Raw genomic sequence first — 144,179 nt, 5'->3', positions numbered from 1 at the left:
GCATCTACCACTGGACCAGTCCCAGAAGAGGCAACCCTTGGTAAATAGTAAACCTGGGGCCTAGATCCAGGGCCACAACCTATCTATACCTTCAAGCCACAGAGAAACTCTCCTGAGCCACCTTACCTGTTCCTTCCCATTGTCTCATGATCCTTGACCACCACATGAAGCTCGGAGCTCTGGTCCAGGGGAATACCCTTGAGATCCCACTCAAAGCCCTGGAATAAAAGAGAAAATGCATCTGAACCAGTGGTATCCAGGAGAAAAGACTATCTAGTTTTCCTTCATGCCCCAGCACTAAACAAGCATCTGTGAATAAGTCTAGTAAGTGGGTAAATAATGGTTGGATGGTTGGATGGACGGATGAATACTCAGGTTACAGAGGTTCAGAGGTGACTGTGAAAGCTGATGGCAATGGAAAAGAGGAAGTTACTCTCTCCTGACCTCTTCTCCCAACCTAATTTCAATTCATCCCCAGGAAACTCATTAAGGAGTAGAATTAAGCTAGAAAAATGCCAGGTGAGCCAGGTATTAGTAGCTCATGCCTGTAATCCTAGCTACTCAGGAGGCTGAGATCTGAGGATTGCAGTTCATAGCTAGGCTGGGCAAGAAATTCAGTGAGATTCTGATCTCCAATTAACCACCAAAAAGCCAGAAATGGAGGTATGGCTTTAATGGCAGAGTGCTAGCCTTGAGTGAAAAAACAAATGAGAGTATGAGGCCCTGAGTTTAAGCCCCAATACACACACACACACACACACACACACACACACACACACACACACACACACACACACACACACACACACACACACACACACACACACACACACACACACACACACACACACACACACACAAAGCCAAGTGACTGTGTAGGATTCTAAAGGACCAAACCATTGTGCTTGTCCAAAAAACAGATCCCTGGTAGACCCAGCCAGAGGTTCTGAAACCCTCCTAAGGACAAAGGCTCCCATGTGCACCTTGCCTTGTCACCAAATATCACATATACTTAGACAGCCGGACAAGAGGCCATCGACCAGTGGCAGACACTGGATGGCCTGGTTAATGAAGGAGGGATGTGAAGAAGTGATAGTTTCAGGCAAAGGCAATGCCTCTGTGAAGAAGAAAAGGCAGGCAAGGGAGCAATTAGATATGTTCAACCTGGCTGGCCAGGGCTGGGGGAAGCGGGGATAAGAGATAAGTTTTGATGTCCATGCCAGAGCTACCACTGGAGGACATCTCCATTTACCAACCCTCCACCCAAAGTCCTAGGAGTCAGGTTGACACTCTGGATCACCAGCTCCTCCCCTCCTCAAGGACAGCACTAAGAAAGCCACTCATCCATGAGTCCCCTAACTTGTCCCACAGAGACAAAGAGAAAGTGAAAAAAATTCACATACTTCATTCCACACGGGGTTCACACTGTTCTTGATGACTTTGGTTCTCTTCTTTACCCCTGCAGAAAATACAAAATGGAAAATGGCATGACATATCCCATCCTGAACCATTATCCATCCAGTTAGGTTCGGCTCTTGAGACCTATGCTTTGATTGAATGGCCAAAGCAAATCTTACAAAAACACCATCCCCTGTGAATCCCACCAAGGAATATCTAATCACACAACTTCTCTCTCAATTCTGGGACCACCAAACAGAAGCCTGGTCAGAAGGATGCTTTTTACAAAAATTGTCCAAGCTGACCAGGTATGGTGCCTCACACCTGTAATCCCAGCTTCTCGATAGGTAGAGATCAGGAGGAGTTCAGCTCAAGGCCATCCTGGCCAAAAAAGGTTAGCAAGGCCCCATCTAAATCAATAAACCAGGTATGTCTAAAGCTGACTCAGAGTAAAAACAAGAGACCATACCTGAAAAGTTACTTAAGCACAAAAAAGGGTTGAGGTTATAACTCAAGTGGTAGAGTACCTACTTAGTACGCATAAGGCCCTGAGTTCATATCCCAATACTGCTAAAAAGGAAAAAGAAGAAGAAAATGCCCAACTGAGTTTGTTATTGTCATTCCTGACTTCTCCCCCACAGTGCTAGAGATGAAAGCCAGAGCCTCAAACAGGGCAGGTAAGCATTCTAACCACTGAGCTACATCTACCATCCCTGACTTTCCAAATTGTTAGTTCCAATTGTAAGTTTTAGATTCTAAAAATGAAAAATCTTCCTAGAAAATACTCTATGTCTCTCTTATTGTTCATTTCTTTTTTTAAAAAAAAAGCCTTATCCACATTGCAGGTATACAAAATGTCCAGAATAATATGTTGAAGTAAAATCCCTTTGTGCAACTACTTGATTTAAAGAATTTAAAATGTCCAGAATTATCAAATCCATAGAGGCAGGAAGCAGATTTTGTGTCCAGGAGTAGATAAGGAGCAGACAGAGTGCGGAATAATTGATCAATGAACATCACATTTCTTTTGGGGCTAATAAAAATGATCTGGAATTGATAACAACTGCATACAACATTGCAACCTAAAAGTCATCTAAATTGTGAATTTCACCTCCATTAAAACAAAATCACCCTCCAAATCCAAGGCCTTGTAGGAGTCCACATAAAGCAAGCTGTGCCAAGGTAGTTCTACTGGCGCATGAGGACTGAGAGAGTGCAGCATGGCTTTTGGGTACACAGGAACTAGCAGTGTGAAAATCTGATTCAGATGACAGAGCCCCATATAACAGAGGGGCATTTCTAATGGATGCCTGTCCCAGTACAGTGGAGCACGTGGACCTTGGAGGAAAGATGGTACCATATGGGTATAGGGAGACCCCCTAGTGCCCCACTCTCTGACTCTGACTCATCATTATAAAAGAGATTGGACCTAGAGGAAAGGGGCGTGGTGCATGGCTCAGCCAAACAGTGCATTCCTCTCTCTGAGTAATCCAAAAAAGAGTTGGTATAGCTTCTGGCCTCCCAACTTGAGGAGCAACATGCAAGACTGATTAGATCACAGTGAAGAAGGTCCCATTCACTCTACTAAGAGGCAAACCCCTCTTTTTGCAAAGAGAGGCCCAGGAAATATGTAATGAAGCTTTGGCCTGCTGTTCTTTTCATTCCCAAGGGCACAGAAGGGACTACACATGTCCAACTTTCCCAGGAAGCATCAGGAACAGAAATGCCTGGGCCTTCAACAGATGGTAGAAAGTGTTCAGTCAGATGCAGAAATTCTCTTTGGAGTGGAACTTAAAGACCTCCCCCATATAAGCTCATCTGTGTAGACTGCCCAATGAGATGTCCTTGGTCTCCTCCATTGGACTGCTCAGCTTGGACCATGAAAGCCCATGAACATCTGAAAAGATCTCCCAAGAGCCCCAAGTCCCCTAGAGTTGAGAATTCTCCGCGCTTATCCATCATGAGGGGCCAACCTCCACAGTCATCCCTGCCTGCCAGGTTCAGAGCAGGGAAGGCAAAGCAGAGAAAGGTGGAGGATGTGGGCCAGGGGTATGAAAGGATTTAGAGAAGAAAAACAACAGAGAGAGAGACAAGCAGAGAGACAGAGACAGAGACAGACAGACAGAGACAGACAGAGAGAGAGAGAGAGAGAGAGAGAGAGAGAGAGAGAGAGAGAGAGAGAGAGAGAGAGAGAGAGAGAGAGAGGAGAGAAGATTGAGAGAAAAGAGAGAAGAGAGAAACAGTGGTGGGCTTGGTAGATTCTAAAACAAGTATTTCAAAAATATCTGCTCAGTCTGCTTGAGTCCTCCCAGAGATTCTGACAAACTCTTCCAGTGGGAAAAGACAAATCCCAACCACCTCTCCCTTCTGTTTGCAAATCACTGATGTTGAAAGGATTGATGAGTAGTCTCTGGAATGACACAAACCACCGTAAAATATCTCAATTCTCAAACTTTTATGGTCCCAGAACCAAAAGCCTATTGTAGACTTCAATGAACTTTTATTTAGGGGGCTTTTTTTGGGGGGGCGGTCATGGGGCCTGAACTCTGGGCCTGGGCACTGTCCCTCAGCTCTTCAGCTCAAGGCTAACACTCTACCACTTGAGCCACAGCGCCACTTCTGGCTTTTTTTTCTGACTATGTGGTGCTGAGGAAATGAACCCAGGGCCTCAAACATGCTAGGCAAGTGCTCTACCACTGAGCCACTTTCCCAGCCCATATTTAGGGAGCTTTTGTCTGTAAATTTTCACCACATTCAAAATTAAAACTGAATCATTCTAAATATATAGCAATGGAACTGGGAATGTGGCTTAGTGGTAGAGTGCTTGCCTAGCATGCATGAAGCCCTGGGTTCGATTCCTCAGTGCCATACAAACAGAAAAAGCCAGAAATGGCACTGTGGCTCAAATGGCTAGAATGCTAGCCTAGAGCAAAAAGAAGCTCAGAGACAATGCCCAGGCACTGACTTCAAGCCCCAGGACTAGCAATACACACACACACACACACACACACACACACACACACACACACACACACACACACACACACACACACACACACACACACACACACACACATATATAAATTTAAAGCAATAAGGACAATACATAAGTGACACATTGCTATGAAGAAGAACTGTTCCTTCCAAAACAAAGGAAAAAGAAATGCAACACTTACATTTTTGCAAATCTTTTTAATGACTAGATTATCATATCTACATTTGCATTCAATCTGTTCACATTTCTCTTTTTAGTTTAATATATGAAGAAAATCTAGCCAGATATGTAATAGAAAGGGGTATAATTTAATGAACTTTGAAATCACATCAAAACTCAACAAGTAAAGAGCAAGGGAAGGGGTGACATTTCCAAAAAGAAATGTACTCTTTACCTGATTTATGTAACTGTAACCCCTCTGTATATTACCTTTATAATAACAATAAAAAGGAAGTGGCACTGTGGCTCAAGTGGTAGAGTACTTGCTTTGAGCTGAAGAGTTGAGGGACAGCACCCAAGCCCAGAGTTCAAGCCCCACAACCGACCAAAAAAATAAAAACAATAAAAAATTAAAATAAATAATTCAACAAGTACTATGTCTTAAGTAAACACCTTAAAGGTAAGCTACAATATGTAGTCTGAAACTAAATCGATAGACATTTTGTACTGTTACATTAAAACTGAGTAATCTATCTTACACTTTGGATCTTTTACTCAATGATAAATCTACAACACCAGCATTGGTCACTTAGAAAATTTTGGTTCAATGAATTATGTAGCTCTTCCAAATAGTAACACTTTTCATTACACAGTACAAAAGAATCCCACTCATTGGTATCATCAGCAATCCTGTCAGAAAAGACTACATGCTGGGAAGCTGGAAATAACAAGTTTTCTAAAATTCCAGATTTTGCTTGGGGGCCCAAACTTTGTGACTGGCAACAACAGGTAAGTATTGTCCATTTCCCTTGAAGGAGCAGGCTCACTTGTCCATTTTCAAGAAAATACATGCCAAATGCTCAAGCATGAACAATCATAGTTTTTGAGTCATTCAGAGAGAGAGAGAGAGAGAGAGAGAGAGAGAGAGAGAGAGAGAGAGAGAGAGAGAGAGAGAGAAGAAGAATGAATAATAATAAATAATAATAATAAAAGCAAACCAGCTTATAACTCAGACAGACACATCCATGCTTTTTGTTTCAATGATCACCATATTATCTGTGTGCAGAGGGGCTCTGAACATACTTCCTACTTCATCTCACCAAATGTTGCTGTTGCAGTATAAGATAACATGTAAAACACTACCATAATACTATATGAAAGATTGCATATTATGTATATGCAAGAATTAAAATTAGTAATTTTTCTGCTCCCTCAGGGACATTCTTAAACAAAACTGGCTTTTTAAAAACTTGAGTAGCTGGGATGTAGGAAGAAAACCTGCATGATTTGCTGGAAAGCTCTTGCTGAGTGGTAAGGGCCCAGCAGTTTTACTTTCCATTGCTGTGCAATCATTAGTGATGATGGCAGCACGTGTAAAGGGCAAATAGTTCCTAGCGGTACAGGGGAGGGAACTGAGACCTTACTGACCTGATTGTTTAACACTTCACCCTCAGTTTCCTCATTTGAAAATTCATAATAATACTTTTCTCAGGGGTTGTGAATATTAAATAACATAGCTATGTAAAGTTGCCCAGAACCTGGTTCTCTCAAACAACCCACCCATGAACAAAAAACAAAAACCAACAACAATTGGGAGAGAATGGGGAGAATGATAAAAAGGGGTGACATTGATATATTGTACTCATTGATTGATATATGTTGGATCAAAATCCTTTTGAAAACTAAAGATAATTTTAAAAACCAAAACAAACAAATAAACCAAACCAAACCAAAACAAAACAAAACATCGTATTGTGTAGCCATCCTCACCATCCACTCCCAGTACTCTTCATCCTCTTCCACAGAACTCTGCACTATTCTGATACATCTAGTGAACATCTACTAACTCTCCACCATGTTCCCTTGCTTAGGTTTGGCTGGGACTCCCTAGTTTTCCCAGAGATGGCTGCTCTCTGTCCTCAAATCTGCTGGAACCCCTTGTTCTGGACAGCAAGGTATTACTGGGTTTCTATGTCAGTCCCTTGAAAGGGGCTGTGTTTCAGAGGACAGACACCATGCCTCCCTCCTGCTAACAGCACAGCCAAGTGATGGATCCTTTTCTTTCTGAAGAAGTTGGCTGCAAGTTCCCTTCCTCACCAAGAGATAATCAGAAGACTTTATTACTTGATTACTCAGGCTCTGTGCCCATGGAGGAGAGATGGCAGGAGGCACATTAGAGTAGAGAGGTATTCTGGAAAAATCACTCATTATCTTCTCAACGCTGCTATCTAAGGCCCACCCAGGCTGGAAAACTGTGTAGCCCATGTTTTAAGGGCTCCAGCAGGACTTGGACACGTGGCTTTGGAGTTAGTCAATAGCCACTACTATGTGACCTCATTACCTTTCTAGGTCTTTGCTCCCCCAACAGAACTAATAGTAAGCGTCTGCTGTGGGGTTTTAGGAAACAGAGATGTTAAGTGTCCACTTCCTTTCCTCAAGCACAGATTGGTTTCTGTGGCCTCTAGGAGTATCATGGAAAATTCCATCGGCAGCCTCTCTTGTGTTGTCCACTTGGTAACTCAGTTCCTGGTGCCCCCAGATAGTATAATGAAGCAATATACGTGCCAAGCTCTAAGCTAAGTATCATTTAACCAGTTGCTCTCCTGCCTTCCCCAAAGACGAGAAGAAAAGTCTTAGATAGTTTTTGCTAAGTTCTGGTTAGAGAACCAACGATCAGACCTGCAGGATAACATTAAGGAGGGGTCACCAATGGGTGCTACAGTCCCAAAGAGGAACCAAAGAAGAAGAAGGAGGAGGAGGAAGTGAAAGGGGAAGGAGAGGGGGAGAGGGAGGGAAAGAAAAAGGAGGGGGAGGGGGAAAGGTAAAAGAGGAGGGGGAGGAAGAAGAGAGGAGAGAAAGAGAAAAAGAGAAAGAAAAGAAAGAAAGAAAGAAAGAAAGAAAGAAAGAAAGAAAGAAAGAAAGAAAGAAAGAAAGAAAGAAAGAAAGAAAGAAAGAAAGAAAGAAAGAAAGAAAGAAAGAAAGTCTAAACCCAGCACATCACATTTTGTGGGGGTGGGGAGGTGGGGGTCCTCAGGCTTGAACCTCAGGGCTTAGGTGCTGTTCCTGAGCCTCTTTGTGCTCAGGGATAGCCATCTATCATTTGAGCTACAGCACCACTTCTGGCTTTTTCTGAGTAGTTTGTTGGAGATAAGAGTCTCACAACCTTTTCTGCCCAGGCTGGCTTCAAACCATGATCCTCAGATCTCAGCTAAATATCTAGGATTACAAGCATGAGCCACAGTCACACAGCACAAGACATAATTTATAGACACTAAGGAAAGGGAAGACACAATTGTTAATCCGGAAACAGTTTCATCCTCATCATTAATTTGGCACTATCCTGTGCCTAATACTTAATTCTGACCTTGAGGGCTGTGACTTTATGTGTGGCATTTCTCAGCTCACAGCTTTTTGTGCTAGGGAATGAGGGGAAGAGCCACACCCTCTCCATAGACCTTCTGTAGAACTGGGGGTCAGTAAACATCCTTGAGAATTGTGCTGAAGCCCTGGATGTTTCTCCAGACTGGATGATTCAGCCAATCAGCCAGTCTTTCTCTTTCTCTCTCTCTCTCCCTCCTCCTCCCCCTTCTCTCTCTCTCACACACACACTCACACACACACACACACACTCACACACACACACACACTCACACACACATACACACACACAAATACATGTCATTTCCAGATACATGAATATGAAGTACCTAGAGCAGTAGTCAAAATCACAGAAACAGAGTAGGATGGTAGTCTTTGGGATTTTCAGGACTGGAGGTCCTTAGAGTGAGGAGTTAATGTTTAACAAGGAGTGAGTTCCCCTGGGAGACAGACTTCTGGAGATGGATGATGGTGACGGTTGGTTGTTTGTTGGAGGGGAGGTAGCTCTATAGATAGAACTCAAGGCATCATGCATGCTAACTAAGCACATGCACTACCACTGAGCTCCACCTTAGCCCCAAGAATGTATTTAATACCACTGGTATCAATGGTAAAGATGGTAAATTTCCCACCATGCATATTTTACTACAGAATTTCTTTGTGGCTTCATTTATTTTTTTCTGTAATGGAGCTTGAACTCAGTGCTGGGTGCTGTCCCTGAGCTCTTTTTGCTCAAGGCTAGTGTTCTACCACTTTGAGCACAACTTCAATTTTCAGTTTTCTTGTGGTTAATTGGAGAGTCTCAGCATTTTCCTGCCTGGGCTGGCTTCGAACCATGATCCTCAGATCCCAGCTAGGGAGTAGCTAGGATTACAGGTGTGAGTCACCAGTGCCCACTTTACTACAGTATGCTTTTAAAGTTTAAATGGAAAATGGTGGGAACATAAGCAGTGAGCCTGGAGTCTATTGATCAGGGTCAGTGTGGGATAAAAAGTCTGAAGGGGAGAGGATGGTTTCTGACAAAGCATATGGGTGGCTGCTGGTGCCCACCTAGAGAGCCAAGAGCAAGAGGGAAGATGCAGTGTTTTGGACTCTGAGAGAAAAGGACAGACAGACAGACACAGCTTTTTATCAGGTGACAGAACTTGGTGCTCAGAAGCTGCAGAAGACCTTCAGATCCTGCAGGTAGCCTCAAAGTAATTTCTCATCTACCCCATAGATATTACTGAGGGCTTTCCCTGCATGGAACACTCTCCTAACACCTACTGGAGTACCCATAACATAAAGTTACAGGAATTCAAGGATAGACAGACAGACAGAACACAGCAGCAGCTGAAAGGAGAAAACATGAGTCTAGCTCCTGTGAAGGGATAATCTACTTCACTTCATTATATATACATTATATTATTATATACATATACATTATATACAACTGTATATAATTATATACATATATGCATATATGTATATATTTTATATGCATATTATAAATACATATACACGTATTATATACATATATATGTATACTCTGTAAGCAGTGATAAAGAAAGAAATAAGGTAAAAGTAAAGGGCCCCCAAATCTTGCCAATATGACATATATATATATATATATTTATTTATATATATAGAAAACCATGGAATATTACATAGTCAAAGAAAAATGATCTCCAAAGGAAAATGAAGTTATATTATTTGCAGGAAAATTAATGCAACTAGAGGACATATATTGGACAAGATAAGACAAGATCAAAAACTAAAATATTGTATGTTTTCATTTATATGTAGAAGCTAGACCTAAAATACATACATATTCATGGGTGTGTACATAAATATATCTATGTCCATATCCATAATTACTTATATGATTAAAAATAGAAGCAAGATAAGAGGAAAGGACGGAAAAAGAAAGGAATGAAAACTTTGTAATATATTATTACAAGCATGTTTGAGGACAGCACAGAGAAACTCAATGAAATCTGATGATCAATGAGGGGGGTGTAGACTCTGTAGGTGAATGGGAACCATTGGGAGGGGGTTGAGCTAGTAGGAAGGATAAAGGAAGTTGAAAACTGTCAATTTGCAACTAAGAAAATGAAACAAGGAAACTCAACAGGAATTATAATTTGTGGAGAGCGATATGGAGTATGATAAAGGGAATGAGATTGACTAGAATACACTGTGAACATGTTGGAAGTATAACACTGAATATTCCCCTCTATAACTAATATAGCTAGTAAAAATATAACTGAAATTCTTTGTAAAAAAAAAATCTTAAAGCCAGGCACTGATGGCTCACTTCTGCAATCCTATCCACTCAAGTCAGGAAAGTCTGTGAGAGTCCTATCTCTACTTAACTACCAAAAGAAAAGCCAAAAGTGGAGCTGTGGCTCAACTCATAGAGCACTAGCTTTGAGAAAAAAAAAAACCTCCTGAGTTCAAACCCCAGGACAGAAACAACAACAACAAAAAAAAAAAAATGGGAAGGGAAAAATCTTAGATAAAAGACATTAGATTGTTAACAAGTTGATTCAAGTAGCAAGATTTGGGGGCCCTTTACCTCATTTCTTTTACCTCTTGCACAACACCAGGAGTGTAGTAGATATGCAATAAATATTTGTCCAATGAAGGGCTGGGAAGGTGGCTCAGTGGTAGAGCGCTTGCCTTGCATGCTCGAGGCCCTGGGTTCGATTCCTCAGCACCACATAAGCAAAAAGAAAAAAGCCGGAAGTGGCACTGTGGCTCAAGTGGTAGAGCTGAGGGACAGCACCCAGGCCCAGAGTTCAGGCCCCACGACTGGAAAAAAAAAAAAAATATTTGTCCAATGAACCAAATGCATGAATAGAGGCTTATAAATAATTGTGTTACAGGATGGGAAACGGTAAGGACAGAAGAGGAGGCAAAGATTATCTAATGTTACAGGAAATGAAGCTTAAGCTGCTCATTCACATTAATGATCCATCAAAAAGATCTACCAATGCCGTAGTCATTGTATGTAGTCACTGTAAGAATGACAGAGACAAGCATGAGACAAAAGTACAGTAAACCCTAAGTCCAGCCACTTGAATTAACCTCTTAACAATCTGATGTCTTTCCTCCAACATCCTTTTATTCCTATTATTTAAAAAGAAAAACACCTTTTATTTACTTAATTTAGTACACAAGTGCATATAAACATAAATGTATGCCGGCATATGGTGGTTCTCAATTGGGAGTGATTTTCTTCCTCAGGGTACAACTAACTAGTAATCACATGAAATCTTCATTTAATTAATTAATTAATACAAGAACAATGCCATGAACAGCACTCATTATTAGCTCTATCCCGAGGTCCTTAAATGGGGAAGACAACGAGTAGCCTCAGAATCCAAAGGCTCTCAAAGCTCATCATAGTCTATTTTGGGCAGCAAGTCCTGAAATTTCATCTGTGGCTGGAATGCCCAGGAACAACTGCAAGGAAAGTGAGGCAAGCCCAGGCCCATGCATTTCAGGCAACAAGTTGGAAGCAAACAAAGTGTGAGCTGGCTTCTCTGTACCAGGCCACTGTCCCCCTGAGCAGGGTGGGCTCAGGGCTTCTCAACTCTGACTCTGTATCCAAAACACTGGGAGATTTGTCAGAAGCACCCAAGACTGGGCCCCATAAGAGAGACTTAGCTCCTTGAGAGTTGGAGACAGGCAGGCTGGCAATGGGACTTCTAAAAGTATCAACAAGACTCAAGTGTGTTTTGCAAATGAACTTTCCAGGACTCTGGGTCATAGTCAAGTGGGAGGAACACACCCCTAGACTAGAGGAAGTTTCTGGAAGATGCTAGAGACCAGACCAGAAAAGACATAGAGTCTACTTGTGCTGAGCACTGGGACATGTCAATGAATAAACAAGACAGGGCCCAGCTCTCAATGAATCCCTGCATCCTATGTGGAGTAGAAGACTGAGCACAGGCCAGCTGGGATGAGTGTGCTAGCAGACCTGACAAGGTGCTATTACATCCAGAGTGAAGACTAACAACACCCAGGAGAATCCTAGGTGCCTTTGCAGAAAAGGTGGTAAAACTGGAGGGCTTTGAAAGTCAAATGGACTTTGAATGGTCAGAAATGCTATGTTGTATTATATCATAGGGTGGAGACAGAGAGTGTGAGGGAGACCAACAGGAGCTCATGCTTAGGGTATCTGGGCCAGGGCAACCGCCAAGCGGGACCTCAACAGATTTAGTCACCTCTCTGACTCAAGGGCAGTGCCACTCCTAGCTCTGGTCATCACTCCCTGCTGTGACCACTGACATGGACACATTGTGTAACTTCTCCAACTTTCTGGTTTCTTATAGGCAGAATGAGGCATTTAGTAGCCACCCCTGGACTGTTGCTGAACCAAAGAGAGTCAGGAATAGGTTCAAAGGAGTTTTGAGGTATCCAGGCACCCAGGCATCCCTGGCTGACAAGGTCCCTGGGGTTCAATGTCCTCTGGGGATTTCTTCTGATCATAATGGGCCTACAATTTATATTCATTCATTCATTTACTCTGTGTGTGTGTGTGTGTGTGTGTGTGTGTGTGTGTGTGTGTGTGTGTGTGTGTGTGTGTGTGATAGCACCTATGGCTTTGTGCGTATTACACAGTGTTTTACTACTGTTGGGTGTTGGTGGCTCACTTCTGTAATCCTAGCTAGATCTCAGGAAGCTGAGAGCTGAGGATTGTGCTTTGAAGCCAGCCCAAGCAGAAAAGTCCATGAGACTTTCGTCTCCAATTAACCAGCAAAAAGCCAAAAATGGAGCTGTGGTTCAAGTGGTAAAACACCAGCCTTAGGTGAAAAAGTTAAGAGACAGCACCTAAGCACTGAGTTCAAAGCCTATACTAGTACCAAAAAAAGTGCTCTACCACTGAGCCATATCCCAGCACTGCTCCACAATTTTTGGAACAGCGGGAGGACCAGGCAGCATCTGAAAAGCAGGGAGACATCAGATTCCTGTCTTAAAATTGTTCTTGCACTATGAACAACCTGGCAAGTCAATAATCAATGGAAATAGCAACATTGTCTAAAATGTTTCAAACCACATCTTTCAAAAAAAGGAATAGTTTTATAAATCCTCCCATAACAAAGAATGAAAATTATACCTAGAACTCACTCTGCTAAATTGACTGTCATCTATCTATCATTATTATGTATTTGTGTGTTGGGGGAAGGGAATGCCACAGAGATAATGCGACCAAGAAATCCCCTTGATGTCCCCATGGCCTTCAACCTTTATGAAAAACTGTCACTTACTCCCCTATAGTTCACCATCTTTTGCAACACATATTAAAAAAATTTTTTTCACGAAGCCACAGAGTATAGGTCCTACTAAGAGGAAACCCTCTTTCCTTTCCTTATCTTTCTCCACAGAACTAGCGTCCTGACTCACAGCTATTGTTCCTTCTCTCAATTTTGACAGATCCTTCCTCTTCCCTTTCCCCTCCTGAGACACTTCTCTCATGGGAATCTCTGCCTGAAGTGGTGGCCAAGGAGCCTGGGGAGTAGAAGAGGGTGTGATTGCTTTGCTATCCCAGGGAAAGACCCTCCCCAGTCTAAGCACCATATATACAAAATTAGCTCCTTGAATTTAGAAAAACAAACGCCTTAAACACCCTTCAAGCCTCCTTGTTTAAGGCCTATTCATCCTATTCTGTTCCTCTTATTTCTGGTTGAGACATATATGGTGAATTCAATATGGCTAGTGTTCGATAAATTACTGAACTAGTGGGTGGGTGGGTGGATGGATGGATGGATAGACAGATGGACAGACGGATGGATGGATGATGAATGGATGGATGGATGGATGGGCAGAACACACACCACTTTCAAAGCACATACTCAGTCAAGTGGCCTTGATTCCTCTCTACCTCCCACACACATCTTCCAGCCATGCCTTATACCCACTGCTCGGTAAGAGCGGGGACATTTTCCTTCCGAAATCATTCTAGTAAAGTGGTAATTACTGACATATTAATGGCACTTTCAGTTTTCCAAAGCCTATAACCTTTATTGAACTGTGTTTCATTCTTGCCAAGCACAGAGTGGGATTTCTGATCCTGCTGACGGAAGAAACTGTGAGTTGGTTTGGGGTTAGTTTCCCAGTCTGGGTACAGAGCGGGCAGTGAGCTCAAAGTTGGGTGGCACCAGACAGAGTGTGGGCGCGGCGGCCCCCGGGGCTCTCACCTCGGAAAGTCAGGCTGGCGACAGGGTCGCTGCGGTCCTTCTTCACACTGGGGAGGTTGCTGGCCCTCACCAGCAGGCAGCACAGCATGGCTGGGCAGCCCCTGGAGCACGGAGCGCACCGGCAAGCAACGAGGGAGCAGGAGCACCGGACCCAGACACCCACCCGGCAAGCGCGCAGCTCCCAGGCAGCCCAGCCAAAGGGGAGCCGTCGCCTGCGCTGCGCCTCCAAGAAGTAGCCCAGCCCCTGAGGAGAGGCCGCCTGGAGGACACCGGATACCCACTGGGCGGGTCCACCCCTCCAGACCCCGTCCAGATCCGTCCAATCGGCAGCTGGCAGGGCTGCGCAGGGGTCAGATGCACCAGTGGGGGCGCTGGTCTCTTGCTCCCAAGAAAGAAAGTGCAGCTGGCGTGGAGCGCACGTTTGTTTGCCAAGCGCAGACTCGGAGTCTCCAGAATCCGGGGCTCCATCGGCCTAAGCTTAGCGAACTTCACCCAGTGCCCGAGAGCGTGGCCAGGGCGGGAGAAATGAATGGAGGCGGACGGCGTGGGGATCACCACCAGGACACCAGCGTGTCCCCGGGAGAGAGGAGACAGGAGCGGCGAGTGCTCCACGCGCTGTGCGCCACGCGCTCTGAGTCCCCGAGTCCACACAGCTCTGCCCCCGACACCCGCCCGACGCCAGCGCTCGCCAACCGCTGCTCTCCGCTAGTTCTGGCTACCAAGGGGCCTTTCTGATCTGCTGAGAACTCTGGTCCAGAGAAAATCCTGCAAAGGCGCCTCTGAGCTTTCTCTATGGCTCGCTAGGACTGCTCGTCTCTGGGAACTGAAGTCTGTATGTAAATTACACTGTGTCGCATAGCGGTCCAATCCCTTCTTCAAATCTCTACACTCCTATCCCACATACACACCATCACCTCCGTGGAAACAGTTGCTCATGTCTTCCTCCTGGAGCGGTGATGGTTCTTAGCACACTTGCACGGGGTGTCAGGCACCTCTCCAGCGTATCCTGACCACAGGACCCTGGCTTCTCACATCGACATCCCAACACCCCATAGACGCCCAGCAATTCCTCACTAACCAATCACCTTACTTGTCCTAAATTCCATGCCTGATTATTAGCAGGCTTTCCCTATGTAAACTTTCAACTCCCTTTCTTACTTTGCGGAATAAAGCATTTCATAGGGCACAATGGCCTGTACAACAAGGGGAGGCACAAGAGGAGGATATTGAGACTCTGACGTGAAAGTAAACAATGTGCGGGCGGGCGCTGGTACCTATAATCCTAGCTACTCAGTAAACTGAGTTCTGAGGGTCATGGTTCAACACCAGCCTGGGCAGAAAAGTCCATGAGACTCTTATTTCCAACTAAGAGTCAATAAAGCTGGAAGTGGAGCTGTGGCTCAAATGGTACAGTATTAGCCTTGAGCAAAAAATGCTCAGGAACAATGCCTTGTCCCTGAGTTGAAGCCCCAGGACCAGCACCTTCTCCCTTTCATGATTTTTTTAATAGCACCAATCACTCAGTAATGTGTAGCTTATTTCCTTTCCATCTTCCCCATATTTGAATGTCAGCTTCAAGAAGTCAGGGATCCAAACCCAGATGCCCCTCAGTAGATGAATGGATCAAGAAAATGTGGTATATATACACAATGGAATTCTATGCCTCCATCAGAAAGAATGACATTTCCCCATTTGTTAGGAAATGGAAAGGTTTGGAAAAAATTATATTAAGTGAAGTAAGCCAGGCCCAAAGAAGCATAGGTCCCATGGTTTCCCTTATTTGCAATATCTAGTATAGGTATGAGTCAAGCGGAAAAGGTCAGATAATGTGATGTTAGGAAAATGAACCCTTAAATATGTATTTTAATGTTTTCGTTTCTTTCATGCATGTGTTTCTAACGCATTTATAAGATTATTTCTTTGCTGCTTTGTATGTCCCTCCCCCACAGTGTAACCTCCGCTTTCACTATATTTGATGTCAGTATAACATGTGGAGGAGATGGGGACAAAAAAGTCGTTTAAGGATTCAGGCGGACCTGTTGCAACAATGAGAAGTACAAAATGTCATGTCAAAACCAACTTTACAATGTCGGTGTGGGGGGGGAGAGGGGTATAATTGGGTGGGGGGAGGGGGGAGGCTGGGAAGGGAGGTGAAGGGTAAACAAAGGAGGAGGCTGCAATGCTTGGTAAGAAATGTATGCATTATCCTGCCCATGTAATTGTAGCCCCTCTGTACAGTATGTTCTCAAATAAAATAAAATAAAATTAAAAAAAAAAAAAGAAGTCAGGGATCCAGGCGTTGGTGGCTCACGCCTGTAGTACTAGCTATTCAGGAGGCTGAGACTTGAGGATCACAGTTTAAAGCCAGTCCCAGCAGGAAACTCCATGAGACTCTTATCTCCAATAAAACACTCAGAAAACTGGAAGTGGCACTGTGGCTCAAGTGGTAGAGCACTCGCCTTGAGCTGAAGAGCTGAGGGATAGTGCCCAGGCCCATAGTTCAAGCTCCACAATCAACCCAAAAAAATTAAAAGTCAGGGATTTTTTTTCTTTTTGGTCTGAGACTAGAACTTGGTACCTGACACTTTGCTCATTATCTAGCACTCTACCAACTGAGTCACACCTCCAACCCAAAGTCAGGAATTCTTGTCTGTTTTGTCCACTGCTATTTCCTTAGACCTAGACCGTGGATTGAAGTAATAAATGCATCCTATGCCCATCATCAGTCACTGATAACCTCCTGGAATTGTACTAGACGATGAGAATAGGGCATACCCCTGCCCTCAGGATGCTCAGTGTTAGGAAACAAAGAGGGCACCCATACCCGACAGCACTGTGGGAATTACTCTCAAGAACAGAAACATGGTGAAGGAGTGACAGGAAGGAGAACCTGCAGCCATCTCCTCTCCAGAACTTCTCTAACAGCCTGGATCCTCCCATCCTCCTCCTGACTACTCCTCAAGGTTTGGTAGACACTTGGCCCCTTTCTAGCACTTAGCACTCTTCCTCCCTCATAGCAGGGCTTGTGTCTAGCTCCACAGTGGACTCAAATAGCTCCAAGTCTACCATCATCCTCTCCTGCACAGGTTTCTTTGGGCACCTCCTAACTGGTCACCTCACAGTCACTGTGGCCGCATCCATTCCACTATCCAGATTGCAGTCATGCAGTCTTTAAAAACATAAATGATCATACCAATACCTTGCTGGACACTCCTTTCTCCCTGCAAGGGCCTCCTGTGCTCTTGAGAGTAAGTCTAGATTCCTTCCCTTGGCCCAGAGAGCAAGACCACTCAGTCTCTTGACCCTAGAACTGCAGCTCCAGGGACTTCTCAGTTTCTAGAACATGCCAAACTCTCTTCCCACTCTGGGGTCAGCTATGCTCTCTGCCTGCAGCTGTCTTCCCCACTCACTCCTCAGGGCCATCGCCATTCTTTCTTGAGCCTTCAGTTCAAAGAGCTCTTAGAGCTCATCACATGATAAGAAATGCCAATTTCATAATTGCTGGCTTAATACCTAGCTGGAGTGTGGGTTCAATGAATTAGGACAGAGACTGGGGTCATCTTAGTGACCCAGGTGTTCCTAGTATGCAGTTCAGGGCTGGGCTGGAGTTGGTGCAGTGGACATTGCATATGGCTTTCTGATGTTTCACCTTCTGATGAATCTAATCTTGCATCTCAGAGGACAGTAATGCCCTCTAGGGGGGAACCTTAGGAATTGTGGATTCCCCCTCACCCCGCCCCTCTTTCTCTTTCTCTCTTTCTCTCCCCCCTTTCCTCCTTCATCTGTTCCATTGATTCCTGGTTTTGTGCTTCTACTCCACAACCTCACTGTACCACAATACCACACCCTACCCTGGATCCTATATGTCAGAGTCAGCACAGGAAATGTGTAGGGGGTACAGCTGCTGTTTCAAGAGAACTAGTCTAAGGGACTTCAACAAACCTTTGGCTTATATCCAAGAAACAGGGGCTCCACATACCTCTTCTGCAAACTAGAAAGGCAACAGTTGGTGACCTGGGCCCTGGACACATCCTGAAACCTCATTCCTATCCCAACCTCCAACTTCCTGGTCAGACTGCTGTTCATTACCCAGAACTTTTCCTAAACAGACAGCAGTTCTTTTGTTGACATCAAACGGGGGCCTAAAAACAATAGAGCTTCCCCTCAGGGGGGATTTGTATTGAAATAAAGCTCTAATGCAGAGCATGGCTGAGACCTCCATTCTTTTATTGACATTTTCTAAGGGTTGTACCTGGTTACTCAAACAGAAATACTTCCAAGCCAGCTTCTCGCATCCAACAGTAGGTAGATGTAGCCATGAGATGGAATGATGACCAGAAGCAATGTATGTAACTGCCTAGATGTGCCCTTAAAGAGAAAGAGCATGCCTCACCCTAGCACCCCTTTCTGCCTGGCTGTAGTATGAGCAGCGGTAGTGAGCCATTATAGACCTTGTTGTCAAAGGGACCCCGAAGAGTAACAAAGCAGGAGAATCTGGGGTCCTGGGCAGTATGATGGGTCAGAATCTTACGAGTCATGATGGCCTACATCTCAATCATTGCTTGAATAACAGAGACTATCATTAGTGTTCCACTAGCAAACAGATGGTAGGCATTCCACCTAAGGTAAGGCTGAAGGTAAGGCCTATTGATATCCCAGACCTCTCTAACCGAGCAGGTGAGGGCCCTGGAGCCAAATGTGGAATCCAAGCATGCATGGCAAGGACAAAATTTGCTTTGAAGCTGAGTTTGCATAGAGCAAGCCCAGCTTTTGTCAAAGTTTCCCATTTGCTACAATGTCTCAGAGATGGTAGAAGTATTGGGGGAGGGAATTAAAACTCCATTCAACTCAGTAGAGTTGTTATTGAAGAGTGCTTCCTATAAGCCCAAGTGGGATCATATTGGCTTAAAGTTTCCAAGATTCAATACTGTGCCTCAAAGAATGTGACTGGTGTTCTCTGAGCCTTGATCTACAAATGTGGTCTTATAACAATACAATGTTTTATAACAAAATTACCTCTAAATTAAATATTAGAAGATTTTTTTTCATATAAATCTCAACTTTATAGTTTCCACAAAATCAGAGAATCATGTCAATGGGACTGACTGAGACTCTGCTTAGCATTGATCAGCTGGTACCTAGGCACAGGAGCTGGCACAGGTGGAGAACACACTTGCCCCCACTTACCCATAGCCACATGTAGTTTTATAACTGGGCTAACTTTAGTTCCCCACTGACCATGTACCCAAGGCACATGAGTTTGTTCTCTCTGCCACCTATTTGTGGCCACACTTCCCTGAGCATCTTGTAAGTATGGCATTGGGTAAGTTCACCTTCTCTGACCATGATCTCTTAATATTATCGAGGACTTTGTTTTCCCCCAAAGTGTAAATGTGAAGTGCCCACAAAAATAGATCTTGACTTTCTACTCACTGCCATCATACTCGAAAGGAACCCTCTCTATATGAGTTTATAGGATTTTTTCAGAATATAGGTTTTAGTGTACCAAATTGTCCCACTCCCTTCGTTTTCATTTAATGATATATGTCCTGAAGATATTCTAAGGTTGACAGGGCACCAATATAAACTAAAGATACAGTCCTATTCCTACCCACAGTGGGAATGACCCTGGGCTTCTGGCCCAGTCTACTTTCTCTTCCCCAAGTGACCTGAGACATGTATTGATCTTTCAGAGAGTCTGTTTCAACTTGGAAGAGGTGTTGGGAGGATTAAAATTCTAGTGCCTCCAGCATAGTAACTGGGGAAAGGTGTGGAATCAACGTGAAAACTCTCCCTGCTAGCATTTCCTGCTAAGAACAAATGTGGAAAGAGACCAGCAGGCAAGTAGTAGAAGGAAAGTATATTTGGCTCAGGAAAGGGACTGGGGCAGTTTGTGGGCTAAGGGGATAATCAGAAAATATTAGTTAAAAAAAAAGGCACAGCACCAGACAAATGCCCTTAGCTCAGAAAGGTTTACTTGTAGGAAAAGCATCTGGAAGAGACAGGGTCAGGTCCTTTAATGTAGAAGTCACAACCACTGACCACTCAGCTGGTTATTTCTGTCTTTGAAAGACAACAGATGAACAGAGCTGATGATAGAATTGACCAGGAAAAAAGATATCGAAAGCCTTCTTGGACATGTGCAATGATTTCTTAGTACATGTAAAATACATGTAACTTATTATGATTGTTATAGTTATTATGGTTATTCTAATTATTATAGTTAACTTTGTTGCACTATTCAAAGTGCTTTATCTACACTCACACAGATTCTTCACAATCATATCGCTAAAGCAGATACTACTATGATCAACACTTTACAGATAAAAAAAGGGGCACTGTGTGGTTAAATGACTTAGCCAAGTACACATGGCTGGAAAGTGGCAGAGTTGGAAAGCCATTCAAATTCCCAAGAAGTCTAGGTTCAATACCAGTATACTCAGCTTCCATCTTTCTCTCTCTTGTTCGGTGTTTTTATGTCACTGGATTGTGACCAAAGCTGTGTACTCCTGAGCCCTATTTCCAAAAGTAATAGCTAACCTTTGGACCGACAGTTTCACTAGCCCCAGTCCAGAGACCCCAGGGTACCTACTACACCCATTAAAATCTTCTACCTCAAGGCCATATGACCAATTATTACCCTAGCCTCAGGTTAAACAACCAGCATAGGCCTGTTACAGCTCTGTGAGCTATCCTGGCAGTAGGGCACTGCCTTGGGTAACAGATGGACTTAATGATGCCCGAATAAATTCAGAGATGGTAATGTAGAAGGACAGAGATGAGAAGGCATCCCCAAGATGAGACAGTTAGAGCTGTCTCTAAGTACGTAAGTAAGTGAATGGTAATAAGGACAATGTGCCTGATGTGGCAGGTTATGACAGAAGGCTTTACAGTGTAAGCAAGACCTGGGTTCAAATCCACCCCTTCCACCTTTTATTGTTGTCTCTGACAAGTCAAAGGTAAAACCTTTTATCATAGAGCAATTAAAGATAGAAGGAACTCTAGAGCTACTTTGGCTTAAATCTTAATTCCAGTACTCAACAGTATATGAACTTGAGCAGGTTACTTAACACCTTTGGCCTCCGTTTTCTTATCTGTAAAATAATAGTTCTGTGCCAGGCACTGGTGGCTCACACCTATAATTCTAGCTCTCAGGAGGCTGAGGTCTAGATCTCAGTTCTCAAAGCTGCAATTCCAGCTGTGCAGGAGTGTCCCTGAGACTTTTATATACAATTAAATGTAAAAAATGATGGAAGTGGAACTGTGGCTCAAGTTGTAGGACACTAGCCGTAAGCAAAAAAGCTAGGAGACAGTGACCAGGCCCTGAGTTCAAGCCCCACAACTAATTTATTTAAGATAATAATAAGCTTGGTGCCCGTGGCTCATGCCCGTAATCCTAGCTACTCAGAAGGCTGAGATCTGAGGATCATGGTTCAAAGTCAATCTCAGGCAGGAAAGTCCATGAAACTCTTATCTCCAATAAACCACCAGAAAACCAGAAGTAGTGCTGTAATTCAAGTGGTAGAGCACTAGCCTTGAGCTGCAGAGCTGAGGGACAACGCTCAGGCCCAGAGTTCAAGCCCCACCCACGACCAACAAAAAAAAAGATAATAACAGTTCTGTGATTATAGTTCCTACCATTTATGCTTGCTAAGAGGATAAAATGAGGTTTATGTGAACCTATCAACCTATACAAGAACCTGAGACCAACTTTAGCTGGACCATGATATAGCTCCTAGTAAAGGTTCTATTTAAAAGAAAGTCTGGCCCATAATAAGCAGGTAAAAGGATTTTTTGTGGTGTTTGAAAGAAACATTGTCTCTGGAGCTAGTAGCTCATACGTGCAAGAAGGCTAAAATCTGAGGATTGCAGTTCAAATCTAGCCTAAGTAGGAAAGTCTGTGAGACTCTCATCTCCAATAAACTACTCAGAAAAAAAAAAAAAAAAACAGAAGTGGCTCTGTGGCTCAAGTGGTAGAACGCTAGCTTTATGCCCAGAGAGGCTCAGGGACAGAGCCCAGGCCTTGAGTTCAAGCCTCAGGACAGGAAAAAAAGAAAAGAAACAGTGTCCCCCTAAAATGGTATGTTGCTTATGCTTAATGAATGATTATTTTCCTTTCTTTGTGATGAAGACATTTAAAAACCCAGGATCCTCCAGTTTTTGGTAACTTGTCCCCACAGCCCTGCACGCCTCCTGCTTTGACACAGCCATCTGATGGATGCCCTGGCACCAGTCCGCCTTCCCTGGTGTGGGCAGCACATGGTTTGCATTCCAAAGCACGTTCTTATTCATGAGCCAAGGATGCTGAGAACAACAGAGGGCCCTGAGGGGTAAGGGTGAGGATAGAAATGGGAGTTGGACTACCAGATTGTGACCAAGACTTGACAGCTTTGTTTGACCTTGGCTAGACCCCTGTACTTGTCTGGGCCAAATCTTCATCTGTAAAAGAGTGTAATATCTCTTTGGCACTGAGAGTTGCTATTGAGCATGAAATAAATTTATGCTTACACGAGGGGGCTGTGAGGTGTTATTCTGAAACATTATAATCATGTAGCTGAAGGAGAAGAAAGCCAGATCTAGAGCAACTGGTGAAAGAGCACTTTCCACAGGGTGTTTTACACTCATCCGTGTGTCCCAGGCCAGAGCCTCTTGAGTAATCATTTACCAATCTGGCCCTGGCTGGGAGAAGGAGAGTGAGGAGGTCTGAATGCCACAGGGAGACCAAATTTGGACATGGGTTAAGAGTTTGGCTAATGCAGAAGGTGGAAGGTGGCCAGGAGCTGGGGGAAGGGAAGACCTGCATGCAGTAGTGACATTGATGACAATGATGATTCAAGCTTGCAGTCAGTTTTCTTTCCAGGTCAGAGGCTCCCAACAAGCACAAGCAGTAAACTTCCCTTCTCTATCATGAGCTCTGGACTCCAGGAAGGGGGAGGCAGCCACCCAGAGGGACAAGACAGGGGCAGAACTGTGGTGGAGACTGAGGATGAGGGAGAGAGCTCAGTCAGGGACATGTAAATATGAGAATGGAAGAAAGGGAAGACTGTCCCCAGGGCTGAAATAACAGGAGAGAAACCATATCAGCAGTGCTTCCTGTGGGAAAAGCTCTTCTGGGGTTAGAAAGTGCTTCCTATTCATTACTCATTCTCTCCTTTCTCCTACTGAAGAGTTTACTCTGGAGGGCTGGGGATGAGATAGTAAGAGACTTTACACAACGTATGGGGGGAAGGGATGAGGTCAGGGCTGGGGAACTATACAGAGGTTGGAGACTGGTGGAGCGTGTACAGAAAGCATGGTGGGGGAGAGGATGAAATCAGAGCTGGGGGGACTGGAGATGAGGTTGGAAGAGAGTATACAGAATGCGTGGGGGAAGGGGGATGGTCAGGGTAAGTGGAGATTCAGGCTGTGAGACACCAGAAGAAAAAAGACCCTGAGAGCAGAGATTCATGTGGATGAGTGTGGATTGTGCACCATTGGGCTCAGAGTGTGCCATTCACAAAGCCTGTTCCATGCACCATTTGGAGATAGTACAGGAAGAAGGGGCACTGAAGTGGGTGGCAGCAGCTTAATGCACAGTGAGTCCATTTTCTCTTTCTAGTGGTAATATTCTCTTTCCCATGTAAATATCAACATGAATAGTGCCATCCTGAGTTGTGCAACATGGAGCCCAGAGTTCCTGCCAGGCAGCTCAACCAGGCTATAGGCCTAGCCTGCACAGAGCTAAGGCTGCAGAGAGGAAACATGAAGTTCCACTACATATACTACCACCACAGACAGACATCCTTGTTCTCCCTTCTGAGATACTTTGACAAAGCTCCAGGGCCTCTATAAACAATGCTACAGAACAAGTCAAAGCAGTGTGCTAGAGTTAAGCACCAGTGGCTCATGTCCATAATTGCAGCTACTCAGGATGTTGAGACCTGAGGATCATGATTCAAAGACAGCCCAGGCTAAAAAAGTCTATGAGATACTAAGCATAAAGTGGAGGTGTTGCTCAAGTGGTAGAGTACCAGCCTTAAGCAAAAAGCTAAAGAATGACCTGGCCCTGTATTCAAGTCCTAGAACTGGCACAAAATAACAACAACAAAGAAAAAGTAGTGCATTAGGGGAAAAAAACAAACACAGCCAGAATACTTCCCTACATTTCCTGGTCCCTCTTCCTGGTTCATGATGTTTTTCACAGACCTCATTCAACAATTCCTCAAGTTCTGCCCTTATCCAACAGACAGAAGCCTCAAATCCCACACCTTGAGATTGGTGCACCTCAAAGAGAATATCAGTGTGTGCTGTGGTGGGTTCTAGCCTGTGTTCTCAGACTCTCCATTCTTCGAATATTGTAGTTGTGCCACATGTTCTAGAGTGTATCTACCTGGAAGCATATGTGCACACAGGTAACTGGGAACAGGCACTGCCTAGACATCTATTTCATGGTCTGGGGCAAACGGATGCTCTTATTCCTGAGTGCCTGGGATACAGGTAGATAAGTTAGTCCTCTGGGGACAATGGAAGTGGCAAGTAATAGAGGGTGTGAGGGGAACCTACAGAGTGAGTAGTGAACCTGGCTCAAATTCTTTCCCCCTGGTCTTCCACCCACCAAGGCCCCAAGCCTAGCTTTGTAGATCCCCAGAGGGAGTGCTGAGAAAGTAGACTCCAACCAGCCTTCACTTCCTGGAGGAAAAGTTCAAACCTAAACTTGCCAAAGCTTTCCCAGGGACTAGAGTTCCAATATGATAGAAGAGCAGTTTGCCCTGCTCAAGGAGGCCCCAATCTGATGGTGGGGATCAAATACTACTCCAGTATGCACCAATCTGGTGGAGAAGGGTGGGTACAGTCCCTAAAGGTTAGTTCTGGCGACAGCAAGGGTAGGATCCCGGGAGACCTGGGGATGTCTGTGCCTTCAGCCATGGCCAGCCTACTAGCTAGACCTCTAACAGTGAACAAAGGCCGAGGACAGTAGCCAGGCCCAGGCTGGGGAGGGGAGGGGGAGCTGGGTTATAAATAGGCCCGGGATCAGACCTTTCAGGGAGAGGAGCAGAACCTAGCAGCACAGAGCTTTGCAGTGTGATGAGACTTATTTTAGGGGATCCAGAAAAGGTGCGAGAAACAGGCCTTGCCTTCCTAGTTTAGGACCTAGCTGTCAGGCCCTAGAGGAACTGCACACAGTCATGCCTCAGTTTCCCCGTGACTTCCCTCTCCACGGAGGTGTGTTGTGAGTCTTCGCAACATTCAATCTCAGTCTGGCTGGGTGGGGCAGTCTTGTTTCTCACCTCTAACTTCTTTATACGCAGATCACAGTGATGTTCCCTACCCCACCCCAACCACCCGCGGGGGTCTCTGGCCAGTCCTACCTGCAAACACCGCGGAGCAGTAGGCATCGCTGATGTCGGTGTCCGGGGTGTGGACGTTCTCCGCATAGAGGATGAAGACCCTCAGCATGCCTGGTGCCTGTAGGGCCCGCTGTGCCCCAGGCGGGCGCAAAGAAAGCTAAGGAGGGTGGAGGCACCGTGTGCGGGCTGGGTTGGATCTCCGACTCCCGGCTCAGAGCCGCTGCTCTTAAAGGGCGCTGGCCAGCGCGGGCTGCTCCAGTGGGCTAGGCGCGTTCCCGTCCCCCGCCCCCTCCCCCGGCTGCGTCCTCTCCGCTGGTCAGAGGGCGTTGCCAGAACAGGGGTTTCTGTTCATTTTCCTCCCCCGCAGCCCTACGTGGGCTCCATAGAGCTGTAATTCAATGCTCCAGCCGCCCGCTTTCCCAATGACGCGGCATTTTGCACCTGACGGGCGGTGGAAAGGCGGACTGGGAGTCGGACGCGATGGCCTGGGGCGGGGTGGGGGGGGAGGGGGCTGAACCAGGGCTGGGACACCCAGCTTAGCCCAGATCCCGCTCAGAGGAAAGGCTCAGCCCCTCCCCCTGATCTTCGCCTGCTCCTGCAGTGGACTTGGAAACACTCTCCAGCAGCCAGTCGCTATCCAGCCAGCCCTGGATAGGAAGAGATCCAGGGGAAAGACTGGGGAGCAGGCGCAGGCCCGCTTTCATTGGAGGCTTAGAATTTCATTGGCAGACACCAAGGCTGCCTTGAAAACTTTGACTGCCTTTTCTGGTTGTAAAAATAACACAAGCTAACTTTAACACCAAAAACATGAAGGGAGAAATTACCAGGTTCTTAAAAAAAAAGTAACTAACTGTAACATTTTAATGATAACTCAATGCAGGCTTTTCCCTCTGAATGTATAAATGCACATACATGACAGCATCTATTATATCTATGCAATCTCTGTCCCATTTTTTCATGTAACAATTTCTTGCATCAGTAAAAATTCTTCCCAAATAGTCTTTTGAGTAGTTACATAATTACTATCCTATCACAGAGCTTTCTCTTCTTGTCACACATTTAGGTTCTTCCCAGTCACTATTCTAATAGTGAGAGATATTTCAAAGAAACTTACATTGAGTTATAAACTCACCTTGAGCTCTGCCTCTGTTAGTTCTTTGGCTTAGGAATTATAAGGTTACAAGGCATGACTTCTTTTTTAGGTTCTAGTACTTGTTGCTGAACTGCTTTCCGGAAGCTATGTAGATCAGCACTCTCAGCAGCCTGTGACTCACCTTCTAAAGAGGGCCAGTTGGATGGGTTTGCAGCTGTTAGCAAACCCTTCTCCCCATCAGCCCACTGAGGCAGCAGATACACTAAGGGCAGGAGAGGCCAGCAGCTGCAAGGGGATTTGAGAGTGGCAGCATTGGCACTTGAACTAGGACACTGTCCCTTAGCTTTTTCTTTAAGCAACCTCCCTTCCCCAAGGCCTTTAATTTCAAGATCATGATAGCATATATTTCCAGTGATCACTTGTGATCTTTCAGCAGCAATCTGTATCACCTGCTTGTGTGTCTCTAGCAAAATCTGTGGTAGTGGGGAGTGTGGACAAAAGGGTTGAGGCTCAATCATTTATTTAAACAATAGATAGAGAGTCCTATGACAAATAAGACACTGTCCTGAGTGATGGGGATGCAATGGTAAGCAGAAATGGCATGGCTCCTGGCATGGCTAAGCTATAGGATGCCTTCCCCCCACCCCCAACACACACATCATATTTCTGTTGCAAACTTAATCCCTTGGTACCTTGGAATGTGACCATATTTGGAGATTGGGCCTTGAAGAAGTGATTCAATAAAAATGAGGCCATTACAGTAAGCCTTGACTAGTGTCCTTATGAAAGAAGAAAAACTGGATGCTTAACGACCAACTCAGGATCTATGCATACACCGAAAAAGGCATATGGGGATACAGCAAGAAAGCAAATATCATCAAGCCAAGGAAAGAAAGCTTAGAAGAAACAATCCCTACCTACTAATACTTTCATATTGGACTTTCAGCCTCTATAAAGGTAAGAAATGGATTTCTGTTATTTAAGTCACTGTCGTATTTCATTATGTCAGTTCTAGCAAACTGATAAAGTCTCTAGTTTCAAGGAGCCTCAGTAGTAGAAGCTGAGATTTATTGAATGCTCAAGCCAATCATTAACCAATACAAATATCTAAGTGAAGTGGAACACAAGCATAGAGGGTATGGGAGCACACAGTAGGTCACCTTCATCTAGCCCCAGGACTGTAAGAGCTACTAGAGATGGAATGTAAAGGCCAATTGGAATTTTATTGGTCAGGACCAAGGTGTGGGAAGAGGAAAACAATGCTCTGGGGAGAAGGGAGTGCTGTACATCAGGCTTTCAGAGGAATGAGGAAGAGAGCTATGATTGGCATATAGCCTCAAGGGTGGCAGGATTGGGGAGATGAGGTTGGAAAAGACCTGCAGGGGCTGTGAGATACTGTAAAAGGCCTGCTAAATCTAGAAACATGGCAGGAAATCATCTACTTTCTCAAAAGCTCCCTCTGGCTGCCTTTTGGAGAAGGAAGTGCAAGAGACTGGAGTGCAAGTGAAGAGTTAGAAACTACAGCATTATCAAGGTGAAAAATGACAGGGACTTGGACCAAGACTGAATGAGCAAAACAGAGCAATATTGGCATGAAATAGAGAGGAAATTCTGCAGAACAAATTAAGCAATCAAGTCTCCTACTATAGCACTTGGTCATACTATGTTACTGGATAAAATAGCTTCAGTTTGACTGGGTATCCATGGCTCATGCCTATAATCCTAGATACTCAAGAAGCTGAGACTTGAGGAGCATGGTTTGAAGGCAGGAAAGTTCATGAGACTCTTATCTCCAATTAACCATCAAAAATGCCGGAAGTAAAGATGTGGCTCAAGTGGTAGAATACCAGCCTTCAGCAAAATAGCTGAGGGAGAGTACGCCAGACCTGAGTTCAAACCTCAGTACTGGCATGGGAAACATAAACACAATACAAAACAAAAAACATTAAGTCTGGAAAAAAGATTAATAGGTTGATGCATTCATCATTTACCAACAACTAGGGATGTCTTCCTTGTAGATGGCAAGTATTTGCTATATTCCAGTTGTAGGGAAGGAAACCAAGCAGAAGAAGGTTTAACTGTATTGTAAAGCAGGGCAAGAGAACCTGCTGATATGGGAAAAACCCAAATTATGGTCTATTTTTAAAGTACAATTTGGCTATATATAAATGATATAGTAACACAAACCTATATTATAGCAGGACTAAAATTGGATCTAAGAGCCACCTCGCTGCTTGCAAATATGGTGTAACTAAACTGATAAGTTTTCTTTGTGGGTTTAATACAGTTCTTTTATCTATTTATACAGCAGGCTTGTGCAAGATTTTTCTGAACAACCAAAATTTACTCCTCAGTGTGTAGGTCTCTGAGACCACTGAAGCTGAATTGATGGATTATTTCTCCCAAGTATTCAGTCTTCTTGGCCTCTCTGTACAGAATTCCTTCCTCCTGTCTATGAGGCAGAACTCTTTCTGAAATGAAGGTCTTATGACTTACTCTCAGACAAGGTAGGGCAGAGAAATTCTCTATGACTAGCTTTAAGACAGAATGATCAGGAGTGGGCATATTCCAAAGAAATATTTGTAGGCTTCAGAATTGTTGGCTTTAGGGGAGAGAGATTCTAGTTTCTATGACCTACTCTGGACAAGAGGAATTCCAGTTTCTAACACTTGCCATGAGGGAAGACTGAGGAAAGAGGCAGGAGGACAGTGACAGGAGGCTAGAAGGTGCAAGAAAAACTTTGCTTCTCAGGCTTTCACTTTGGGCTAGCATTTTCTGAGCCTCAGTACCCATCAAAATCATCCTTAGCTGGAGGTATTAAACAACAGGCAGGCAGTCTGCTTCAGTTTGGGAGTCCTCTGAAATGAATTCTACTCTGTAGGCATGTGGGCTGACAGGGAGAAGTTGTAGATGTTTGCATGTTAAAATGTCCAGTTTTGCAGCAGTGGTACTCACTAGACGCTATGTTGAAAATGCACTATACAACTTGTGGGTGGGGGTGGGAAGGAAAAACCAAAAGAATGAGAGAGAGAGAGAGAGAGAGAGAGGGAGAGGGAGAGCAAAGAGGTGATACTGTCCAAAAAGAAATGCACTCTTTATTAACTGTAACCACTCTGTCTATCACCTTTATAATAATAAAAGTTTTCAATGTCATTTGTTTTTTCATGGCTTTTATCTTGGTTGCTTTAACAAGCTATCCCTGCATCATTCCAATCTTCAGAAAGATTTACATCAATTTTGCTTAGCTTTATCCATATTTACCAGTTGAATTTGTGCAATTCTTAAATTCTATCTAGAGTTATAGTTTGGTTTCTCTTCTAGGAAAGAACTTATAGAGCCATTTTCAAGTTAAACAATTACTGGGAAATTGTTTAAATTCTCAAGGTCAGTCAATTTTTTGTTTCTATGAATTCAAGTCTTCGGGATCTACATGTTCTGATCTGAAGAAAAGCAGATGGAAGATTACAAAGTATTGAGGAGAAGAGAGATAGATGGTAATTATGTTAGATCCCAGGTATCACATGTGATGACTGATAGACTTGATTTCCTTGACCTTTAGTGTCCTGTAAGATAAATAGACAGAATTATAGATATAGTGAGAATGAGAATAATGTAAAGCACTCTTTTAGGGTCTCTCAAAATGGGATGCCTCTGTTTTCTGGCCTACATTTATTTTACTTTATCTCTTTAGATCATGGCACATAGGAAATTGCAGAACATCAAGATCAAAGCTAGTAAAATGGATTTTTACATTTATTTTATCTACCTTTACATGCAGACATGTCCATTCTGTTCTCGCCCTCCTCTAAGTGTGAGATACTGTCATTGTCTGTATTGTCCAGAACCATAGGGTTTAGCTTGCTTGATCTCTGGGGATTGACAGTAGAAGGAGTAGACCTCCCAGCCATGTGTAGGAGGTAGAAACCAATTCCAATAAAAAGCTGGGTGCTGGTGGCTTATGCCTATAATCCTTGCTACTCAGGAGGTCTGAGGATTGTGGTTCAAAGCCAGCCCTGGCAGGGAAGTCCATGAGACTCTTATCTCCAATTAATCACCCCTAAACTGGAGTAGAGCTATGGCTCAAAGTGGTAGAGTGGTAGCCTTGAGCAAAAAGGTTCAAGGACAGTACCCAGGCCCTGCGTTCAAGCCCCAGGAACAAAACATAAAAACAAAAACTCTAATAAATATATATTCATTGTCTAATCTCCAGAACCTGTGAATAACACTTTCTAGGGTAAAATATGTGTTTAAATTAAGGATCTTGAGAGTTGATCCTAAATCATAAATAGGCCATGAATACAGGCAGATGCATCCATATCCTAGGTGCAGAGGGAGATCAGAAAGGTACATCCAAAGAAGGCAATGTGAAGATACAGAGATTAGAGTGATTCTGCCACAAGACAAGGAATATAGCCACCAGTATTTAGAGGAGGCAAAGAACTGATTCTCCTTTAAACCTTTGGAGAGTATGGTCCTGCCAACACTTTAACTCCAGGTTTTTGGCCTTAACATTGTGAGAAAATGAAAGTTGCTGATTCAAGCCACTTAGGTAGTGACAATTGGTTACAGCAGCTATAGGAGCGGTGGCTGTTCCTCATTTCCTGTTGGAAAGTAATACAGTAAACCTTTGGCAGCACTAGACCACTGCTGGGGAGGGCAAGTGTTGAGACCATTTTTACTGTTTCAAAGCAGAAATGTGCTTTGAAATGTGTGTGTGTGTGTGTGTGTGTGTGTGTGTGTGTGTGTGTGTGTGTGTGTGTGTGTGTGTGTGTGTGTGTGTGTGTGTGTGTGTGTGTGTGTGTGTGTGTGTGTGTGTGTGTGTGTGTGTGTGTGTGTGTAGGAAAGAGAGTTCTCTTCAACCACACTGTGAAACTAAGGGACATGGTTAATCCCATTTTCTAAAAGAAAATAGAAAGAAACAGAGAGAGAAGGGAAAATGAGGATGGAAGCAGAGTGGTAAAGATAGGATGATGCTGGTTTCGAAAGACAGGGGGAAGGCCCCATGAACTAAGGAACACTGGCAGCTTCTTTTTTTTCTTTTTTCTTGTTATTGTAAAGATGAGGTACAGAGGAGTTGCAGTTACATAAGTTAAGTAATGAGTACACCTGTTTTTGGACAATGTCACCCTTCCCTTGCTTTCTCCAAACAGCTTCTTAAAGCTGAAAAAAGCAAGGAAGAAACTTCCCCCAAGATTCAAGATTCCACTGAGTCGTAGGCCTTGTGGCACCTTAATTTGAGCTCAGTGAGACACGTGTGTGTGTGTGTGTGTGTGTGTGTGTGTGTGTGTGTGTGTGTGTGTGTGTATGTGTATTGTTTTAAGTACCAGGTTTGTAGTGACATGTTATAGTGTCCTCCAGACCAGTGTCCGGAGGAAAGGAAGGGCAATTACAGGGGTGTTATGGGGAGGACTGGCCAGGTGCTGCTGCTTCTTTCTGTGTCAATCACCAGAATAACAGGAAACATGTCCTTGAAAGTTATTGTGCTATGGATATGCATTTATGTTGCTGTTGGCTGTAAGGCTTGAACTCCAGGCCTAGGTGCTGCCCCTGACCTTTTCTGCTCAATCTTGTGCTCTACTCCTTTGAGCCAGAAATCCACTTCCAGTTTTCTAACTTTCTTGCTGAGGCTGGATTCAAACTGGGATCCTTAGATTTCAGCCTCTTGAGTAGCTAAGATTATAGGCATAAGCCACCAGTGCCCAGCTTGGATCTGCTGGATATTTAAAAGGAGAGAAATTTCATTCTTTTTGGCAACAATGATGAATATAGCATTGGTACTTGAGAGTATGCACTATCTTAGGGAAGGAGAAACAGTCCCCCCACTAGACAGTAGAGATATTACACATGATACACTGTAGAAAACTTGAAAAAAATACTTGAAAAGAGATCACTTCTATATTCAACTGTGGTAGTGTCTTAAAAGTGGAATGAAGAATAAACATACATAAAAGCTCTATTACTTCTTCTAACCAATTTTTGTTATTAAGGTTATATACTATGAGCAATTTTCCATTCATTATTGATATTATGTCATAGACAGTTCTTACAACACTATAAATCTTCTGAAAATACTGCTTTTAATGATGACCCAATATTCAACCAGGTTTTATGTTCTGAAATTGACTTAATATGCTCATGTTAGCATGTGTCAAAGCTGTTTGTGGCTCTTAGTATAATGAATAAACCAGTGCAGTGGATATTTGGGAGGGGGAACCAAACAGAATAGATGTCTAACCAAGGAGATAATGTGAAAAACTACATGGTGCCCATGTGCTCTGCCTTCTGAGGAACACACAGACACTGGTTGCACTCTCATCTCATCTGTTTCCCCTGAGAAGCAACACAAAGGGCAGTGTGAGAGGGCTTCAAGTTCCCATGATAATGTATTGTTTGAGAATATATCATAACACACATGCAGTAAACAATCAATACAAACAATATTACTATCTGTTTAAGTATGGCTGCTGATACAGTGGAAGAGGTGTGTTCAGGGTATAGGGTGGTGAGGTGGTTGATCTGAAACTTTCTTCAAAGCCCTCATTCCTCCTGATCAAGGAGTGAAGAACAGGTTATCTAGTGAGCTGCTGTCAGTCTGTGCACACGGTCCTCATTTTGAACTTATTCTAGAGGATAATGAGTCAATAGATAGGATTAAGGAAAACCTCCTACCCTCCACCCCCCAGGGCAAACAGACAGTCACACACTGTGATGGTTGAACATGTGTCAACTTGACTGGGCTAAAGGATGCCTAGATTGCTGGAAAACATTGTTCTATGTCTATAAGGAAATTTCTTGGAAAGATTAGCACTGGGGTAAGTAGAGTGAGTAAGGCAGATCTATTCTCTCCCAATGAGGACAGGCATCATACAACCTGTCAAGGGCCTGCATAGAACAAAAAGGTGGGGGGAGGGTGAATATATTCTCTTTATGAACTTGAATACCCATCACACTCCTGCTCAGAGCTCTATCCTTCAACACCTCCTGACCTCAAGGCCTGTAGGTTCTGATTTTCTTGGTTCTTTGGTTTGTATATGGCAATTTTGGGGACTTCTTGCCTTCATAATAACATGGGCTAACTTCTACAGGAAATCTCAATCCCTTCTCCTTTTTGTTTTCTGCCTCTTCTACCTTTTCCTCCTTTAGTTCATTTTCTTTTCTTCCTTCTTTCTCTTGTCCCTTCTTTTTCTCTTCTCCTTCTTCCTCCTCCTTTCTTTTTCCACATCTTTTTGGTTCTATTTCTCTGAAACACTAAGGAATATGCAAAGAATGCATCTAAGGAAGCAGAGGGAAGGTCAAACAAAGGTAAGGTATCAGATAGAAATTAAATCCTTTCCAAAGTGGAGTCATCTCATATATTATCTTCTAGAAGAGGCCAGAGCATCCCAGAATGAACCAATATAAGTAAATGTGAGGACACCTGATTCAGGTGTGGGAGGTGGACAGAGTCAGGTACTGGCACTGAATGGACCTGCTAAGGTACAAAATAAGGCATAAGCACAAGCAGAGATTACACAGGCAAGGGAGCAGATTGAGTGTCTCTAAGCTATTTCAGGGCTGGGAGAGGTCAAAGAGCTTTATGAAGCTCATATACAACCAGAAAAGGCCAAGCAAACATCTCCAAAAGTTAAGAGGACACTTTCATTATTTCCTCTATAGTTGAAGGTCAGAGCTTTGGAAAAGAAAGGGTAGCAAGAGATATAAATATGTAATTTACCTGTGTTTGCTAAAGTGAAGCCAGTGTGAGGACTTCTGTACCACAATTGGTTTGTAAAAACTGGAGATATCTAGATTCCTGTCCATTTCCAAGCATACTGAATCAAAATCCCTGAGAATGGCTCACGAATCTGACCTTTAAAAGCTCCTCACTTAATCTCACGCAGGCTAAAGACAATGAACTACTGACAATGCTGGTGAAAGAACAGATTTTGGCTCTTTAGAGCAAAAGTCTATAATGCTAGTTAAATGCACTGGAGTCCAGATGCAATACATTTCACAAGGACTGAAAAGACTATTTGTCTGGAGATTGTCTTTAAATGGAAAAGGGGGGGGGGATGCAGAAGAGGAGAACATTATGGTTTGGATAGAAAATGTTGTCCCCAAAAGTGCATGTGTTAAAGGCTTGGTCTCCACTGCTGTAGTACTCAGAGGTGACTGGATTGTAGGGGCGTTCATCTCATCAATGAGTTAATCAATAGGTGAATGGACTACTGGTGAAAACTATAAGAGATAGAATATAGCTAGAGGAAGTAAGCCACTGAAGGCATGCCCTCAAAGAGTATATCTTATTCCTAGTTCTTTTCTCTCTTCCTCTGCTTCCAGGTGACCATAAAGTGAGCAGCTTTGCTGCTTAACATGTTTTGCCTCACTATGGCCCAGAAACAATGGAACCAAATGACTTTGGAGTGTAACCTCTGGAAATGGAGCCAAAATGAGCCTTTCTTCCTTCAGGGTGGTTTTCTCAGGTATTTTGTAACACCAATGGAAAGCTAACTAATGCAGGAGACAAAGTGAGGAAGATAACATTCAGCTAAAATTGGTCAAACCAGTAGGACAAAAAAGAGCAATGGCAGCAGTGTAAAAGGTTGACTCTGAAGTCACCCTACCTAGGTTCAAATTTTCTCTCTTAACCTACCAGTGTATGGCTTTGGGCAAGTTATCCTACTCTTCTGAGCTTCATTTTCCTTATCTGTTAAATGGAGACTATAAAGAATATGTGCTTCATGGGTTAAGTAAGTGCTTTATATACAGTATAAAGCATAATCAGCATCTGGTAGTGTTAGCTATTATTATTGGTCTATGAAGGTAGTAACAGGATTAAAACCCTATAAATAAAGCTACATATAATGTTTATAGTCTCTGGCACCTATAAAAATGTTGGCTGTCCTGAAAATTTTAACAATAAGAGTACTTGCATAAACCCAACAAAATAGCAAATGATACTCCTTGGTCAGTAAAGCATAACTACCAGAAGGAAGGGAGAGTTCTGTAAATCAATCAAGACAATGGACTCATATAAAGGCTTTAGGTAAGGACCAAGGAAGAGAGGAAAATGGACAGTAGAATTAGTGGAAACTAATACATAGTGCAAGGACAAGTTGAGCCTTGTTATTTGGGGAAGTTACCCCAGCTCAGAGATTAATCTAGCTATGCCTTATCTTACAGACAATTCCATCTCTTAGATGGACTGATAAAAGGGACTTGGTACAGAAGGGAAACTTGAGAGAATCATCTTTGGGATAAATACCATCTAGGGCCACAATGGTTTATTATTATTTTTAAAATTTCCTCAAGAGAGTTACACAAAGGCACAATGCCTATGTGCATCTAATCATTTAAAATAATATTTATTGAAATGAACTCCAGGAAAAGAAAACAAGAGGTTTTTTTTCCTTGTTGCTGTTTTTGCTTTCTTTTTGTCTTATCTGTCTTTGAAAGGGGTAAAAGGGGCACAGAAATGGAGGAACAAAATGTGAACAAATGCAGCGGTGGTACTCACTAGACACTATGTTGAAAATGAGCTATACAACTTGCAGGTGGGTTTGAGAGAAGGAGTGAGGGAAGGAGTGACATTGTCCAAAAAAGAAATGTAGTCTGACTCATCTGTCACCTCTCTTTATAATAACAATAAAAAATCTTTAAAAAAATAAAAAGAAATAAGATAGAAACTGCTATCTGCTAACTGAAAAAAAAAAAGAACTGTTACTTCTGTGAGGCTCTGGTAGTTTGTTTTTATTTTTTATTTTTAAAATCATGCTTTATTAGTTTTGGCTCCTCAAACTCAAGGAAATTAATTCTTTGTCCCTGGCAAATTATCACTCTTCTCAAGAAAAGTATGACCAATCCAGAACAACAAAAAAAGAGGTAGCAGTTTTCATGCCCAGAATCTGTACTTCACAGCTGCTGCACAGCTTTGCCTAATCATCATCCAGATATTTGGTCTAAGTATCAGCCTTTTGACACACTTACCATTTGAAAATACTATCCCTTTCAAGGTGATTTCCTTCAAGCCCTCATTCCTATAATGTAGGCTCTGAGGTCAGACTTTCTCATGAAATGTTTTAGGATTATCAATTTGTCTAAGCATCCACAGTTTGTGCCATCTAGTATAAATGAGTTGGGTAGGGGATCACCAACAACTATAATGTGTTTGTTATACTCATCATCTCTGTAGCTGGAGACATTTACTTAGTCTGGTCATCTCAATTTAATTTTTACACTATCCATTTCATGTCCCTGTGCCAGCATGGAGGCTAGGCAGATCTGAGCCCTTGGTTTTGTCTTTCTTGGATTTCCAGTATTCCATTGACCAGAAGATCAGACAAATGAGTTGTAAGGAGCACTCTCATGAATCTGGGTAGCAGTGCCTCAGTTTTCTCCTGTTAAATAAGACCAGCTACCTGTATCTACCACAGTGATTTTTTTTTCCTTTCCTGTTGGTTAAGTGCCATAAGGAACTCTAAAAGGCATCTCACTCCCAATTCATTGGAATCATAATCTTATTTCCTTATTGTCTGTAATCTCTTGGCACTTGGGACTTCCAAAGACTGAGGAACTAAAACCCTCAAGTGAGTTAGTGGGTGTGATAGTGAGAACAGGTACTCATGTCTACTTCTTAGTCCCCAAATCCAAGCACTGTAACCAAGGGGGAGATGGCTCCATATACTGGTCTTTGTTCAGAGCACTAAAGCATATGTAAGACAACACCTATATGTCCTGAAACACTGTTGCCTACTCATGCCTTTAGCAGTCATTCAATCTATCAAACCAACTGCTTCTTAAAGCATGTTATTTTTGAATATGTCTCCACTGGCTCATGTGTTAAGCCTTGGCCCTCAGCTGATGTAACTCTTTGGGGGAGGCGTTGAAAACTAGGAGATAGGGCCTAGATGGAAGAAGAATGTTATCTGGGGAGAGGGTTTTCAATAACCATATTTTGTCCCTGTACCTTTCCTCTCTTTGCTTCCTGGTATGAGAGGAGCAACTTTGCTTCAGTATTATGCTTCCTGCCATGATGTTCTGTTTTATCTCAGACTAACAGCAATGGAGCCAGCTGTCCACTGACAACCTATGAAGTAAGTTCTCCCCCCATTTTTTGTCCTTGTTTGTCACAGAGATGAAGAAACCAACACAGAAAATTAGCAGACATGAGGTTATTATTATTACTGATGATATAGTCAAAAAACTTTTGGAACTGGTTTTTGGGAGCAGATGGAAAATGATGGAGAAATGAAATAGGGAAAACAGAATGCTTTAGGCAGAGCTTAATAGGGGTGATTTTGGTGGAAGTACAAAAGATCAGAATACCAGTAATAATGTGCACAAGAAAGTCTATATTCACATGGTTTCAGATGGGAATCAGACTCTACTAAGAAATGGACTAATGGCCATTCATTTTATATTGTTGCAAAGAACTTGTCTTTGTATAAGCACTGTTTGTGGGAGAATGAGATTAAAGCTAATGAATGAATCTATTGGAGAAAATGTCATGGCATCTCAGCATTCAGGCCATGGTGTGGTTATTTCTAGCAGCTTCTAGCCAGGTGTACAGTAAGATTCAGGAATAAAAAGACTTGAAAAGGCTTGGTGAGGAGAACCCATGTATACAGGGGGCTAAGGACAGCATGGCTGCCGAAGAAGCCAAGAATTTTACACATGGACAGAAGGAAAGATGCCTTGAAGCCTTCTGGTCAGCCATTGCAGCTGTATGGGTATAAAAGCATAAACACATTTTTTTAAATTCACATCTGAGAAGAGTCAGAATACTCTGCTCACATAGGATAGGGAGCTGTCTCCCTAGGAGACATTTTACCATGCTCCCCTACCCAGGCATTCAGAGAAGCCACTGCAGGCGTAGCCTGAGGGCAACCGACTACTGATGGTACTTTGTGTGGCCCACATGATGCTATTTTACACACACATACACTAAGCAAAAACTTGCAGGATAATGGAGGTTTTCTATTCAGATTTCATGCGAATGTGACAGGGTCAGAGCCCGTGCAGGAATTGTATGAGACTGAAAGTGCCAAGCAGATTCCAAGAAGTTGAAGATGTTAGGTGTTAGGAAAATGGAGGACCGAGAAGGGAAATAGGCCGGATTCCACCTTCCACAGATGAGGACTGTTCATTGAGATATAGCAGCAAGGGACACAGCCTTCTCACAGGCTTGGAGACTGTGTCAGAGTTGTGACAGGAGCTGGATTTTATGATGTCTGAGCAAGGAGGCAGAGGTTAATGAAAAAAGCCACTAGGTCAAGGGAGGTGGGGGCTTTTGGGTTGGGCCCACGATGGAATGTTTACAGCCAGGCTTAGATTGCCCTGCTGGAGATGGGCAGTCTGCACTTGTCTTTGGTGGGTTGTCTGGTATGTGTAGGCACCTGGGAAAACAGAGTGGGGGGTCCATCCTTCATATTCCATCTTTGGATACATAGAAAGAATGGGCCTAGAGGCAAGTTCTTCATATAGGGTCTTTGGATACATAAAAAGAATTGGGCTGACAAGGGTGCAACGTGTTGTTATAATGAGAACAAAGCAGATTCCTATCATTTGAAAGCCCAAAGGAGTATAAAAATTGAGGGATGCCATGGTCTTTTCTGGCTACTTCCTGCAGACATGAGGGCATCAAGAAGTCATTGGGTCTGAGGTCTTCAGGGTCTAGGTCTGTGCTGGGCATGGCATGGCAATGTAAGCAAAGCCCCCTGTTGCCTGCAGTAATAGGATGGCCTTGATATGCTCCCAGGTGATGTCTTGAGTGGGGGCTGTTATCCTGCTAGAGAGAAATTTGAAAAAAAAAAAAAAAACAACTTGTCAGGCAAAAGGCTGACAAGGTGGCAGGACTAGCTGATATGAATGACACATGAAAACACACCCTGGGCATAAGCCAGAAAAGTTCCATTTGGAGCATAATCCCAGTTGTGGCCTATTACAGGGAAGGAGGACTTTTCATATAACTGGACTATACAGTATGGATGGGAAATAGAAATAACAAAGGCAAGACTGTAAGTTCCTGTCCAGTTACAAGGTAGACAGGTATGGGTATTAGATGGACATGCTTATGAACTATTTTCTCTTGATCTCCCAGCTCTGGTTAATTTCGAAAGGACAAGCACAAAGTGATTCTTTTCAGGATCTGACACCATCCCTTCTTAGCTGAGCAGTTCTTCCCAACAGTCTGTGGTCACCAGGACTGTCCAGGTGGGTCTGGGAGGTCTCTTCTTGCTGGGATGATACTTGGCATTGCCCGTTGCTGGGATGACTTGTTCCACTTGGCAGAATCCCACATCAGAGAGGGTGATAGAATCTGTGCCCTTTTATTCTCAATTTAAGCAACAAGGAGATCAAATAGAAATAGCTTTTAAGCAGGCTTATCTGAAACTTATTACATAGGATAAAATCGGTAATGACAAACTCAGTAAACATGACAGTTTTAAAACAGCAAGTGATTTAACAATTTAGTTTTTAACTGAGAAGAGCACTTTAGGATACTAATTACTTGGGAAATAGACATTAAACAGGAAAAAAATGGCATTTGAGTTAAAAGGTGTTCATTTGAAGGATCTTAACATAAACATTTAAGTGGACTTTGGTTTAGTTGCCACTTAGTTTATGTGGCAAACTTCATAATGCACAGTTATTTTTATAGAAGGAAATAAAAAAATGAGATCCTAGTTTTACATCAGTATATTAATTATGACCTTCTTTAAATCATAGCCAACTTAATTATAGATCAATATTACCAACTTATAAGACATACTCATAGCATCTGCTACTTGAATCTTCTGGGGTTTTGTAACATTTAAGACAATTTTCCCAAATCCTTTCTTATCCAAAGGAATTCATTTCTTATTTCCTAAGTTTCCCTGTCTTTACCAACTTTCCTTTTAAAAAATATATCTTTATACACCATAACAGTTTTAATGTATTACAATGAGATTACGTTGAACATGTTCACACACACATTTGTACAGAAGTTTTAAGGTGTGCTTAGGTTTAAAAAATGAAAATTGGCCATAAGCTTTTTGGAATTCCAGTGGCAAATGATATTTTGCCCAATATGATAAAACCATGTGGTCAATTGGGAAAACAAAAACTCTAAAACACATACCATTGTCTATAGAGTTCTTTTATAGATTACCAAGATCTAGCTAGCCAGAAACCAAATACATTCAAACATCTTTGCTATCAAGACATATTGACCTTTAAATAATTGACTTGCATGTTTTTTAAATACAATAAACCAGATTAACTTTATTGTTTTGTTTTATGTTTTTAATGTGGTACTGAGGAATCAAACCCAGGGCTTCATGCATGTTAGGCAAACACTCTACCACTGAGCCACCTTCCCAGTCCCCAGATTCACTTTAATGGAAAGCTGAAGATGGATGTCATGGTAACCTAAGGAATTAAAAAGCAGAATTTAACAGAATTTCCATATTTGAATAAACATTGAGAAACAAAAACAGAAAACTTTAATTTTTGATAATGAGATATACCTCATTATAAGAGGTAACCTTTAAACACCTAAAGGAGTAAGGTTGGTGGAACTGAGGTTGTAGAAAAACCCATCATGTGGCCTTTGTCTCTTCCTAGGTGTCAGCTTCCAGTGCCTGTAGAAAGAATTGGGGGAAGGGAGTGGCCCAACAGGTTTGTAAGGGGAGGAGGCAGCACCTTTAACCCATAGACATTTAAGGGGTACTGAAAAAATGAATGCTTGAGTAATTGGATAGAGAGAGTATCCGATAGGGAAGAGGTGAGAAGAAGGGATTTTTCTTCTGCAGCCTCCTAGAAGAGAAATTAAGAATCCAGATTCTGAAGTGAGTGGACTCTGGAAAGAGAAAAGGATTGGATTATTGTCTGAGTCCCAAAGACAAAAAGGACTGGTTTGTTTTTATTATGGGATTTTTGGGTGGGAAAGAGAGAGAGCAGTTAAAAGAGAGAAGCTGCCTCAGTGTATTTGCTAGCCAGCCACTGTCAGTGACAGATTAACAAAAGAGCTAGAGCAGAAGGTCTGGAAGGGAAGAAGGTGTATTAGCCATAGAAGGGGCTTACAACATAGAAATGTGTAAGTTTGGAGGGTCTTGTTTAGAGGGAGTTTAAGCAGGGCCATTAGCTTGTTGTTTTACCTTTGGAGGCCTACACCACCCCCTTGTGTCAACTACACAGGCAGGCAGGCACAGGGACAGAGGTCAACAGAAGGAGTTTGCTTGGAGCAGTCAGTTTTAGCTTAGAGAATCTGGACCAACTGCAAATAGCAAGAGTGTAATTAGAAGAACAAGGAAGGAGAAAAGGATCTTTGGTCCTGGAGGGAGAAAAAGGGGGTGAGAGACAGTGAGCTGCTACAAGATAAGGAGTTAACTCTTCTTCAGATGGTTGGGAGACTCATGGCAGAGCCGAACAGCAAAGATGGTAGTCTCTAGCAGAGATTAGAGAAGGACTTGGTGGGCAGAACAGGACGAGGGGAGGAGGCCCTCTGGAGTGGAGGTAGAGGAGGGCTTGGGTGTAGGGGACCTCGGATCCTCACTGTTTCGTTGGAGAATTGTTTAGATCAGTAAGAGTAAAATGGAAGGTTCTAAACCTCAGGCCAATGGTGGCCAGTTTACATGATAGTAAGACCAGATTTCAGTAGACAAACGAGTTTTCTTTGACTGTAAAGCAGTCAGCCTAGAGTCTTAAGATTAGATCGGGGCTGGGAAGGTGGCTCAGTGATAGAGGGCTTGCCTTGCATGCATGAGGCCCTGGGTTCAATTCCTCAGCACTACATAAGCAAAAAGAAAAAAGTCGGACTTGGCGACTCAAGTGGTAGAGCACTAGCCTTGAGCTGAAGAGCTGAGGGACAGCGCCCAGGCCCAAAGTTCAGGCCCCACGACTGGACCCCCCCCAAAAAAAGATTAGATCGCAGGCATGCCAATGGGATGTCTCTGGGAACAATTTAGAGCCCACTTTGGAAATTTTGGTAGGAATACAAGAGTGGCCTGTCCCGCCCTTCAGGTGTCCTCAATACTTTGGGAAGGCAAATAAAAAAGTGCCCAATAATTAGGAGAGGGTATCCCCAAAGTCCTAATTAAAGGGTGTCAATGGGGTCAGCAAAGCCTGAGAGACTCTCGGAGTCTCTGGGGACCCGGCAGACAGGGAATGGGGGACTTCTAATTCCCAGGTCTGTAGAGGACTTGCCGGGGTCCCCTGGTCTGTGTTGGGGTACCTCTGCTACAGACTGTGGATGGTCTGAAGGCTTTTGAATGGTGGGTGGAGTTGGTCAAATGGTGAAGAGCCTCCTGCATGGAGATCAGAGTCCGGGGATACAAGAGGGGAAAGACTAAGAGGAAGGTGTACGAGGAAGGGACATAGAGTTCTGTGCTCCTGGAGGGGAGAGTGGAGGAGCAAAGGTTTGATGAGAGGTGACCAGGAGGCACGTGGAGGGGACCTAGTTACTTCTGGCATGTCTCCTCTCCCAGGTTTTGGCACCATATGTTAGGAAAATGGAGAAAGAAAGGGAACAGGCCGAACTCAGTCTTCCACAGGTGAGGACTGTTTATTGAGATAGAACAGCTAGAGACACAGCCTTCCCCCGAGCTTGGAGACTGTGTTAGAGCTGCAACCGGAGCTGAGTTTTATGAGGTCTGAGCAAGGAGGCAGAGGTCAATGAAAAAGAGGTCAAGGGAGGTGGGGGCTCTTTGGTTGGGCCCACGATGGTATGTTTACAGCCAGGCTTAGATTGCCTTGCTAGAGATGGGCAGTCTGCACTTGTCTTTGGTGGGTTGTCTGGTATCTGTATACACCTCGGAAAATAAGGTGTGTGGGTGGGTGGGGGGGAGTAGAGCCACAAGGGCGATAGGGGCAGTGCTGCCCTAGCCTCTTGGAGCTCACATCATGCCACTGGACTTCAGACATGGGGCTAGGGAGAATTTAATGGTTGTCTTGCTGCATATTAGTTTTTCTTTAGTTTTCATTGTTTTTTTTTTTTTAATGTTCCTACTTTTTGGAATGGGAGAGTTCATTCTGTACCATTACATATTAGAAGACTATAATTTCCTTTTTTACTTTACAGGGGTTCACAGCTTAAAATTTTGTTATCACAGAGAATACTTTAGACTTGAACTTTTGGACCAAATGTACTTTTGCTCCATGAGATGGACCCAAGCCTTAGGGATGGTTTGAATATGAAATGTACCTCTCAGGCTCATGTGTTGAAACCTTGATTCCAGTCTGTGGCACTTTTGGGAGATGGTGGAAACTTGAGGAGATGGGGCCAGCTGGAGGAAGTACATCACTATGAGGAGTGCTTTTCATGGGAACATCTCGTCCATAGCTACTTCCTCCTCTCTTTGACTGTAGGCCATTATGAGGTGAACAACTTTACTATAACCATATACTGTTTGTCATGATGTTTAGCTTCAACCCAGACCCACAGTAATAAAGCCAAATGATTATGGACTGAACCCTTTGGAACTGTGAGCCAAAACATTCTTTATCCCTTGATTCTTTGACATATTTGTCACAATGACAACAAAACCACAACACCATATGAAGTCAGAGATCGAGACCACTGCAAATATATAAAAAAAATACATCCCTGCCAGGTACTAGTGACTCATGCCTGCAATCCTAGTTACTCAGGTCGCCAAGATCTGAGGATCATGGATTCAAGTCAGCCAGGACAGGAAAGTCTATGAGACTTTTATCTCTGATTAATTACCAAAAAACGTTGTGGCTCAAGTGGTAGAGTGTTAGACTTGAAGAAAACTAAAGAAGCACATGTAGGCCCTGAGTTCACGTTAAAGTACAAACACACACATGAAGTAATTCCTTGTCAAAATGAAGTTAAGTGGCATTCCTTAGTCTACAAATAGTGGTGTCACAAGAAGCAATGAATTCAGGGAAGACAAATGCCCAAACCTAAAAGTTCCTATTATGACTAAATGTTGTACCCTCTTTGATGCACAGCAGCAAAATTTGGTCAATCAGCTGGCAGGTTCCCTAAGAGATGAGACTAGAAAGCTGCCAGAGGCTGTATTTCTGTGTGTTTTAAATGTTTGCTTAACCTTTTTTTTTCTTAAAATGCTCAATGAGCTGTAAGAAACAAGTTACTTTTTTCATTCTTTATAATCAGGACTGTTCTAGTAACGACACTTGGTCTTCCAGTTCCTTGTCCCTTATCTATACTGCATCCCTTCATGACAATGTCATGATGATACCGCATGACAGTGAGGTATGTCACATTCATCCTGGCAAAGAGCTAACCTCTATTTGAATGTGACTAATCCAACATGAGTTAAATTTTAAATTTTTATTATGAAATTATGATAGATTTACAAGGACCATATTTTCTGGCCATACAAATAATTAGCCTGCTGTATTTGATCATTTAGTTAATGATGGTTGGAACTGCTTTTCTTTGGTGAGACATGTTAGCTGGTATGGATGATTGTTGCTCGTCACAACTTTTTCCCAAGTTTGTGTTGGTCCATCTGGAGCAGAGCACTCTTTTCAATGGTAAGCTTTGAAAAGAACTGCTCCCAGCAGTAAGTTGTTCAAAATACAGATGCATATTTCAATGCATCTCTTCAAAGTGGGAAATTCATCATTGCTTAGGTGACATTTGTAAGAATTCAAGCAGTGCTTATCATCACTTTGCACTGGAATGATTGTATTGTAGGTTATCAGGCCTATTAGCAGGTTCCCCATTAAACAGTGTAGCAAAGATGTTCAATTCCATGTTTACTTTTCATGTCCTTGAACCTTTCATAAAATGTCTTAGTTGAGAGCATTTATTAACATATTCAAGTGTTGTAGGCTTTTTTCCTAGATTGGATTAATGTTACTTCTTTCTACAAGTTGCACTTTCCACAGTCTAATTTAGCTGCAAATGATTTCATGAAAGCAGGTTGTTTGGGCCCTGCAGCTTAAGGTTCAGCTCTGAGAAGTACTTGGTAATGTCCACCACTATCCCAACGTAATGTCATGGTCAATTTATATGCATGCCAACAGCGTACTAGTGATTGTTTCTCCTCATACTTGTCAGCGCTTAGTATTATCTCTTTTTTCTTTCAGTGTGTGCGTGTGCCTGCATCTGTTTGTGTGTGTGCACCAGTGATTGGGCTTGAACTCAGAGCCTGGGCACTATCTCTGAGCCTCTTTGCTCAGGGTTATTGCTCTACCGCTTGAGCCACAATTCCACTTCTGGCTTTTTTGGTGGTTAATTGGAGAGAAGTCTCACAGACTTTTCTGCCTAGGCTGCTTTTTGAATCTTGATCCTTGGATCTCAGCCCTCTGTGGAGGGAGGATTACATTCCCAGCCTGTTCTAGCTGTACATTTTTATCTGTACATTCCCTTTAGCATATCTTATCACTGGATTTAGTTTCTATACAAAGTTTTGAGACTGTATATTCTAGGCCTTTATTGGATATGATTTGAAAATATATCTTACTAGTTTATAATTTGTCTTTTAACTTTTAAAATTAGGTCTTTAACAGAACAAGATTTTAATTCTGATGAGACCCAATTCATCCACTATTCCTCTTACACTGTGCTAACTCTTAAAGAGTTCTTTGGTAATGTCTTAGATCCTGAAAATTTTCTCAAGCTTTATTTCTCCTAGAAATTTTGGATTCTTTAAACTTTGAGACAAAGTCTTGTTGTATTGGCCCTGTATGGTTTCCTGGGCTCAAGTGATCCTTCAGAGTCTCTTGAAACTTATATTGTATGCACATGCTAACCATACTAAACTTTTCTAGATGTTTTTTTTTTAAATAGTTTTTACCTTCAAAAAGTGGTTCATAAGGTATGAGGTTGAGGTGATCTGCTACTCATAGAATTACTTTGCTTGTAAATAATTAGACATATTTGTATATATATATATTTGTTTTTACCAGATTTTCTATGAATCTCTTCTATAAATCTGCCTCCATTCTGGCAGCTACCATATGCTCTTGATTATAGCACCTATATAATTAAGCCTTAATTTTTTTTAAAGTTATCTTTCACTTTGTTCAACATCTTTTAGAAGGCTTCTTCCTTTCCATATAACTTTAGACTAAATCATGTATTCACAAAAAAAAGTTGCTAGGATTTTTATAGGAACTGCAATACACTTAAGAAGAAAACAAAGTTAAAAAAGGAATACTTTTGTCAACCCAATAACCCAGCAAATTATTCTATTTTTCCCCCACCAGCATTTTACAATTTCCATTATATATTCTACACATTTTGACACATTTATACATAAGTAGTTTTCTTTAGAGCAACCCTAAGTGGTATTTAATTATGTCTTTCACTTGCTTGCTTATGTAATAGACCCTTCCTGACCTTGTATCCTGCAATCGTACTGAATTTTGATTTCTTGGAACTTCATGTTAGGCAATCACATAATCTGCAGTCTTCTCTTGTAATCCTGTGCCTTCTCTTGTTTTCTTGCTTTATAGTGCTATGTTGCAAAAAGTGCTAAGAGTGGACATTACTTTGTTTTTCATCATATATCCTTGCTACCATTTCAGCTTTGGTTTTGGTGCCCTCTAAAGGTCCACAACTGGAAACTTGGTTCTCCAGGGTGGCATTGAGAGGGGGAACCTAGCAAGAGGTTCTCAAGTCACTGAGGATGTATCTTAAAATAGATTAGGGGCCTAGCCTATCTTTGCTCTGGCTCAGGATGTAACCATATTGTGTGTGTGTGTGTGTGTGTGTTTGAAACCTAAATTCTGGACCTGTCATTTATTACATAAGCCAATATATTGTGTCTTCCTCAGTCCAAAAAAAAAAGTCATTTTCTTGGTCCTTCACAGTTCTTTAATATGCACTTTCACCCAGTACTACAGCCCTTAGGGGAAATAGCATTATGTTCATTTCTTAAACATTCAGTCTCAACCTAGCCAAGATTTCACAGGCAGCAATACAGAGCTAAACTCATAAAGTCTAACTCAAGGTCCCAGGACGGGTTTATATTGGGTTCCAAGGTCCAAGTGAATGAAGCTCTATTGTCCCAGTTCCCTTCCAAAGGTATTTTAAACCCTTTAATTGCCCCCCTTGTTTTTAAATTGTGAAAATACTGAACAGAGGGGTTACAATTACATGGGCAAGATAATGAGTACATTTCTTATCAAGCATTGTAGCCTCCTCCTTTGTTTCCCCTTCCCATCCTCTCCCCGCCCCCCCCCCCAATTGCCCTTACTTCTAACAAGCATGAAAATCGGAAAACACTATTGGATCACCATCTTGATTTCACTTATCCTGGGCTATTCTTGTGTGTGCACGTGTGCAAGCGTGCACGCACTTTCCTGGGACCTCAACTCAGGGCCTGGGCACTCTTAGCTTATTCACACAAGACTAGCACGATCACTACAGCCTTAACTCCACTTCTAGCTTTTTGCTGGTTTTAACGAGATAGGAGTCTCAAGATTTTCTTGCCTGAATTGTTTTGAACTGTGATCCTCAAGATTTCAGTCTCCTGAGTAGCTAGTATTACAGATGCCCAGCTGAAAAATTTATTTTTAATGTGTCCAATACTTAGTTTCTTTCAACACTTTTGAATTTATTTTTGTCAGATTGCTTTCATTTTATAAGCACCACTTTAATTTTAAAGTTATTCCATACTCATAACCAAGTCAAAGAAATCCTCAATTCTGATTCCCAAGTAGTAATAAAAAAATGTTTTCTATCTAGTCTTCTGTCTTTATTTGGGAAATCATATTATTCGATCTCACTGTTGAAGGTATCTTTCCCTAACAAGAAAACATTGTGTCTGTATTAGAGACAAGAAAGCTCTCATTTCAAACCCCACACCAAAGAATTAATCATCTAACGTTGGAGATCCTTTGAATTTCAAATATGGAATTCTCGTTACTTGATCTGATACAATATGCCTACAATAACAAATTCTCTTTAATTTAGTTGTTTTTATAGATATGATTAGCCATACTAATGTGTACATAGGACCAGTGCATATATCAAATTAACATTTGTAACAATATATATGATCAAATCCTATAAACTCTGAACTTAATATATTAATTCTGTGTTCTGTCGGGGAGCATGAAACACAGTGACTGATAAAATTTAGGATGCTAAACACGAGGAAATAAACAGATCAGAGCTAGGAAAAGTCCTTTTGTGATGCTGTTCATTTTGATTATAGTGCTTTCTTGTTTTCAGGAGAGAAGACTTCAAAACTAACAAAATATTTGAGAAGGGACTTAACATCATTCAGTTCTAAATATTCTTGTGCTATTTTCTCAGCAGTCCATGCTTCTGGGTAAAGTTTATATTGAGAAGTGTCAGTGCTTCCATAATGGAAATTTTGCATTTAGGAATGCTGGTGACATGTTTCCAAATGATGGTCTTTGGGCATTCTGAACTCCTTTGGAACTGGCTTTTTTTACCTTCAGGGAAGACACAGGATCTGGAACCAACATATGTATCTTTCAAAAATAAAAGCAGCTTATTATCTTTTTTTTTTCTTTTCTTTTTTTTTTTCCAGGGCTGAGAACCGAACCCAGGGCCTTGTGCACGCCAGGGGGGCGCCCTTCCGCTGGGCTAAACCCCCAGCTCCCATGCTTATTCTTTTTAAGTAATTTCTCTCTCAATTTCTGGATGACAGTTCATCTGCTCCACAGAAGCTATTAGGTGGAAGTGTTTGTGAACCAAAGAGGGCTTACTCTTGCTTATCTCCTGTCCCCCTTGGTTCTCCAAACTGAAATTCCTGATGGTGCAGAAAAGCCCCTCTTCAGAGCATGGTGCCCTCAGGGCTTGTGGCCTGCTGATGTGGGTGACCCCTACTGTTCTTTTGTGAGTGTGTGTGTGTTAGGTGTTGGGGACATAACACCTATGTCGCTTTATTTTTTATTTATTAAAAAAAATTTTATTGCAAAAATACCATACAGAGGGGTTACAATTACATGGGCAAGATGAGTACATTTCTTATCAAGCATTGTTGCCTCCTCCTTTGTTTCCCCTTCCCATCTACTCCCCCCCCCAAAAGTTGTAAAGTTCGTTTACCCCCTACTATTCTTATAGAAACCCTCACCATGTTGTGTCATCATCTACCAGATTAACCAGAACTATACTGTATGCCTTGGAGTTTCCAAAATTGGGTTAAATAAAAAACTTTTTGTTTTGGGTATAAGTTAGTTGGCTAAGTATCTCATTTTAACACAAAGCTAATACAATTATTTGTGCAATTGAAAAGTCCCTTTTTATTGTTTTGAATTTTAATACGAACAGGTATTAAATTGTTAAAATGCCTTTTCTAAATCAATTGATAGGTTTCATTTTTAGCCCATTGGGATGGTAAGTCAAACTGAGTTTTTAATTGAACTAGCCTTTTAAATCTGAAATAACCCCCCCATAAAATGAATACCTTCTTTATCTAGAACACACCGTATAGGAATCTATCCTTCTTTAGGTATTTGGAAAAGTTCTCCAGTAAAACCACCAGAGCTAGGAGACCTTTCTCAAGAATGTTTTCAATACAAATTTAGTGATACTAAGACTTTTCAGGTTCTCTATTGTGTCACGAATTGTAGCACGTTGTTTTCTGAGTAATTTACCAATTTCTTTCAGTTGTGTATTTGAGCAGTTATTGGTATTTATCACTTTTTTAGTGACAATAGTATGTTGTGATACTGTCCTATTTCAGTACTAATAGCAGTGGGTTATGTCTTTCTAGAGGTTTGCCAATTTCATTGATTCTTTCAAAAATCAACTTCACCATTTTGTTTTTCTATTTTCAATTTATTTCAGTTACTTATAATTTTCCTTCTGCTTTTGTTTCTTGAGAAAGAAACTAAGAATTACTTTCAGATTTTTAATAATCTAAACTCTTTGGACAATAAAAAACTTAAGTACTTCATTATTAATCTTTTTTTTTTTTTTTAACTTAACAGCACTGGCATTTTTTTCTTGGTGCCAGTACTGGGACTTGAAATCGTGGCCTGGGTGCTATCCCTTAACTTTTTTGCTTGAGGCAGGTGCTCTACTACTTGAGCCAGAGTTCCACTTGAAAATTTCTTTTGAGGATTGGGATTGGGGGGGAGGGGGGAGACTGGGAAGGGATGTGAAGGATAAACAAAGGAGGAGGCTGCAATGCTTGGTAAGAAATGTACGCATTATCCTGCCCATGTAATTGTAACTCCTCTGTACAGTATGTTCACAAATAAAATGAAATTAAATTAAAAAAAAAATTTCTTTTGAGACTATTTTTATGACTCACACATAATTTTTCATAATTTTTATGTTTTATTCTAGTGTTGTTCTTGTTGTTATCCTGTTAATGGTTTCTAGTTTGATTCCATTATAGCCAAAGAAAATGGCAAATCTTGGTTTATGTTCCATGGGCATATGAAAGGAATGTGGAAGGTACTAGTAGAAACACCCTGATTGGTCGTGTATGTGTTTGTAAAAGATAATTTATTGTAAATGACCTTGAACTAAAATTAGAGCAATTCACTAAAGCTCTAGTTTACTTCCTAGTATCTTCCTTTTAATTTGCATTATTTCTCTTTATGTTACAGTACTAGGTATTTACCATAGATTACACAGTCAGGTATCTTTTTATGCATATGTTTTCATGTAAGCCTTTCAAAAGGACAAGAACAGGCTTTAAATATGCTCATGAAAAAAAATATGCTCATGTAGTACACATATATACATACCTTGAATTTTAGTACCTACCTCAGAAGTTTAAGTACAGGTATTATATGTATGGCTGTCAGAACAAAGTAGTAAAGATCATAGCACCTTACTCTTCTCCAAGGATTCTGGTATAAAATAGGGTTACCAGTTATGTTTCCCCAGTTTTCCTTTCCCCCCCCTTTTTTTTTAATTGTGAAAATGCTGTACAGAGGGGTTACAATTACATGGGCACGATAATGAGCACATTTCTTATCAAGCATTGTAGTCTCCTCCTTTGTTTCCCCTTCCCATCCCTTCGTCTCCTCCCCACCATCCCCCCCACCAGTTGTAAAGTTCACTTTTTGACATAACGACTTGCACATCTCATTGTTGCAATGGGTCTTCCTGTAGCTTTTTTTAACGATTTGTTTTTTCCCTTTCCCTCCACATACACCAACATCATATATAGTGAAAGCAGGGGTTATACCATGGGGGAGGGACATACAAAGCAACAAAGACATAATCTTATAAATATGTTAGAAACAATCCCATGAAAGATCTTTTTTTTTTTTTTTGTCAGTCGTTGGGCTTGAGCTCTAGGCCTGGGAGCTGTCCCTGAGCAATTCAGCTCAAGGCTCATGCTCTATTACTTGAGCCATAGCACCACTTCTAGTTTTCTGTTTTGTTTTTTTTTTATTGTGATTGATTACATAATTTCCCAAATTTCACAGTATTGTGGGATGATGCTCATTTAAAGTCACAAACTCATTCTAACTTTCCTGGAGCAAATCGTCTATCATGGTCTATAACATATCACGGTGTACACCTATACATCATACATGTGATCAGCAGCATGGGGTTATTTAGTAGTGGTTCGACCAGATGAGTGGAAGTTCTTTGTTTCTTAAGTCCTGTTAATTTTGTTGTATCACCTAACATTTTGGATTTAACATCCACTTATCAGGGAGACCATGTACCATTTGTCTCTTTGCTCTTGGCTTAACTTGCTCAACATGATTTCTTCTAGCTCCATCCATTTCCCTGCAAATGCCATTGTCATTTCTAATGGCTGCATAATATTCCATTGTGCATAGATACCACAATTTTTGGATCTATTCATCTGTGGTGGGGCATCTGGGTTGTTTCCATATCCTAGCTATTGTAAACAGTGCTGCAATAAACATGGAGGTGCATGTGTCCTTGTATATTGGTTCCTGTTCAGGGTAGATGCTTAGAAATGGTATGGCTGGGTCATAGGGTAGGTCAATATTTAGCTTTCTGAGGACCCTCCAGACTGCTTTCAAAAGTGGTTGTACAAGTGTACATTCCCACCAGCAGTGTAATAGGGTTCCTCTTTCTCTGCATCCCCTCCAGCATTTGTCGTTGGCTGACTTGTGGATGTGGGCCATTCTGACTTGGGGTAAAGTGGGATCTCAGGGTTGTCTTTATTTGCATTTCCTTCACAACCAGGGATGGTGAACATTTCCTCATGTGTTTCTTTGCCATTTTTATTTCTTCATCTGAGAATTCCCTTTAGTTCCCTTGCCCATTTAGTAATTGGTTTGTTAGGTTTGGGAGGGATTAGTTTCTTGAGTTCCCTATATATACTGGATATTAACCCCTTGTCTCATATATTGCTGGTAAATATTTTTTCCCAATTAGTTGGTTGTCTTTCTAGCTTGGTTGGGATAGCTTTAGCTGTGCAGAAGCTTTTTATTTTAAGGTAGTCCCATTTGTCGAGTCTCTCTCCAACTTATTGTGACCCTGGGACTCTGTTCAGGGAGTTCCTTCCTGTGCCTATCAGTTCAAGTGTCTCTCCTACTCTGTCCTGCAGTAGTTTCAGAGATTCAGGTTTAATGCTAAGGTCTTTAATCCATTTTGAGTTGATGTTGGTGCATGGTGATAGGCTGAGGTCCACTTTTAGTTTTCTGCATGTAGCCGCCCAGTTTTCCCAGCACCAGTGGTTGAAGAGGCTGTGTTTCTTCATTTGTATGTCTTTGGCTCCTTTGTCAAATATCAACTGACTGTAGACCCAATTTTCCTTTTAAGTCTTTAAAAGGAATCTCACCAGGCCAGGTCTTAATGGCTCATGCCCGTAATCTTATTCAGGAAGCTGAGATCTGAGGATCGCAGTTTGAAGCCAGTCCAGGGCAGGAGAGTCTGTGAAACTCTCATCTCCAATTAACCACCAGGTAATTGGAAGTAGAGCTGTGGCTCAAAGCGGTAGAGTACTAGCGAAAAAGCTCAGGGACAGTGCTTAGGCCCTGGGTTCAAGCCCCACAACCATCGCCACCACCACCACCAACAACAATAAATGAAATCGCATAAAAACTAGTTAAGAAAAAAGATACCTAAATTTTATTAAAGTAGATTTCCTTTTAGTTCATAGAACTTATTTTGTGACCATTAAAGGGTTCAGCATCTCATTTCTTATATTTAAACATATTTAGCTACCTGTCTGTCTTCTTCCAGTTTCAATCTCAATTCTTATCAGTAGTTCTTCTCTTAGACAAGTGATCACTGAAGATTTCATCATTATAAAAAGTTAATCAAACTTCTGGGTGCTGGTGGTTCATGCTTATACTAGTTACTCAGGAGGCTGAGATCTAAGTATGCTAGATGGTTCAAAGTCAGCCTGGGTAGGAACATCTGAGACTCTTATCTCCAATAAACTACTCAAAACTCCAGAAGTGGAACTAAGGCTCAAGTGGTATAGAGATAACGCCCAGGTCAAATCCCAAAATTGGGTGAGAACCCCCCCCCTCCTTTTCTGCTCTTAAAAAAAAAAATCACAAAACTAACAAAGGTACCTCTTATAGGCAAAGGGGGCCATACAGGTTAGGGGAAAGAAGCTAAGTTACTTTGAATATGCCTTGTTTTGCAAATTTAACTTCAGAAAACATAAAATACATTATATAAAGAAAATTAAAAATATAACCTCTAAAAAATCCAAATAAACGAGACGGTATGAATCCAGATGGTAGTAAAAAAATGATTCCAAATTAAAAAAGTATTGTTCTTTTTTTTGTTATTGTTGCTGTTTTTGGTGCCAGTCCTGGAACTTGAACTCAGAGTCTGGGCACTGTTCTTGAGCACTAGTAGGCTACTGCTCTACCACTTGATTTGACCCACAGCTTCACTTCTGGAGTTTCCTTTTTTTGCTTAATTAGAGATAAGGGTCTCATGGACATCCTGCCTGGACTTCTCTGAACCACAATCTTCAGATATCAGACTCCCATGTAGCTATGATTACAGGAATGAGCCACCAGAGCCCAGCTGACCCTGAGTGCTTTTGCTGAAGGTTAGCATTCTACCACTTGGGTCACAGCTCCACTTTTGGATTTATGGTGGTTAAATGGAGACCTTCCTGTCCAGGCTGGCTTCAGACCATCTTCACATGAGATCTGAATACAGGCACAATAAGGCTATATATGGTAAACCTTTAGCCAATATCATCTTAAATAGAGAAAAACTGAAACCATTTTCTTTAAAGTCAGGAATGAGACAAGGGTGTTTACTCTCTATATCCTTATACAATCTAGTACTAAATTTCTTAGCTGCAGCAAGATGAATACAAATAGGAAAGGAACTCCAGTTCTCCCTATTTGCATATATATGCATAATATCTACATATGATTCTATACTTACAGGATATTTAAGACTACCAACAAAATTCTTAAATCTGATAAAAAAAAACTTTACCAAATTATCAGAGTACAAAATCAACATTAAAAATACTTAAAAAAAAAAAATATTCTTTTTTTTTTTGGGTCCGCTCATGGGGCCTGAACTCTGGGCCTGGGCACGTCCCTCAGCTCTTCAGCTCAAGGCTAGCACTCTACCACTTGAGTCACAGCACCACTTCTGGCTTTTTTCTTTTTGCTTATGTGGTGCTGAGGAATCGAACCCAGGGCCTCAGGCATGCAAGGTAAGCGCTCTACCACTGAGCCACCTTCCAAGCCCAACAAAAAGCATTTTTTTGTATACCAATAATGAACAGGATGAATCTAAATCAGGAGAAAATTCTATCCACAATAGTTTCAAAAGAATTAAATAACTAAGGAGGTAAAAGACTAATAACTAAGGAGGCAAAAGAAGAGTGAAATTAAAGACACTACTAGTACATCGACTTTCATTTATGAATCAGTAGACTTACTATTGTGAAAATGGCTACACCACTAAAAGCAATCTATAGCTGACTAAATACAGCCCTCAAAAACTCCAAAGCTATTCTTCACAGAAATAGAAGATAAATCCTAAAAATCATTTGGAAGCAATACTTAGCAAAAAAGAGCTGGAAGTATCATAATACCTGACTTTAAAATACACTACAGAATTATAGAAACAAACCACACATGGCTGGAACAGAAGATCAAGAAATGAGACTGCAGTTAAAAAAGTCTATGTTGAAGTGAAGACAGTCTCTTCTGCAAATGGTTTTGGGAAAACCAGATATACACACAAAATTGAAACTAGACCCTTACCTCTTGGCTAAAATGTAAAATCAATAAAAAGTTTTAATGTAAGATTTGAAACCCTGAAACTGGTAAGAGAAAAATATAGAGAAAATACCTGAAGATATAGGCATAGGTAATACTTTTATGTATAGAATCCTAATTGCTCAGAAAATAAGAAGAATTGAAAAATGAGATTTACATCAAACTAAAATTAGCTTCTATACAGCAAAGATAATAATTACAAAAACCAAAAAACTACCACAGAATAAGACAAAGTAAGACACATATTCACTAGATGAAAGGATTAATATCCACAATATAGAAAGAGCAGTGGCTCATACCTGCAATTCTAGCTTAGGAGAGGCTGAAATCTGAGGATCTTGGTTTAAAGCCAGCCTGGGCAACTTAATCTGAGAGACTCTTATCTTCATTTTTACCAGCAACTAGAAAAAAGCTACAAGTGGCACTGTGGTTCAAATGATACAGTATCATCCTTGAGCAAAAAAGCTAAGCAAAAGGGCAATGCCCTGAGTTCAAACCTCAGTATTGGCAGGTGTACATACCACACACATAGTTAAAATTTTAAGAGGAGAGAATAATCCAATGATTTGAACAGTTTTCATAGGAAGAAATACAAATGGTAAAAAAAAATTACAGTAAATGCTCAACTTCCTTAGCCATAAAAGAAATGCAAATCAAAACACGGGATTCCATTTCACCCTAGTCAGAATGGCTATCATCAAGAAAACAATGAGAATGAGAAGGGCTGGGAAGGTGGCTCAGTGGTAGAGCGCTTGCCTTGCATGCCTGAGGCCCTGGGTTCGATTCCTCAGCACCACAGAAACAGAAAAAGCCAGAAGTGGCTCTGTGGCTCAAGTGGTGGAGCACTAGCCTTGAGCTGAAGAGCTGAGGGACAACGCCCAGGCCCAGAGTTCAAGCCCCACGACCAACCTGAAAAAAAAAAAAAAAGAAAACAATGAGAAAACAAAAAATTCTGGTTGAAGGGAAAAAGAGAGACCCTTGTACATTGGTGGGAATGTAAAATTAGTCTAGCCACTATGGAAAGCATCATGGAGATTACTTTAACAGCTAAAAATAGAAGTATTAAACAGTTCTGCTATAGTACTTGCGGAGATTACATCCAAAGTATTTTAAGTCAACAAACAAAGTCAAAGTACCTGCACACTCACTATTCAAAATAGCCCAAATAGGGCTGGGAAGATGGCTCAGTGGTAGCGTCCTTGCCTTGCATGCTTGAGGCCCTGGGTTCGATTCCTTAGCACCACATAAGCAAGAAGAAAAAAGCCGGAAGTAGCGCTGTGGCTCAAGTGATAGAGTGCTAGCCTTGAGCTGAAGAGCTGAGGGATAGCGCCCAGGCCCAGAGTTCAGGCCCCATGACCAGACCCAAAAAAAACCAAAACCAAAACCAAAACCAAAATAGCCCAAATATGAAATTAGCCTAGATGCCCATTAGTCAATAAATAAAATGTAGTATACATATACAATGTAGTATTATTCAACCAAAAAATATGAAATAATTATCTTATTTGCTGGAAAATGGATGGAACTACAGATCATGTTAAGAAAAAAGCCTTTCTGATAGTTAACAGGAAATAAATTCAAGCAAATACTGTACTTTGCAAATGCTACTTTGAATGGACCCTAGTAAAAATACAGGGTTGACAGAAGCAGAAAACAAAAACCATCACAATCCCAAAATCCCATCTTCCAAACACACTTGAAAGTCAAGCAATGTTTTACTAAAACTTACCTGGACCAACTAAACATAATCTGATTTTACCCAGAAAAACTGAGTATTTTAAGAAACCTCTGATCTTTAGAAATGAATGACTGAAATGTCATGACTTTGAGTAATAAATACATAAAGAATTCTCAAATTGTCTAAATTCCAGGGGTTGTAGCAATCAAAGGCAATCAAGTCATTAATATATCAACCACAAAATCGAAGTATTTTAAATATACCGTAGAAACATTTATTTTAACACTTCTACAAAGATATTTTTCCATACCTGATGATTTGATATAAAAATCAAACCCATCATACTTTTACCCATCAGTCTTTCTACATCAAGGTCAATCAGAAATTTGTACAACATGACTACTTGTTCTGAAACAAAGATTACAAAGTAAGTGATAACAAAAATACACAAATTAACTGGACCCTATAGGAATTACTAATGAATTCTTTCTTTCCTTCAGTCACCTAGAACTTCTTTCTTCAGCCTCATTCTGTTCCTTTTCCTTTCTTTGCTTGGCCATGAACTTCTGTTAAAAGCAATAAGCAATATGAAAAACTTATGAGATGTTGTTTTACTATATATATGCAAACCCAATATGTTATATTTATAATTTAAAAGAGCCTGATCCCAAAACACAAAGTATTAGAAATGCAGTGCCTTTTATTAACATTCCTTCCTTTCATTCATCAGCTTTCTGATACTTTATAATACACCAAACATTTTGGTTAGTGTATCACATCATATTCTATCAACTTATCACTGAATCCACCTTAAGGATTCAATAGGAAACAAGATAGATATTTTATAACCATGGAGCTTATACTTAGTGAGAAAAAAGAAAAATAAACAAGGTAATTTTGGATAGGCAGTAGCAAACACTTCTAAAATTATAATCACTACCACCAAAGAATTGAGCTACAGTATAGCTCAGAAATAGAGTACTTTCCTATTATGTATGGGGTCCTGAGTAAACTTTGTAGCATGTAGCACCACAAAAAATACAACTTAAATATAGGCTCTAAAATTGGGGTGACTTCTTTGAGGTTGTAACATAAGAGTTAGGCCCTTTTTTTTTCCTTCTTGGTTGGTCGTGGGGCTTGAACTCTGAGCCTGGGCACTGTCCCTCAGCTCTTCAGCCTAATGCCACAGCACTACCTTCAGTTTTCTTGGTGGTTAGCTGGAGATAAGAATCTCATAGACAGGCTGGGAAGGTGGCTCAGTGGTAGAGCGCTTGCCTTGCATGCATGAGGCCCTGGGTTCCATTCCTCAGCACCACATAAGCAAAAAGAAAAAAGCCAGAAGTGGTGCTGTGGCTCAAGTGGTAGAGCGCTAGCCTTGAGCTGAAGAGTTGAGGGACAGCGCCCAGACCCAGAGTTCAGGCCCCATGACCGGACTGAAAAAAAAAAAAAAAAAAAAAAAAAGAATCTCATAGACTTTGCTGCCAGGGCTGGCTTTTAATGGTGATCCTCAGATCTCAGCCTCCTGAGTAGCTAGGATTACAGGTGTGAGCCATTGGTGCCTGGCTATTTTTTAACTGTATTTTTTTGTGTCATTTATTTCTTTTTTTTGAAACCAGGACATTGCATTTGCTAGGCAAGTGCTTTACCATTGAGCTATATCCCAGACTGCTAGGTTCTTTTTACAGCCACTTCTGAGAAGTTAATATCTGAGTTGAGAAGAAAAAGATGAAGAATTGGTCATACAAATAGGGTTGTTGGAAGGAGGTGGCAAAGGCACATATAGAGATGAAAAAGCAGGATGGAGACTCTTAGAACAAAGAACTGGAAAAGCTGACGTTAAAAAGAAATGAAGTTTAGAGAAGCAAAACTGAATCATATCAGTTTAAAGATAATTCCAAATGCCACATAAAGCTGATGGAAGACTGTAAGTGGAAAAACAAGACATGCTCAACCAGGTTAAAGACACAGGAAGCATAGCAAAATGTGGATGGGATTAGGCCTAGTACAAATTAAAACTGGGTTCAGTTTAATGAACCATGTGATCTTGAGTTTAGAAACCTAACCTTAAGTCTGTGTCATCAACTTTAAAACTGAAATGGTAACACATAACTGTTAAAGTGGATTTGGGGATAAATAAGCTTTTAGCGCATAATAGTTCAATAAAGATTAAGTGTCTGTATCCTTCAAATTCAATACAGAGGATAAATAAAGCAATCTTTAGATATTCAAGAATTAGAACCATTGTTTCAACCACAACCACTCATAATTCTCTAGAGCAAAACATTCTAAACCTGTAAAGATTTTCTGATTAAGTCAGTTTAGGGAAATAAATAAGCACAATTTTTTTAATATGCTAACAAACAGATGACTTCGTAACAGGTCAGCAAGATAAACAGTTTAACACATATTATTAGTCTAAGGGAGTGAAATATGAAACTACTGATCTGTAATGAGCTACTCTGGCATAAGTTACTGTTAAAGGAAAGGTGTAACGGCTAGAAATTATTAGCAAGTAAAGGACAAAAATAAGACCTTAGATTTACAAAAGGAAAAATAGGCACTTTTGGCTGATAAATAATTCAGCTACAAAATAATAGCACCTGAATAATTTTCTGATTAAAAAACATTTTAAAAATTACCTCTGTATTTTGCTTATGACGTATACTCTTACAGTGATTTGTCATTGCTTTTTCACCTGAGTAGAAGAGGGAGCAAATTGGACAAAAGAATCCAGCCTTAGGTACAAGAAAATCTAAGTCTAGAAGACAAGAGGAGAAAGAAAAGAGAAAGGAAAACAACAGTTTAGCAAAAATTATATAAACCAATTTTCAAAACAGGACAAACTTGTTAAGTAAATACAACACATGCTGGGATCACAATACTAATAATTCTAATAATATTTCAAAGTCTCCAAGAAAAGAAAAAAAATGCCACTGCACTGCTATACTGCAAGCTGAATAAATTTTCCACGGAGAATCTTCAAATAACAAATAACTGTCTTGATTATCCTTCAAACTAGCAAATCACTGGATAAAAGTCTGACAATATTCTTATTTTAGACTTATGAACATTCAGACTAAGATCTTAGGAATACCCAGGTAAAAGTAAAAGAGTAAAAAAAAAGCAGAATACTGGGCAACTATCTGCTTATTGAATATGATGTATAAATGAATAATCAGGTTCCCCTCTGTTCATTTTTAATGGCATAAAACATTTGTTATCTAAGCTTTCAGCATGTTCAGGGGTTTCTGATTAAGCAAGTTTAACTCAATTCTCACCCGAACACCAATGAAAGTAACAAAAACAAAAAAAGGAGATTTATCCTACATTTTGAACACAATAAAAATAACTTTGCCAGACTTCAAAAAAAACAAGCTATCTGTAAAATGCCAAGCAAGGTTACTCAATTATTTACATAAACAACGTACTATTGTGCTAATTTTTTATTTCACAAAGATAAGAAAAAAACATCTTTTTTACTTTACCTTCAGGGACATCAGGTGCCACTGATTTGTCATCTTCAATCTTCCTGCGTTTTTGATCTGGTTCTGAATCCTTTAATTCAGATTCTTTATTAACTAGTCATTAAATTTTTTTTCAGGGAAAAAAATTATTTGAAAATTAATTTACAAATTTTGTGCAGTTATATTGGATAATCCTTATCTTCAAAGATTAACAAGACTAAAAGACTTAGGATTATAGGGCTAAACAAAATTTTATATATGTATATAGTTTCAGAAAGAATTTAAAGGTAACAAGTCAAGTTTCTATAGTTACCAGCAGTTAACATGTATATGAAAGCCACTAGGTTGATTAGGGGAAAAGGACACAGCAAAACTGTTCTGACAATCTTCCAACCCAGAAAACACAACTTAAATGGATAGCTTAAGATAAAAGTCACAATGAAATTACAAATATTAAAGTCCAGGAAAGTAAACTGTAGCCAGGTCAATTTGAGAAACCAAGGTGCAAAAATACACAGTTCCAGATGTATTTCTTGGCATTACGAGGGATTCTAAGGTTAAGGGGTTTTCCTAGTAAGAAAACTAGAACTGGGTTATATGTGCAAGGAACTGGAAAATGTAAAATTCAAGTCAGCAGATCAAGGAGTATTCTTTGTTAGGAAACCAAAAAGGGAGTCCTCAGACTGGCAAGCCATACTGAGAGCCTAACTTCTGCTGGATTCAAACAATCATAGTTGATCGCTTATCCTTAGACAAGATGGGTGTTACTAAGAAAATGGTGAAAAATGACTCCCTTACAGGGCAGTGCTGTTTAAAACACACTGGGCAGTTCATTTTTTTCCCCTCACCTCTCAGAATCAATAAACTTGAGAATAAAAACTGTGCACTTTTCTTTTACCTATTTTTAACGTTTTACTACCAATAATATCAGATGGATGCTATGACACAAATTTGTGACATGTCACAAATAATTAAGATAGCTAATAAATGTTTTAGATGTGTTACAGCAACAGGACCAGAATATCTTTATGTCTTAGCACCCACATCCAATATCTCAATTATGAAAATAAAAATTTTATCTGGGTTTAATAAGTACAAGCCTACCCTTTCTCACACTTGCTCAATTTTCCTATTGTAACCTTTGAAACCTTTACCACCATTCCATAATATGTAATTCTCTTCCCACCCCAAGAATCCTCTTTACCTTCACTAATCTGGATGACCTCTTCAGCCTTTGCTGGTTCTGCCACAGCAACTTTTTGTGAGGGCTGTGCCTTTCCAATTCTAACTCTCTTCATTGTTGTTTTAGCTTTAAAGAGAAAGTCTAATTTATTGATCTGGCATTTAAAATTAAGCATATTAAATTAACTAAATAACAATTTCAGAATCTTATTTTGGTGCAAACAATATCCAAATTTGGGAAGAAAATTCTGTGTGTATGTTTTAGAGACAGTCTCCCCATGTAGCCAAGGGTGGCCTTGAACTCACAACCCTCCTCTTTCTACCTTCTAGTCTTGGGATTATAGGTGTGTATCACTGTCAGGTAGGTAAACCTATTTCTAAAAAGAATTCTATTAAAAATATTCAATTTAGTCAAAACTTTCTATTTATCTTTCTTATTTATTGTACACTGATCATTTTGTCCCTTTTTAAAATTTGTCCCAGAAGGTTAATAATTTATTTATACTAATATTTTATTCTTAGTTGGCTCAAATTTTTCAGAGTGCTTACTCTATTATTCTATTCTATGAAAATATTACTTTAAATAAAAATAGCACCTACTGGAATTCCTAAGTTTAAGCAAAAATTGGGATGTAGCAGGGTATGACCATACTCTCTCTAAAAAGCTGTTTTCTCCACAATACAAATATACAATTCTTTTTGTTTTTTGCTGGTCCTGGGACTAGAACTCAGGGCCGAGGAGGCTCTGTCCCTAAATCTCCCTATTCAAGGCTAGAGCTCTACCACTTGAGCCATAGAGCTAGTTCCAGCCTTTTCTGAGTAGTTTATTGGAGCTAAGAGTATGAAAAACTTTCCTGCTCAGGATGGCTTTGAACCACAATCCTCAGATCTCAGCCTCCTAAGTGGCTAGGATTATAGGCAGGAGCCACTAGTGCTCAGCAAATATATCATTTTTATTTCAATTCTAATTCTGTTAGTCTTCTTGGCTTTGTCATCTTTTCTTGAGGAATAACTTGGAACAACTTTTACCTGGTAACTAAGAGAAACTTGTGAAACTATTATACACATTTTGGCGCAAAACACTGGCTATACCTGTCCATTTATTGGCTTAAGAATTTTGTGTGTGTGTGTGTGTGTGTGTGTGTGAGAGAGAGAGAGAGAGAGAGAGAGAGACAGAGAGAGAGAGAGAGAGAGAGAGACAGAGAGGGGGGAGAGGGAGAGAGGGGGAGGGAGGGAGAGAGAGAGAGAGAGAGAGAGAGAGAGAGAGAGAGAGAGAGAGAGAGCAAGCATCCTGGGGCTTGAACTCAGGACCTGGTGCTGTCCCTGACCTTTTTTGCTAAAGGCTAGTGCTCTACCACTTGAGCCACAGCTCCTTTTCTGGCTTTTGGGTCTCACAGCATGATTCTCAGAGCTCAGCCTCTGAGTAACTAGAATTACAGGTGTAAGCCAGGCACCTAGAAAGTTTAAGAAATTTTGACGAGTGAAATTACTGCTAATGCTTCAATATATATTTTCAAATTAACTTTAAATGTAATACTCTCATAAAATAGGAAAACTACCATTTTCAATTTTCTACCTGCTAAGTGTCTTTCATTCATAGTTTTCGGATCTTCTTCTATCACATTCTCATTTACTGGACCCATTTGGGACAAGGCTTCAAGTTTTGTCTTCTTTGTGCTGGCAACTCTCTTCTTTCTTTCTCCTTTTTTATCTGTAGAACAGTCATTTTTGCTCTGTGCTAACTCAACTTTTGAATCATGGTCTCCTTCTTCTTCTTCTCCAATTTCATCTACAGTAACAAAATTGAGCTCTTCTTTAAGGTTGTTAAAATCGGCTAATGAGTCTTCATCCTCTTCAGTTACTTCATCCAAAGTCACTAAATGCAAATCACTGCCATCATCCTGTATTTCATCTACAGTAACTAAAGCACAAGGATCTTCAGGCATCTGAGAAGAAATGAACCCAATGGAATCCCTTACAGCACTTCCTTCATCTCCTTTAGTATTTGAAGTACCAAAAGTTATGTCTGCTGATTCATTTAAAGGTAGCTCTTCTACTTCTCCAATTTCATCCACAGTTACCAAGTGTTCCTGTTTAAGAAGATCTTGCTCTTCAGCCACTGACAGAACAGTAACATCTTTAGATTCACTGTGGGAAACACAATCATCTTGATCAACTAATTCATCTAATGTAAGAAGTGAATTTGAATGTTTTACCATTTCTTCCATGTTTAGTTCTTCATCAGTTACTTCATCTACAGTGACTAGTGCTTGTGCAGCTGCATCTTCCTCTTCCCCAATCTCATCCAATGTTACAAAAGATAAGCCTCCCTCAACATTGGGAGAAATAGAAGGTTTTCCTTTTTTCTTTTTTAAGTTAAGTTCAGAGGAAGGAGTAGTTTTGAGAGTTTCTTTCCTTTGTCCTTTTAAAGGATTTTGCTTGGCTTGAGAAGGATTCGCTTCTTCTATAACTTCATCCACAGTAACATATTCATCCAAATTAAATGAAAATAGTATTTCCTGTTGGAATTAAAAATCAACAGTGTTGTGAACAACTACCGACCATTGGATAGGTTCTAAATAGTCAAAATAAATGTGCATGTGGATCATTTTTCTGTGAACTTCACTGCAAAGTAGTTTCCTAAGGACTAAAATTACATTTGAAAGGTCTACAAATTAATTATGCTTCAATGTAAATACCACAGGTATTCACAATCAAATTCTATTTCTATATTAACAAGATTATAATCATTTCCCAAATATTTTGAACTGTATTGGTACAAAAATATAAAGCAAGCCCTGGTCAAAACAATATAAATTTACTGTTTCATGTTAAATATCTAACAAATATTCCAGAGTCTCACTGGACTTCTAGAAAGTAAATCGCTACCTAGATTGTATAATTAATCATTGATTGATAATACATATTTTAACTTATACAATAAGATATAGTTTAAAATTTGAGAAAGTTATCTGAAAAAATTATTACTAAGTCTTATTATAAGCTAATATAACTGTTTAAAAACAACTATCCATAATATGAAAAAAGGTACCTACAGTAAAGAAAATAAAATCTGTGCAAGGTTCCTAGTTAGTATGCTATCAATACTCAATTACTAGTACATATTATAATAAAGTTTAAGCCTACTTAAAGATAAAATAAATGAATCAGTGGTGCAATTAGTGCTAGTGTCAATATGAAACACTCCATTTCTATCCCTTTGTATCATTCACTCTCTAAACATATGCATTAACTATGATGTGACACATGGGTATACAAGAGAAATGAGCTCTGCTATGAGAGGATGGAAATGATGGGTTAGTGTTAGTTGATTATTTTTTACCTCTTTAAATTTGAAACTTCTACCAGTAGTGCTTTTAGAATTCTTAGTGATTTGCCCACCGAAGGCCTAAAATATTAAGTAAGAAATACAGAAAAACAGAATTTACAATCATGTTTTTAATATTCAGAGAAAGAGAATATTGACAGAGCATATATAAAACTATTATTATACAAATATACAAAATGAAGCCAATAATCATTTAAGAGTACAAGTAGTCTAAAAGTTGCAGTTAAGTTACAGTTTACAGATCTTTCTTTCCCTATACCCATAATGCTTTACTTGGGACATCAGTGAACTAATAATTAATAAAGGAAGGTTCAACTTAAAAGTGCTAAAGGTTTTAACCACAATTTTATTTCCAACCAATTTTACCTTTGATCTACAGTTACATTTCCGATCAAGTAGTGTTTCCAAACCAATTAATTTGCCTATTTTTTTTTTTCTGGTCGGTCATGGGGCTTGAACTCTGGGCTTGGGTTCTGTCCCTGTGCTCTTCAGCTCAAGGAGAGCATGCTCTACCTCTTGAGCCACAACGCCACTTCCAAAACTAATTAATATAAACTCTGAGCATGATACTCCCAATGCTTCCAAAACTAATTAATATAAACTCTGAGCATGATACTCCCAATGTCTAATGGTTTAAGTCAATAGACTGTTTAAGAAACAGTTATGAAAGTTTAAGAAGGAGATACGGAAGTTGGTATATACCTATTCCACAGCTATGGCAACAGAGCTAAGCATGACAGAACCACTTTAAAGGCATCCTTTTTTCTCCTCACCTTATTATTGTTGTCATCTCCTTTCATGACAGAAGGTCTACCCTCTGTTTCCTGAGACTGCATTGTTATGTCCTTGTAATCCAGTTTAGAATCCTTGCTTTGCAGTGCTGAGATCCTTCCACCACCTCCTATGGTAACATCACTCTGAGTAGGTTTAAATTTACTGCTGTTTTCTACCAAGCATGATCTGGCACTTTTAAATAGACCAAATTCCTTTGGTGAAAGTTTCTTTTCAGCATTTATTTGACCTCTGAACACAGATTTTATTAAACTTTTCTGATTTTCAGTTGTTGTAGTTTTTGCCCTAGAACAGATCATAGTTGTAGCCTTGATGGTTGATTTAGTGCTAGATACATTTGATACAGTCAGCATACTAGTTTTACCAGTTTCATCAGGCTTATTGGTCTGACCCACTCCTTTATTTGGGCATGCTTTGATCAGAGCATTTTCTTCAGGCTTTTCTTTCGTTGCTGCCATAATTTTTTCCAATTTTTCTGCAACCACCCTAGCTTCATTCTTTCCAGCTTTCTCTGATCCTATCTGCATATCCACTCTGGTTTCCTTGTCTTTAAATTCATTCGCCTCCTTTTCATCCATGTTACTTTTTTCAGAAGTACCCTTTTTACTCACTACCTTCTCTTCCTCAGTACAAATTCCTGGCATTGAAATTGTAGATTTTACTATGTCTGAAACCGTTTCAGGTTTGTTCACTTCAGCTGTATCTTCTACCACAGCCTGTGTAATTCCAAAAAACCCCCCTTCTGCTGCAGACGAAGATTCCTCAAGAATTCTCTGGATATTTTTATCTTCTATAGATTTGTTTTCAGATACTGACAATTCTGTTTCAGGATTTGTAATGTCTGCTTCTTGCTTCTCAAAGTCATTGTTACATACTTGCTGATTTAAAGCAGACTCTTCTATATTTTCAGTGAATAATTCAATACTGGCTGGAGTGGATGCTACAAGAGGAATTTCTATGTTGAGCTCTCCTTGAGTTTCAATTTCCAATTTTTCAAGAGAAAAGTCAAAGTCACACAGTGCCTTTTCAGGTTCTTCCTTAACCACTTCTTCCTGTTGTCCCAAAGTTTCCGTTTGATTACTGGAAGAAGTTTCTTCTTCAACCTCATTAAGTTTAACAGAGGGACTAGCAGATGCTGTTTGCACATCACTCTGGCCAACCGGACTATTTTTCAAGTCAAGGCTAAAAATATTTAAAAACAAACAAACCATAATGAGAATTCAATCTTTATAAATAACTCTACTAATGCTAATGGTAAAGACCTCCTAATGTATAAGTAATAAGCACTGGGAAATAGATTTCCCAATCAGTACTAAATTGCTTAAGATATTCTGATGTAAATATGTCAACAATGTAAAACTTTAAAAGACCTTCCATTTCACTGAAGATTTCTCAATTCATCCAAACAAGAGCTATTGAAAAATTTCAAATATTTACTATTCTACAATAAAACCATGCATTGAAATTTAAAATATTGTATGTGAACTTTATGTAAAAAGAATATAAAAAGAAAACTAGTAAGGAGAAAATGCCACATTCAATCACATCACTTTCCTTTTTTTTGATAGAAGACAGATTTATTTTTAGTTTCTTAAGAACTGTATTTATTAATGATGATGTTTTAATCGACAGTTTTCTTTAAAACTATCAAAATGACTACTGGAGATTTTTTTGGGGGGTCCAGCTGTGGGGCCTGAACTCTGGGCCTGGGCACTGTCCTTCAGCTCTTCAGCTCAAGGCTAGCGCTCTACCACTTGAGCCACAGCACCACTTCCAGCTTTTTTCTTTTTGCTTATGTATTGCTGAGGAATGGAACCCAGGGCCCCATGCATGCAAGGCAAGCACTCTACCACTGAGCCACCTTCCCAGCCCTAGAGATTTTTTTTTTTTTGTTGTTGGTCGTGGGGCTTGAACTCTGGGCCTCCCTCAGCTCTTCAGCTCAAGGCGAGCGCTCTACCACTTGAGCTACAGCGCCACTTCCTAGCCCTGGAGATTTTAAAGTTAGAAGTGAAACTAATAGAATTACCTTACTACAAACACAATTGCTTTGATATTAATGTTCCACGGATAAGGGGTTATCATAGAAAATAAAAGCTTCTGAAGACAATGTTCAGTAGATTATCAATGTAAGTTTAATAAGTACATTCACACAAAGTTAGAAGCAGGTTGGAGGAAGATAACTGAAGTGACTGTACCATATCAATATCTCAAAGTAAAAAATACTGACCTTTCCCCCACTGTTTCAAGGAAAGAGAGAATGGGCTATCTCTTTAACATGCTTCCCAAAGGATGTCTATGTATCTTTTGGTTAACACTACAAGATGATGTATACCTCTGTACTGAGATGTTAATTATATTTCAGAAACTTTGGTAAATGTGGTACTACATCAGTCTAGCCAATAAACTGGTTCTCCCCCAAGGCTGATGAAGTGAAGGCTTCTATTTCTCTACCACATTGGAGAAACACCTACTATATAAAAGTTGTGATGGCAGTAAGTTCATGGAGTTTAAGCTGAATAGTAAGAGAATCTAAGTAATAATATGCATTCTACTTACTATGTGAGCTATACTTTGTATGCTGAAAATGCTTTAATTTGAAATGATTTACATCTTTTATATGGAAAATACCAAAAGCTGATTTTTGTCTGTAAAGTACTGTGATTTGAACTCAGGACCTCAGGCTTGCATGCTAAATTGGTGAGACACTCCAGAACCATGTTTTATCCTTATGTTTCACTGGTTATTTTTAGGATAGGTCTCATTTCCACTCAGGGTTCAGTGTTCAATCTTAATCTAGCTACTTTTTGGGCTTTCCAGTGTTGCTGGGAAAACAAATGTGTGCTGGATACTGCTTCCAGCTTCCTCCACAAAAATGGCAGTCTCATAAATATTTCTGCCCAGGATACCTGGTACTTTTTAATTAAAATTATATTGTGATCCTTCTAATCTCAACCTTCCATGTACCCTGTGGATGACAGGTATGTGTCATTGCAGTCAACTATGTATTGAGAAGAGATTTCTCTAATTTTTATGCCTGTTGTGACCTCAAATTGCAATCCCCAATCTCATGAGTAACTAGGATTACAAGTGGCACAGGGCTCCCGAGGGTTTTGTAAGTGTTCCAAATTCTGAAACTACAATAAAATTTGTGGCCAAGCACAACTATGACCAAGAAACAATTGTGCAGTAACATTTTCAGTAGTTAAATGGTTATTTTTCAAATTACAGCTTTTATTTTTAAATTCCAAGACTCATTTCCAATAGAAAAGCATATTCCTACCTCATTATCAAATTGTATATTAACCCTAAAAGAACATCTATGATGTTGGGGGGAAAATTATGGAAATCTTTTTGATCTGGCTCAAGGATATATCAAGAGTCTTCCTGGTACTATACTGAAAGTTTGTAAATTAAAATGTTATTATTCAGTGGAGAACTGTGGCTCAAAGTGCTAAAGCACAAGTCTTGAGCAAAAGAGTTCAGGGACAGTGCTCAAGCCCTGTTGGTACTGTACTCCTTGCTACTCAGGAGGCTGAGATCTCATAGAAACAGTACTTTTTATCATAAGGGGGGAAGGAGAGATACAATGTAGGTTATTGTTAAATTATGAATGCAAGCTTTTCTCTAAATAGAAATCTCTGCACATAGTTTACATTAATTATAAATGAAGGGTCATACTCATAATAAATAATATTGGTATTTTCTTGGTATCATTTTACTCCAAAAGAAATGTCATTTTTTGTGATATTATAGAGATCAGAAAAGACTGGTAGCAAAATGAGAACTTAAATGTCATCAATTCTAGAATTTTTTAAATTAGCCAAATTTGTTAAATACATCTGATTTTTACAAGAAAAATAAATTTAAACAATGAAAGGAAAATGATGACCAATTGCTATTGCTACAAACTTTTCTTACAGACTTTATAAAAAGACTCTGCCAAATAAAATACAGAAGATGGGAGAACCTATGTACTTTCTGGCCAGATACTATTGCCAAACTTAGGTCTCTAAAGTAGCATTGCTCTTATTAAGCATCCTGTGGATTTTCATAGAAAACAGTTAGTGGTATTATTTCCTATGTATATATCATTAGTTTGATAATGTACAATTTAAAAAAATGTGCTAAGGGGCTAAGAAGGTGTCTCAGTGGTAGAGTGCTCGCCTTGCATGCATGAGGCGCTGGGTTTGATTCCTCAGCACCACATAAGCAGAAAAAGCCAGAAGTGGCACTGTGGCTCAAGTGGTAGAGCACTAGCCTTGAGCTGAAGAGCTCAGGGACAGTGCTCAGGCCCACAGTTCAAGCCCCACAACCAGCAAAAAAAAAAAAAGGTGCTGACACAACACATCTACTGCTTACAAGTAACAAATATTTTAATGTACTCATAATCATCTTTGTCATCTAGAATACTCTGATTTTGTGAAAAAAAAATCCATTATGAAGAAGAAAAACCTGTAAGGCATTCTGGTTTACTGGCATCTTGAAGCTGGTGCATCAAATAAATACTTTTTATCTCTAAGCATATTCAAACTGGTATTTAAAACTTACATGATATTACAATGTAGACTAACAAGCAGCAGAGATCAATTAGTGAAAGCAATATTCTAAACCAATGATTCATAATGAAAAGCAGTAAAAGGTGGTTATTGGTGAAGACAAGTAGTGACTATCAGAATGAGTAAGTGTTAAATAGAAGATGTACTGCATGGGCAGGGCAAACAAGTTTGTGAAAAATTAGTTTGAGCAGCCTGAGTATCAAGTTTCATCCTCTAATACAAAGTAGGATATAAAAATTACTTTTGGACAAATATTCTTTCTTCACACAGCTGTTCTAAAACTATAACAAAATATACACTGAAAATTATTTGTGCTTTAGCTTAATAAAAACTTTAAATTTACTTTTGCTTTTAAACCTTTGGAATAGGAAAATCTAACAAAAATTTATACTATTGATTATGAATTTCAATTATTTAAGGGGCTTTGCAAAAGATTTTATACATAATAGATCCACCTTTCATTCAAACTGTTTATTCATATACTTTCACTGAATGACCATAAATACTTAAATAGTATATATAAAAAAGCAAACAGCAGCAAATAAAATCTCTATGAAAACAAGAACCCTTCTTGTCCACACCCCTCCAAAAAGACAATAAACTCATAGTAGACAAAATGAATACAAGTTAAGAATATTTTGTTACAATGAAAACAATTATTGTAAAATGTAGAAATAAAATTCAGTAACTACTGAATATTGTTAGCAAACTTAAGAAAACATACCGTTCTTTTCCTAGTTCTGGGTCTTTCTCAGTTTGAGCCTGCAATACAATTAACATTTTTATTAGAGGTTATTTTTCTCTATTTTCAATATTTAACCCCTCAATTCTATGGTTTTCAATGAAAATATAAGATAAAAAAAGAAGCAAAAGAAAAAAAGACCACCATCTTTAAAATATATGAAAGAAGCTAGTTTTCAATGTCCATGTAATTACCAGGTTCTAGAAAATTTTTCTCATTACAGATTGCTAACAGTGGGTTGTATAAATAATGATAAAACAATTAAGAAAGTTTACTTATATTGATATAAGTAAGAAATGTTTTATACTTCAAAAGGCTGGAAATAGCATCATTTGCTTATAAAAACTAATGAACCTGAAAAGAAATACCAATATGTTCTTTGTGGAATTATGTTTAAAAGATTTCTATTTATAAGATAGATTTTTTTAAATGTCTTATTCAGCAGGGTATGGTTTTATGTCTAAAGAGTCTTAGCTACCTGGGAGATTTAGGTAAGCAGATCCCCTGAGCACATAAGTTTGTGACCACCTGGGCAATTCTCAAGACTTCATTTCAAACAACAAAAAACCCTTTGACTCAAACATATATTACTACTAGAAAAGTAATCTAGAACAGTAATCCCTTTGAAATATTAAATATTTATGCAGAAAACTAAAAATGGATCTCTGTTTGTCACCATGTACTAATAGCAATTCAATGTGGATCAAAGACCTCAATGTCAGTCCCAAAACTTTGAAACTACTGCTAGAGAGCGTAGGAGAAATATTAGAACTGTAGGCACAGGCAGAAACTTCTTGAATAGAGTCCCAGGTTAGGAGAGAGACCTGAGAGTGGGATTACATCAAAATAAGAAGTTTCTGCACAGCTAAGAATATAGTTACTAAACTGGAAAGATAGCCAAGACACTGGAAAAAGATCTTTGCTAGCAATATATCAGACAAAGAACTAATACCCAATATATACAAGGAGCTCAAGAAACTCATCCCTCCCAAACCTAATAAACCAATCATTAAATGAGCAAGGGAGCTAAGGAGCGACTTCTTAGAAGAGGTAAGAAAGGCAAAGAAACACATGCGGAAATGCTTAGGCATAAGAAAATGTGAATCAAAACAACTCAGATTCCATCTCATTCCATTAAGATGGCCAAAAGTGTGAATTTAAACAACATTAACGTTGGCAGGGGATGTGGGGAAAAAAGGAACCCTACTGCAGGGAATATAAACTAGTAGAACCACTCTGGATGGCAGTCTGGAGGTTCCTCAAAAAACTAACCATCGACCTTCCTTCCTATAACCCAGTCATACCACTCCTGGGGATCTACCCCAAACATCATGAGCCAGGATATAAGGACACCTGCACATCCATGTTTGTTGTTGCACAACTGAGATATGGAAACAGCCCAGATGTCCCTCAACAGATGAGTGGATCCAAAACATGTGGTACATTATACACAGTGGAATTTTACATAGCCGTTAGAAAGAATAATTTCATTTGCAAGGAAATGGATGGAACAAGAACAAATCATGTTAGGTGAAGTAAGCTAAGCTCAGAGAGACAAATGGCCCATGTTTTCTCTGATATGCAGAAGTAACATCTAAAATGCACTGGGATATGACAAATTGTACAGGAATTCTACTTACTCACACACAGTGAGACCAAGAGGATACTCAAGAGAGAAACACAAAGGTGCACTGCCTAAGTGCCTCTTGATATGTATATAAAATAATTTACATACTGAAACAAATTCTAAGATATAACAAAAAGCTTTTTTTTTTTTTTGCGGGGAGGGGGAGGGGTCCGGTCCTGGGGCCTGAACTCTGGGCCTGGGCGCTGTCCCTCAGCTCTTCAGCTCAAGGCTAGCACTCTACTACTTGAGCCACAGCACCAGTTCCAGCTTTTTCTGCTTATGTGGTGCTGAGGAATCAAATCCAGGGCCTCATGCATACAAGGCAAGCACTCTACCACTGAGCCACCTTCCCAGTCCCACACAACATGCTTTTAAAAGAAAAAAAAAAAAATCTAAAATCAATTAGCTTGATACTATCTGAAAATAAGTCTCCAAATTAAATCCAGAATATGTCTTTTCAGTTTTAGAAAGACATTTATACTTTTTTTTTATTTTCCAAAAAACCCAAACCTGACCTAAAAAGAAAATCCTGGCCAGGCCTCAGTGGCTCATACTTGTAATCCTAGCTACTTAAGAGGCTAAGATCTAAGGATGGCAGTTTGAAGCCACCCAGGGCAGAAAAGTCCCCATGAGTTTTAAACCTTTAATTAACCACTCAAAAACCAGAAGTAGAGCTGTGACTCAAAGTGGCATAGCACTAACCTTGAGCAAAAGAGCTCAGGGACAGTTCCCAGGCCCCATGTTCAAGCCTTATGACCAAAAAAAATAAATAAATAAAAGAAATAAAAAAAAGAAAATCTTACTTCTGATGAGTCAACCTTTGGAGACAATGTACAGGTCAATACACGATCACCTATGCTTTGTGGATTTTGTTTCAGAAAGCTATACATTGACTGAGCAGATTCAGGGCTTTCCAACTGAAGAATGGCCTAGAGAGAATAAAAGTCTGATTAGATACTGAAAACTTTAAAGAAGAATTGGTGTATGAGCCAGCAACATATAGCTTTCAATTTTGAATTTTCAATTCTTTAAAAACTGAAGGGATATCAAACATCTATTTGTACATTCATATTCAAAGAAGCATGATTTCCAATAGCCAAGAACTAGAAGTGACCCAACTGTCTATCAACAGATAAATCAATTTTAAAAATAAGGTATATTCTATACAATATTCTTTAGCCTTAAAATGGAAAATCTAATTCCACATTTTTCAGTATCTATAGTATTCACCTTCACAGAAACAGAAGTAGAATATTGGTTGATGGTTTGGGAGAGAGTTAGTAGGGAGATTAATGATGGATAGGCAAGAAGCCTAAGCTTAAGAAGATAGAAAAGTTCTGGAAATGGATGATGGCACTAATTACCATTAAATTATATTACAACATAGTTAAAACGGTAAATTTCAGTTTTACAAATTGTAAAATTTGTGTATTTCACAATAAAAATTTGTTGCTTAAGTTAAAAAAATTGAATATTTTTTCTTTCAGATTTCAGACACATAGGATTACAAAGATATATTTAATCCTTATTTTAAAGACAACAAGAATTTAAATCCTAAGAGCATTCATTGTATGAGCAAGGCAAAACAAAAGGATAGGCTTAAAAAAAAAAAAAAGACTGAAGAAAGGTTCAAAATTCCTACATGTCATCTATATCCTACATTCCATACTCTATGATCCCATTTCTATAGTAAAAATACAATCAATGTATCATAAGCATATTCAATACTTTTCCTTTGTAACATAAATTAACTTTGGTAGCAGCTTTTTTTTTTTTTTTTTTGGTCTGGTCGTGGGGCCTGAACTCTGGGCCTGGGTGCTGTCCCTCAGCTCTTTAGCTCAAGGCTAGCGCTCTACCACTTGAGCCACAGTGCCACTTCTAGCTTTTTTAATTTCTTATGTGGTGCTGAGGAATCGAACCCAGGGCCTCAGGCATGCAAGGCAAGCGCTCTACCACTGAGCCACCTTCCCAGCCCTAACATAAATTAACTTTGATATGAAATCTTTACTTTGTAAGTAATACATTGTTAATCAAATTCTAATTTTAAGTTGGGTCTAATGGTACATGATTTTAATATACTACTCAGTAGGCGGAGACAGAAGGATAAATTTTGAGGCCGGCCAAAGCTACAGTGACACTCTCTCCAATAAACAAAAACAAAAATATAATTTTAATGATCATATAGCTGAAGTATATATTAAACCATGCTTAGTTTTTAATTTTGAAGACAGAAGCTAAACCATGAAATATTTTGTTTATACTTCTCATACAAATAGAACTGTGTGTTTTATATATAGAAGGAACTTTTAAACAACTCTGCTAATAAGATCACAAAATTAGTTAAGTCACAGACAAATGCACTTATGTCTAAATTTCCCAGAAACATAAAATGCTCTTGGCACTACGTATTCTCATGTGTGAATCTTATTTATTCTAAACAGAGATATCTCTTCTTTCTTATGAGAATTCAGGAGAAAATATTCTGGTTTATCATAACTCTGTTAAGTGGTTGAATAATGTTTATTGATGCTTCAATTCACAAGTTAAATAACACAGACCACAATTCAGAATTCAGTAATATATTCTAGACATAACATCAAGGATTTCAAGAAAAGAACTTGTTACCTTGTTTTTATTATTCATGAATACATGGTGGTTCACTTTTCCAAACTGGAGCCCAACACAAAGTACACAATGAAGTCCATCTTCTGGCAAATTATCAAGATGTACAAACCGGCTCCATATTTTATCAACATCTACCTGTAATTTTTTTTTGAGAGCACAGAAAAAAGTTGTAGCATTTAACTGTAAAATACAGATTAATAGCAATTTAATATTGATGAAGCCAGATCATGTCTTCTTTTAATAGTGAGAAAATGATACTGTGGATGGAAATAGCTTTTTTTTTTTTTTCTTTTTCATTCCTCTCTATTGCTGAGGATCAAACTCAGGGTTCTTACTAGATAAACACTCTATCACTGAGCTACATTCCAGTCCAGCAGTGAAATCTCAATTTTAAATATGAGTGATCAATTTATACACACACACACACACACACACACAGCTGGGCATTGGTGGCTCACACCTGTAATCCTAGGTACTCAGGAGGCTGAGATCTGAGGATCATGGTTCAAAGCCAGCCCAGGCATTAGACTCTCATTTCCAATAAAACACTCAGAAAACCGCAAGTGGAGCTGTGGCTCAAGTGGTAGAGTACTAGAAGCTGAAGAACTAAGGGACAGAGCCCAGTCCCAGAGTTCACGTTTACCCAAACCATCCCCCAGATGGATAATGACCTACTTGGCTACTGATGGTTCAGCCCAGCATATGGGAATTTCTTTTTTTACATCAGGGACTACCAAAAAAACCCTTTATTTCTATTTTTTTATTAACCAAGAAGATCCATCTCATATCTCTACCACCTCAATGTTAAAATTACTATGTTTTTAATTCCTAAAAGGTGAACAATTAATCAGTATTCCAATTAAACAAGTTAGCAACAGTATGTAAATGTAAAACTTACCTCTGGGTCACTTTCTTTAATCAAATTTATAAACAGAGCTTCCTAAAATGCCAAAACAAATAAAAGTTAAAGACAGAAGTGATTTCTTATTTATATACTTAGTTAAGATTTGTAATATAATAACATATACAAACATATACTACCTAGTATTTCATAAAATGAGGCATCAAAAGTTTGACCTTTTTGAAAACTTTCTTTCTGATGTTACTGAAGTTTCACCCTAGCTATACAATTTAATTCTTCCTACTCCCTTGGTAAAATGTCTAAGGCAGTGAGTGCCATTTAGAGAGGATGTTCAAAATAATATTTAAGCATTAAGAGACAACTGAGAAAGAAGATAACTTAAACAATAAAATTCAATTAAAGAGAGAAAAATAGGGAATGAAGAATAACAAGAGACTCAGGAAAATAAAAAATAGCATAATGATTTGCTGCTGCTTAATTATACCCAAAGTGGCATGATAAAAAGAATGTCAAAATTGCCATAGGATACCTAATAGAAGTCTGTGTATAGAGGGAGACACGACCATTATTGTGAGAGACTATGGCTCTTCAACTCTCTTTGATACATGTGTAGAACAATACCACCTAGTACATCAAATTAACAGTGATTCTGAAAAGCTTTTCCAAATTATCTATATTTCCTCCTTCCCTCTAGAGACTCTATATTTCATTATATCTCATATAATTAACATTAAAGTATTTCTTTATTAAAGTATTTTTTTCAGATGAAGCTGAATCTGAACAGACTCAATTTTATGTCTGTCTCATGGCTTTGTAGAGAAAGGACATGAAGGTGACAAAACTGAATGTGGGGAAATGTGCTGTGGCTCAAGTAGTAGAGTGCTAGCCTTGAGCTGAAGAACTGAGGGACAGCACCCAGGCCCAGAGTTCAAGCCCCATGACCGACCAAAAGAAAAAAGAAAAAAAAAACAACTAAAGGTGGAAGAGTTCAACTATTCCCTAGTGAAAACTTGAGATGATAGCAATAGTAGAGGGAACATCTTTAAACAGTTAAAATAGATGACATCTAATGAGGAAAAAATATGTGAGAAATGAGAGAAACAAAAACTTGAGATCCCTGTTTGGATGACTGAATTTTCAAACACTTTTCAACTATTTTCCAATCCAACAAACCTAAGACATAGAATTTCCTCAATATGAAAGTAACTCACAAATAGGAGACAGTGATTTACTACAGAGAGAGGAAAAGCTAGATAACAACACGTAACCAAAAGAAGAAAACTAAGTAGCATAATGAATTTGATTAAAACATTTTGAAAGATCTAATAAAAATGAAGCTCAAAATCTATGATTTACCTCATCTTTTATATTCATGCTTTCAGGAGCCATACTTATCGAGAGTTGATTTCCATCCATGGACATTGGGAAGCAAGTATAAAATTTTACCATAGAATCTGCAGATTTTCTATTTATTTCTATATATGCCTTTAAAAATAGAAAGTAAAATAACCTTATTTTCTTGAAAATACTTAATATTTCAAAGTAAAATGACTTAAAACAACTTGGCAGCAAAAAAATTTTCTTACTGCATCCTTAGCTCTCTATCAGTACCCAGAATATAACAGACATTTTACGAGTATTTCTTCAATAAATAAATATAATGATTGTTGGAATGAAAATGTGAGAAAAAACTAAAGAAATGTGGCTGTAGAGCTGGGAAGGTGGCCCAGTGGTAGAGCGCTTGCTTTGCATGCATGAGGCCCTGGGTTGGATTCCCCAGCATCACATAAAGCAAAAAGAAAAAAAGCCAGAAGTGGCGCTGTGGCTCAAGTGGTAGAGCACTAGCCTTGAGTTGAAGAGCTGAGGACAGTGCCCAGGCCCAGAGTTCAGGCCCCATGACCAGACACCCCCCTCCAAAAAAAAGAAAACTAATATTAATAGATGTGGATTTTTAAATAAAAGACTTAGAGAAGATTAAAAAAAAAGAAATGTGGCTGTATATATTTTCTTATTTAGATAATAGGTTAAACGTTCTTCTACATATTTGATAGAAATCATCAGTACCTGTGTATATAACTGTAGGTCTATTAAATTATCCCTAATTTATTTGCCAATTTTTATTGCATTTTTAGTATGCTCTAACATAATGTAGACATAAACTCCTTTTTCCATTTTACAGAAAAACCTTTCAAGATCGGATCTGAACTTTTCAAGATCCTTTAAGTGAAACTATAAAAGTTCTCTACATAATAAATAAAAAATGCAGGCTAAAGTTGCTAGAATTTATGCTAACAGTGTATCTTAAATCCATGATTTTATTCAGTCAAAAAACATCAATTTTTGCTAGTTTTGCTGTCACATTTTAAACTATAAAAGTTACAGCCACTGTGTGTAGTAAGTACTAATTTATAATGAAAAGGGAAAACGTCTGTTTCTGAAAGAGGAAATAGTATAAATATACTAAATATATACATATATAATCCACAGATTCAGGTATCTATTGAGGTCTTGGAATCTAACTCTTATGGACAGGGGAACTGAATCTGATATTTCTCTAGGTCATATCTAGAAGTATTAATAGGTCTGTGCTTAAATTTTCTTTTTTTATTGTGAAAATACTGTACAGAAGGGTTACAATTACATGGGCAAGATAATGAATACATTTCTTATCAAGCATTGTAGCCTCCTCCTGTTTCCCCTTCCCATCCCATCCTCCCCCCCACCCCCCTTAAACTTTATTTAACCTATGTTTTTATAAATGTTTTGGTATCTGATATAACAATTTTACCTAAAATTCTCCCTAGTTCAATATAGTCACAATAAAAACAAATCTAATATTAAAAACTGCTTTCATATTATCATCTGCCTATAAACATTAGAAATAATCCCCTTTTAAAAAATCAGCTTTATTGGGCTGGGAAGTTGGCTCAGTGGTAGAGCGCTTGCCTTGCATGCCTGAGGCCCTGGGTTCGATTCCTCAGCACCACGTAAGCAAAAAGAAAAAAGCCGGAAGTGGCGCTGTGGCTCAAGTGGTAGAGTGCTAGCCTTGAGCTGAAGAGCTGAGGGAGAGCGCCCAGGCCCAGAGTTCAAGCCCCACAACCGGACCCCCCAAAAAAAACAAAAACAAAAATCAGCTTTATTGAAATACAACAGTAAACTGTTTAACAGTTTAACAGTAAACTGTTTAACAATTTATACTTCATGGTCTTTAGTATACCTATACAGTTACACAATCAGTCAATTAATAAGAGAACTACTTTAAATCAGTTGTACTCACTTCATGTTTTCTCAAGCATACTGGCTCTGATAATCATTGAATATATATCTAACTCTAGTTTCACAGATTTAATAATGCCAAATACTTTCTATAACAAAAACACTACTTTCAGTGTTTGGCTCAATGTTGTAGAAATGTCTGCCTAGAAAACAGGAAGACTTAAGTTCAAAATCGTCTTCCAACCACTTCAATGACATCTTTCTTTCTTTTTGTTTTTTTGGTCGGTCGTAGGACTCTGGGCCTTGGGCGCTGTCCCTCAACTCTTCAGCTAAAGGCTAGCACTCTACCACTTAAGCCACAGTGGCACTTCTGGTTTTCTGGTGGTTTATTGGAGATAAGAGTCTCATGGACTTTCCTGCCTGGGCAGGCTTTGAACTGTGATCCTCAGATCTCAGCCTCCTGAGTAGCTAGGCTTGCAGACTCGTGAGCCACCGGTCCCAGCTAAGGACATCATTTTTAATTATCTTCCACAAGTTGTTTAATATTAACAAAAAGATTTTGTTGTGCTGTTTTACAATTACAAATGGAATATATACAGAAGAATAAGCTAGGTTGTTGTAAGCACTGCTGACAGTGGAATTGAGTATCACTGGTGAAAAAACGAAAATACTAGTAAAATCATGATCTAGAAAATCATAAAATGAAAATATTTATTAAATATATTAGAAGCCAGGCACCAGTGGCTCACACCTGTAAATCAGCTACTGAGGAGGCTGAGATCTGTGGATCACAGTTCCAAGCCAGCCCAGGCAGCAAAGTTTATGAGACCCTTATCCCTAATTAAGCTGGAAGTGGTGCCATGGCTCAGGTGGTAGACTGTTATCCTTGAGCAAAAGGAGCTTAGGAACAGCACTCAGGACATAAATTCAATTCCATAACCGACCAAAAAATAAAAAATTACTAATTTTTTAAAAAACATGAGATAAGCATTTTATAGTCAAAATTTTGAGCAAAGCTGTTTAAAACTATGCTTGAGTAGTACAATACTAAAATAAAGGACATTTGTGCCAAGAAAACATCTCATGGTAAAACAATGTTAGGGTAATTTAAGTCAATATTTTCATAGATTTTTTTCAAAGTGTGCTTGCAGACAAATCAACTCTTACCTTTTTATGAGATGATAAAATCAAAATATCCTTTATACCACCAAATGGTTTTGCTAAGTTGTAAATTTCTTCTACAGAATATCCTTTATTAGGCAAATCAGAAATAAGTACTACACACATTTCCTCTGTTTCCTTCAAAACAAATTAAGAAATTACATTTATATAAGTTATACTTCATACTGTCATGTTAAATTATTACTCAATTTGCATTTACTACTGAAGAAAGCCTAATAAAGTCAGAAGGCTGACCTGAACCTCAAATCAAATGTTCCCTCCACTTTCAAATTTCCATTTATCAAATACAAGTAATTACAGTCATACCAGCTGTTTAGTTCAGGTCTGTAGGTCTCCTCCTTTTATATGAAAACACAAGTCTACTTTTCTCTGACAATGATTCTTCTCTTTTCATGTACTACTTGCCATTTCTATGCCCTGTTATGATACAGCCTCAACCTCCAAAGCAGCAAGTATTTTTATCTTTCTCAATAACATTATCACTTTCAGGCAATATAAAAACAATTTCTTTTGGATCCCCATCAAGTGCTTTGTTTTAGCTAATCCATTCTTTCTCGCAGATATATTTTATTCTCTAAAATATATTCTCTTATCCAGCCAATTTTTCCTTGGGTTGATTTTTGGGAAAAAAATATCCTAAAGATGTGCTATAACAAACTTAGCAATATTTTTGATATTTTGTGAGAAAAAGGTAAGAAGTAGTAATTTTCATAAACCAGTGACTCTGAACTGGTTTTTTTTACCCAGCCCAGTTACATGCATTCATAAATCACTCCTTCAATGGTACTTTAATGGAATAAGACTTTAGTTGCTTCTTGAAGAGGTTGGAAAAAAATGAACCTAGGTTTAGCATTAGAATGACCTTAAAATCGAAACAAGTAAAATCTAAATTATTAAGACTAGATCTTTGTTTTGTTTTTATTTGCTGTGGGGCTTGAACTTAGAGCCTGAATGTTATTCTTATGCCTTTCTATTAAGGACAGAGCTCTACCACTTCGAGCCATAGCTGCACTTCTGTTTTCAGGTGGTTAGTTGAAGATAAAGAGTCTCACAGACTTTACTGCCCATGCTAGCTCCCAATGGCAACCTTCAGATCACAGCCCCCTGAGAAGCTATGACTATAGGAATGAGCCACCAGTATCAGGGCCATTTTGTTTAAGGTATAACCCAGGCTTGTCTCTAACTGGTGATCTTCTCTCCCTGACTACTAACATATGCCACCAGAGACCACAATTTTAACACATGCTTAATGACATAAGTCACAAGAAAATGATAAAAGACTATTTATGTCTTTTAAATAAACATCAATTTACATCTCCATAAGTATAAACAAAGAAATTCCCTAGTATTGCAAATATTATATCTCTCATATGCATGTAATGAGAAAAATTTTTTTTTATAAATTTGTACTGGTTCTAATTTCAAAAGTTGTTTATCATGGGGTACCAGTGGCCTATGCCTATAATCATAGCTACTCAGGAAGCTGAGATCTGAAGATCAAGGGTGGAACCTAGCCTAGGCAGACAAATCAGTAAGACTCACATTTATACACCCACGCACATGCGCATGCGCGCGCGCACGCGCACACACACGCACACACACACACACACACACACACACACACACACACACACACACACACACAAAACAGAGAGCAGTGTGGCTTAAGTAGTAGAATGCCAGCCTTGAACAAAAAAATTAAGTGGCTCAGTACATGTACACATGCATGCACACACACTCCACTTTACCTGAAAAACAATTGCAATTCAACAAGTTGTTCTCTGGGGAAAAAATAATCTAGAGGCACAGCTTACAGGTAAAGCACCTCTCTAGCAAGTGCAAGACCCTAAGTCCAAATTCCACCTACCCTGAAAAAACATTTAATGATAATCTGTTCCTAAATTTGGGGGACTTACTCTGTAACTTAGAGTAGTTTTTAGGTAGATTATTTTTTACCTTAGTCTTAAAGAACAATGCATTTTGCTAAAAGTTTTTTGTTTTAAAAGAATAAGGTAAATAAAGAATAGGTAAACCACAGGACAAATCCTTGAGACAAGAATAATTCTAGTATGTCCTGGGATTTGAGCATCCCAAAATAGCTGGAGGGGAGGAAAGAACTAGGGAAATAAGAGAAGTATAAGCTGGACAGGAAAGATATAGGTAAGGACTTTGAATCCAGAAACAGGACTAGAGATTTGATGAGATAAGAAAAGAGGTGACAATTAAGAATTCTATGCCTCCATCAGAAAGAATGACATTTCCCCATTTGTTAGGAAATGGAAAGGCTTGGAAAAAATTATATTAAGTGAAGTAAGCCAGGCCCAAAGAAACACAGGTCCCATGGTTTCCCTTATTTGCAATATCTAGTATATGTCTGAGTCAAGCAGAAAAGGTCAGATAAGGTGATGTTAGGGAAATGAACCCTAAGATATGTATTCAAATGTTTTTTTTTCTTTCATGCGATTGTTTCTAACACTTTCTAACACATTTATAAGATTATTTCTTTGTTGCTTTGTATGTCCCTCCCCCACAGTTTAACCCCTGCTTTCACTTTATTTAATGTCGGTATAATTTATGGAGGGGAAGGGAAAAAACAAATCATTTAAATAGGGATACAGGTGGACCCATTGCAACAATGAGATAAACAAGTCGTTATGTCTAAAACGAACTTTACAACTTTGGTGGGGGGGCAGGGAAGTTTGGGTGGGGGAGAGGGGAGAATGGGAAGGAATGGGAAGGAGAAACAAAGGAGGAGGCTACAATGCTTGATAAGAAATGTAGTCATTATCTTGCCCATGTAATTGTAACCCCTCTATACAAATTTAAAAAAACCAACAACAAAAAAACTAACCTTGCTCACTGGTTCATTTTCTGTGGCCTCCAAAGCAGCTTCTTAACACCAAAATATAATAAAAACAATGACTAGTTACATTTTTTTAAAACTCAGACAGATATTTAATATAATCCTACTAGTAATTATATGAAAATGTTTACAACTGACAAAAGTCTAGATGATTAGTAGGAAATAACTACAATAGTGACATGGGATTCTAAAAAACACATCTGGTTTATTCCTTAATTTCAGAACAATCCACAGTAAAAATCTAAATCTTATTATTATATTCCATTTTAAAATTTTTATTTACTTATTTGTTTTGGTGCCAGTCCTAGGATTTGAACAAGACCAGGGAGCTTTCCCTTTTTTTTTTTTGCTCAAAGCTGGTGCTCTATACCACTTGAGCCATAGCTCCTCTTCTGTCTTTTTTTTTTTTGGGGGGGGGGTCCGGTCGTGGGGCCTCAACTCTGGGTCTGGGCGCTGTCCCTCAGCTCTTCAGCTCATGGCTAGTGCTCTACCACTTGAGCCACAGCACCACTTCCGGCCTTTTTCTTTTTGCCTATGTGGTACTGAGGAATCGAACCCAGGGCCTCAGGCATGCAAGGCAAGCACTCTACCACTGGGCTACCTTCCCAGCCCCCTTCTTCTGTCTTTTTGTTGTTGTTATTGTTTCTGATAGTTTGTGGGGTATAAAAGAGTCTCTCAGACGTTCTTGCCTGGGCTGGCTCCAAACTCAATTCTAAAATCTCAACCTCCTGGGCAGCTAGGATTACAGGCATGAGACATTGAAGTGGTTCTAATATTCTTGACTTAGTATGACCCTGATTTTGAGGGTAAAAAATATGTTTAGCACAAAACTTAAAACTTTAATTTTCCTTCTATCTTTAAAGATAAGAGAAGAAAATAGAACTATACTATTGGCCTACCTGAAATAATCTCTTCAGCATTATCAGTGACTTTGATTTCCACACTGGCCTTCATTTCAGAGTTTGCTGCATAAAATAGTCAGTTTTATTAATCTAAAAAACACTACTATCAATAAACTAATAAATCTACACAAGAATTTTAGCATCTTTTGTCAATTTCAGGTCTTCTCATTCTAACCCAAGTGAAATCTATATTAATTTCTTTTTTTTCTGACCTCAGGGCCTGACCTCAGGGTCTAGGTGCTAATAACCCAGAGCTTGTTCAACTAGTGCTCTACTGCTTGAGCCAAAGCTCAACTTCTGGCTTTTTGGTGGTTAAGTGGACATAAGACTCTTTATGGACTTTCCTGCCCAAAGTGGCTTTGAAGTATGATCCTCAGATCTCAGCCTCTTGAGTAGCTAGGATTACAGGTGTGACTACCAGTGCCCAGCTTATATAAACTTTTTGAGAAACAGAAGTAATTCTTGTGAGACTCGTTCAGGAAATTTTCAAAATATACTTGAAGGCTCAAAAAGATTACTTCCAGCTTACCTGGTACTGTCACAGGCTTACTGGAGTCTTTGTTTTTAACATTGTTAGGCTTCTTAGCTTCTAGAGACTTCTTTCCAGTAGATTTTGCTTTTAAGAGGAGAAATGATTAAAGATATGGGTCTGTTCAATCACTTAGCATGTTTAAAACTAATACGTAAGTATGTAAACAGCATAGTTTTATTATAAAGGCAGTTCTTTAATATTGAAAGCAAATTTAAATTGAGTTGTGTTTTTGTGCCATTACTGGGGCTTGAACCTAGCATATAAACACTAATATTTAGTTTTTTGCACAAGGCTGGTGGCTTTACCATTTGAATGACACCTCCAATTATGACTTTTTAGTGATTAATTGGAGATAAGAGTCTCAGACTTTCCTGCCAGGGCTGCCTTTGAACTGCCCTCTAGAACTCAGCTTCCCGAGCAGCTTATAGGCAGTTTATAGGCATTAGCCACTGGCACCTGCTGAGATACAATTTTTTTTTGGGGGGGGGAGGGGAGTCCAGTCATGGGGCCTGAACTCTGGGCCTGGGCGCTGTCCTTCCGCTCTTCACCTCAAGGCAAGCACTCTATCACTTGAGCCACAGCGCCACTCCCGGCTTTTTTTTTTCTGCTTATGTGGTACCGAGGAATCAAACCCAGGGCCTCAGGCATGCAAGGCTGAGCCACCTTCCCAGCCCTGAGATACAATTTTTTGATGGTTTTTGGCAAGTCTTAAACCCTCATGTGGAAGAAATACATACCAACAAAACAACAACAACAACAAAAGAATTTTGAAATTTTTTGTTGAAATTTTGCTATTTTAAGAATATTAATTTCAGCCGGGCGCTGGTGGCTCACGCCTGTAATCCTAGCTACTCAGGAGGCTGAGATCTGAGGATCACGGTTCAAAGCCAGCCCGGGCAGGAGAGACCGTGAGACTCCTATCTCCAATAAAACCACCAGAAAACCGGAAGTGGCGCTGTAGCTCAAGTGGTAGAGCACTCGCCTTGAGCTGAAGAGCTGAGGGACAGCGCCCAGGCCCAGAGTTCAAGCCCCATGACCGACAAAAAAAAAAAAAAAAAAGAATATTAATTTCAATAGGCTGCATTTATTTTAAGTCATTTTATACTGTTACAGAGAAAATGCATCCTCCCAATATGGAAATAACCCTCCTATAGTAACAAATATCAGAGGAATAAGCTATGAAATGTATACATGACAGTTTAAACACGTACATAAAAATTAAACCATTTACGGGGGCCGTAATAGAGCAGCTTATATTTGTCAAAACTAGACACTTATCCATATATATATATATATATATATATATATATATGTGACTTTTACCTCTCCACAAGAAACAACTTCAATAGCAGATACTGCTCAAGATTAAAGTATCAATAAATTAAGTCCAAAATGGGTGAGATTTTAAATAGCAAAGAGATATCAACGAAATTATTTAAGATGTTATTAGATATTAAAAATTGTGAATTTAAAACTTTTTTTGATACTGTAAACATTTAAGAAAGAACTAAAAATAAATTTACTAAAACCTTTTAACTGAATCTTACCTGTTTTGATGGAAGCTTTACCTTTAGTAGCTACTGTTACCACAGATTTTACAGAACCAGCACATTTCCCTAAATCAGAAAAGTTGCAGTCAAAACTGATTTGCTTAATTTGCTGATTGTGCTATCAGTCTCCAAAGAACCCCCCCCCCCACTCTCACACACACACACACACCAATATAATAGAGCTGGGATCACACCTATAATCCTAGTTACTCAGGAGGCTGAGATCTGAGGATCAATCATGGTTCAAAGCCAGCTCAGGCCTGCCTGGGATGTTCCTGACATCCGTGAGATTCTGATCTCCAATTAACCACCAGAAACTGGAAGTGGTGCTGTGGCTCAAAGGGTAGAATGTTCTCCTTGAGCTAAAGAGCCAAAGGACAGCGCCCAGGTTGAGTTCAAGTCCCATGACCAACAAAAACAAACAATATTATATACTATGTTTTATTTTTTAAAAATGCCATTATCTTGGGGAGTATAAGTCATTTTCTAAATCCAGCAATGATGATAATCCCTTCTGAAAAAACAAAACAAAACAAAACCTTGAAACACTGAATACGAATTTTGTTTTGCTGCAATTAAACCTAGAGCCTCCCTATCCACAATTCTTTGGCTCTCAGTTGAATGAAAAGCATTCAAGACTAGTATGGTGGTAATGTGTATAATCCTAGCATTTGGGAGGCTGAGGTAGGAAAATGACAATTTCAACACTGCGTGGGTTACTTGGCAAATTCAAAGCAAGTCTGAGTGCTGAGGATTTAGTTAAGTGGAACAGCGCTTACCTGGCCAGTGCAAGGCCCTGAGTTCAAGTCTCAGCTCAAAAAAACAAAAACAAAGCATGTCTGAGCTATACTGTCTCAAGAAATGGGATGTGGTTGGGAAGGTGGCTCAGTGGTAAGAGTGCTTGCATTGCATGCATGAGGCCCTGGGTTCGATTCCTCAGAACCATATAAACAGAAAAAGCTGGAAGTGGTGCTTGGCTCAAATGGTAGAGTGCTAGCCTTGAGCTAAAGAATTGAGGGACAGCACCGAGGCCCAGGGGGAAAGAAAGAAAGAAAGAAAGAAAGAGAAAGAAAGAAAGAAAGAAAGAAAGAAAGAAAGAAAGAAAGAAAGAAAGAAAGAAAGAAAGAAAGAAAGAAAGAAAGAAAGAAAGAAAGAGATGTAACTCAATGGAGGTGTGCTTGCTGGACAAGCACAAAGCCCTAGGATTGAAAGCATTCAAAAATACTTCAAGGTGTGGTTGGAGGTGTGGCTCAGGTAAGAGTGAAAAGAGAACCGATGAGTGAAAGTGAGTTTGAGTTCTGGTCTCAGAAAAACAAAGAACAAAAACAAAAAAAACTTTAAAGGGGGGCTGGGAAGGGAAGGTGGCTCAGTGGTAGAGCGCTAGCCTTGAGCTGAAGAGCTGAGGGACAGCACCCTGGCCCAGAGTTCAGGCCCCACAACTGGACCAAAAAACAAAAAACAAAAAACTTTAAAGGTCGCATTAAAAAAAAATGATAATAATAATTTTAAAAACTCCAGTACTGCCAAAGAAAAGGTAACCTAAAGATTGCTTTCACTCATTCCTAGTGTGTCCTACCTGTGCAGGATTATATTTTTCTGATCTTTTTTTAACCTACATTTCAACTGTTGCTTATTTTTCCATGCTATTTATAAAACTGTGATGATCAAAATTACTGTAAATATCACAGTGAGCCAAAACCTTTTCCATTCAGAAAGAGGACGTTTCTCTCTGAAAACTAGGATTCATAACAACTAGCAAGGATAAAGAAAAAGTCCAGAATTAGATATCAGTGGGTCTATGTTTAATTAAAATTGAGGAGCCCTGAGGCATTACTTGATTTCTGTGTATTATCTCCATATAAACGAGAGCGGTTGTTACAACTATCTTAAACTAAAATCCTACTTTCAAAAATCATATCACATATCAACAAGCACTGTCAACCATAAAAACCAATAGAAATAGTCCACTAATCTGTGTGTGTGTGTGTGTGTGTGTGTGTGTGTGTCAGTGTGTGCTTGAACTCAGGGCCTGTCAGCTTTTGTGTTCACAGCAAACACTTTATCACTTATATCTCCACTACTGGCTTTTTGGTGGTTAATTGGAGATCAGAGTCAGCATTTTCCTGACTGGGATGGCTTTGAACCATGATACTCAGATTTCAGACTCTTGAGTAGCTATGATTACAGGTATGAGTCACCAATGCCCATCTGCTTTTTATACCCAGAGAAGCTATAGTCAGTTCAAAAAAAGGAATTCTATAGTGTTCTTATCTGCAGTTTTATTTTCCATAGTTTCAGTTACACACTGACCAAAAATACTAAATAGAAAATTCCAAAAACAAACAATGCGTATGTTTTATGCTAAGTATTGTGAAGAAATCTCCAGCTGTCCTGCTTCATCCTGGGACCTAAATCTTCCCATTGTTCAGTACATACATTATCTTACCTGTCTATCAGTCACTTACTAGAATATGTTCATGTTCAAATAACTTAATTATGGCTACAAAGTATGAATAGTAATGATGGTAACTCATATACCAAAGAGAAACCATAAAATGCTTCTTTTAGTAAAAAGGTTTATGTAGTACTAGATATTTAAGAGACAGAACTTAAGTATTCTACTTATGCTACTATTATTTTATTATCAGTGTTACTAATCTCTTACTGTGCCTAATTTACAAATTCAATTTTACTGGACTTATTATATAAGTACAATGCAATATATAAGTACGGTACTTATTATTATATAAGCACAATAAAACAGTACATATAGGATTCAGTACTGTTTTCAATTTTGAACATGTTACGGAAATCTTGAAATATATCCCTATCCAGAAGGGGAACTATTGTACCAATCCATATAGGGTGTCACTCAACTAGTCAATTCTTAAGTTATTTCAGAAGTTTTGCTATACTGATGAGAAATGACCTTCAGTAAGCCATTAAGGAGTTTCCTTTACTATCTCTGTTACTATCACAAGTCAATTCACTATTATTTCTATTTGAGTACCAGAATTTAAGGATTTAAGGAAATAATAGCTGGCAATACAACAGTTAAGGCTTAATTAACTAGATGGCTTTAGTACCTAACACATCTAATCTCCACAGGTGACTCCCATAAACTTATAATCAAAGTGATAGCAGAGTCTGTTAAATAAATACAATTTCAAGAGAGCTTTCCTACCAATCCAGATGACTGCTTCTACAAAATTACTACAAGAAAACTGTTTCTGCCACCAACAGTGGTTATTTCCTAGTAAAAAACTGCTTTTGTGCCTTTTTTTTTGGGGGGGGGGGGGGGCGGTCCAGTCATGGGGCCTGAACTCTGGGCCTGGGCACTGTCCCTCAGCTCTTCAGCTCAAGGTTAGCGCTCTACCATTTGAGCCACAGCGCCACTTCCGGCTTTTTTCTTTTTGCTTATGTGGTGCTGAGGAATCGAACCCAGGGCCTCTGGCATGCGCTCTACCACTGAGCCACCTTCCCAGCCCTTCTGTGCCTTTTTAATATATGGAAGACAACTGCTCTTTATCCTAAATGTTGACACTGACTTAACCTGTATTTAACAGAACAGGAAAGAAAGAAAGGAGAAAAAAGGATCATGCCAGGTTAAAGACTCTCTCTCTCTGTGTCAGCATAGGTCTTAAACTTAGGGCCTAGGCCCTATTCTTGAGCTTTTTCATTCAAGGTCAACACTCTACCTCTTTGAGCCACACTACCACTTCTGGTTTTCTGGAAGTTAATTGGAGATAAAGAGTCTCGGACTTTCCTGCCTGGGCTGGCTTCAAAACACAATCCTCAGATTGCAGCCTCCTGAGTAGCTAGGATTACAGCCATGAGCTACCAGTACCTGGCTCAAAATTATTAATAATCACCTTAAAGCCCAGTACAGCTTATAAAAATTGCAAAAATATTAATATTTTCTAGATTACTGAAAAATTAAAAAGTGACATCTCAATTATAGCGGGAAATATATCTAATACTCACCATAAGAAATATTTTTTCCAGTTAAAATTATCTTATTTTCATAACTACTACTGGAACATTATTAAATTTCATTCCTCAAAACTACTAGATGACTATAGATCTCAGTAAGTACATATTGAATACATACATAAGTGTAGTGGTAGAACACTTACCCAACATGCACTAGGGCTGTACTTTGATTTCTACCCAGAACACCACAAAAAAACATACAAAACAAGAACAACATACCTGAAGATTTGTTTACTTTGGGTAGTGATGTTTTAGCTTGTCCAATTTTGGCTGAAATAAGAATAATTATCTCAATTATATATTACAAATAGTATCATTTAGAATTAGGTAGGAATTATCCTTGCAATAATTTTGATAGAACACTATGAGAAACATCTCTGCACATAACTTTTGGGGAATTATTTCTGGGGCTAATTCTTGGACATGGACTTGATATGTAAGAGGCATACACTTAAATTTTAATAATATTAAACTGTTGTCCAGGGGGGGCTTTATCATTTAATACTTCCATCGATAGTATGTAAGAATGATTTGCTACCATTTCTACACAAACAAAAGATTATTTATTTAGCTAATATAACATACCCATTTTCCACTGTGATAAGAACACTGGGATGGTTTATTTTTAGCCTTAATTATGAGTAACTTGTATTAATTTTCACATACTTAAAAAAGTCCTTTATATTTTAGCATCTGTAGTCTGCTTATTCACACTATTTGCCAAATTATTTTTGGCTGTAAATTTTTGTAATATCATGTATTCGATACCTTTAAATACTAAAAGGTAACTTTTAAAAAAGGTATGCAAAATACTTACACAAAACACTTTTATGTAAACAGATGTCTTCCTTACTTTCTTTTTGTGATACTGGGGCTTTAACTTAGTAACCTTGAACTTGCAGGCAGGTGATATACCACCCTAGGCCATGCCTCCAGTCCTTCACTTTGCAAGTTTCCATATTTTTTCAGTACCTTTAAAAGCTTAGGCACCACATTAAATCTCTGATCCATCTATAACATTTTTACCTATGTGCTTTAGTTTTTTTTCATTTTTTTAATTCAAATTTTTTTATTATAAAAATGATATACAGAAGAGTTATAGTTATATAAGTCAGGTAAGGAGTATATTTCTTTTTGGATAATGTCACCTGTTCCCTCGCTCTTTAATCAAAAGTAAAAAAGAGGTTGGTCAAATGAATGAATGATTCAATTCCCCCCCGTCCCCTGAACAAATATGATTATCATGATTTACTGGTAAAATAACTGATAGGTTTGGGGAAGTACTTCTGAATTCTTCTTTAATCCTAATGACATTGTTATCTATTTTGCAATACTAGAAAACTATTTTAAATATTTCAAGGTTATAAAAGTCAATGTCATTTTCCTGTTTGTTATACTGTACTACAGTTACACAACTACAGTACCTGGGACAGTCTTAATTTCTGTCCTTTGAAGAATTCTCCTGCCCATTCTTCAGGTCCTTTTTAAAATATGTAAATGTTAGAACCAGTTTGTATAGTTAAAAAATGTTATTGATAGATTTTTACTAGTTAATGAAAAAGGTATTTCATAACTGAGGCTATCTACCCAAGTCAGTTTCTTATCTATTACATGTTGCACATGTAATAAATACTTCAAAGTTCATTATATTATGTGCCTTCCCTTTCCCTTTATCCTTCCCCTCCTCTTTTTTTCTCTCATTCTCTCCCTCCTATGCTTCCTCCCTCCCTCTCCTCCCTCCCTTTCTTTCTTTTGGCTACACGAGCTTGAACTCAGCCTCTTAGTTGCTTGAATGCCACTCTACCACTGTGAGATATCCCCAGTACTGTTGTTTTTTTTTTTTTTGGTCAGTCATGGGCTTGAACTCTGGGCCTGGGTGCTGTCCCTGAGCTCTTCAGTTCAAACTGAGCACTCTACCACTTAAGCAACAGTGCTACTTCAATTTTTCTGGTGGTTAACTGGAGATTAGAGTCTCATGGCCTTTCCTGCCTAGGCTGGCTTTGAACTGTGATTCTCGGATCTCAGCCTCCTGAGTATAGGATTAGGCATGAGCTACCGGTGACTGGCTTTGCTAGTTATTTTGAAGATGAAGTTCAGAGAATTTTTCTGCCAGACTGGCCTTGTACTGAGATACTTCGTATTTCAACCTCCAGAGCTGCTAGAGTAACAGGTATATGCCAAAGCACTTATTAGCAATTAAGTTACAGTACTGATTAAATAAATGATCGACTATCTGATCTGATGGTACTATTAGGTATTGAACTTAGAAAACCTTGAGCTTGCTGGCTAGGCACTCAACCATGTAGATCATGCCTCCATCCCTAAGTGGCTGGTTTTTATGTATGCAACTGAACTACTATCATTACATTCAGTATTTAAACTGAAAATGAATACTGAAGGTCTGGCACTGGTGGGTAGTTCATGCCTGTATCTCAGATACTCATGAGGCTGAAACTTAAAGAGGACTGGGGTCCAAAGTCAGTCTAGCAGCAAAGTCTGTAAGACTTCACTCCAATCAAACAATAAAATACTAGACTAGAAGTCTCGCTTAGATGGTGGTAGAGTGTTAGCCATGATCAAGATGAATAAGCATGAGGTCTTGAGTTAAAGTGTCAGCCCCAAAAATTAAAAAAAAAGAAAAGAAATAGCCATTGAAAATACCAAGTACTTTTTTTAGTACCTAGAAAAGTAAGTAAGCGAGGTATATTCTCCTCTTTCTTTTTTTTTCCAGGAAGGATGGAGGTTTGGACTCAGGAAAACAAGCCTTGCCAGTAAGGTACTTTACCACTTGAGCTGTTCTCTTATTTCTTTGCTTCAGGTATTTTTCAAATAGGGTGTCAAATTTATATATGAGCCAACCTGGATTGAGATCTTCCAATTTATACTTGCAATTGAGATGACAGGACCATACTACTGAACTAAGATTTTTAATAGTTGAGATAAAAGCTCAGGAACTTTTTGCTGTTAAGCAGTTCTAGGCAGTAAATACTAAAATATGACTTTAGAATTTAACATCAAAATCCTTAACTGAAATTTCTAGTTTTAATTTATAGTAAAGGGCTTTACCATAATTAAGACTTTAAACTTCAATTTAATAACTGCACGTTCATATACCTCCCTTTACTCAGGTTGCTTTCAATAGTAATTTTTTTGTAACTAAAATACAGTATCACATATAAGAAAATGGCATCGACAGAATCTAGCAACATTAAGATTTCACCAGTTTTATATCAATGTATAGTCTTATGAAATTTTATCACTTTTAGAAATGAATATGATAGATGAGTTGCACCACAAAGATTCCATTTATTTATTTACTTATTTATTTTGGTCAGTCATAGGGCCTGAACTCTAGGCCTGGACACTGTCCCTCAGATCTATAGCTCAAGGCTAGTGCTCTACCACTTAAGCCATAGTGCCACTTCCATTTTTTTCTGCTTATGTGGTGCTGAAGAACCAAACCTAGGGCCTCATTCATGCAAGGCAAGCACTGTACCACTGAGCCACCTTCCCAGCCCCAAGACTCCATTTATAATAACCATTTGTTGTGTGTGTCAGTACTGGGACTTAAAACTCAGGGCCTCACATTCTCACAAGGCTTTTTAACTCAAGGTTGGTGTACAACCACTTGACGTACACTTCCACTCTGGCTTTCTGCAGGTTAACTGGAGATGAGTCACGGATTTGACTACTGGGGCTGGCTTCAAATCTCAATGCTCAGATCTCACTCCAGAGTGGCAAAAAGGTTTTCAGTTGAGATCAGAAAAGGGGGTCATGGGGAAGGTCTTCTTTTTGGGGGGGAAAAAGCTATAAAATTTCATGAAAATAAATTGTTTAATCAAGGATGAGAAAACACAACATTTTGTGCACTATATGCTTTTCCATGGATATAATTATAACATTAATATAAACCTTTAAGTGTCTCTGTACTCTTCTCTTTATACATGTGTATTCCTTAGAATCTCATGATATATTTTATTTTATTTTATTTTTTTTAGAGATACTGGGTTTTCAACTCAGGGTTTTCATGATTGCTTAGAAAGGCAATGCTGCCACTTGAGCTATGGCCCCAGCCCCTTTTACTTTGTTATTTTTAAATAAGGCCTCACATTTATGCTGGGGCCAACCTAGACTCCTACCTTCCTATTTATTTTCCTATGTAGCTGGATGACAAGATACCTAGTACCACACCCAGGTTTTTACTCATTAAGATGAGGATCTTGAAAACATTTTTGCTTATGCTGGCCTTGAATCCTGATCCTCCCAATCTCCACATCTTGCGTAGCTAGGATTATAAGTGTAAGCTTGACTTATATACTAGATATTAAAAGATGGAAAAAAAAAACTATAAATATTCCCTTCATCAACCAACTAAGGAAGACAGGCTCCTTTATAAACCAAATTATTTAAAATATAAATCATTACTGAGCCGGGCGCTGGTGGCTCACGCCTGTAATCCTAGCTACTCAGGAGGCTGAGATCTGAGGATCGCGGTTCAAAGCCAGCCCGGGCAGGAGAGACCGTGAGACTCCTATCTCCAATAAACCACCAGAAAACCGGAAGTGGCGCTGTAGCTCAAGTGGTAGAGCGCTCGCCTTGAGCTGAAGAGCTGAGGGACAACGCCCAGGCCCAGAGTTCAAGCCCCACGACCGACAAAAAAAAAAAAAAAAAAAATATAAATCATTACTGGTAGGGAATTGGGAGTTCTGACCTGCCAAGGAGAGTTAGAGAAGGTATTAAGAAAAAAAAATCATCTTAGATGGGCCTTTAAAAGATAAATTAGGATTTTGTATCACCCCTTATTTATCTCCAAAATCTTAACTGACCTTTTATCTTCAGTATCTTGCCTAGCAATTAATCAGGAACTTACTAAATAAAGTTCACCGGAAGTCAGGCAATTCTACAAATGTACAACACAAAGTACCAATGGATAAAACTACGTGGGAGAGTTGGAAAATAAACTGTTCTGAGTGGCTAGGACATAACAAATGAGTATCAAGACATAGAAGTACAATAAATGACATCTAACATCACTTTGTAATAAGTTTCCAGTAGGATGGCAAAATACACTGATTTGGGAAAGCATGAAAATTTAACTTACCAGAAGCTGAAGTAGCATTTTCAACACTTTTTGAAGAATCTGTATCTTTTCTATTTAAAAGAAAAAAGCAGCAATTTAAAAATTCTAAAGTAATTCTGTTGTAGAGTTTTTGTGTGTTTTGAGTGTGTACCAGTTCTAGGGCTTGAACTCAGGGTCTCAATGCTGTCCCTGGGCTTTTTTGCATAAGCTAGCACTCCACCACTTGAGCCACAGCTCCACTTCCAGCTTTTTGGTGGTTAATTGGAAATAAAAAGTCTCATGGACTTTCCTGCCCGGGATGGCTTCAAACTGCAGTCCCCAGATCTCAGCCTACTGAGGAGCTAGGCATTAGACATTGGCTCAGGTGGCTTAGTAATTTTAACACTGAAATTTCAGGTATCTAAAGGTTCCATTTTAACTATGTTACTGAATATGCAGTTTCTAAAATTTCAATTTCTTAATTCATAGGCACACTGATTTTTATATAATCATGAAATCACTTACTTTAAAGCAGATGCAGATTTCTTTGAATCTGATGTCTTCTTCTTCATTTCTTTGTTCTACAAAGACATATTTTGAAAAAGCAGTTTTATTTTTTTCAATTAAAAACCAATTTAGGAAATACAGAATGCTTATGGAAGTCAACAGAAAGTATTTAAAATCTTCCTTCTCTGAAGTATAAATGCCTTCTTTAAAGGTATTTTCTTCAATACAACATAATTTTATATCCTACCTTTTACCACCCTGCCTGTTTTATCATTCTTTCAAAATTTCTTTATTTCTTGGAATACTGTGACATTTCAGATAGCTAATTACTATCATGTTGATCCTATCTGTCAAGGCAGAATGCTATGATCACTACCATCAGCCTCAGAAGGATGCCTCTTCTTCTTTCCTTGCTTTTCCATTTACCCACAAACTTTTGACAACATAAAATTTGCCATTATCTAGACTCAGAAAAAATGTTAACACAGTAGTATCACCTTTCACTGTGTGGTATGTGTTCTAAAACCCTTACTGAATGACTAGAGTTATAAACAATATGAAACCATATATACATATATATATATATATATATATATATGCATGCATACCTATTAGTCTAGTTTAAGTTAAAAACAGTAACACAAAATTACAAAACAGAGTAACTGTAACAATATATTATAATAAAGTTATATGAATGTGGCACCTAAAATTACCTTACAATATTTTCACTTAAAGTATGTGCTTTATGGTTTCTCTTTGGCATATATGAATCAACAACATCACTAATCTTACAGTTTGGGACTCCAAGTAAAATTTAGGTTCTCAAGCTCCATAGTTCTTCAGTGGTCAGCATAACAGATACCAGTATTAAGTGATTAAAGGACCGGTACCATGTACCATTTACAAGGATGACTCATGTCCTACCCAAAATGAAACATAACAGCTAGGGATTTCATCCTACTACTCAGAATAGCACCCAATTAAAACTACTTATTTCTGGAATTTTCCATTTAATAGTTTTGGACCACATGGGTATGCACTCAGTATTTTACAGATGCTATTCCATCTGGAATGCTTTCAACTGAAGACATAGCTTGATCCTTTCATGTGTTTGTGCAACATCTTTTCAATGAAAAATTACAATAACATCAGTAATACCTTTCAAATGAAAACTTCCCCAACTAACTCTTTGAGAGTTACAGAGGATGTTACTCCCCAATAGGAGAGGACATTTATATTCCTCTTTCCTGACATTCTTTGCCACAAAATTTATGTGTGTGGGGGCATGTGCGTATATACACATATACATAAACATTTACATATACACATACATACACATACATGCACAGGTTTGGGACATGCCCTAACTATTGTTTTATATTTTGTTGACATTAAAAGGTCTCACTAGCCAGAAACAAGTGGCTCATGCCTGTAATTCTTGCTACTCAGGAGGCTGAGATCTGAGGATCATAGTTTGAAGCCAGCCTGGGCAGAAAGGTCCCCATGAGACTCTTATCTCCTCCAATTAACCACTCAAAAACTGTAAGTGGCATTGTGGCTGAAGTGGTAGAACGCTAGCCTTGAGGACAGAGAGATTCAGGGACAGCGCCAGGCCCTGAGTTCATGCACCACAACTGACACAAAAACAACAACATGGACTGCCTATTGTTTTATATTTTGTTGACATCAAAAAGTCTCACTAGCCAGAAACAAGTGGCTCACACCTGTAATCCTAGCTACTCAGGAGGCCAAGATCTGAGGATCATGGTTCAAAACCAGCCCAGGCAGGAAAATCCCTGAGATTCTTACTTCCAATTAGCCACCAGAAAACTGAAAGTAGCACTGTGGCTCAAGTGGTAGAGCACTTGCCTTGCGCTGAAGAGCTTAGGGACAGCATCCAGGCCCCTAGATCAAGCCCCATGATGGAAAAACAACAACAAAAAACACAAAAGGTCCACTAAATTTATGAAGGCTAGTTTTGACTTGTAATCCTCCTGCTTCCAATTCTGGAATGGCTGGAATTACAGGCATGTATTACCATGCCAGACTCATTTCAATTTTTTTTTCCTGACAGGATTTAACCATAGAGGGCAGGCTGGCCTAAGTTGGCCAAGAACTGTCAATATTTCTAAGTTTCCTGAGTGATACCAGATATACATAGATATATGCCACCACATCTAGCTCATCTGACTTTCAGAAGATAGAGTTTTAGACCAAAGTTTTTTGTATAATTTTAACTTTCATAATTTATGCTGTTATAAACATTACTTAGATTTAACTATTGTAAAATGGTTTCACTGCACATTACCATATGTCTTATATAATTAATTCTCTACTTCTTAAGTTCTTTTATTTATGTTTTGGAAAAATATATAAGTCAATTACATGATGAGCCCATATATATCTGAGAGCACTATACTACCAAATATTAGTATTTCATTTGAAATGGGTATATTGAACTACAAGTCATCGTATTTTCCTCATGCAATCTTTGCATGAGGAATTATCTCGCTAGATCACTACATAATAACCCTCCACAATTGTAAAATAACATCAACATGAGCATTCTAGATGACCAGTTATGTTAAGCTGGGTCTATATTCACCACCGCTCTCATTTTTATCAGTTTCAACTCTTTTACTTTCTCTAAAAGACCAAGAATAATAAATAACAGGTCTCCAACACCTGTCTTTTGTTTTGCCAGTCCTAGGGCTTGAACTTAGGGCCTGGGCACTGCCCTTGAGCTTCTTTTGTCACTTGAGCCACAGCACCACTTCTGGCTTTTTCTGTTTATGTGATATTGAGGAATCAAACCTAAGTGCATGCTAGACAAGCACTCCACCACTAAGCCACATTCCCAGTCCCAACACCTGTCTTTTTCATCACTGTATTTTGTACAGTTATAAAATATACCAGACACATAATAGATGTTAGAAACTGTTTTTAAAATTTTCTCTATGATGATTTCTAACTGCATCTTATCACTTTTATCCTTTAATTCATTAATTTGCAATAATATTCAAAAGTTTACTTCCTCTAAACATTCTTCTTTTCCATGCACTCTTCTCCTATCTTAGTCGACGATTTAGTTTTAGATATAATATCCCATATCTTCCTAAAAATATTAAATATGTTTGCTTGAAAATCTACTTTTCTTTAGGTCAGGGTTCCTACCCCTTTAAAGAAATTTTAGTATGGGCCTGTAGCTATTTCTTGAGGAAGATGGAGAGAATATTTTCTTCAACTATTATGGTGGAGAAGAATTTACTTTAAAAAAAAAAGTTAAGCTGAGAGCTAGTGAATGGTTCATGCTTGTAATCCTAGCTACTCAGGAGGCTGAGAGCTGAAGATAGTAGTTCAAAGCCAGGCCAGGCAGCCCAGTGAGATTCTTGCCTTCAATTAACCACCAAAAAGCAGGAGGTAGAGCCATAGCTCAAGTGGCAGAGAAGTAGTAGCCTTGAGCAAAAAAAGCTGTGGGTGCACACACACAAATCTGAAAAAAAAAATCACCGAAAAAAATCACCGTTAAGTGTGGAGGTCTATTCTGGCTTGTTATTTAAGATAACTTTGTTTCCATTGGAACTACACAAATCCATACTAACACAAATTTGGGATTTTTTTTTTCTGCCTCTTCTGTAACATTGATCATAAAAAGCAGTAACATTGAGAGGTTAGGTTAATTGTAGCCAGTAGTAGGCAGTTTTACCATTTAATGTGCGCAACTAAGTTTCTCCTTTGTTTCTATTATCAATTGTTCTAAGATCTATGCCAAAAGTCATGATTTAGACTACAAATCTACAGCAGTGTCCTGTTTGCTCATTTGAGCTTCCAGATTATTTCTGGCTTGTTGGGCCAGGGAAGCTTCTTATTTTCCACTTACTGTGTTAACAGGCCAAAAAGACATACTTCCAATATGAAGAAGGCAGAATTAAGGGTTGTGTTGGAGACTCCTTTCCAGTTAACCCCTAGGCATGCTGCTCTATCACAACAGAGGAGTCACGAGCTAGCTGTTTTAAGTCTCCTTCAATTCAACATCATCCAAACCATATGTAGTGGAAAAACATCAATGTTTCTGACAGGAAGATGGTATATTTTCTACCTTAGAATACTGATATTTTCCCATATTTCTTTTACTTTTTTTTTTTTTTGCCGGTCATGAGGCCTGAACTCTGGGTCTGGGCACTGTCCCTCAGCTCTTCAGCTCAAGGCTAGCGCTCTACCACTGGAGCCACAGCGCCACTTCCGGCTTTTTCTGTTTATGTGGTGCTGAGGAATCGAACCCAGGGCCTCATGCTTGCAAGGCATGCACTCTACCGCTGAGCTACCTTCCCAGCACTCGCATATTCATTTCTTTGAAAACATTAAATACAGTTGAGTTCCTGGGTTTATGTTGTCATAGTGCCAAATCTACCAAAAAGCCACCCAAAAAGATTTTTACCTGCTTGAACTATTCTATTTCTCAAAATGTATCTTTACATATTTTCATAAACTTTTAAGAATTAAACACAAGTGACCTCCTAGCTCTCCAAATTTAATGATCAGCTAACTACTGGTCTTCTCCCCAGCTCTAAATTTAAAGATCAGCTAGATCTTGCTTGATACTCATTGTTACAATCAATTTTTCCTTTCTATCTTATCTTCAAAGTTACTAATCTAGAAATGATTGCTAACACAATAGGTAGATAATTCAAATGAGTTTTCTAATGAACTTAAGTGTTCTTATTTTCTCTCCCTTTTAATCAAAGTGGTGATTGTGCTAGAATATTTGCTGGCCTAATTCATCTACTTTCAGATGAATCACTCTAATTAATCTACATCATTATGTTCAAACCCTTTAGTAACATTTACCTGTTGATAGGATAAAGTTTAAACTCTTAAATTATGCATTCAATTCTTGCTTCTCCTTAACCTCCTCTGCAACTAGATAGCCATGTACCGTAGTTCTGGCAAATTAAATAGGCCAATATTTTGGGGGAACTCATTGTTTCAAATCCATTTTCCTCCTGAGTTTTATTCCTTCCTTTCTGCTGGGAAGATAGAAATGATGCCAGAAGAGACAGCAACCATTTTACAATTCAAGATGAAAGCTACATGCTAAAGGTAGTAGAGCAAAAAAAGAGGGTTAGATTCCTAACGATATTATGGAGCTACCTACAGATTTCTTGTTACGATTTAAGTCAACATCTTATTTAATAAACCTGTGATGAAGTTTCACTTAGTTGGAAAGAAAATTAAATGATAAAACTGATATTTAACCAAGTACATACTTCATTATCAAAACTAGGACAACAGGAATAAACACATGGCATACATGTTACAGGCAAAATCCTAGTAGTAAATACTCAGAAAATGCATGAGAAAAAATAAAGAGATCCTTTTTCTAATAGCTACATAAATATTATATGTATATTAAACAAACTTAACCTTATCCAAATGTATAAGAACTTTATGGGGAAAATCATAAACTTACAACTTACTCAAAACATGAATAGACAGATCATGTTTCTGAACTGAAAGTGATGTAAGTTTTCAGAGACCCTAAACTGATGCTAAAACTCGTATGCATGAGTAAATGTCCAAAATTAATCAAAACAAGGACTGGGAGTATGGCTTGATTGAGGGTTTGCCTACTAAGTTGGATGCACTGAGTTCAACCCTTTATACAAAAAATAATAAAAATGAATTTAATAATAAGCTGATGTAACTGAAAAATCTCAAATATCTATATACATAGGGAAATTCATATACAATGAAAGACAGGTTAGCTACAAATAATGTGACTAACTTGTGATTATTTTGGAAATAATATTGAGCCCAATCACACATGATACCAAAAATAATAGCAGAAATTTAAAACTGTATATACATATATATGTGTGTATGTACAAGCATCATAGAAAAACTTTTACATAGAATAGAAAGTTATTTACTAAAATGAACACCTTTCATATTTACTTTTTTTTTAAAACAGTACTCAGGGCCTTGCATTTGCTATTTTGGCATTACCATTGAGCAACACCTTTAGCTCTTTTTTGAGCTAGTTACTTTTGAGACAGGGTCTCACTTCCGGCCTAGAATGCGCCTAGACCTCGACTCTCCTATTTTATACATCCTACTGTAGCTGTGACGACATGTTCATACCACCATACTCAGCTTTTCCACTGAAATGAATACTCGGGGCTGGTTGGAAACTTTGATCCACTAATCTCAGCTTCCCAAAAGACTGGGATAGCAGGCATGCACCACCACCACCACCACCACCACCACCACCACCACCACCACCACCACCACCCCCCCGCCCCCAGCTACAAGTGAGAAGACATCTTAAAGATATCTTGGGCTGGCCCGAAACCAAATCCTTCCAATCAATATTAGTTTCCAAAATAGCTAGGATATAAATGTGAGCCTCTTATATCCACTGATTTATTTCACTTATGATAAAACGCAATAGAAGATGGACAGACAAATAAAAAAGAGAGGGAAGGTGGATGAATATAGTCATTATATTCAATGTATATATGAGAAAAAGGAACCACATAACTTGAGGGTATGGTAAAGCTGGGAAAGATGGGAGAGACGGAATGGGCGACACTGACAAAAATGTACTATACTTATAAACTGATTTGTTGAATTGAAATCCTTTTATAAAACTACTTAAATAAAAGAGAGAGAAAAGAAAAAACTTATGGATAACTGGTCATGATGGTGCACACCTATAATCCTAGCACTCAGGAGACTCAGGCAGGATTGCCAGTTTAAGGCCAGCCTGGACTATACATAGTGTAACCCTGTTTCAGAATAAAACAGAAATAAAAAAATGGGAAAAAAGCTGGCGCTGGCACCTGTAATCCTAGCTACTCAGGAGGCTGAGATCTGAGGATCATGGTGCAAAGCCAGCCCAAGCAGAAAGTATGTGTGACTCTTGAAGTGGCACTGTGGCACAAGTGGTAAAGCACTCACCTTGAGCTGAAGAGCACGGACAGTGCCCAAGCCCAGGGTTCAAGCCCCATGACCCACAAAAAAAAAAAAAAGGAAAATATAGAGATGACTTGCTAAAACATTAAATAAGAAACATAATACAAAAGACAGTGAAGTTCACTTATAATCAGAAAAATGCCAATTAAAACTAAATGTCATTTTCCACAATTTCAAAACTGAGGAAATTAACATGCTAGATAATAGTATAGAAGTAACAGTCCTCTCATAAATTATAAAGGTGTCAATTATTACTACAGCTACTTTGTAGGCAATCAAATATTATTGTACACTACATTCCATATGGGTATTCCCTTAAAACTGGCCATAAATATAAGATGCTCTGTGAAAGTATACAAGGGGCTAATGTTTTGTATAATTAACAAAACTTAGAAATAATCTAAATATCAATGACTAAGGAACTAGTATAATGACTTGTAACTCATATAAAATAACATACAGAAGTTAAAAAGAAAAAATCTGTACGTACTGTCAGTTAAACTCTTATTAAGAAATCTATGCTATACAAAGTAGGCATTCTAAAGCAAACAAATAAACAAATAAAAAACATACACTTAACTAATTGGAGATTTTTTTAAAGGATTTTTACATGTATTATCTATGGACATTTAATCTACAATACAGAAAAAATGGTCTAGAAAGACCAAAATCATAAACATCACTATTTTTAAGAAAACAAAAGGCCCTGAAGGGCATAGTCTATGATTTTGCTGCTCAAAAATTAGAATCAGCAGAACCTTAAATATGGCTTTAGAAATCAAGTCTGGGGATTACCTGTGAGTAGAAGAAAGGGCCTAAAGACTGGGAAGAAGCAGGTAAGGGGCCTCCAAGATGTTGTCAATATTCTATTTTGTGACTTAGGCAGCAGTCTTACAGGTATTTTCTAACTTTTATTTTTAAGGCATTTTCTAACTTTATATTATGGATGTTAAATTGTATTTTCCTAGTCTAATGCTTGTCATTTAATTCTGTGTGTGTGTGTGTGTGTGTGTGTGTGTGTGTGTGTGTGTGTGTGTGTGTGTGTGTGTGTGTGTGTGTGTGTGTGTGTGTGTGTGTGTGTGTGTGTGTGTGTGTGTGTATAGATACACATATACATATATTTACAGGGTTGGGCATACATAAACAAAATTTTAATTTCACTATATTTGAAATTACATACATATAATTTGTTGGGTTGTTTATGTACTTTTTTGCACATTAACACAAAATGCTAAAATAACTAAAACAACAAAACATGTATGATCTAAATTAAATTTACCTGTGCTTTTTTCTTCCCTGGAACACATACTTTCACATTTTTTCCATTTATCAGAAGAGGCACTGTTTCAATATACTTCATGACTGCAGTAATTGCTTCTTTAAATTTCATTTCCAAGTAAGCCTAAAATAAAATTTACTTTTTAGTCAAAGATCTCCCTTTTAAAGACCCTACATTTTATACTTGATCTAATACTTGTTTGTGTTGCATGAAACTATGCAATTACCTCAAAGAGCATGTCATTCTGTTTCTTTTATATTACTAAGGTGCTTCACATACAAAATGGACATTTAATTTTATAGAATTTCTATTCCAAGATAAGAAGAGAAACAGAGGTAGCTCACTGAGTAAGAAGAAGCAATTGGAAGGCAATGCAAAGTGAACAGGAAGGAAGACAAGATCTAGCTTAGTTTGTTCTGACAGATTTAAGCTTCTTATATTAAGACTACACTATTGTTTGCTATATTCCTTTGCCTTGACTCATCAATTTATGTTCTGTTCTGGCTAAGGTTATTCTTTGTTCCAAATTATCATGCAAGTTATGAAAATACAACTTACATATAAGCTAAAGTCAGTTCACTTATTTTAGTATAACTTCAGTGGTGTCAACTATGTTACGACATTTCAATATTTTTATTGGAATACAATCATGCCTACTCACTTACACATCCATACCAGCTTTTATGCCATGGTGGCAAAGAACTGTGATCCTATTATATGGCCCTTTACAGAGTAAGTATGCCAATCTGTTGGGATTTTGTGATTTTTCTCTTTGTAAACATAAAAGATGTAGTATCTTTACATAAATATTGGTAAACAACTATATATGGAGTACAAGCAGCTACAGTTCATAGAAACACAACAGCAGCAACTATGTATGAGTTTTTGCGACAGACTGAACAACTAACTCACCTCTTTTTTACCAGGAACAATTAGGACATCATTAACTTTTCCAAATGGCTGAAATATTTTTCTAATATCTTCTTCAGTACAGCCATCCTCTGGTAGTTCAGATATAAGAAGAACTGAATTGTTACGCAAAGACTGCTCTTTTCGAAGCTAATTTTAAAGTGAAAATTAAAAAAATAAATCAAATAAGCCACAAAGTGCAGTAACAATTCCCTACATAATTTCTTCTACTATTAATTTTAGTCCTTAAGGCTTTTGCAGCCTATGTTCTAATAGAAAATATCTATATAGGCATAGTTCAAATAAGGCATATATATTACATATATTTGAATATACTATATATACTATATATACTATATATACTATATATACTACATATATTTGAATATACTATAATATCAAATTACCCCATGTTAAATATTAACTAAAAAAGAAAAAAATTACTGAAAAAGTTTAAATGGCCACCACCTAAAAGTCTTGAAACAAAATGAAAAGAACTGTATATACAACCTTAATCAGACTTCAAGTCTTGCCTATTTTCAACATTTCATCCAATGCTCTTTGAACTTCCGTAATTAAATTATTAAAAATTTACCCATTTAAATACAACCTCTTTGAAGTAAGTTTCAAGTCTTCAAATATATTTAGTTTTGAGAGCAATGTACACCTAAATACTTGAAAACAGTAAAGTACTAGAATATACTAAAAATAGTGTTTTAGTAAGCTATTCTGATAGTCTTAGAATGAATGTATTTTAATATGTTTAGTAGTAATTTAACTAAATATACAATAATAGCTTAGTATAGCAACCAGTAGGTTAGTCAAAATCCACTAATAAACCAAGAAACCAGAAAACAAACTATTCCACACTATTTTAAGAGAATGTGACTTCAAACTACTACAGAAAAGTATACAACAATGGGGATCAATTTTCAGTAGACATTCCCTCTTATAACCTGCTGATAGAAACTGTAAACAAACTCAAGGCTGCTGCTAATCACATTTACTTTCCCAATCAGATCTTCTTGTCAAGCTAGATAGAAACTTCATCATCACAATCACTTATTTTTTTGTTAAGTTAGGCACTTGCCATGTAGCTCAGGCTGACCTCAAACTTGTAATCCTCTTGCCTCAGCTTCTGGAGTGATAAGATTACAGCCCTGACACACCATACCTGGCTACAGTGGACTTTTTTTTTTTTCCTTCTGACAAAACCATTTGCCAAACTTCTGGCATTTCTAAGTGATGAAAATTTCAGTTATTGAACTTTCATTACATTCATAAGGGAACCCAATAAAACAGTACACCAAAATAAGACATAATTGCAAATTTACTGGGAATGTGACAAAACTTAGAAAATTTTGTTTTCTGTCTAAACAACAAATGCATACTTGCACTAATAACTCACTTACTGACCTTACGCTGAAGAGACAGAGCTTTACTAGATGCCTGTTTACATTCTGGTAAGATGTCCTCTTCTAGATTCTTTGATTTACGAACAGAATGTCCTACATTTGAATCACTCTTTGCAGCGCTTACAGATTTAACTGATGGCTTTGTCCCGGTGATACTTTTAGGCTTTTGTGCTGGTGAAAGTCCTTTGTCAACTGACTCAAGATGCTTCTGTTTACTAAGTTCTGTCCCATGTCCAGATCGTTGTACTACATCTTCTAACGCCTTTTTTCTCTCTAGAAGAAAAGATTTAAGTACAACTTAAATGAAAAAGAACTTAAAGAACCATCTTATGACATTATGAAAAAGCACTAATATTTGTCACACAAAATTATATGTGATATACCCACACAAAATTCTTTGTCTTTAACTGTTCAAAAGGCTTTTAAAGCAACCTTGACTACTGACAGTTTGGCCTGCCATGTTCTTTTCCATGGCATTCCAGGACAGAGCAGCCAGCCTCACTGCCCAGTGGCTCTTCAATTCAAAGGAAGACAAATAAGGAATTTGCATAAGTCATCTGTGCAAAATGGTGCTGGAGGAGCCTTATTTGTGCACAGAGATACGCCTGAGAATAACCCAGATATCCCATTTGATTTCACACCAGAAAACTATAAGAGAATAGAAGCAACTGTGAAAAACTATCCAGAAGGACACAAAGCAGCAGCTGTGCTTCCAGTCCTGGATTTAGCCCAAAGCAGAATGAGTGGTTGACCATCTCTGCTATGAACAAGGTTGCAGAAGTTTTACAAGTACCTCCAATGAGACTATATGAAGTTACAACTTTTATACAATGTATAATCAAAAGCCAATTGGAAAGTACCACATTCAGGTCTGCACTACCACACCTTGCATGCTTCTGACAGCCAGCATACCGGATGCCATTCAGAAAAAGCTTGGACTGAAGGTTGGGGAGACAACACCTGACAAACTTTTCACTCTTACAGAGGTGGAATGTTTAGAGGCTTGTGTAAATGCACCAACGGTTCAAATAAATGACAACTATTATGAGGATCTGACACCTAAAGATATTGAAGATATTAGAGATGACCTCAAAGCTGGCCAACTTCCAAAACCTGGGCCAAGGAGTAGAAGTTTCTGTTGTGAGCCAGCTAGAGGTCTTACCTCTTGACTGAACCACCTAAAGATCCTGGATTTGGTGTTCAAGCAGGCCTTTAATTTATGTTAAACTATAAGTATGTCACTGGAGAAAAAAGCTCCTACACTTCATATACTGTTTGTTTATTCCAGTGTGTACATCTCGCTGATAATCTAGGAAATTGCAGCTTTAAATTTTATGTCAAAATGACAGAACAATTTTATAATTAAACTGAAAATTTTAATACATAAAAAAAGGTTTTAACATAAAGTTTCTTTACTGAATGAGCTTCCTTTATATCAGTAATCCTAAATTCCTTAGTATTAGAATCCTTTTACACTGAGGAGACTAAAATATTTTGTTATACTTACTACAGAAAAAGTTAAAATGGAATTTAAAATAAATTTGCTTAATAATGCACTAAGATTTTTATTAAAAAATAATTCCTAATATCAAACAATAACAACAAAAATTAGTGAGATAAGCATCACCACTTAGCGTTTTTCCAAACACAGTACAGAGAAAAGCTACTTACAGTACTCTAAAAAGTTCTGGAGGCAAGGCACTGGTGGCTCATGCCTGTAATCCTAACTATTGAGGAGACTAAGAGGAGAGGATCCCAGTTCAAAACCAGCCCAGGCAGGAAAGCTAGTGAAACTCTTATCTCAAAAAACTAACTACTCAGAAAAAAGCTGGAAGTGGCTCAAAGTAGAGCCAAAGAAGCTTAGAGATAGCGCCCAAGCTCCAGATCTGACCAAAAAAAAAAAAAAAAATATATATATATATAGTAACTACTGATAAGAACTGCTATATTCATTTGTATACATTTGTAACTATTTCTATTTATAATCAATCCTAGCATATGTTAAGTACAGCAAAAGACATGTTCAAAGTTCTTTCTAAACAATAACAATGATATCTTTCATTGTAGAGTATATATACCTATCTAAACACATACCATCAGATTGTTGAATAGATATTAAGTATTACTAAGACAGATCTGTCCTAAATATGGGTATTTTTTTTCTTTTCTTTGTCATTCATGGGGCGGCTGAACTCTATGCCTGGGTGCCGTCCCTGAGCTCTTCAGCTCAAGGCTACCGCCCTACCACTTGAACCACAGTGCCACTTGCAGCTTTTTTCTGCTTTTGTGGTACTGAGGAGTTGAGCCTAGGGCCTCATGCATGCAAGGCAAGCAATCTACCACTGAGCCAACTTCCCAACCCAAATATGAGTATTTTTTTTTTGTCGGTCGTGGGGCTTGAAATTATGAGTATTTTTTAAAGTGTGTAAAATGAAATCGTGCAAATCTATAATCAATAATTAAGGCAAACTACAATGTGCTTACAAACCAACCCTCTTCCACACTTTTCCCAGTTACAAAAATAACAAACTATGAGATGTCAATCCCATTTCATGCAGCAATTTAAAAAACTTAATAAAATAGAAAGTGTCATTTTAAAAATCCAAACAACAAGGAGCTAAAATTTTTAGTTAAAACAAGCAATTTCATAGGCATCAAAGTACCTGATGATCTCACTGATCTCCTTGATATCCTTTCAGGACTAACTGATCGATAACATTTTGGACTACCTCTAAATAGATTTCTAATTCGGCACGGTGAACGTGATCTGGATCTGGATCTGTATCTAGAAATGAAACGATGGCATACTCTTGGACTTCGACTTCTTGGTCTGTATGTGTAACGTATTGGGCTTCGAGATCGACGAAACCTATGACTTGAGCTTGATCTTCTAGAATGCCTAGGACTGGGGGAATGAGAACGTCTTCTTGGAGTTTCATTTTCTTTCCTATTGCCCTCATTTCTACAAAACAGAGGGGAAAAAAATCAAACACTCAGTAAATTTAGATTATACTCGGTGACAGTAGTACCTTCTTAAAAAGAAACTACTAATACCAAACTCTGATATACATAGTTAAGCAAAGCAAAAATACCTGTTTTTTATAATTCAGTCTTGTATGTCTGGAACAAATAGATGCTTCAAACCCTCGTTTTTCTACTTTACACAAAGATTCATCATGCATTTCTTAGCCTTTTTTTCATGCACTAACTAAAGACCACTCCTAGTGTTCAAGTCATTTGCAATCAAAGATTCCAAAGCATAAAAGTCAGAATAAAATAAAGCAATTCACTGACAGAAAGTATCACATTTAAATATTTAAGTTAGAATATAAAAAATTTGCTGAGGATTACATTTGCCCACTGTTTGAAAAAATTATCCAAATAGGACACAATCTCAAAGAATAATTTTTCAGTACTCTTTTTATTTGTTGGTCGTGGCACCTGAACTCTTGAGCCTGGGCTCTGTCCCTCAGCTCTTCAACTCAAGGCTAGCGCTCTACCACTTGAGCCACAGCGCCACTTCTGGCTTTTTCTGCTTATGTGGTACTGAAGAATAGAACCCAGGGCCTCATGCAAGCAAGGCAAGCACTCTACCACTGAGCCACGTTCCCAGCCTAATTTTTCAGTACTCTTAAAAGGAAATCCAGTTCTGAGTGCCAGTGACTCACACCTGTAATTCTAATTACTTAGGAGGCAGAAATTTGAAGATTATGGTTCAAGGCCAGCCTGGGTAAGAAAGTCTGTGAGACTCTATGCCCAATTAATCACTAAAAAGCTAGAAGTAGAGCTTTTGCTCAAGTGGTAGAGCTTTTGCTCAAGTGGTAGAACACTAGCCTTAAGCAAAAAACTTCAGGGACAGAACCCATGTTCAGTACCAGGACTGCCACCAAAAAGAAAAAGAAAAACGAAACCCAGTAATAACACTATTTTAAAGTTGTTTACCTTCTTGACGGGAGAATCTCAGGATTCCAATCAGGGTATCTATTTTGAAAAGAAACAATATTAATAAAGTTTAAATAGACTATTGGGGCTCAATCTATACCTGCAATAAATATAACAGGACTAGCCTAAACTTACACAAAAATTTAATAGGATATTGAAATATAAAAATTTTATTATAATTTTTTCTAATTAATAATCAAGATATTATGCTAATATATATATTAGTAAAATTACTCTTCAAAGCCTAAAGATTTAATTAAAAGTGAGCAGCACACATAAAAAAGTTAGGAGGCACAGAAATGGTACACTATACAAGCTTAGATATAGAGTTAAAAGAGAACGAAGGTAGTTCATCTACCTTATAGAACCCGAGCAGACACCATTATTATGGTTTGATATGGCTTCTTACAGAACACATTTGAAGGGTGTTTCTTATTATACATCTAAGAGGAATCAGGACAAAATTGACAGAATGGGGTGCTTTTCAGGTAATACTTAAAAAGACCTATCAACAGGCATGGTACATATTAGATTTCATCTAGTAGAAAATATACAAATAAAAGTAATAGAGGCAAAAACATAGGGTTCTATCCCTAGAACTAGTTCTGTTACAGCATGGGAATGATTTAAAGAAATTATAAGGAAGAAAACTTGGCAAGGATAACATGAATTGAGCCAAATTGTAGAAGACCAGAAAATCAAGCAACAAAGTTGCACACAAATAAAGGATAATAAGGGAACTCATGAATATTTCTAAAGCAAGGACAACAGAATACAGTTTTCACAATTGTGAATGTCTGCAATTAGAAGGATGAGAACTAAGATAATAAGAAATTAGGCATATAGAAGCAATAGCTCTGTAGTCTTAAGAGTAAAAGGGGGACACTGGGGGGAAGCAAAGGAAGGGTGACTTCATTTAAGTACTCATTACCTGACTTACAAAATGATGACCCCTCTGTACAACACCTTAACAATAACAATAAAATCATAAGGAAAAAGAGTGAGACTAACAAAGGGTAGGCATAGAAACAAGAGGGTTGACAACAGAACTTATGTATACCAACACTTAAGAAGAAAAAGGAAATAATTACAGAAAAAAAGAGAAGACCTCAGAATAATAGAAGCCTCAAAAGACTTTACCCTTAATTTTCCTGCAGAATCTGTCCTCTAGTAGATAAAAGCATAGTGATTATATTAAATCACTGAAATCACTAATATTCAAGAATATAATTTCAGCACCAAGATGAAAGGTAGAAAAATGGAGGTAGTAAACTCAACAAAACACATATTGGGAAAATAAAAATAGGTTAAAAACTTTAGAAGTAATAAAACACTCACTATTTGCATCAAATACTGTTAACACGTCAAGCCAGTAATTTTCACTTCTCCTTTTCTTTGTCTACCTCTGATCAAAACCTACTGATTGTTTGCTTTCTCGGCTTGTCTAGGAAATAGCCAGTGAAGGGTTCTAACCAATGAGACTTAAGTAAAAGGTGATTAATAGGATTCTAAGAAGACTTCTGCTCCCTTCTTCTTGCGTTGAGAGTGGATAATAGTGCCAGGACTATCTTCTACTATGAGGTGACAAACTATAAAAACAAAAAAAGTCAACTTTAAAGTATCCATCACCTTGTGTCCACAATTTCCAACACATGGATAATTTTGTTTCATTGACTTCCATATTTTTAAAAATAATTATTGGATAGCTTCCAAGAAGCTACCAAAGCTTCTATTCTTATGACATGTTTAGAAGCAAAGCATTTGCCATCAAACAAAACTAGGTTTGTACATGTTATCATTTAATAGCCATGTACCTTAAAGTTAGCTACTTAAAATGTGCAAGTCTCTCACATTAGAAATATGGTTGGTTATGAACACATATCAATAAGTTTCTGGAGCTCTCCAGGAAGATCTCACAAGACCTGGAAGACTATATTTAAATGTTGGAAAACAGGGTATGACAGTTCATTCATATAATCCCAACATTCAGAAGGTACATGCAGAAGGATACCAAACTGAAGGCCAGCCTAGACCACACACAGCAAGACTATCTTAAAAAAATTTCTTTAATGTTGGTTATGTTTTAGATCTGTACCTGGTTGCCTACAGAAACAGCCTCATCTCAGTATACCAGAGCTTAACACTACACAATGTATTGCTTAATTAATCAAAAACTTATTTTAGAAGCATACAGGTAAATAACATAAACGGTTAAGAGAAAAGTAACTGACGTCTGTGTCCCAATGTGATACAATACAATTAGACATCATCTCTGAAGTATCTGTAACAATGAACAAATTTTAGGGCTGGAAGTGTGGCTCAAGTGGTAGACTGCCTACCTGACAAGTACAGGGCCCTGAGTTCAAACTCCACTACAACTGGGGAAAAAAATAAGTGCATAATGGAAGATTTGTTTTAAAATAAATAAATTACATAGAGGAAACAAATAGTCAAGTACAGAATGTAAGACATTCTAGAAGAAAACTTTTCAGAATTTAACAAAAAGTCAATTGCGCTGACTCTGGGATGTTGTGCTATTCAAGGCCTACTCAGGCTGAAGCTAATCTTCTGCATGTCCTCAGTGTCCAACACAGGGATCCAATTATTTTTAAATATTGTTTTCTCATCACTAGTGTTTACTACTTATTACCTATGGTTTGGGAAGACCATTCCTAATGCCCTATTCTTGGAATGCCACTGCTGTTAACTCTGATTACTGTTAACTTCTGACAAATACCTTTTAACTTAGAGGTTGGTTCCCTGGTTATCTTGATGGATTACTACTCTCTCTATATATGGTCAGCTCCAGTTACTTAATATTGTGAAAAATGAAATATATCTTTGAGAAAGCAGGAGCTATGTCCAGAAAGCCAAATCTTTAAGTTTGAGATTATTCTGTCAATAGAGAATCTGGAATCTTAGAATCATACTAAGACCTTCCTGAACAATGTAGGTGACCTGAATTCCCAGAACCACTGGAGGCCCTTGAGGAAATTCCAAAACTTGAATAAAAATATTTAAAATGCAATGATAACAAGGTACTCATACCTGTGATCCTAGCTACTCAGAGGCTAAAATATTAGACTGCAGTTTGAAGACAGCCAGATGACAAAATTAAGAGACTCTCCTTTCCAATTAACCACCAAAAGACCAAAGTGGAGGAGTGGCTCAAGTGTAGAGTACTAGTCTTGAGCAAAAAGACCAGATAAGTGTGAGACTCTGAGTTCAAGCTCCAGTACTGGCAAAAAACAGTTAAAACCAATGATGAGTACTTACAGTTGCCTTCATGTTTATTGTAAATCATCTATTTATCCTGAGACAGATAGCATCTATATAGGGAACCAAGACCAATTTCTTTTAGTCTATAGGATCTGTATGACTCAAGTAGAGCTTATTGCACTCAGTATCTAGAGAAGGCATGATACCAACAAAAGTGGTATAGCCTATTCCCATAACCACTTTTATAGTGGTTTAGAGCTGAACAATTAAAGTGGACCAAAGAGTAGGATGAAGGACTTCTGCAGAAGTTATGAGGAAAGAATTCCTTAAAAAAAAAAAAAAATCCTGGAAATATTAGCATTACAGATTAAGTCCACAACTACAGGAAGCTATTTAGAGTTTGTTTTTATGATACTTGTGCTGAATAGAACACCCCCCCCCAAAATAAAGTATTCCTGACATAAAATTTTGAGAATCAAATTCAGCTGTTCTTGAAACTAGACCCAGCCTTCTGAAACTCCCCAGCTAAATAAGCTAATAAACTGCTTTATTTTAAAATTATACCGAAGTCAGGTGCTGGTGGCTCATACAATCTTAGCAACTCAGGAGGCAGAGATGTGAGGATTGTGGTTTCAAAGCTAGCCAGGGCAGAAAAGTCCATGAGATGCCTATCTTCAATTAAAGCTCAAAAAGCTAGAAATGAAGTTGTGGCTCAAGTGGTAGAGCTCTAGCCTTAAGCAATAAAACCTCAGGGATAGTGTCCAGGCCCTGAGTTCAAGCCCCAGGACCAGCAAATTAAACTAAAGAGTAAAGAAACAGGGGCTGGGAAGGTGGCTCAGTGGTAGAGTACTTGACTGCATGCCTGAGGCCCTGGGTTTGATTCCTCAGCACCACATAAGCAAAAAGAAAAAAGCCGGAAATGGTGCTTTGGCTAAAGTGGTAGAGCACTAGCCTTGAGCTGAAGAACTGAGGGACAGCACCCAAGCCCAGAGTTCAGGCCCCACGACCAGACCCCCCCCCCCCAAAGAAACAATGTTCATCCTTATTCAAAATATATTACAACAACAGGCCCTGAATCAGAGAACAGTTTTATATTAGAAATTAAATATCAACCTATGGTTTGAGTTAGGTTTTATTCAACCTTTGAGAAACAGATAATAGAAGGAAATGATGCTATCTACCTTGACATCTGAAATACATAAATGATTCTGGAAAAGGCAATCCAATCAAGAATAAACCAGTGTTATTAAAACAAAAACCAAAAAAAAAAAATCTACCAACTAAGAAGTGAGTTAGGATGGAGTCAGGAAAGGGTCATACTGAATTCTTTCCTTTTGGAAAAGTATTCAATATGCTTCTACAAAGTTAGTATTTTTAATGGGTCAAAGCTTTAAAATATTTTTACAAAGTATCACAATAAATCATCTTAATAGCTATGTATGAACTTATCTACTTTGTAAATACATCATTTATTTAAAAAAATGTTCTTACTGTTGACGTAACTGTCGACAGCTCTCAATATGGGTAGATGTATTTTGATGCTGAATCCAATCCTATTGTAAAAGGAGAAAAGTGTTGAAATTAAAATATTTTTCATGCTGACTAATGAGTTAGGATTTGTCCAATGATAGAAAAAAAATTTTTAATTTAGAATACCTAACTATAAACAGCATTTGATTACTCAATAAAAAGTACACAACAAAAATTAAAGGCCTCTGAACAAATGCATATGAAAACATACCCCAATGATCCCTTTTAAAATATTTTAGTATAAAAATATGCTTTAAAAATCATATCCCATGGACACTTATTTCAAAATAATATAAATTTAAATTTGGAGAAAATAAAAACATTAGAAAACAACTTACCTCAAGTATAAAAACATTCCAGAGAACATCAAAAATTCTATAAAGTGGTATCTATGGCACAGTACCTTCAAAATATAGCATCTTAATGTGTTATGCCTCTAAAATGTAAACTAGTAATATCAATAACAAAAAAACCCCACATCACAAGCCAACGGAATTCCAAATTGCTATATTGGGAAATAAATATTTTTTAAAATATGAAAAATTGCTACTGATCAAACCTAACTTATTTTAAGATTCAAAGGAGAGCAACATGACTTCAAAAACATAATGCCCCTTATAGATGGAGGTCTACAATTAATGAAATGCTTTCTTATACATTGCTTCACTTACAAATAAATCTGCCCCTAACATTACAATGTATAATCATAAATAATTCCTAGAAGGGAGAAATATTTCGTTAAGAGGAGAAAAAGCCCATACAGTGTTGAAAGATACATCCTCCAAAGTGAAACAGTTAATTAAGAACAACATGTTAACCACTTAATGTTTTATTGTTCTTCCAGCATTTGGAAAGGTAAAATATTTATTAAACAGCTCTGTATTTTAAAAACTTCCCTCAAGTTTAGATCATTGCTAAGTTTCCCCAGTTAAACTGCAGTTGACACTAACTTTGGATTCTGCCTTGGTAAGAACTGTTTGAAAAGCATGATTGCAACACATAGCAACAAGTTAGAACAAACTCTGAACCACTATGTCTAATGGATTAATTGTGAGTACACTACATAAATGTTTGCTTATCATCCTCAGTGATACAAATAAAAAGCTAAAAGAGATTAACAGTTTCCAAAGGTACTACTAAACCCATGTCTTTCATATAAATTGGATATTGTTTATATCAAACAGACACACTATCAGGCAGGGAATTGGGCATGATTTATTTGGGCTGTAAAATGTTTTATTTGAAAAAGTTGCCAACATTGAGAACTCCAGAGATTTTTACCCTCATACCCAATTTTTCAATTTTTCTTAAAAAGTATGAAGATATAATATTGTATATGCATTTTTTAGCAACTATCAGCTGAGTGACAGCCTCCTATTTAAGACATACACTTTAATTCAACACATACACACACAATACTCTTTTAACAGGCTTATTTTACTAATACTACTCACTTGCTTCATATACTCATGCCACCCCAATTTCTAATCTCTCCAGTAACAATAACCAGATTAGTTAACTGTTCAAAAGCAGCACTGCCTCTCCAGGAAAAAAGTAATACTAACCTATTAAGGAGAAGATGCTGCAAAGAGTGTAGATTTATACAGGCTTAGATTCAAACTGTGAAAATACCTATCATCCAAACTTGTTCTCCTATCTTCCTATACCTAAAAAAAAATATCAACCAATACCTTCTCAAACCAAATAAAATATTTTAGAAAAAAAAATAAGAAAAGCTCCTCTAAAACTTGAACCCCAATTCAGAAAGGAAATTCATTTTGCATTTGATTTTATACTCCTACACATTTTCAAACTCTATTTTAAGGATATAACTGAAAGACTAAAAGATAGAAAGCAAAGACATTGTCAGATATACTTGGTAGGAAAAAAACTTACACGTGGTAATTCACATTTACTGGCTACATATTTAAATAATACACTCACACACACACACTTATGAGGCAGCAAAATAAAACACAGAAACAAAAGAGGTAGTTTGTACCAATTAAATCCATGTTCACCCACTAACATTTAGCCATTCAAGTAGTGAAGAATTCATTACTTAATAAGTCCCTATCTGTTGTAGCATTAAAAGGTATGTGTTTTTAATGACAATATTTATATAAGGTCTAATGATCACTACGTGGTTTTTCTTCCCTCTCAAATGTTTATCTTATTAACGTAGGCTTTTACTGTCTAACAGTTGAATATCTATTAAAGAAGTGCCCGACCAGTTGCCTTATCTCATCTGTTGTTTCTATTCATTTGCACACTTAGGCTTTCCTTAAAACATTTCCAATATATCACTTGACATATCAAGAAACTTAGCTTCCTAGTATGTCCTCTCACCTCAAATCTAAACCCCTTAGGCTAGCCTTCCAAGGCCCTTCAAAGTCATTTTTACTATGTTCATCACTGCAGACTATCACAATGTAGCCTCCTCTCAAGACCTTTGCTTCCATCTGAAGGTTTCCCCCTCCCCTCAGATAGGTATATCTAAAGCCTACTCCTTATTTCAAGATCCTTCATCAAACTATTCCATGAACTCCTCTCCTAATTCAAACAGACTTAGAGCATTTAATAATGGTCACTCCATTATTCTTATCTAACTAGAGTTAAGTTAGATAATGCAGGAAGTGTATTTATATACTGCTACGGTGGAGTTAGGATTCCTGGGGTTTACACTCAAGTACTATTTGAGTCATGCCCTCATCCTTTTTTGCTCAAGGCTATCACCTTAGCGATAGCACCACTTCTGGCTTTTTCTATGATTAACTAGAGATAAGAGTCTCAGGGACTTTCCTGCTTGGGCTGGCTTTGAACCTTTATCCTCAAGTCTCAACCTCCTGAGTAGCTAGGATTACAGTACAGGTGTGAGCCATTGGCACCTGGCTTGGTTTGCACATCTTTCAGATAGGGTCTGGGGACAGAGCAAGCCTCAAATCACCATCTTTCTACATCTTCCTCATGCTCCTCATGATCCTGAATGGCTTGGATTACAAGCTTTTATCTTCTAAATCACATACTGTTAGATATACTACATATATATATATATAATATATATATATGTAAACTGATGCCAGTTTGATGAGTCTGAAATACAGAAAACACTAAATCTTTCCTCTATAGCATATCCAAACAAGTTTTAAAAAATTACCAAGCCATTTGTTTCTAATTTTTAAAAAATGCCTTGAGTGAATGAAGACTGTATAAGAGTGCTTAGAAACATCTAAATTGTATATAGCTCCTTACTTCTGTCCTAGCCCTCAATACAGAATCCAGATCCAAAACTGGTATCAATATACAGAGAAAATATATCCTTTTCTATGCTACAAAACAAAACTTCAAGTTTTTAAAGATATATTTTCTTCAGTACAACTAAATTCAAAATAAGTGGAAATATTGTAGTATGCCCAGTCACAGTATGATAGAAAGCCTAATATAGTCAATTCAATACTTAGGCCAGAGCTAATTGTATGTTTTTCAAGGTATAGTTTATTTCTTTTGGTGGGATAAGGCAACTATTATTTTACTAGATTTTAACCAATTTCTTAAAATGAATAGAATGTTTGCTTCTCTGTAACTGGGATTGAACCTGGGGCCTGATATGGTCTAAGCATATGCACTCTCTCACTGAGGTATACTCCCTGTCCAGAATGTTGTGTTCTTATGTTGGTGTTAACTTTAATGCAAGAGTCACAAATTTAGGTATCAGATTCTTGTTGACTCAAACATGATGAGCAGATAAAAGGGAATAAATGGGCAGCATTAGGAGGAGGAAAAAGTAACAAGACAGTAAATGCCTACAGATTTATTTACTTATTTATGCTGGTCCTAGGGCTTGAGCTCTGGGCCTGGGTGCTATCTGAGCCACTTTATGCTCAAGGCTCGTGCTCTACCATTTGAGCAACACCAACACTTCCAGCTTTTTCTGAGTAACTTATTGGAGATAAAAGTCTCATAGACTTTTCTGCTGCAGCTGGCTTCAAACTGTGATCCTTACATTTCAGCCTCCTTAGTAGTTAGGATTGCAGGCATGAACCACCTGAGCCAGCTGCCCACAAATTTGTTAAACCTCTTTGAAGTACACAATTCAAGGATATGGCCTTGAATCAAAGCTTTTACATTCCTTCCTCACCATGTACCACCTAAATCTACAAATTACAAACAGAAGAACCACTAGTTCTCAAACATATAAAATTTATTTGAGAATACCTGCTCATATCTATCAATGATTACTGTCAAAGAAGATATATATTCTGCATTACACCTACTTTTCAGCAGCTCTGCAAAATATTTCCTTGTAACTATACTAACCAAAAAAGTACTATAAAGCTTATTTTTTTATTTTCTTCTCCATGTTTCATTTTATCTTATTTTCTGAGCTCACAACTAATTCATATAATTAGTGCATCATGATTCATTTTTTGCTATGAAATTATTTTATGAAGCTCTTCCATGACAAATACCACAAAATAACAATCACTGGACCATACAAAATCAGAAAACAGTTAAAACATTAAATATCTTTAGCTCCAAAAAGGTATGTGCAAGGCTGTAAGACACTGTCTCTTAAAATATGCACTACAAATGGATTATACCAAGTCTTCATATTTGCATGCAAACAGATCTTAAACATTTCTTATGTAGTATTGTGTTATGAGTACAAAGTTTATGTTAGATAAATTTCATGTTGCGTAAGTAGGATAATTCAAAGTTCAAAATAATGGACAAATTATGTGATATGCCTAATAACACAAGTAAAAAAAACTAACACTCAATTTGGTAATAAGGTCATAGCTTCTTAAGATTTCAATTAAACATGAAGATTTGCAATGAAAACACTTAATTTCTGTCATTTCCTTAATGTCTCTTTAACACCAGCATACATTTCAGAATTTAGAGAAAACGTGGGCGCTGAGCAGCATACAGTGATCTTTAAAAACACTCACCTTTAAATGACTACATTCTACGTTACACAGAGAACACAAATGTGGAAATATTCTTGGAGATGCTGCATAATAATCATTCATCATTGAAGGGGTTGGAAGTCTCTTCATCTTCTGAGCATCAGCATGTGAAAACTTTGGTAGCCATGATGCTTTAACAATCCCAAAGGGAGACCGAATGGGAATGTCAGTCTCAGACTGGTAATTCTTTTTACTTCCTCTTGATCCAACATGTACAGTAGCTGAATTAATCACAGGTTTATGTGTGATCCGTTCTTGCTGGTTTACAGCTGAAATTATTTCAGATGAAAAAGGTTGCTGATTCATAGATGGAGGAATCAGAGACTGACTCATTGTCTGACTACCTGTTTGGCTAATGGGTTGGCTGATGGATTTTACAGGTTCAAGGACTGACTGTCCTGAAATATGTAAGCCTGACATCTTGGTTCCACTCTCAACTGGGAAAAATGATTGATTATTGGAGGACTCACTGGGGAAGTCCATCTGGCGAAATACATCTTCAACAGGAAACATAGAATTACATATAACATTTGGAGTAGGAACAGATGACGAAATGTTCTGCTGTGACCGAAATTCATTCTTGACCTCATCAGTTGGAATTTCAGGATCATAAATACGTACTTCAAGTGGATCTTCTGTGTAGCCATATTTGCTTGCGTGCCCATAATCAATCACATTACTTGAAACTGTTTCACTACCGAGCATTTCTTTATTCCTGCTGTGAGAAGGTAAATTAGGTAATCGGCGCCCCATTTTTCGCATTCTTATATCCCTTAAAATTAATGGCATATTTTCAGGAGTTAGCTGTTCATCAGGATAGCGACTAAGTTCTTCTAGATCTTCATTAGATAATCCAAAACTTGCTAAGATACTTGAGGCACTCTCTTTTGTATAACGGCTCTGTACTTTGGGACTCTGCTCTGTAACCTGTGTTATAGAACTCTGTTTCACTCCCACTGAAGGCGATATGTGAGACTCATCATCCCACCGGCTACCATGAGGCTTTCCCTTCTTTTGTTGTGCTTCATGAAAATCCAATTTTTCTTTGGTCAATCTTGGATCAGTTCGGTGTTGAGTTACCTGAACATTCATTCTCTGTGGTCCCATGTTCTGGTAAGATTCATGGCCAGCAAATCTGTGTGGAATTCCACGGGCTCTCCCTGCTGGGTAAAATCTTGGTAGACCCATAGATCCAGGTCTCATAAATGGTCCTGGAGGCCTCATCCCAGAAGGGTTAGGTGCTCGTGGCCTTTGAAGTGGAAAGTTTCCTCGAGGATTAAACCTGGGTCTGGACATGGCTACTTTCAAGAATGCCTGATTTAATAAAGTATAAGGTGGTGTTGAACCATGTGAGGCAACGGCATTCAGCTGCTGAAGCGCCAACTGAGTCTTAATCTGAGCAAAGTGCAAAGGAGATGGGCCCAACAGAAGTGGGTTTGCAATGCCCAGGTTCAAGGAATTCACAAGTGGTGCGAAATTTTCCAAGAATAACACAAAGCTGAAAGTTAAAACACAAATATTAGATCATTTTAATTCAAACTACTTCATGATGTGGGTTCTACAGCCAGTGTAAAACATTTTGAAATCAAGCCATGAAACCATTCTGTATTTCATATACTTTTAGAGTAAGGGTATAAGGATTTTAAATTTTCCCTAAAACTTTCTCTTCTTTTAACTCCCAAATTCATAACACAAACCCCCAAACCTCAAGCCAGAGTTCATGTATATTGTGTTGCACTGGGTGCTGTCCTAGGTGCTGAGTTGTGATTACAAGTCCTTTTAAATAATCTTGAAACACAGTGAGGATTTATTTCATGCTTTAATACTGAAAAAAAAAGATGAAGGTATTAAAATATTTAGATATGCACACACAACTGATTTGTATATAATCAGACAAACAAGTGAAAGAAAGAAATGTAACTTCAAAGTTTTATAAGATTCATTTGCAGCCAGGTACCGGTGACTCATGTATGTAATCCTAGCTATATGGAGGCTAAGATCTGAGGATTACAGTTCAAAGCCAGCCTGGGCAGGAAAGTCCTCGAGACCCTTATCTCCAATTAACCACAGAAAACTGGAAGTAGTGCAGTGGCTCAAGTGGTAGAGCACCTGCCCTAAGCAGAAGAACTGAGGGACAGCGCCCAGGCCCAGGACCAACAAAAAAAAAAAAAAAAGAAAAGAAAAGAAAAGATTCATTTGGTAAGATAGTTTCTTCCTGTGAATCAGCCTTCCTATTTATATAATACTATATGGCAATTAAAACATACTTACATTACTATTAGACAATTGTTTCTTGCAAGATAAAATTTGTTGCCAGTAACTTTACTAGAGTCTAACAAATCAAATACAATAGCATGGAAGTGGTTGTAATAGACAACAATATATGTAACAAAACCAATTTCCCTTCTTAGCTAACAGATGTTAGCAAGAGTGTGTTAGTTTCTAGAAACTGTTAGCACTTTGCTGACCATTCTGCAAAGTGCTGCACAAATCCAATCCAAGCAACTTCTTTTTTTTTTTTTTTGGTCGGTCATGGCCTGAACTCTGGGCCTGAGCGCTGTCCCTTGGCTCTTCAGCTCAAGGCTAGCACTCTACCACTTGAGCCTCAAGGCCACTTCCGGTTTTTTTCTATATGGTGCTGAGGAATTGAACCCAGGGCCTCATGCATGCAAGGCAAGCACTCTACCACTGAGCCACCTTCCCAGCCCTATCCAAGCAACTTCTACAAGTAGTACTTTAACTACCATTCAGGACCAAGGTCAGCAACCACAGACCCGCCTTCCTTTTTTGTTATTTTTTTTTAGAAAAGCACATATTATACATATGGACCCCGTGCATTATGCCTTTTGATCAAGTCACTATTTTATGCCTAACAGCAATAGGAGGTCTTGAGACACTGTGTCTCCTAATAGAAATACTGTGGATCTTATCTGCTGATTACCTCTCTCTCACTAGTTCAAGCAACAATTTTGTGTGTGTATATGTGTGTGTGTGCACATATGCTTTCTTTATTCATACTAGTGAAATGTTATTTAGTTAGGAAATAAGCATCATTGGATTAACATTCCCCATTCCAACCTTTTTTCGTGTTGCCAACATAATTTTTGTAAAAGAACATTTTTCTCACAACACTCTTGTTCAAAGACAAGAGTATCTCTCTCATTCCCTTTATTTCTTAATCAAGCAACGGAGCCAATCTCTATTTTGCTAGTTCTACCAGACACTTACTCCAGCTAGGCTTTTGCCTATATTCTTCCCTTCCTATTCCTTTTTATTTCCCCGTTTAAAAAACAAAAACAAAAACCCTTGAATGCTAATTTTATTCATCTACAAGATCAGTCTCCAGCAAACCTTCCTTGACCACCAAAGCCAAGTGAATTTACTAACATGTTTTTGTGCTCATATAAATGTTCTTTTCAAATACTTTAGTGTGAGCAATGTTAATGTCAAAAATATTAATGTTTAATAAACATGTACTAATATACATATATATCAACATTATAAATGAACGCTTCATTTTGTACAGTCAGTTTGGGTATCATTGTTCAGAATTACCTGAGCACAGGCTCAAAATACTTTGTGTAGACAAAATAGGCCAGCTACTTCAAATATAAATAAACCTATGATCAAGAGTAAAATAATACCATGATATATTGTCTTATTTTCTGCATGTGTGTGTGCATGTGGTTGGAGAGGGAAGGATTTACAAACTTCATTGTATGAAATTAGAACTGTCATTTGTGCCTATTTTGGGGGGTTTTGTTTTGGCAATACTGGGGTATGAACTCAGGGCCTCATGCTTACTAGGCTTACTAGAGTGATGTCTCTAGTCCAGTAGAGTGATGTCTCTAGTCCTTTGAAGATGCTAGTCATTTGGAGATGCTTCCTGCTCAGCTTAGACACTTAGACCATAAGCCACCTATTTTATATCTCAGGCTTCCCATTGTAGCTGACTAGTGTTCATCACTATACCTATCTTCTTTCCATTACAATGGAACCTTGCAAACTTTTCTGCCCTGCCTAGCCTGGAACTGTAATCCTCCCATTTCCCAAATTGCTAGGATGAGAGGCACACAACCACGATTTCAACCATCAGTTGAAAAACGTGTTATGAACTTTTCTGCAAGGCTGTCCTCAAACCATGGTCCTCCTGATCTCAGCTACTCAAATATCTAGGATTACAGCCATGAACCACTGGTACCCAGATTTTTCTTTCTAAGGGAAGCCAGTAATTAAACAAAGGGCCTCAATTATGCTAGGTAAGAACTGTAGCACTGAGCTATATCCCTAGCCCATGTACTATTTTAAACTTATATTTTTCCACATATAGTATTTTTCAAAACCAGGACATTTAATGGTCACAAAACATTTGAACTATTTTATTTTGTTAAATAGCAATTTAAAATTCTCTTCAGTGTCCTTTTAAAAAGCTAAAAAATTCAATGTGTCAATAATCATTCTTTTAAAAACAAATAGCAGAAAGTACATTCCTGATGCAAGCAAGAAGGGTTTCCCTGATTAATAAAGTACTTAACAGTTATCTCAGTTGAGCTCCCATATCAACCCAAAGAGCAAAAGGAATTGAGTTTACCAAGAAGTAACATCTTATAAAACAACTAACAGCAAAATCACAACAGCACCTACATCTGCCTTTGTGTTCTTTTCATGTGATAGTCAATACATATAACATTTAAATTTATTTTATAACATTTTCATAGCTTTATTAGCATATAGTAATTGTACAAAATCATATGCTTCATTATATTTTCTCATATGTTCATAATGTACTTTGATCATATTCACCACTTTTTCTAGTTATTTTACCTTCCCCCACAAAGAGAAAAGTTACCCTTATAACATGCAGAAAATATTTTTTTTAAATTTACCAAGAAGAGAATTATCAGTTTAACTTTATATCATTTTAATCTTCTAGTCATATATACACATTTTATTTGATGCTGCTTTTGGAGCACTGTGTCTGAATATACAACTTCACTTACTTTCATTAAGGAACATAATTATTAAAATGATCAGTTAACTCAAGAGTTTAATTCTTCAATCACAAAAGCTAAAATACATTGTTTTCCTCAGTCTGACAATTTGTTTATCTTTCCTACAACATAGATCCACTCAACCCATTGAATTTGTTCTTTCTTATCTCACAAAAGATATGTAAGTCACAATTAAGGTATCATGAATGTAGAGAATACATAGATTTTAAAATACAAAAATGTTATACCTTGAAGGAAATGGTTAAAGTGAAAACAATTAAAAACACTACTTTCTATGATAAAAGAATTATAAACATTACTGATACTTAAAAAGGATGGATGAATATGACTTTAGATTTGAAGAAAATGAAAGACAAATGTTAATGAAAAGAACTGATCACTTTTTAAGAACCAGGCATTAAAAACTTCAAGTAGCAATAATTTAATATTATTTTAAAGCAAATTTTTGAAAGACAAATCACATTTAAAAATTTTATGTGCAGTACATACTTAAGTTTCTACAGCAGAGTATTATATTAATTGTAAATGATGCGCTCCTGAATATATGCAGTGGTAGTTCTGCCTACCTTGCCACTCATAATAAATTCAACAGACTTAGTTTGAGAAAAACTACCCAACTCAAGTTGGAATATATCATCCATGTGATGTTTTTTGAAGTAGAAACATAAAAAGTGGTGAATGTTTATAAAAACCATATATACTACTTTACTAAGAAAATAAGCACTTAAAATAAAGGCACAATAAACAATAATAGGACCATGAGGTAAATACAATTATTGATGACATTCAACATCCAGTTCTAAGTGCATCTTTGCCCTCCTTGTCAAATTTGGTTATCACATTTTGAAGGCACTGGACCCAAATATGTTCCCCAATGCCTAAAGTAGGTTCCAAAATCTTTAAGCAAACAAATCTAATCTGAATGTGTTATGTAAGTGCCATACTCCTAAAGTCTTTACAAGATACAAAAAGAGAATATATAATGAAGCTAGTTACCTTTAAGGGGTTATGTACAGTAATTATATAAAGGATATGGGAATATTTCATGGAATAGATATTATGTGGCTTTGACCTCTAAAATCAAGTCAACAATAAATGTTTTTTTAAATAAATCAAGGGCGAGAATATCCCAACACAATTAGTGGGGAAAAAGAAAACTAATCTACATAATTTATGAAATCTACTATGCAGTTTATATACTCAATTTTGATAGAGCTCCTTTTAGTAGGTTTGGGGGTTTTGGTACTAATATAAACAAAGGAATTTCAAAACTATTTTAGCTATATTACTGCAGAATTGTGCATTTGATGATGCTGTAATCCAGGGCTCTTATTGTAGAAGACATATAAATATAAACATAGAAAGCAAGACCCTAACACTAATAAAATTATAAAGTACCGAATAGTCCAGGAGTCCATTACATACAAAAAATTTTAATAAATGGAGAAGGGAAGGCCCTTACTGAGTGCTGAGTATTGATTAATAAATGTAAAGGAACAGCTGGAGTTGGAAACTCATCACTTAAAAACTATCAGTCAAAAATGGCTCAGGGAAAAATCATGAGGTGTTACAAGCTAAAACTCAGGAAAATGATGAGAGGATATTTTGTCTTAAAAGAGCTGTCCCACAGAAAACACTTTAACCAAACATATCACTAAACATAGTATAACTGGTAAGGGGCTCATGAGACATCATGATCTTCCTGATTTGATACTGTAAGAACATACCATGTGATTTTTCTGCCCAGAGATGCATAATCTGAATCTTAATCGAGGAAATATCATACAAACAAAAAACTGTTCTCTCAAGAAAGAGCAAAGCAGACTACATTCTTCAAAATGTCAACTTTACAAAAGGACAGTTATAGGTATGTTTCAGAATCAGAAAGACAAAAGAGATGTGACAACTAAATGCAGTATCTAATCCTAAACTGATCCTGTGCTGGAGGTGAGGGAGTTGTGATGAAGGACAGTATAGGTGAAATGACAAAACCAGAATAAAAACAATTTTATCCATGTCAGATTGATAACTGCACTATAAAACATTCTATTCTTGGGAAATACACACTAAAGTATTTGGAGATGAATGGTCTCATTTATCTGCAACTTACTATCAAATCATAAACAGGAAAAAGTTTGTGTTTGTGTGTAAGAAAAGAGGGAGAGAACTGATTCCTATTAGCACTCAGAGCTTAAATTCATTCAAAAGACCTGAATGGCCCCACCAGTATGTACAATACTAAACAAGGGGCTGGGAAGGTGGCTCAGTGGTAGAGCGCTTGCCTTGCATGCATGAGGCCCTGGGTTCAATTCCTCAGCACCACATAAGAAAAAAGAAAAAAGCCGGAAGTGGCGCTGTGGCTCAAGTGGTAGAGCGCTAGCCTTGAGCTGAAGAGTTGAGGGACAGCACCCAGGCCCAGAGTTCAGGCCCCACAACCGGACTCCCCCCCCCCAAAAAAAAACACTAGACAAGAACTTAATTGTATACTAAGTGAAAGATATTTAAACAAGTGTAACAAAAGACAGAAAACTTGGCAATATAATAAACAGCATCAGCCCCAAACACATTTTTGGATTTGGCCCTTACTTTTCTACATCATGTACCATCTCTAACTACTTAAGATTAGTCATCCCCATTACGAAACCCATAATATAATCTTTGGGGAAATTTCCACTGATTTGAACATATCCACCCTGCTTAGGAGGGGTGCCAGTGAATGATTTCATGCAAAACTGGTTTACTCCCATAAGCAAAATTTAACATTTAAGTAACTCAACTGTAGAGGTAATATAGCAAAATATTTAACTCTGACCCTATATTCAGTGTTTCAATTCTAGTTCTGCTGCTTACTAACTGTGTGGACCCTAAGCAAACAGATCAACGCAAGCACATTTCATCATTTGAAAATGAATATAAAAACAGTACTCACTCAGAATGTCATTAGAACTTATAACAGGTGCTTAAAATGTTAGATAAGAAGATAAAATGTTTTACTTAAGAAGCAGGTAGGTATTTGCTCCTTTTATTAAGATATGAGTAATTTTTAAATTTACAATATATTAGAAATAGAAATTAGTTCACTACTTTCACCATTTTTCAGTAGTGCCAAACTGAGAACAACTACTGAAAACACTTTAAAGTCATATCAAAATTCAATGATTCAGATGCTGATAAAGCAAAGCATTATTTATATTTTATTTAATGTATAAAATGCAAGTGTTTTCACAATAAATAAGAAAATGTAGGCAGGGAGCTTATAAAGACTTGAGAGATATGTCAAACAACTGAACGGCAAACAATTTAAAAATTTGCTCCAATTATACATCTTACTTGGATACTGACTCCAGCAAATTTTACATATATACATACATACACATGTGTAGTATATGAGATACAACTGCAAGAATTTTACTACTGTGCATATTTGATATTAAGAATTATTAGCCATTACTGGTCATTAACAGTTATTTATGACCATTTTTACAAAAATGTTTTTTCCTAAATATTTGAGAAAAATTTGAGCTATATAATACAACTAAGACGCCATCTACTTAAAAATAGGGTGGAGGGTAGAGATAAGACAAAATTAAGACTGACATGTTTCTAATTAGTGAAACTGAGTGGTTAAGTATGTGGGTCAATTGTTATAGAATTGTAATGTATTTTAGATCTTCCATTAAAAAAAAAAATTAAGCCACACACACCTAAACCCAGTACTTGGGAAGATTTCAAGTTTGAGGCCAGTCTGAACTACAAAGCAAGACCTTGTTTTGGTTGGGTTTTGTTTGTTTTTTAATGCCTGTCTTAGAGCTTGAACCTGGGCCTGTCCCTGAGTTTCTTTTTGCTCCAGGCTAGCACTCAATCACTTGAGCCACAGAGTGACTTCAGGCTTTTTTCTGAGTGATTTATTGGAGATAAGAGTCTCCATGACTTTCCAGTCACAACTGGCTTGGAGCCTCTTCAGTAGCTAGGATTACAGGCAGGAGCCAACAGCACCCAGCTGCAGGACTCTGTTTTTTAAAAAAATCTAAAGGAAAAAAAGTCAAAAAACAAAAACCTATTTTTTAAATAATGAAAAATTCAAAAGAGGAAAGTTGACAACTTTCACTCAATATAGACAAGAAAGCTAGATGAAAGTTTACTAAAATGAAAAATGTGGAAATAAGACAGAAAAAGGTATAAAAATACAGGTATAGAGTAACAATTAGAATTTGGTTTTTAAGGAGTTTAAAAAAATTCGAAATAGATATAACCACAAGCACCAAGAAAATAAATGTACTTTAAAGCTGTATGTCACCTATTCCCTGACCGTTCTTTTCAATCCCAAACCTATTATTCTTAACCTTCATTATTATTACACCCATGGATTTTATTTCTATGCCTCGCCTTCTCATTACTCTTTCTTTCCATTATTCTCATTTTTCTTATTATTTTCCTTTCTTTTTCAATCACAAATTACACACTTAATAAAGCATCGAAAAATCTAATAAACAAGTTGGATACAAATAAGGATTTATTAGCAAGAAATTAATTACTTGGGACAAATATGCTTTCAATTCAGAGGATCTCCAAATGACATTTATTAGTACGGTTACCTTGCAAAAACAGACCTGTATTACTGGGAACACATACTGGCTGCACTGTTTCTTAGTATGTAAAGCATTCTGTTAAAAATTTGAACAGATTTGTTCAAGTAATATCAATATACATTAAGGCACAGTAGAAAGAGCATAATTTAGAGACCTGACTTTAGTAACTGTTTACTGAATTCATCAGTAATGCACACCACTACCACTTATATTTAAAGGCTAACATAACCATGTAAATACAGTATTATATTTGATAAATGCAAAAAGAAGTATAAAGTTTATAGGAGCAGAAAAATAATGAAAGAAAGATCTTTCAACCTGTAAAATTCTACTAATGTATATTTCTTTAAGGCTGTGTGTGTCTTCTGGTTTTGGAGCTTGAACTCAGGAGCTGGGTGCTGTCCCTGACCTTTTTCTGCTCAGGGCGAGCACTCTACCACTTGAGCCACAGCTCTATTTCCAGCTTTTTGGTAGTTACATGTCACTTTCCTGCCCAGGCTGGCTTCAAACTGCGATCTTCAGCTCTCAGCCTTCCGAGTGGCTAGGATTTAAGTGTGAGTCATCAACACCCAGCTTTAAGCTAGGCCATACTTTTTCATGAGAAGATGCTACCTAACCATTGTAAAGTTTAAATGAATTAATAGCTAAAAATTGCTTAGAACCTGCTATGTGCCAGTGGACAGAAACTTCCCACACAGTTTCAATATTCACAAAAAAAATTCACGCAAGTTGTCAATACCTTACAGAGAACAAGACAAAAGATCAGAAAGACTACAATAACTTACCCAAAGTGTCACAAATATAGTACAAAGAAAACAGGAATTCAAATCCAGATCTAATTCCAGAGCCTATTCTATTTTCCACTAAATCATCTGTGTCTCATTTTCTTCACCACATAAAAACAAAATTTTCAGAGATCACCTTAAAAGTACTAAAAAGCCATAAAGTGATGACGGACGAGAACTTCAGGACACTACTGCTGTACTGTACACATCCCATACAAAACACAAATAACGTAAAACTTAAATGCAACCAATATATAAGGCGATACACATTTTCAAATCGAGTTCGCAAAAACATGAATGTGAAATACAGGAGAAATGCTGTCAAATTTTGTATAAAAAGGCATAAGCTCGCTAAATTTAGAATGCCTATTAAAAATTACTTAAAGCAATTTTGAAGCAACGTGATTATACAAGTTTATTTTTCTAAAATTCATGTTTGTGTGTGTGGATTCTTTTCCAGGTTATTTTAAAATGTGAATCTTAATCAGTACACACAACATCCTCGAAAAATAACTTAGCCCTTTGTAACCTGAAAAGCGAAATTTCAGATACACAACTCCAAAAAGTGATTAGGAAAAGAATCTGAATCAACACGAGCCAGTGGATCCAAGGAAAAGTTGTGTGATTTTTTTTTCAGAACTCCTTCCCATTACGAGTATTTCTTCTCCCATTCCCAGCCCTCAATTTTCGTCTAAGAGAACATTTTTAAGATTAAGAAAAATAGTTTTAAGGCCCTCCTCACGGACTAGCTCAATTAACGAATTCTGTCAAAATGTAAGCCACGCTCCGCAGCCCCCTCTGCGGTTAGTTCAAACAACAAAAGATCTGTTTCAAATGTCACGGAATCGAGTACGCGGTTTTATACACTAGGAGTTCTCTCTCAGGACGCGGCCCCCAGCTCAGGATCACACAAACAAACTACTGAGGTTCCGCACTGGGGACTCCGCTAAGAAAAGTGGAAATAGTTATCACCGCGGCGTCCGAGGCCGCCCCCCGCCAGAGGTGACGTTCCCCGCCGCTCCCCTACCCGCAGCAGGTAGGCACGGGAACACGGGCCCGCCAGGCAGCAGAACCACAACGTTCTCTCACCCCGAACTCCCCGGCCCAAACACAAACACGCTCTTCTCCCCAGGCTTCGGACACCACGTCACGGGCCAAAGGGCTGGGCCCCAACTCCGCCGCCCCTCGGGGCCTGAGGGCCCGGCCGCTCCCTCCCAGCCCCGCTTCCGGGGCTGACAGGCCCTGCAGCCTCCGCGGGCCCCGCGCCGGTGGGGAAGGGGCTGCCGTGCCGGGGCTCTCTCTCCCCAGCCCGGTGCAGCGGCGTCAGAGGCTCCGCCCGACCCAAGGTCTCAGCTCCCGACGCGAGCGCCCCGACCAGTCCTCAGGGCGGCACGGCCCAGAACAGCCGAGCGGGCCGCCCCGCTACCCTTCCCACCGCGGGGGTCCCCAGCTCCTCCCGCCCTCGCCCGCTGCCCGCCGCCGCCATCTTGTGCGCCGCCGCTGCGACACAAATACAATAGTCGGGACCTCCCGGGAACGGCTGGGGACCCCCACACCTCGGGCCCCGGCTTTTCGGCCCTCTGCTCCCCACAATGCAGCGGTCCTACCTATGCCTACCGACTAACAGCGGTATCTCATTCGCGCCCCACAGTTTTAGCACTCGTCTCCAGTCGCGTGCCGAAAAAGCTACCGCCTACACAGAGCTATACGCATGCGCGCCTCTCCAGCCCAGCGAGCCATCGACTGATCTCGGCGCCTGCGTACAGTCGGCTCCGCGCTCGCCCGGGGCACGGAAAAGAGCTAAAGCAGCCTGCTTCCGGAAGGGGGCGTCCGCGTGCCGGAGCGGGCCCAGAGGCCTGCAGTAGAACTAAACCAAATCACAAGCTTGTGCTGGGGCCCAGCCAAATCAGGCTCGAAATCATCACCTCTGTTCCGTCTTCCCTGATCCTATTCCCTTCAATAACAGCAAAATAAGCAATACTTGCATGGCAGTGAAAGTGTTTGGTATAGAGAAGGTTTTGTTTTATTTTAAAAGGCCTTACAGGGCACGAGTGGCTCACGCCTGTAATCTTTGATACTGAAGAGGCTGAGATCTGAGCATAGCAGTTTTTAACTGTGGCTCAAATGGTAGAGTGCTAGCCTTGAACAACAACAACAAAAAAAAGCTCAGGACAGCGCTTAGACCACACCCTGAGTTCAAACCCCAGGCCCAGTATGGGGTGAGGGTGAGCCCTTAAAACTTGCTTTGTACTCCCCCACCCCCAACCCCTATAGCAATGATGTGATGTAGATCATGGCCACTCCGAATGTCAGAAAAATTAGGTCTGGGGATGTACTTCAATTGGTAGAGTACTGTTGAGCATGCAAGGTTAATGAAGAAAAAATGTTTTTTCGTCAGTGCTTTATTTTCTCAAAGTGACTCTATTATAGCACTACACTTAACAAACTCACAGTCCCTGCCTCCCAGATCGCATATAATTCACACCACCCAGCTGGAGACTCCTACATCAGTTTTATGTATGCCAACTACATTCACATTAAAATAAGTGCAAGAAAAGCTAAACTACTAGTGTGCTAGTCCTGGGGCTTTAACTCAGGGCCTGAAGCTGTCCCTGAGCTTTTGTGTTCAAGTCTAGCCCTCAACCACTAAAGCCACAGCTCCACTTTTGGCATTTTTGTGGGGTGCTTAACAGGAGATAGAGTCTTGTAACTTTTTTGCCACAAATGGCTTTGAACATCGATCCTCAGATCTCAGCCTTCTGAACAGATGGGATTACAGTCGTTCTCTTGCTATATCCCTGTTCACTTATTGCAGCTTCACTGTATTGAAGGGTGTTTTGTTTTAATACATAGTGATCCCTCACCTATGGGGGTTATTTTCCAGAGACCCGTGGGATAAGTGAAAATCCATGAAGTAGCAGCAAGTGAACGGAGATATAGTGAGGGATGATTATCTATTGCTGGAAAGAGAGAGAAAGAGAGGAAGGAAGGAGGAAGGGAGGGAGAGAGGGAGGGGAGGGAGGGGAGAGGAGAAGGGAAAGGGGGGTGGGGAAGGAAAGAAAGTGTATTTTCACTTCAAACCAAAATTCCTGCTTATGGCAACAAGCCAAAGCAACAAAGAAAAGGCCAATAAGCTCTCCTTGAACCCCGAACAACCAAAAGTAAAATTTTGATGAGTTTTCTTTCATGCCTTATTTTATACTCATGAAAACATAACATGCTCACAGCCAACAAGCAGGTCAAGGGTATAGTGCAAATTGGTTATCAGCAAACATGGGACACACTCTCAATCAACAAGCCCAGAGGGCTTGCTGACTTCCACCCATCACACATTTCACTCACTTCTTCAAGGACCAGATGGCCTCACCCCACAGACTTCCAAAAAAATCCATAGACTTCCCTCAGGATCCATGGTAAAGACTTAACACATAGCTAATGAGCAAACGCTAAGGTGTTCAGGTGTGGCTTGGACATGCTAAAGAGCCAACACCAAGGTGGCTATTTGGTGGCTTTGATAATCAAGCTAAGCAGAACCTTAAAGTGGCTTAGATAAGCTAGTAAACAAACCCCTAAATTGGCTTGGAGGGACTTTAAAAGCTTCAGCAGAAGAGCTCAAATCCAAGCTTCCAGACTTCAAGCTTCAAACTCCTGCCTCTCCTCTAGCTCCAAGAGTCTTCTCCTGCGTAGGTTCCCTTAGTGCTGCAACAATGGGTGCCCTTCAATGAGTGCCAGTGAGCTGATAGCCATGGCTCTAGTCCCATACTGATGTTGTGTGTGCCTGCTTGATGTGAGTAGTTCTACTAGTTGGAATGTTATTTTGATTTCTTATATTATTGAAAAGCATCTAATGTTTGAGTCTTTATTGTATACCCTCACACCACCATCATTTCATGTCTGGAATGGGATAAAACATACAAACACATGAAACCGGAAACATCCTTTACCCCTATGTACACATTAGCCTATTTTCTGATTATTGCTATTTCAAAAAGTAAACCATATTGACCCTCTCTTTTAGCTGCTTGAATAACATTCATAGTATAAATGCACTACCAACCTGTTGTGAAACACTGAAGCTGCTGCACTTTTTTTTTTTTTTTTTTGTAGGTTGTGGGGCTTGAACTCTGGGTCTGAGAGCTGTCCCTGAGCTCTTCAAAGTTGGTGCTCTACTACTTGAGCCACAGGGCCACTTCCAGTTTTCTGGTTGTTTATTGGCTTTGAACTGAGATCCTCAATCTCAGCCTCCTGAGTAGCTAGGATTTCTCCATAAATCCTCTAAACTCTTTAGTAGGCACTGTCCTTGAGCTCTTCAGCTCAAGGCTGATGCTCTACTACTTGAGCCACAGCACCACTTCTGGTTTTCTGAGTGGTTTATTGGAGATAAGAGTCTCATAACCTTTCCTGCCCAGGCTGGCTTTGAACTGACATCCTTAATCTCAGCCTCCTGAGTAGCTAGGATTATAGGCATGAGCATGAAATATCCTCTTGAACTTTCTTTTTCTCCTTTTCATCAAGGGTTTATCTCTAATCTCTTCCAAATGGTTTTTTAAAAAGGTATTTTAGAGTTCTGTCACCATCTTGTGGTCTTTTGTAGTACTGCTATTGAAAACTTTTAATTTGGGCTGGGCTCTAGAAAAGTGCCGAAACCAATTTTAGGGCTGATGTTTTGCTTGTTTTTGATCGTTTTGGCCACCCTCTATAAGCTCCTAAGCTTATCTACATCATCTGTAAAGCGTAGTGACCAGAATTGGATGAAGTCCAGGCTATCATTGAAGTGCTCAACAATAACTGATGTGACATGACAATGGTCAAAACATTTTTGTTGTTTTGATTTTTGAGACAGCACCTCTGGGCTTTGGGTTTCTTATACAATCCAAGCTGATCTCAAACTCACAAACTTCCTGCCTTTGCCTTCCAAGTGCTGGAAGTACAGATATGTACCAGCATGTCCAGCTCCCTAAAACCTTTTTCCTTTTCTTTTCTCTTTTCCTTCCTTCCTTCCTTCCTTCCTTCCTTCCTTATCTCTCTCTCTCCTCCTTTCCTCCTTCTCTCTCTCTCTCTCTCTCTCCTCTCTCCCTCCCTTTCCCCTCTCTCCTCCCTCCTTCCATTCTTCCCTTCCTCCCTCCGTAGGGCTTAAACTCCAGGCTCCGGTGCTAATAAGCTCTTTTCCCTGAGCTCTTTTGCATGCCTCTACCACTTTGAACTACATTGCCACTTCCAGTTTTCTGGTGGTTAATTGCAGATAGGAGTCTCAAGGACTTTACTGGCCAGATGAGCTTCAAACCACAATCCTCAGATCTCAGCCTTCTGAATAGCTAGGATTACAGGCATGAACCATGAGCACCTGGCTGATCCTAAAACCTTTCTAATGAAAGATGTCTCAACAAGTTCTTTCTAAAGGGAAGCTTCTATGACTTTTCAGGTATAACAGTCTTAATACAGTTCTTTATGTTAAATTTATCTGGGTTATTTAATACAGAAATACATTATATCAAACCAGAATTCTTAAATTAGTCATGTCCCATTTTCTTAACTCAGGGTTCGTCACCTCTCTTAATGGTGTTTCCCCTCTCCTTTTTGGGGGGAAGGAAGAAGCAGCAGCAGTCTGGGGCTGGGGGACAGGGCAAGAGCAAGTTCTAGGCCAGCACTGAAGCACTGAAATTGATGCGTCCCTCAAGCACATGTCTACTTAGACAACTGAGAGCCCAACTTAAATTCCAGACAGAACTTAAATGTAACCATTTTTTTTGTCAGTTGTCTGGCTTGAACTCAAAGCCTAAGTGCTGTCTTTTTGCTCAAGGCCTAAGCTCTACCACTTTGAGCCACAATGGCACTTCCTTAAATGTAACCAATTTACCTGCTTCTCTCTCTTGCTTTTGGCTAAACAGTTCTTGAAAATTTCCTTAAATTCGTTATTCAGATGCAATGTACACATTTGTGTGCAATCAACTAAAGACCATGTTCTCCTTTCCTCTAATTCCTCAGAATTCTTGATGACGCAATATTTCTTTTTAATTTTATTATTTGTATTAGCATACATTAGTTTACAAGAGGAGGTTTCAGTGATATCACTTCTTTCATTACTTGTCCCTAATATTCACCACCAAAGGTAATACGCTTCTAAACATGTCCACCAAATTATGCTTGAAGATGTAAAGGAGCAGTTAGTTCTTCGGTTGATAATTCAGAAAATAGTGGTATTAAATGGTTGAGGGCCACAGATACAAAAGATCCTTCAATGTGTATGTTTCTCTCAAATTATCCTGAGCAATTGTTAATAAAGCCACTATGGTTCATTTGTCTAGCCTCTTGAATCATGCATAACTCTTCTTTATATGTGGTCAGTAAAACCATTTTATTCACACACTATTTCAATATACTGTTTTAGGAAGGACTACATAGAAGATGGGAAAAAAGCACAATGGCCATCCCCTGTCCCTGTTAAATAGTATATATTGCTCCTCATTCTACCTATATGAGTTGATTGATCTTAAGTAACTTGGATGGATATATGATTAAATCCATTGAACTTTTTGCTCTCTCTTTTCTAAAACATTGATATGTACTTGTTTTTGACAATAAGGATTCTTTGCTATACTTATACAGTAGCAAATATAGAAATCTATTATAAATATAGAAATAAATCTATAGTAAAGCAAGAAGTAAATCTATAGTAAATATAGAAATTTATACCTAATTCTTTTAAACAATTATAAGGTATCTTTTTTTAGGAGATATTCTAGACTTTACTAGTCTTTGTGGATTTAAACCAAATAATAAAATATCTATTTTATTTATATATATATATATATATATATATGTGGGATTTGATTATTTATTTATTTTGCCAGTCCTGGGGCTTGAAATCAGGGCCTGGGTGCTCTCCCTGAGCTCTTTTGCTCAAGGCTAGCACTCTACCACTTAGAGCTACAGTGCCACTTCAAATTTTCTGGTGGTTAATTGGAGATAAGAATCTCATGGACTTTCCTACCTGGGCTGACTTCCAATCACAATCCTCAGATCTCAACCTCCTGAGTAGCTTGGATTACAGGCATGAGCCACCAGCACCCAGCTGAGATGTACATTTTTAAATGACTAGGTATATAGTAAAGAACAGCTTGACAGTTTTCAATAGTTTGTAAGATGATTCTATTGTAGCATTTCCGGTGAACAATGAATTCTTTTTACTGTTATTTTAATAGTCCTTCAGTAGGGATAAATCTTGATGGATGGGGAAAAATGGAAAGAAGAAAAAGACCTTTGAGAAAATGGATAAACATAAAAAGAAGACACAAAAATGTATATCTTAATAAATCATGACAAAGGAAATACCTATACAATTGCCTTATAGGTCAAGAAATTAAACTTTACAATATGATCCTTGTCAATAATATCCCCACCTTCTACTGAAAGGCCCAATATCCTGACTTGCTTCACACTAACAGTTTTACCATGTAATCTTGTATTTCTTAACAATTTAACTTAGTATCTCTACTTTTAGCTTCATTCAAATATAATTATGCAGCATGTATTCTCATATGTAGCTTCTTTCACTCAATATGTTTGCAAAATTCATCTCAAGGATTACATTTTTATTGTTTATATTGATTTGTATGAAATATTCTCCTGTTCGAATATACTATAATTTATTGTTCTATTATAGATTCTTGAAATTTTCTACAAAAGCAATTATTCTTCTACATACAGGCTCATGTTTATTTTTCCTTTCTGATTTATATGCCTTTCATTCTCTTTCTGTATCTTATTGCACAGGCTATGATTTCTAACACTTTTCTTGTTTGTGATTTCATATGAAAATTATCCAATACTTTAAAATTAAGGTGTTAGCTGTAAGCTTTTTATAGATGTCAAGTTAGAAAGTATTTTCTCGCCGGGCGCTGGTGGCTCACGCCTGTAATCCTAGGCTGAGATCTGAGGATCTCGGTTCAAAGCCAGCCTGGGCAGGAGAGACCGTGAGACTCCTATCTCCAATAAACCACCAGAAAACCGGAAGTGGCCCTGTAGCTCAAGTGGTAGAGCGCTCGCCTTGAGCTGAAGAGCTGAGGGACAGCGCCCCAGGCCCAGAGTTCAAGCCCCACGACTGACAAAAAAAAAAAAGAAGGTATTTTCTCCTTATTTTCTGATTTTTTGTGATAATAAGTGTTAAATTTCCACCAACTTCATTTTCTAATATAACAATGTGATTATTCTTTACCTTATGAACATGGTATACAATTCAGAACAAGGCATAATTTTCAAATATTAAATTAACCTTGAATCTTCAGGAAAAATTACACTTGGTCATGGAATAACCAAGTGGATTTGGCTTTAAAAATTGCTAAATTCTACTGGCTAATATTTTGCTGAGAAATGTTTGTTTATCTATTTCTGAAGGAGATTGGTCTAAATTTAGCTCTATATTTTTTGTATTCTTTGTCTAGCATAGGTTTAACACAAATACTAGCTTCACAAGATAAATCAGAGGAAAAAACATAGCATTATCTCAATTGATCAAAAATATGCTTGAAAAATTTCATCACCTTACAGAACAAAACTACTCAAAAACGAGAAATAGAAAGTGCCTCAAAATAATACAAGTCTCATATGAAAATCTCACAGGTAGCATCATACCAAAGTGAATGGTTGAAAGCTTTTGCACGACAATCAGCAAGACAAGAATGTCTACTTTTGCTATTTAGAGAAGCAGGAACTCACTATAACTAACTACGGAGCAACTAGGCAAGAAAATGAAATAAAAGTCACCAGATATCAGTGGCTCATACATGAAATCCTAGCTGAGAATTGGGGGAGCTAAGATCTGAGGATCACAGTTTAAAGCCAGTGTAGGTAGGAAATCTATGAGACTCTTTTCTCCAACCAGCAAAAACAATGGAAGTAGAGCTATGGCTTACATGGTAGAGCACTAGCCTTGAGGGATAGTGCCCAGGCCCTGAGTTCATGCCCCAGGATTAGCACAAAAAAAGAAAAGAAAGGAGTAAAGAAAAGCAGTAAAAGTCATCTAAACTAGAAAGGAAGAAATAAAATGATCTCTATTTACAAACTGCAAGATATGCAGAAATTTCTAAAGATACACACACACACACACACACACACACACACACACACACACACACACAACCTATCTGAACTAAAAAACAAATTCAACAAAGTTGCAGAATGAAAGAATCATCACACAAAAATTGTGCTTTTTCTATACACTAATAATCTGAGTTTTATACATTTAGTTATTTTGTCTAGATCTTTGATCTATTTTGAATTAAGTTTCTGTTTATGTATGGTTTAAGGTAAAGCTCCAACTTCATGGATGCATATGGATCCAATTCTCTCAACATCATTTACTAAAAAGACTACATATTTCCCATTGAGTGAGGTTTCCATTCTTATTGAAAACCATTTGACCACATATGTAAAGATTTATTTTTTTCTAGTTCTCCCTCATTTTTTTTATTTTTTTAGTTCTCTGCTTTATTCCATTGGTAATTATGTCTTTCTTTATGTCAATATCATGTTGATTTTCCCCATTAATGTACCTTTATAGTAGGTTTTGAAATCAGATCACTGATGTGTGATTGGACACCCCTTCCAGTATCATCTATATCTATGAACTGCCACAGTAACATAGGACCTAAGCAGTGAAACTGGGAGAAGACCAGTAAATGTAGCCCAGGAAAGGAATGGCTGATTAGTACAAACCAAGTTTTCAAGAAACTCAAGGAAAGCCACATGTCAAGTGAAAAGTGAGTAAGATGGAGAAGGCTGATTAAGAGACTAAAATCCAGAATCCTACACAGAGCTTTAAGCCCTTTTCCCCCACTAGCGACTTGCCATTATAGGGAGTGCCACCTGCTGGACAGAACTTGGAACTTTGACTTTTTCTCTCTTGTTCCCCTCTCCTTGTTTGTTTGATTTCACTATCTTCATAATTCCTTCCATATTTTCATTTTGTATATTAATTTTTTGCCAGTATCAGGGCCTCAAGCTTGCTTGGCTGTCATTCTTACCACTTGAGGCATACTTTATACTGGTTGTTTTGGAGATTAAATCCTATGAACTTTTATGCCCGAGTTGCCTTCAAACTGTAATCTTACAGATCTCAGACTCCTAAGAAGGGCTACTAGTACCAACCAATATGTTTTAATTTTTTATTAATTGATTTTCTGTTAGTCTTGTACATTTGATTTGAGTATTTCTGTTCCTTCTTTTTTGCTTCATCTTTAGTTTTTTTCCTCCCTTTTCCTTACAGTCTAATATCCATTTTTCAACATTCAGCCTTAAACCTGATCTTTCTAACTGCTCTTCCCCTTTCTTTCTATCAATAAATTAAATAGCTTCCTCACTTACACGTTCTTCCTCTCTTCCCCCATCCACAATCCTTCTTCATCACCTATACATTTAGAAATTTTAACAGGTCATTTTTTTCATCTGTTTATCCTTCACATATTCTTTTGTCTTTCTTCCTTCATATATCATTAATCAGAACTTTTGTACCTATCACAGCCCACTTTTTCATACCACCTCACCCCCCTCCTTTTTTTGTTTTTGTTTTTTGTTTTTGTCAGTCATGGGGCTTGAACTCTTGGGCCTGGGCACTGTCCCTCAGCTCTTTCGCTCAAGGTTAGCGCTCTACCACTTGAGCCACAGAGCCACTTCTGGTTTTCTGGTAGTCTATTGGAGGTAAGAGTCTCCTGGACTTAACTGCCCAGGCTAGCTTTGAACTGTGATCCTCAGATCTCAGCCTCCTGAATAACTAAGATTACAGGCATGAGCCACCCATGCTCCCCTCCATGCTGATCCTAAAACTTGAAATCAGAGCCTAGATGATGTCCCTGAACTTTTTTGCTCAAGACTAACACTTTACCATTGAGCCACACCTCCAGTTCAAGCTTTCTTTTTGTCGGTTGTCGGGCTTGAACTCTGGGCCTGAGCGCTGTCCCTCAGCTCTTCAGCTCAAGGCAAGCACTCTACTGCTTGAGCCACAGCGCCACTTCTGGTTTTCTAGCGGTTTATTGGAGATAAGAGTCTCACATGGGCTTTCCTGCCTGAGCTGAATCTGAGATCCTCAGATCTCAGCCTCCTGAGTAGCTAGGATTATAGACATGAGCCATCAGCCAACACACTGCTGAATGATAAGAGTGTCATTGAAAAAATGTGGAGGGAAATAAAAATTTTTCTAGAATCTAATGAAAATGAAAGTCCAATCTACCAGAACCTTTGGATACAACAAAGGTAATAATAAGAGGTAAGTTTTTGGCCATGAGAAGCACCTACATTTAGAAAAGAGAAAGAAATCTCAAATAGTGCAAAAATCCTAATAAGCAAGAACCAGACAACCCAAACTTAGCACATAGAAAGAAAAAAAAAGTTGATTCAATAAAAAGATAAATAAGATAAACCCATTAGCCAATCTGACCAAAACAAGTAAAGGAATGACCCAAATGAATAAAATTAGGGATGAGAAAAAGAGGTATCTCTCAAAATATCAATGAAATCCAGAGTTATGATGAAACTCTGATAATGTATATTCAAATGCACTGGAAAATGTAGGAGGAATGGGTAAGTTTCTGGATGTATTTGAGCTACCAAAATTGAACAAAGAAACTATAAACCAATAAAACAGGACTGGGAAGGTGGCTCAGTGGTACAGCGCTTGCCTTGCATGCATGAGGCCCTGGGTTTGATTCCTCAGCACCACATAAGCAAAAAGAAAAAAGCTGGAAGTGGCGCTGTGGCTCAAGTGGTAGAGCGCTAGCTTTGAGCTGAAGAGCTGAGGGACAGCGCCCAGGCCCAGAGTTCAGGCCCCACAACCGGACCCCCCCCCCCAAAAAAAAAAACCAATAAAACAGATACATAACCAGCATTGAGACTGAAGCAATAATAAAGATTCTCCCAACAAAGAAAAACAAGATACAACTGATTCCTTGCCAAATCCTATGAGACATTTAACAAAAACTAGTACCAATATACCACAAATGTTTCCATATATAGAAAGATAAATTATGCTACAAAGCCAGTAACAAGGATACAATAAAAACAGAAGCCAGGGCTGGGGAGGTGGCTCAGTGGTAGAGCGCTTGCCTTGCATGCATGAGGTCCTGGGTTCAATTCCTCAGCATCACATAAGCAGGGGGGAAAAAAAGCCGGAAGTGGTACTGTGGCTCAAGTGGTAGAGCTCTAGCCTTGAGGTGAAGAGCTGAGGGACAGCGTCCAGGCCCAGAATTCAGGAACCATGACCGGAACCCCCCAAAAATAAATAAAAATAAATAAATAAATAAATTTTTAAAAAGACAGAAGCCAATCTCTCTGGTAAAAATATATGCAAATTTCTCAATAAAATTCTTGCAAACAGAATTAAACAACACATTAAAAAATTATACACCTTGATCAAGTTGGATTCATTGCATCGATGCAAAGACAATTCAACATATATAAATCAATAAATGTAAACAGAGTGCATAAACAATCAAAGAAAAAAATCACATGAACATCTTAACTAACCTAGAAAAAGGCTCTGACAAAATTAAACATCCTATTATGATAAAAAAAAAAAAAGAAAACAATAATGTATCTCAACATAATATAGACTATGTATGACAAACCTTTAGCCAATATCATACTAGACTGGGAAAAAATGAAATTATTTCAACTAAAGTCAGGAAGGAAATAAGGGTATCTACTCTCTGCACTCTTATTCAATATAATTTTAAAAATTCTAGTCAAAGCCAGGTGCCAGTGGCTTACATCTGTATTCCTAGCTACTCAGGATGAGATCTGAGGATTGTGGTTTGAAGCCAGGCAAGGCAGGAAAGTCTGTGAGACTCTATTTCCAATTAATCACCAGAAAACCAGAAGTGGAGCTGTGGCTCAAGTGGCAGAGTGCTATCCTTGAACTGAAGGGCTCAGGGAAAGCACACAAGCGCACAAGAGTTCAAGTCCCACAACTGACAAAAAATTAAAATAAAAATCCTAGCCAAAGAGATTCTGAATAGGAAAGAACAAAGTCAAATTACCCTTATTTGCAGAAGATATGATTCTTTATTTAACAGACCTTAAAGAGTCTCCAAAACAAAAAGACCCTCCTAGACCTGATGAATGCTTTCAGTAATGTATCAGGATACAAAATCAAAACACAAAAATCAGTATATTTTCTATATAGCAACAACAATCAACAGGCTGAAAATAAATCAGGAAAACAATTCCATTCATCATAACCTTAAAAAGGTGTG

The 144,179-nt window shown here is 38.5% G+C and overlaps 2 protein-coding genes, 1 long non-coding RNA gene and 1 pseudogene across 24 annotated transcripts in view; 2 read left to right on the top strand and 2 right to left on the bottom strand.

Annotated features, from left to right (window-relative positions):
* The window catches only part of Dysf (dysferlin), a 209,299-nt gene extending 183,384 nt beyond the window's left edge, over nucleotides 1–25,915 (bottom strand). For 9 of the 21 annotated variants that reach the window (XM_069988942.1, XM_069988940.1, XM_069988946.1 and 6 more), the window contains exons 1-3: nucleotides 25,464–25,914; nucleotides 1,404–1,459; nucleotides 127–218 (exon numbers count right to left, since the gene is read on the bottom strand). In XM_069988942.1, the coding sequence (XP_069845043.1) occupies nucleotides 127–218; nucleotides 1,404–1,459; nucleotides 25,464–25,551 (236 nt within the window). In that variant the 5' untranslated portion in view covers nucleotides 25,552–25,914. Of the gene's footprint in view, nucleotides 1–126; nucleotides 219–1,403; nucleotides 1,460–14,115; nucleotides 14,274–25,463 lie in introns of those variants that run through there. The other 12 variants (XM_069988938.1, XM_069988947.1, XM_069988944.1 and 9 more) reach the window with 3 other exon arrangements.
* On the top strand, nucleotides 14,798–22,608 carry LOC138804558 (uncharacterized). Its single transcript, XR_011365295.1, has 3 exons — nucleotides 14,798–14,947; nucleotides 19,809–19,955; nucleotides 22,247–22,608. It is a non-coding gene; the product is annotated as an uncharacterized lncRNA (long non-coding RNA).
* A 31,643-nt stretch (nucleotides 25,916–57,558) lies between the features above and the next one.
* Znf638 (zinc finger protein 638) lies at nucleotides 57,559–132,649 on the bottom strand. 2 transcript variants are annotated; one of them, XM_069988935.1, is made up of 28 exons: nucleotides 132,553–132,649; nucleotides 120,532–122,047; nucleotides 115,541–115,602; nucleotides 110,831–110,869; nucleotides 109,552–109,850; nucleotides 106,890–107,161; nucleotides 105,477–105,623; nucleotides 104,565–104,687; nucleotides 96,329–96,384; nucleotides 95,846–95,895; nucleotides 90,964–91,014; nucleotides 86,749–86,817; nucleotides 85,199–85,285; nucleotides 84,667–84,732; nucleotides 83,756–83,796; nucleotides 80,890–81,021; nucleotides 77,863–77,991; nucleotides 76,543–76,584; nucleotides 75,645–75,779; nucleotides 73,823–73,948; nucleotides 71,375–71,412; nucleotides 66,076–67,276; nucleotides 65,297–65,362; nucleotides 63,530–64,472; nucleotides 61,976–62,080; nucleotides 60,793–60,885; nucleotides 59,947–60,065; nucleotides 57,559–57,873 (listed from the first exon to the last, which is right to left on the bottom strand). In XM_069988935.1, exons 2-28 carry the CDS (start codon nucleotides 121,843–121,845, stop codon nucleotides 57,808–57,810), a joined length of 5,871 nt encoding a protein of 1,956 aa, XP_069845036.1. In that variant the 5' UTR covers nucleotides 121,846–122,047; nucleotides 132,553–132,649; the 3' UTR covers nucleotides 57,559–57,807. The 2 variants fall into 2 exon arrangements, with proteins under 2 accessions (XP_069845036.1, XP_069845037.1); XM_069988936.1 differs by having other exon boundaries at nucleotides 132,543–132,616.
* Nucleotides 107,347–108,104, top strand: LOC138804557 (NADH dehydrogenase [ubiquinone] flavoprotein 2, mitochondrial-like; annotated as a pseudogene).
* Nucleotides 132,650–144,179: the final 11,530 nt, after the last annotated feature.

The sequence above is a fragment of the Dipodomys merriami genome, unplaced genomic scaffold (assembly GCF_024711535.1).
Source record: "Dipodomys merriami isolate MVZ:Mamm:240054 unplaced genomic scaffold, mDipMer1.0.p SCAF_37, whole genome shotgun sequence".
NCBI lineage: Eukaryota > Metazoa > Chordata > Mammalia > Rodentia > Heteromyidae > Dipodomys > Dipodomys merriami.
Note: the sequence above shows the minus strand (reverse complement) of the source record. Positions and strands in the feature narration are given on the sequence as shown.

Bases quoted from the DNA above. Each gene is read 5' to 3' on its own strand.
- Znf638 (XM_069988935.1), bottom strand. From the start codon at position 121,845: ATGTCCAGACCCAGGTTTAATCCTCGAGGAAACTTTCCACTTCAAAGG. The intron at 71,413-73,822 runs GTAAGATTTTCT...ATTGTATTGCAG, and splicing joins CAAAGGTTGACTCATCAGAA to GCTCAAACTGAGAAAGACCC. The intron at 67,277-71,374 runs GTATGTTTTCTT...AAATATTTTTAG, and splicing joins CCAGAACTAGGAAAAGAACG to CCTTGACTTGAAAAATAGTC.